General features: G+C 46.7%; 5 protein-coding genes and 2 pseudogenes across 8 annotated transcripts in view; 4 read left to right on the top strand and 3 right to left on the bottom strand.

Moving 5' to 3' along the window:
- The first annotated feature begins 4,683 nt into the window (after window positions 1-4,683).
- Window positions 4,684-10,242, top strand: PDCD5 (programmed cell death 5). Its single transcript, XM_083164439.1, has 6 exons — window positions 4,684-4,846; window positions 7,542-7,582; window positions 8,392-8,453; window positions 8,765-8,856; window positions 9,117-9,188; window positions 9,780-10,242. The coding sequence occupies exons 1-6, from the start codon at window positions 4,781-4,783 to the stop codon at window positions 9,822-9,824; spliced, it is 378 nt and encodes a 125-aa protein (XP_083020565.1). The 5' UTR covers window positions 4,684-4,780; the 3' UTR covers window positions 9,825-10,242.
- Window positions 10,243-11,718: 1,476 nt separating this feature from the next.
- ANKRD27 (ankyrin repeat domain 27) lies at window positions 11,719-74,744 on the bottom strand. Of its 3 annotated transcripts, none has more exons than XM_083164437.1 (30): window positions 74,590-74,744; window positions 49,093-49,323; window positions 41,912-42,022; window positions 41,102-41,258; window positions 40,302-40,456; window positions 39,014-39,073; window positions 37,825-37,878; window positions 37,619-37,684; window positions 36,004-36,080; window positions 34,978-35,099; window positions 34,424-34,502; window positions 32,051-32,183; window positions 27,388-27,477; window positions 26,857-26,984; window positions 26,390-26,472; window positions 25,204-25,319; window positions 22,677-22,769; window positions 21,201-21,398; window positions 20,225-20,284; window positions 20,018-20,137; window positions 19,383-19,427; window positions 18,931-19,053; window positions 17,984-18,181; window positions 17,385-17,504; window positions 17,125-17,286; window positions 16,726-16,825; window positions 15,436-15,502; window positions 14,897-14,969; window positions 13,078-13,561; window positions 11,719-12,910 (listed from the first exon to the last, which is right to left on the bottom strand). In XM_083164437.1, exons 2-29 carry the CDS (start codon window positions 49,192-49,194, stop codon window positions 13,118-13,120), a joined length of 3,336 nt encoding a protein of 1,111 aa, XP_083020563.1. In that variant the 5' UTR covers window positions 49,195-49,323; window positions 74,590-74,744; the 3' UTR covers window positions 11,719-12,910; window positions 13,078-13,117. The 3 variants fall into 3 exon arrangements, with proteins under 3 accessions (XP_083020563.1, XP_083020562.1, XP_083020564.1); XM_083164436.1 differs by having other exon boundaries at window positions 15,436-15,505; XM_083164438.1 differs by lacking the exon at window positions 21,201-21,398 and having other exon boundaries at window positions 15,436-15,505.
- On the bottom strand, window positions 43,813-44,032 carry LOC146046478 (U2 spliceosomal RNA; annotated as a pseudogene).
- Window positions 68,190-68,325, bottom strand: LOC146046486 (U2 spliceosomal RNA; annotated as a pseudogene).
- Window positions 74,745-75,028: 284 nt separating the features above from the next.
- RGS9BP (regulator of G protein signaling 9 binding protein) lies at window positions 75,029-81,469 on the top strand. Its single transcript, XM_083165441.1, has one exon. It carries the CDS (start codon window positions 75,608-75,610, stop codon window positions 76,319-76,321), a length of 714 nt encoding a protein of 237 aa, XP_083021567.1. The 5' UTR covers window positions 75,029-75,607; the 3' UTR covers window positions 76,322-81,469.
- Window positions 81,470-88,909: 7,440 nt separating this feature from the next.
- NUDT19 (nudix hydrolase 19) lies at window positions 88,910-105,513 on the top strand. Of its 2 annotated transcripts, none has more exons than XM_083163620.1 (4): window positions 88,910-89,045; window positions 97,741-98,586; window positions 99,036-99,243; window positions 102,872-105,513. In XM_083163620.1, exons 2-4 carry the CDS (start codon window positions 97,858-97,860, stop codon window positions 103,096-103,098), a joined length of 1,164 nt encoding a protein of 387 aa, XP_083019746.1. In that variant the 5' UTR covers window positions 88,910-89,045; window positions 97,741-97,857; the 3' UTR covers window positions 103,099-105,513. The 2 variants fall into 2 exon arrangements, with proteins under 2 accessions (XP_083019746.1, XP_083019747.1); XM_083163621.1 differs by having other exon boundaries at window positions 89,040-89,062.
- Window positions 105,514-137,798: 32,285 nt separating this feature from the next.
- DNAJA2 (DnaJ heat shock protein family (Hsp40) member A2) overlaps window positions 137,799-144,179 on the top strand; it is a 16,819-nt gene continuing 10,438 nt past the window's right edge. The window contains exon 1 of the mRNA XM_083165440.1: window positions 137,799-137,992. Within this exon, the coding sequence (XP_083021566.1) occupies window positions 137,915-137,992 (78 nt within the window). The 5' untranslated portion in view covers window positions 137,799-137,914. The remainder of the gene's footprint in view (window positions 137,993-144,179) is intronic.

The following is a 144,179-nucleotide window of genomic DNA, read 5'->3' on the forward strand; positions in this document are numbered from 1 at the left end:
GGCCAGCTGATCTCGGTCCTCCGTGTGTCAGCGGCGGCAGAAGGAGCACTCAGTGCTGTTGGTGGATGCTGGTAGTGTGGACCAGAGTGTACGGGGGGATACGGTCAGAGATAAATGCTCCCAGTCTGCCCCTTGTGTCCTCAGCTGCCGGTACTTGAAAAACTCTCGAAAGACGCGTTTCGCCGCGCTCAGGCGGCTTTGTCAATTTAGGAATGGCAAAAGTAGAAAGTAACTATATGTTACATATTTTATTTCTATGCTAATGCATTGACATGACTTTTTAATGTAATATTGTGGTATTGCATGCATGCAATTTATTGTTGTATGTTATTTATTAGTTGTTTATAACATTTCTAAATTGTTTATTAGTATACAGGAGGCGCCCACTGGTTCTTTTATCTTGTATCTTGTTCCTACTGTGCCTACAAGTTTACATCAGCGTTATTGACTTTCTAACTCTTTTCGCTGAGGAGATATTGCAAGGTATAAGGTATACATATAAATGCGATGACCATTGTTAATCTGAGCTGGCCCTAGGCTTGGGATGCCCCTTGGCATCCCAAGCGCCCTAGGCAATTACCTAGTTTGCCTATGCCTAGGGCTGGCTCTGTATATATGTGTATCATTCATTCATACATACATATGTGTGTATCATTCATACATCATATGTATCATACATACATATATGTAGGTATCATATGTACATTTATGTGTGTATCATACATACATCACATGTATCATATGTGTGTATCATGTATACATATATGTGTGTATCATACATATTTGTATCATGTATACCTACATATACGTGTGTATCATACATACATATACGTGTGTATCACACATACATCATGTGTATCATACATACCTACAGTACATATACGTGTGTATCATACATACATATACGTGTGTATCATACATACGTCATGTGTATCATTCATACATACATATACGTGTGTATCATACATACATATACGTGTGTATCATACATACATCATGTGAATCATACATACCTACATATACGTGTGTATTATACATACATACACACATCATGTGTATCATTCATACATACATATGCATGTCTATCATACATACATCACATGTGTCATACATACATATACATGTGTATCATACATAAATACATATATATATATATATGTGTGTGTACCATATATACATCATGTGTATCATACATACATAAATATACGTGTGTATCATACATACATCATATGTATTATTCATACATACACATATGTGTGTATCATACATACATACATCCATCACGTGTATCATAAATACATATACATATGTATCATACATGCATGCATTCATACATACATATATGTGTGTATCATACATACATATACATGTGTATCATACATACATACGTACATATATGTGTGTATCATACATACATCATGTGTATCATACATACTTTTCATGTATCATACATACATATACATGTGTGTCATACATACATACATACATACATCACATGTATCATACATATATGTGTGTATCATATGAACATACATATACGTGTGTATCATACATACATACATATACGTTTGTATCATACACACATATATGTCTGTATCATACATATATGTGTGTATCATACATATATGTTTGTATAATACATACAGTCATGTGTATCGTCACAGGAATGCTCCCCAGTTCCTCCAGTCTTTCTGCCTCCAAGTAATATATGTACCACAAAGGTTTTATCTATAAAAGACATCCGAATCTCCCTCACGTGAACACAGATACAATAGGATTTTCTGAACAATGTTGGACGCTGTTGAACCCGCTCCCTTGTGTCCAGTCCAAGGAAGTCAGATCCCGAAATCGCAGCTGTCAGACAAAAATCCCCAGTGACATATGAAACATACACAACCACATTGTGGAGCAGATACACTGAGCACCTAACTAAGAACGAGATATCATACACATACAGGCTCTCATAAAGAGTCCAATTCGCAGCGGGGCCCAATGTTAGGTGTCTGCGCATGTGTATTGGTGACAATCGGCATGTGCACTAGCATTACACTCGCTAAAGCATTGGCATATAGTGGTGTGGACAGGTGGCGGGCACGGTGGGTACGCCTAGATAAAACACTGGGCGTCCACATGTGAATGCAGGCATTACAGGACATCAGCCATCTGCCCCGTCTGTGTCCAGGCGCTTTTGAATAAAATTCAGCCTAGTGTAACTCTTATTTGCGGACAGGTGGAACAATCTTCTATACACATCCATTCACATGCAAATGTGGCCGTACCCTCGGCAAAGGAGGTGGCAGTTCGCAAACCTGGTGGGCAGCGTTTAACGCTCACTAAGCAGTGATTTTATGCTGCTTAGCGAACCAATGCGAATCACCCCCATAGTATCAGTCATGGACTATACAAACGGAAGCTCAAAGGAGCCAGACCTTACTAGGTGCTACATAATCAAATACACAGAAACACTTCCCTTAGTTTTGACAAGATGGTGGTGACGTGGTTTCTGTTGGGTTGAAACTGTCTGCTGTATGGGGGCAGCCATTTTCCAAGTGTTACTTTTTTGTATTAGCAGCGCTGCAGCAGTAGCCGGGACCCGGCGCAGACAGAAGCAAAGGCGGCAGAAGGCAGTGAGTGCTGTGTTTACCCTAGTGGGGGCGCCCCCTGTATTTTCGGCAGGGGGGCGCAGAATTAATAGTTACGCCACTGGTCAGGGGGTGTCGGTGACATCCGTATCGGTGACATCCGTGTCGGCCTCGCTCAGCCTTTATCTGTGGTGGAAGGGTCAAAGTGTCTCACTTTTGCACAGAATGGGCTAATGTGCACCCCTATTGGGTTGGGTGAGTTTTAATATTTAAATTAATTTACAAGTACAAAATTAGGGCACATTTGTAATAAACATTTTAATAAATTATTTCTAACCATAAAAAAGGAAAAATATACTTTAATATGTGAAAATAGCTCATGTACTGTACATGTCATTCTTTTCCTTATTTCATGCATGCTATGCACACATGCTAACTAGATAAGCAAGCAGCTTTTGCTGAGTAAAATGGTATACAGCATGCCTATATTCTGGATGTAATTGTGACTGTACAGTTTCACAGCCAAACCGTGTAACATTATTTGTTATGCATATACAGTCACAATTACACACAAAATATAGACAAGCTGGATATCATTGTAAGCAGTATATCCTTTGTCTGGGCTTAGTCAGTTCAAGGAAAGTTGTCATCAATAAAGAGGCGTGTCCTTGTCAAAATGGGGTGTGGTTTGTCTGGAATGGTGCTTCCGTGATAGCCGACAGGTCACTGTAGGGGAGTGCCCTCCTATATGGATGGACACTGGTAATAGCAGCCCAGTGACTGCAGGGGGCACCCTCCTGTATGCTGGATACTGGTAGTAGCAGCTGGGTGACTGCAGGGGGGGCCCTCCTATATGCTGGATACTGGTAGTAACAGCTGGGTGATTCTAGGGGGCACCCGCCTATATGCTGGATACTGGTAGTAGCAGCTGGGTGACTGCAGGGGGGCCCTCCTTTATGCTGGATACTAGTACTAGCAGAAGGGTGACTGCAGGGGGAGCCCTCCTATATGCTGGATGCTGGTAGTAGCAGCTGGGTGACTGCAGGGGGTGCCCTCCTATATTGTGGAAACTGGTAATAGCAGCCCAGTAATAACAACCCAGTGACTGCAGGAGGAGCCCACCTATATGCTGGACACTGGTAGTAGCAGCTGGGTGTCTGCCGGGGGTGCCTTCCTATATGCTGGCCACTGATAGTAGCAGGGAGACTGCGGGGTAACCTCCTATTTGCTGGACACTGGTAGTAACAGTTGGATGACTGCAGGGGGTGCCCTCCTATATGCTGGACACTGGTAATAACGGCCCAGTGACTGCAGGGGATGCCCTCTTATATGCTGGACACTGGTAGTAGCAGCCGAACGACTGCAGGGGGTGCCCTCCAATATGCTGGACACTGGTAATAATGGCCCAGTGACTGCAGGGGGAGCTGTCTTATATACTGGACACTGGTAGTAGCCGGCGGGTGACTGCAGGGGGGAGCCTCCTGTAGGGCTCAGAGCTACTGCCTGTGGGGGTATGGGTCACATTGGGTCGACCCATATTAGGTTGACATGCATTGTGTTTACCCACAAAGGTCGACATGGATTAGATCAACACATGAAATAGGTTGACGTGGCTAAGATGGACAGGGTTGGAAGGTCGACACAAGCATTAGGTTGACAAAGAGTCAACAGTCAAAAGGTTGACATGAGTTTTTCACTTTTTTTGTCCTGAATGTCGACATAGTTGACATTATTCTCCTGCCATGCCACAGTAGATGGTAGGGCATGAATACCTTCCTGTCGACTCATAAAAACATGTTAACATCTCATGTCGACCTTTTGACTGTCAACCTAATGCTTGTGTCGACCTTCCAACCTTGTCGACCTTAGCTATGTCAACCTGTCATGTTGACCTCCAGTGGTCGACCCAATGCATATCGACCTAAATAGGTTCGACCTCATGTCCGTATCCCGTCTGGGGGTCATTACTGGCACCGTAATAGCAGAAGCTCAATAATGGAACTGTGCGACTCACTGGCCTGTAGGCGTCTTACTGGGCTCTATGGTAACAGGATCAGCGATCGATTAGTGATAGCTGCGTGTCTGCAGCCCGGGTGACGTGACGTGGTGACGCAACACGCAGGTGGCGGCGTGTGGGAGGCTCCAGCAGCATCAGTGTGGCCAGTGTGTGATTCGGGTGTCAAACGGTTCGGGTGGAAATGGCGGACCCGGAGTTGGAGGCTATCAGGCAGCAGCGGATGGCGGAGCTGCAGGGCAGACAAGGGGTGAGCTCAAGTGTACCCGATATATACCCGCTGTGACACCCCCCCATACATACATACATATATATACCCCGGCTGTGACCCCCCCCCTACATATGTATACCAACTGTGACCCCCCCCCCCTATGTATATACCCACTGTGAACCCCCCCTACGTGTGTGTGTGTGTGTGTGTGTGTGTGTGTGTGTGTGTGTGTGTGTGTGTGTGTAGGGGGTGTCACAGCAGATTTATATATATGTAGGAGGTGTCACAGTGGGAATATATTATATATAGGGGGTGTCACAGCAGGTATATATATGTAGGGGATGTCACAGCGGATATATATATATATATATATATATATATATATATATATATATATATATATATATTTTTTGGTACTTATGTAGTATCTGGGCTGCCGATTTTTTGATTGTATGCCTTAAGTTAAGGCATACAATCAGATGCGATGCGATACGATATCGCATCGCATACGATGCGATGCGATGCGATGACCCGATTTTTCCATAGGATTCAATGTTAAAATGGACTGAGTCCATTTTAACATGGAATTCAATGGGAAAAAGGGGTCCTTTTCATACCCCTACTATCCAAGTGGGCATGGAGTTGGATATAAACCTGTGGCGAGCGTAGCGAGCCACCGAGCCCGAAGCGTGGCGAGCGAAGCGAGCCCCGCGAGGGGACGGTATTCTGTGTCCCCTCGCGGGGCTCGCTACGCTCGCCACGCTTCGGGCTCGGTGGCTCGCTACGCTCGCCACAGGTTTATATCCAACTCCATGCCCACTTGGATAGTAGGGGTATGAAAAGGACCCCTTTTCCCATTGAATTCCATGTTAAAATGGACTCAGTCCATTTTAACATTGAATCCTATGGAAAAATCGGGTCCATCGCATCGCATCGCATCGCATGCGATATGGTCGGGTGCGATGCGATGCGATGGACCCGATTTCAAAATCGGCAGCCCAGTTACTACATAAGTACCTATTTTTTTTAGATCGCACTACATTCGATAAGCAAGCAAATATATATATATCCACTGTGACACCCCATATATATATATATATATATATATATATATATATATATATAACCACTGTGATACCCCCCCTATGTGTATACCCTACCCACTGTGACAGCCCCCTACATATATACCAACTGTGACATATATATATATATATACACCCACTGTGAGTCCCCCTTACATATATATATATATATATATATGCTGTGACACCCTCCTACATCTATACCCATTGTGACACCACCCTATATATATATCCGCTGTGACACCCCCTATATATACCCGCTGTGACACCCCCTATATATACCCGCTGTGACACCCCCTATATATACACCCGCTGTGACACCCCCTATATATACACCCGCTGTGACACCCCCTATATATACCCGCTGTGACACCCCCTATATATATAACAACTGTGACAACCCCCTACATATATACACCCATTGTAACACCCCCTATATATACACCCGCTGTGACACCCCCTATATATACACCCGCTGTGACACCCCTATATATACACCCGCTGTGACACCCCCTATATATACACCCGCTGTGACACCCCCTATGACACCCCCTATATATACACCCGCTGTGACACCCCCTATATATACACCCGCTGTGACACCCCCTATATATACACCCGCTGTGACACCCCCTATATATACACACACCTGCTGTGACACCCCCTACATATATATACCTCTAGATATATCCGCTATATATATATATATATATATATATAATGTAAAACTGTATGCTGGATATATAGGGGGTGTCACATGTATAAGCACACGCTGTATACTGGTTATATAGGGGGCATCACCTGTATATTTGTTATATAGGGGGTGTCACATGTATATGTACACTGGTTATATAGGGGGGCGTCACCTGTATATGCACATGCTGTATACCTGTCATATAGGGGTGTGTGACATATATATGCACATGCTGTATACCTGTCATATAGGGGTGTGTGACATATATATGCACATGCTGTATACCTGTCATATAGGGGTGTGTGACATATATATGCGTTGTGTATACTGGTTATATAGGGGGCGTGACATATAAATGCACAATGTGTATACTGGTTATATAGGGGCATCAACTGTATATGGACATGCTGTATACCGGATATATAAAGGGGGCGTCACCTGTATATGCACACACTGTATACCAGTTATATAGGGGGTGTCACGTGTATATGCACATGCTGTATACTGGTTATATAGGGGGCGTTATCTGTATATGAACATGCTGTCTAATAGTTATATAGGGGGTCTCACCTATATATGCACACACTGTATACTGGTTATATAGGTGGTGTCATGTGTATATGCATACTCTGTATACTGGTTATATAGGGGGCGTCACATGTATATGTACACGCTGTATACTTGCATACACCCTTGGTGTGGTCAGAACGGAATACTGTGCACATTGTGCGGTCACATTTCCTTTAGCCCCTGTGGTTCCCAACTCCAGTGCCCAAGTACCGCTAGAAGGGCAGATATATGTTGCTGGCTCAGTTATTATCCCACCTGTTTCCGCAAACCTGACCTGTTGGACACTTGAAGAATGGTCAATAACATGCCCTGAGGCCACAGAGCAGAACTATATGTAATCACATGCAATATATTACAGAGTTGTTATGCATCTCTTTTCCTGTTGTAGGATGGCGGGAGCGAGCAGGGACAGCAGGAAGCTAAGCAGAGGTACAGTATTGCGTATGCTGATATTACATAGTCAGTATGTGTGCTCCTGTATCTCCTTTTATTCATTCGTAGTGTTCACTCTAGGAGTGACAGCGGGCAGGGCGCTGGGGGGCGGACCGGGCACACCGACGTCACAGCTGGGGGCGTGCCCGGGCCGCCAATGTCATGAAGGGGGCGTGCCCGGGCCGCCGACGTCATGAAGGGGGCCTGCCCGAGCCGCCGACGTCATGAAGGGGGCCTGCCCGAGCCGCCGCCGTCATGTAAGAGGCGTGCTTGGGCCGTCATTGTCATTAAAGGTGGGCGGGCCCGGCTGCCACTGTCATCAAAGGGGGCGGGCCCGGCCCCTCCGAAGCTACCGTGCTGCCGTGAGGCTGTTTTAGCGGGGCCCTGCGAGAGGGGCAGGGCGCATTTTGCCCTTTAAAAATCGGGCAGGGCGCAGCGCCCCGCTAAAACAGCCTAGCGGGAACACTAGATTCGTACATAGGAGACAATAGTGTCAGGAAAGGGTAGTGCTGAGACCAGTCTGTGTAGCCATAGGGCAACCTTCATCTTCGATGTTCCTCGTTTTTGCGCGTGGCCTGCAAATGTGTACTGCTCGCAACTGCAGTTCAGTTTGGGATGGTTTCATTGGGCACCTCTTATTGCTGCACTTCAGCGTCACTTGCTTACATAAGCAGCTCCGTAGCCTAGACATTTGCATAGGAACATGAATCGAGCCCTGACTTCATAACATAACCCTTATCTTAACTATGGAGTATTTAATAATCCTTTGGTATATTTAGGCATTGAATGCTTCTCTCTAATTACAGGGAGGAGGACATGAGAAACAGCATCTTATCTCAGGTTCTGGGGCAGGCGGCCCGTGCTAGGTGTGAGTATCCCCTTATCCTGGGTGTGTTGTATGCCAGCCATTGGCGGGTGTGTCTGGCTAACCACATTACCCAACATCCTCTGAGAACTATCCTACAGGTAGCTGCGTACAACAGGTAACATCGATCATCAGAGGTTTCCTTTCACTTTGTACTAGAAAGGTCACATAATCTGGTGGCTATGGGCAGAACCGCCTCTTACTGTATATACCATTACCTATAGGACAGGTTTGCCCATTGTCCCATCTCTGTATTGTTACGGTTTAGGAAACGGTCGTCCTGCTTATCCTTATAATCACTTTCTGTTAAACAGTGAATAATCTGGCCCTTGTGAAGCCTGAAAAAGCCAAAGCTGTGGAAAACTACCTTATACAGATGGCACGATTTGGACAACTAGGTGGCAAGGTCAGTGTCTGCTCTTAATCACTATGTATTAGTCAACCCACCACCCCCTACGTATATGTATGCTTGGCAGTAGTACACATGGATCCGGTCTGTCTGTCACGTGTCAGAGTCTGATGGCAGGAATCAGCCGCTGCTGTGCCAATTAATAATGTCAGTATAGTTGGTCATATCACCACGGCTTAAAATACAATACAAGCACTCAGCAGACAGCGCATGGAGAATCCTTAGAAATGGTAAACGTGTTTCATCGTTCTCCACAGATATCTGAACAGGGTCTCATAGAAATCCTGGAGAAAGTGAGTCAGCAGATGGAGAAGAAGACGACGGTTAAGGTTAGATATGTGGCATTACGTTCCCTGTTCTAGGATTTCTGATGATACCTTACCTGTGCTTACAGTGATGCACTCGTGTGTACTGATTCGGGTTAAGATGGCTACCTCCGCTGTGTCAAGTATTCTATTATTATTTGGAATTTTCCTTGGTGTTACAGAACCTTCTTAGATACAATGGGGCAGATGTATTAAGCCTTAACAAGAGATAAATTCAAGTGTGATAAGGAGAGATAAACGTTCAGCGAATCAGATCCTTACTGACTTTTTTCAAACACAGCCTGTAACATGGCAGTTAGCAGGTGATTGGCTGGACGTTTATCTCTCCTTAGCACACTTGCATTTATCTCTTGTTAAGGCTTAATACATCTGCCCCAATATGACTAGAGACCTATATCTACATTAGTAAGGATTGTTTCTGTAATGCTGAGGTCATGTGATCATACTGAGCCAATGTGTTGACAGCTGCCAGCTTAATGATGTCACACAATGTATTCAGTCCACTCTGAATACTACTCCCAGCTGCCCCAGGGATGGATATTGTTATGTTGCCATGTTACGTGTGATAACTGACAATGATATTGCTATTTCCAGTTTAACAGGAGAAAAGTGATGGATTCGGATGAAGAGGACGACTGACGAAGCGATAAAGCGACGCTGCCTTAGGTCACGTTTGCTGCAGTGCATGCATTTACCCAGAGAGGCACTGAATTAAGTTATACACTTACCTTAAGAAGACATGATTTGCTTTTATGTGAAGTTCATTTGTTACTTAAACGAGCAGCCAGTACGCTTCTGGTTCATGAGTTACTGGCTGGTTGTTGGCCTGAGCAGGATCTTGCGTCCAGACAACAAATATTGTTGCATTTCAGATGGAGCTCGTTCCCCCGATGCTCAGCAGCAATAGACCCCCTCCTCTTTATAGTGAATAATCTGACTTTCCCATGTAATAACCTCTCACAGCCATGAAACTTTTGTACAAGAAGTGTAACTGTGCACAAAGCTGTGAGAATTGTGCTCATTATGTATTGAATAATAAAATGTCTTTTGTGCTGTGTTGGGGTCCATGTGACGCTTTCCTCCATTGCTTCCTCTATGGACCACCGCAAGACATTAAGGTGTGTTTTTGGAAGAATGAGATGTTGTTCATAGCAACCAATCAGCACAGACTTTACTGGAAAGAGAGAGCATCTGAATGCATTACTGCTATACTACTCTCCCCCGGCTTCCGAAAGGTGAAACATAAGCCAAAGATCGCTACTGGTCTACTAAGAAACAATCGATCAGTGCCTGCTTCAACATCGGTCTCATGTCATTCATCTACTCGCATAAATGAATGTGATCAGGACTTTGTTCCTATTCCTGTTTTGTGTCTAGCAAAGTATTCCTATGATACGAATGCATTTGCTGTTAGAATAGAAGGAACAGATCATCCACTGAGCTGCTGATTATTACAGCTCAAATCAGTCTGTGCATTAAACCACATCTGACTTCTAAGTCACTGTAAACCTAATTATTACAGTAACATGTATGCAGAGTGATAGAAGGGGAGTCTTCCAGAATGACCATGCCTCCAACTTGCGCATGTGTGACAATTGTGGACTGCATTTGAAAACCCCACCCCTGAATAGCCAAGAATAATCTCCTACTCTGCGGAGCATTGACGCTGGTGCAGGAGTCTGGGGCAGCAGATGAAGAACTTAGTAACAGACCCAGGACATTAATGTACACATTGGTCTTTTTATACACTGGATACTGTATGGTATAGGGTTTATCACATCTATAGTAGTGGTCAGGAAAAGGTTAAACATACCATAATACACAAATATAGAAACAGTGCTGCACTTTCTGAGCACACATTCTCTCACCTCATGGTAAGACATGGACCTGTCTGGCAGCTGCTCTCTGGTCCAGTGCACAGATTGCGGACTCAGCAGCTTCTTCTACCAAGTTTGTTGTGTGTGTGTGTATATAGATCTACCACTGGGCATGTGCAGCATCTCCACTCTGTCCTTTACACTGCATGATGTGGCAGTAGCTCTAGTAATACTCTTGCTCTTGACATTAAATTGAGCCACTGAATTTATTTTTCATTTGAATGCTGCATCCTAAATGGCCCAGAGTGTGCAGGCCACTCTATACATGCTGTCCATCTGAATGCAAACTACATTTGTTAGCATATAATGGCAAGATGGACAAGAGGGTGGATAGGGCAGCATAACATGGAATGAACCAATGGTGGACTGCTCAGTGTATGATGGACATCGGATTAATATACCATGCAGATTGGCCTGTCCAACCACAGTAGTCCGGTATTCTCTGTCTCTCATGACTCCTCCTACAGAGGAAGACATTCCTCCAACCAATGGACATGTCTCTGCCTTTACTGTAAGCTTGAGGCAGAATCCTAGTTCTGCCAGACCCTGTCACACCCAAAGCTCAGAGTAACACAGTCACGCACCTTATACAGTCCCTTTATTATGCTGAACAGTAAGTAATTCACACATCCGAAAAATTTAGAAGACAGAAAAACTTAGAAAAATACTTGGATTTATTTGGTGCAGTAAAATACGGCCAATTCCCAACAGTCTAGTTGCAGAAAGTAAGTTTTGCTAATAGAATGTCCCTAATGAGAAATAGCCACGGGGACAAGTCAATTTTACGCAAATATTCTTTCCAGGCGACTTTAATTTACTGGCTTGTACATACTTATTTACAATTTATTACTATATACACAGCAATTACTTTCAAGATATTATTCAAATCAGGAGCTCCCCAGAGGGGTACAGATAATGAGGTCGTCAGTGTCTAGGTGAACATCAAAACGTCGACATTTGGAAAGAGGTTGACCCAGAAAAGTTTGACATGAGATTTTCTTTTTTCAATGCCAAGGTCGACACCGAACATCTGTACCACATCCCCCTGCCATTCACGCCCGTTCCCAATTGTAATTCACCTAGATGGTATTGTATGAAAAAATAAAACAATAAAAATATCACAAAAAAACTAGTGTCACCTTTTTAAGTGTCAACCATTGCCAAGTCTACCTTTTCTCTATCGTCCATTACCCTCCAGAGTACTTCATTATCTCAGGGTAACAAAAAACAAAGCTTTGTGTGCCAGGAAGACCCAACAGAAAACCCAACATGAGGAGACCACGTAAAAAAGTGGTAGGGTGGTATAAACAAGCCAGTACATTAAGATCATCCGCTGGCGGACAACCTTCAAAGTGTTAGGTAAACCATAGAAAGCTAGGAAAAAAAATATATATTCAGCACACTGTAGATTTCCATATCAGCTACGCGTTTATAGGCATGAGAAAATATACCTGTGCAACATTGAGGAGGACACGGAACTGGGGAGTGCAAATGTGGATTATTAAGCAAGATTACTATCAGATCTGTATTACATATTCCTAGCACAGCAATAATATAAAGTATCAGAACTATTCTGTGCTCTAAACATAATCCTTCTATGTATAAACTCACAAAGCCCTTAAGTGTGAACAGTCGTGGGCGTGAGGTTGTGTAAATGTGCAAATTTAGTGTACAAGATTGGTTACCCCGTAAAACAACGTTTGGCATCTAGAATCCACCGGGACAGACATTGGTTACATAGATTACTAGTTGTACACCAGTAATTTCCTGACCCCCCACTGTTATCTAATCCGGACATGGACGGGACATGATCAAACCACAGCAGCACAGTTAATGTGTCAGCTAAACCTAGGGTTACCACCTAGCTCCTTTAATTCCGGACACATATTAATTACACAGGTTCTGTGGCTGGCTGACTTCAAGACTCCACTTCACCTGATTTTAAACTGCCACAGAACCTGTATAATTAACATGTGTCCGGAATTAAAGGGACTAGGTGGTAACCCTAGCTAAACCCTAGGGGCATAGTGTTCAAGCAGGTGGAGAAAGGATCAGCTAAGCACCAATACCACTGTGGTCCTCCTGCTCAGAGCCATCACCGCAGACTGGACTAGAAGAGTCAGCCAAGGACCACGGCGACTCTAGAGCCAAAGTACAAGCCACGCAGCAACATTCTGGCTCTCCAGAACACTCCAGGTCATCCAGTTTCTGGAGGTTATTTCTGGAGTTCATTTCAGACAGTTCCTGGTTGCAGAGGTCTTTCTCCAAATCGTCACAGGTTTCGGACAGCGGAGAGCTGGTGTCTGTCCCATTTAGCGTGTCGCTGAGAGTGTCCTCACTGTCCACAACACAAGCTACATTTAGGCTGTGCCTTCTTGCTGTAAACGTCGTCTGTAGCACAGTGTCCAACTTATCAGCCTTAGAGCAATCCTTAAATTCAACAGCGCTTCTGGCACCATCGAAGGTGACATTCCCATCTTCCAATATATTAATAGAGAGCTGCAAGTGCAGATAAACACACATTAGACATACATTGATGTTGCTGGTTGTGAGCCCAGGTGTCCTGATTCGATAAGTGATAAAGGAATTGTGGTGTCCACTATAGAACTTCAGTTATACTCTGGGCTACTGGGGACCCTGCTCTTTTCATTATATAACTCCAGATAAACTGTGTGATTCTGGAGACCCTGCTTCCTACACTATATAATTCCAGATTAGGGATGTCAATCCCAGGGCATATTTTTCTATCCCGAATTTCAGGATTGACAAATGCTCAATCCAGGGTTGGCCTCCCTAATTTAAAAAAAATAGCCCATCCCAGGATAGGCCGCCGTACTCCAGATGAACTCTGCTGCGGACCCTGCTCCTTCCACTGTATAACTCCAGATAAACTCTGTGCTGCTGGGGACCCTGCTCCTTCCACTGTATAACTCCAGATAAACTATGTGCTGCTGCGGACCCTGCTCCTTCCACTGTATAACTCCAGATAAACTATGTGCTGCTGGGGACCCTGCCACAAGTGATAAAGGGATTGTAGGAAAGAGAAAGCAAATGAGGTTCATACTGAATGGTGTATTTGGAGGCTCATTCAGTGAAGTTCTAGCAGAAAATTGATCTACTGAGATGGGACTGAGCATTTAAGGAAGTCTGCTTGACCACAAGTTTATGTGGAATGCTACAAGCGACAATATTAGCTATGTGATTACATTGTTGCACCAGCAAACACAGGGGATCCTTATCCTGTACTAGAAAGCCCAATATCCTAGTCTCCATGACCCATGTACTGCATTTCTTTCAATGAGTTTAAAAAAAAAACACTTCTGACATTGAATGGTAGAACATGGGCTGCAAAGAGAGTCAACAGCACTCGACAGCTACCAAATGATGCCCCAAATATTCCTATTCATTACGCAGATCACCATATCAAAGGAAATAATCAACACAATGAAGCAGAATATTTAACAACTAAATTATGAGCAGAGAAGTAAATCCAAACATAAAACTATTAACTAAGAACATATAGAGTAAATGTAATAAGGGTGTGAGAATCAGAAAGTGAGAGATTTCCCATTTTTTTTTAAAGCAGCAATCATTTACACCAAAAACCAGATTGATTTTGCCATGTAAATGATTGCCGCTTTAAAAATAAAATAAAAAAAAAAGTGAAAACTTTTCCAACATCTCCCACTTTCGGATTCTCACACACTATCACATTTGGCCCTTAGTGCGGTTTAAAGGAAACTATGCAGCAAATACAGAAATAAAAATGCACCATTTTCTATCCAAGTCCCCAAGTGCCGACTGGAACTGAAGTTATAATAAACTGTCTCTCACCTGATTTATTAGATTCTCATCAAAATTTGGCATACTTTTATCTCTTCGGATTGATCTTTTCTCATTTGTGGCTCTATATAAAGAAAAATAAAATAATAAACAACAACAATGCCATTTTAATAAGACTATTGATTAAACAGACATGTCCTGGAAAACAAACACACTGCATGGTCACAGTAATACATGTGAGGGACAGACCCTGCTCCTCCCACTATATAAAAAATAATTATACTCTGTGCTGCGGGGAGTGCCTTCCACTATATGACTCCAGATATACTCTGTGCTGCTGGTAAACCTGCTCCTCCCTCTAAATAACTCCAGATATACTCTGAGCAACTTTTACCAAACTCATTTTACCAGATCTACAAAAAATAAAATACATTTGGTAAAAGACTAGCGTTACTAGAACTATCGTAGATAAGGTGAATTTATTTTGTGAGGGGGAAGTCTAATCTGCTGTTGGTGGACTCCTGGTCCTATACCAAAGTCACACAAGTACATATTGCCATCATAGCTATGATAAATAATACTGAACTTACTTAGTGTATGTAACGTCCCCTCTTCCAGGAGTCCGACCTGTCACTGACCCTATTGGGCTGGAGTTGGCTGCTGAACAGAAAAAAACAAAAACAAAACAACACAATTCCAATATATATGTTAAATAGAAGAGGTTACAAGTGAAGGCAGCTTGTGCATAGCCGTAAATTAGGTCTTTTGTTCTGATCATGATCATAGAGAACAAAAACAGACCTAAGATTACGGATAAGTCAGTTTAGCACGTAGCTCATTTAGGGCAACAGTGGCAGCCAAGGCCCCTTGCTGCGCCCCAAGGAGGCACTCATTGATCTGATGGCATGTGCCATCAAGAATTCTCTATTCCAATGCAAGACTGTATGACAAAATTATCCCACCTAGTCAACAACTCTCATGAATATCACAAAGGACCACCGATCTCCACCCTACTCATTCAACAAGTTCTATAACCAGAAGACCTCAAGCCCCAGGACTGGAGAAAAACTCATATTTCCAAGACCTACCACAGTCAGGACAGAACTTCATCATATTTAGATGGATCCTGGAGACCACTTTAGTCTAGAGAAAAGCCCTGTGTTCAGAAAAGATGCGGTATGGGGACATACAGGAGAAAGTGCCTAAATCAAAAAAAGATCCAGTCAGAGAAAGGCGTAAGGTTCACTCAAAAGGATGCGATAAGGCTAATGACACCAGGCTGACTTCCGAAAGAGGAAACATATGGAGGCTGCTCCTTTATAACCCTCTGGAAGACAGTCTGACTTTATGATACTTGTACCAGTTTTCTCTGAAAGGAAATGAGAGAGGCAAAGACGTGGAATTCCAAAAAGCAAGATCTGAAATAACCAATCAGATAGTCCTGAAAATACCAGTAGATGGGGCAACTGGAAGAAAGAGTCAGGGAACCCTGAATTGTCGCATTAGGAGATACACACTCTAAGCTGTGCATTCAAACAAGTCTGTTTCTGAAATCTGTGCCCTGCTGGGTCTATCCCTGGTACAGTAAGTGATGCTATTGTGAGGTGGAAATGTCTGGGAGCACACAGCTCATCCGCAAACCAGCATACCACTGATGGGTAGGACGTTGGGTTTTAGGGTCATAATGTGGTAGTGCTGAAATGTTAGCATGTTAAAAAGGCCATAATCTTGTTCTGGTTACTTATCTGATCCTGGGTTATGACGAAATGAAAGCAAACCAAGATAGATATGTAATGCACCCAACAGATGCAAGTATACCTTGGTATACATACACAAATAATGTGTAAAGCACAAACATTGGAGCTAGAATTCCATCTTACATTTCTTTCTGATGCGGCCTGGAAGCTCCTCTGATGTCACAGACCCGTCATCTGATGTCATGTTGGAGGCGGAGAGCAGGCACTGTCTGATTCTACTGTTCTGGAAACACAATCAACTCCATAAATCAATCATTGTTGAATTTGGAACTTACCACTAATAAGCTTTCAGCTAATTGGATAATTACTTATTTTTAACAAGCAAGTGTTATCATGCTGTGGGGACTGTGGGTAAGTCCTGTTCTACGGTCATAATCCTTAATGCAGCTCAGGCCAAGTTACAGGTTTTACAGACTGTATGTAGGCTGGTGGGATCTATAAACTAGGTTACCTGTAACCAACAACCGATTACCTAGTTATATTATTGCTAGTCTAGGCACTCTTAGACCGGGCAACACGTACTTCCTTTGCAAAGTCTAGCGGGGAGTACTGCCGCTTGTTCCTCACGTCCGCCAAAGCCCCGTACATCAGAAGCAGCTTCACTAAGGCCTCGTGGTTCCTGCGGACGGACTCGTGTAGTGCGGTGTTTCCCTTTATATTACAGAGGTTGGCAGATGCTCCGTGCTAGGATTGGAGGAGAAAGGACTGAAATCATTACATCCTGAACAGCGATGGTGGAAACTTACACAGGTCTTGGCAGGAAGTGTTCAGCATCGACGTACCTCCAGTAAGTGCGACGCTATTTCCAGGTGGCCTCCCAAAGATGCGTATATCAGCGGCGTATTCCCGTTCATGTCTTTCTTATTCTTCCCCATGCTACACTCCATCAATATCTTCACGACCTGTAAAAAACAAAAGGGTCATCTTGTCAGTATGCTTTGGGGTCTCTGTGTGCCCCGGTTATCTACAGACATTGTAAGAGGCCATTTTGGGGACTAGACCCGTAGTGATCAAAGAACTAACTGCAAAGCATACGGTACAGATTTACTAAGCGCGGTGAAGTGATAAAGTGGCTAATGATAACGCAGCAGATCAGCTACAAACTGTCATTTTTCAAACCCAGCCTGTACAGTTAGGGGCTGATTTGCCAGTGTTAAACCACCAGCCACTTAATCACTTCATCGGGCATAAAAAATCTGCCCCTTGGCAATCTCATCTACATCTGAATACCAGCTTGCGTGTGGAAGGTGAAAAATTGTGAAAAACTCATTGCCGACCTAATATATGACTGTCCACTATAGATTTCCCCCCTCATGACTTAAGTGTGACCAGGTTGGCACTTTAAGCGTTGAGGCGCCTCTAGAGCAGACGGGGAGCTCACCTCTAGGTGCCCCTTGAGGCATGCGAGGTGCAGAGGTAACGCACGGTTCCCGTTCTTCGCATCCACGTGAGCTCCGTGCTTCAGGAGCAGAGACACGAGAACAGAATGACCTTGCAGGGCCGCGATGTGGAGCGGCGTGAATCCATCCGGACTGGTCACATTCACGCCGAGGCCATTGGCTGGGATCCTGCTGAGCTTCTGTGCAAGGCAAAAAGGAAAAAAAAATACACAACAATCAGCTTTCATGTAAGCGCCAGAGTGAGTCTAGGTCCTCTGCAATCTATTATACGCCACCAGGTTATATGGTGTTAAAGCCAAAGTGTATTGTGGAACCATCAGCTCTAGCAATATATGTAACCTTCTAGATCAGTGGTTCTCTGTCCTCAGTAATCCCCCACAGGCCATGTTTTCCAGATCACATGAACTGTGGAAAACATGACCCACGTGGACGGAGTTCGAGAACCTGTGATTTAGGTGAATCCAGTTAGTAATGTCATTGTTCCATTCTACAATGAATCCCATTGTAGATGAATGAAGAATCTGTCCCATGTATCAGTATGTTGGAGACAGTAAGGCAAATAAACCAGAGATAATAACAAGCGTCACGATATCTCAACTACGAACAGAGTTTTATAAGCAAACAATATAGGGAATGATTAATTAAAAATTGTTAATTAGCCACATTTTGGATTTGTTTTTCCCAACCAAATTGGTCAACCATTGCAACATAGGCTTCCCTACATTGAGAGAACCAATCCAACCAGAATCTATGGGGATAACTGTGCGCTGTCTGGATGTGCGCACACTACAGTTTTATATGGGCAGCAATCTTTGCTCCATCCCGGCGCACATCTATGTGAGCAGATGCTGACATACCCACACGTTTAACCAGCAGACTCATTTACTAGACATCCCTCTGGTTGACCATTAAGTGAAGCAGGACGTACCTTCTGTACAGGGCCACAGGTCCGACACTGGCACAAAGGGTGGCAGAACTCTTTATTACCAACCAGAGAATCTTCTAATTCATCTTCAAAGTCTTCATCCACCCACTCTAACAGGTAGCGGACCTGCGGAGACAGCAGCCAGACAGTACAGGTGTCAGTAACATCCGCTGATGTCCGGGGGTCTCTGCCTTATACATCGGATAAGAGGAGAAGGCGATTGTACTGAAGGTCTGATCTCACGTGAAACCCAGGACCACTGCTGGTTTATACATACAATACAATAATACCTATCGGGAGAGGAGATTGAATCCCTCATATACGTAAGTGGGCTGGGAAGTAGCCCCCTTCCATGTCATATGGATTCATACTGACTTACACCCACATTTGTTTTTTTTGAGGGAATGGAAAATAAGACGAGGGGAACCTCCAGAGGGGCGTCCCCATCCACCTACCATTTCCAAGTCCCCATCGGAAACCGCTCGTAAAAGTTTTTCCACCTGTGAAAAAATAAATAAATAAATTATCTTCAAGGACAATGACACCAGATTGTGCCATTGTGTCCTGCAGACCAAGCATGCCTGCTCTCCCACTACCAGACTGTGGGCAAGGATGGAGCTACCCTCTCCTGGCAGAGGGGAGCAGTATATGTACAAGTGCTCGCTCACCTCTCAGCCGGTCAGCTTTTAGTGACGATTATTAGCAGAAAGCTATAGTTTTACCTGGGATACCTACAAATGTCCTGCGGTCAGAATATAGACACTGGCATCCCGAAGGAGGGAATGCCAACAGGGGTCAGATAAGTAGACTTACCCTCCATCTGCCAACCCCCCCAAACCCTTCCTGTCCCCCTCCAATGTAAATTGATTATCAATGGAGCATAACTCTGTCATTTATCATATTATGAATGAGGGACACAGATGTGTAGCAGTACTGTGAATGGGGGTAGGCAGAGATGGGTGCATTGAACTGGGTATACTGCTGTATGATTTGGGGATACCGATGTTAGGCGTCTTCTGTAAATCATCACAGTCAATAAAATATAAATCCAACATCATTAAACATCTATATGAGCCACAAGAGCATTTACCTCTTTATATTTGCCCTTCACGTCATCTTGTCTGGTGCTGGCCGACGATGAGGACAAGCTGGACTCGGAGGAGTCTTGGCTGATGGTGTCGGCAGACTGTAGTAGTGACCGGCTGGGAGACTGCACAGTGAGAGAGACAATGCAGTAATATAAGTGACAGAGCACCGGGGCAGATTATCACTACAGTGCACTGATGCCAGCAGTTACCTCGGAATTACTCTGCACCCTCGTGTCTTCAACATGCGCAATCTCCATGATGGACAGAATCTAGGAGCAGAAGTAACTGATTAATACACAGCTTCCTTCCATCCTCTCCGCACTGACACACGCATGGAACATATACAGCACACACATGAATAAGGGGATTATTTTACCTTCAAATCCATATCGCCAAAGTCAAACATAGCACACAGACTAACCCCTAGCTGCATCTAGGCGACACAGTGACTATCCCCAGCTGGGGAGTCACAGAAGCTGTTGGAGCCAATTCTTGTGGCTACAGCAAACTGACATTACTGCCCCCCAGCCCCCTGGTGCTAGCTAGTGTGTCAGCTGAGGGCTAAAGGAGAAATCCCCCCAATTGAGAACTCTTAATTAGAAAATAGTTATCTGGGGGTAATTCAGTACCGATCGCTAAGCAACGGTCATTAGCTGCTTAGCAAACGTCACAACTGCGCACTCCCCTGAATCCCTTCAGTATCGTAGCAGGAGAAATCATTCGATGGTCGCTGATTAAACTGACATTATTTAGGAGGAAGACTGGGTGGGCGGCGGTCCTGTTAGGTCAGCCGCCCACCCCGAGCAGGCATCAGCGTTGCCCTGGTCTGGCCATGTGTCCACTCCCGGCCCTCCCTCCCTGTGCAAACCCCGACCATCACTACAAGCAATCCCGAATAAGCCCCTCAGTCACCATTTTCATATTGATTCAAAGAGAACTGAAGGGTCTGTAATTGTTCTCTTTTAGGTTATTCTCTGGGTAATACAGGAACCATCGCTTGGCCACATGGTTTAATGTCATCAGAAGATATCACACATATGATATTTAGAGTATGGACTTTACAATGTATGTACACATGACCAGTGAGCCAGCACTATGGCAGTTATACAAACCCACCAACTGCACACAGGATGAGCCAGCATGTACAGGCCGCACCCCCACACCAGTGTTCCCAGGACGCGTTACCTTGGAGTTAAGAGCACACTGCAGGGGAGTCTCCTTGCGCTTGTTTACTACGCCGGTGCTAGCTCCGTTCTGTAACAGTACTTCAATGACGCCCTGATATCCCCAGCGGGCGGCTATGTGCAGCGCTGTGTCGCCTTTCTCATTAACACAATCCATTCTACAAGAGTTTACATCGTAATAGACTAAAGCCTTCACGCACTGGAAGAAGAGAGGTAACAAGTAACACAGGCCAAATACGCACACTATACTTATGTTCCTACAAAGGGGAATGTTTAAACATACAATATACATACAATATTATATAACCTTACTTCACCTAAATATTCAGACATACACAAAATGCATATTCTATTATGTGCAGGCAGCAGGGCATTTACCAGGTCACTGGTGCTGCTTTAAACACCATTAACAGTGCCATCTAGGGGTTATATCAATAATTCATTGGCACTTTGTTAAAACAAATATATAAGGTGAAGAAGGAGGTCTGTGCAGGTTTGTGCTTGAATATGTTTTCGACTGTATCATTTTCCACATCTGTGCATTTCTCTATATGCAAAGGTCTTGTTTATTAGTGATTTATATATTAATAGATTAAACCATCAACGTGTTTATCCCTTGTATATGTGCTGGTGTCTAACATTTAGTATATGTGTTTTATGCATTAGAGGAGTGGCTTGGGGATTACCAATGAGAAGGAGGAGCTTGCAAGGGTTTCCCAAGGAAGAGGAGGAGGAGCTGGCAGGTGGTTCCCCAAGGAGGAGCTGGCAAGGGTTTCCTCAAGGAAGGAGGAGGAGGAGGAGCTGGCAAGGGTTTCCTAAAGGAAGAGGAGCGGCAATGGTTTCCAAGAAATAGGAGGATAAGCTAGCAGGGGTTTCCCCAAGGAAGAGGAGGAGAAGCTGCAGGGATTTCCCCCAAGGAAGAGGGGCTTTCCCCAAGGAAGAGCAGCTGGCAAGGGTTTCCAAAGAAAGAGGAGGAGCTGCAGGGATTTCCCCCAAGGAAGAGGAGGAGGAGGTTCCCCAAGGAAGATGAGCTGGCAAGGGTTACCCCAAAGAAGAGGAGGAGGATAAGGGGTCTCCCCAAGGTAGAGGAACTGCAAGGGTTTCCCAAGGAAGGAGGAGGAGCTGGTAAGGGTTTCCTAAAGGAAGAGGAGCAGCAACGGTTTCCCTTGGAAGAGGAGGAGGAGCTGGCAAGGGTTTCCCCAAGGAAGAGGAGCTGGCAGGGGTTTCTCCAAGGAAGAGGAGGTGGGGGGGGGGGGGTTCCCCAAGGTAGAGAAGGAAAAGTAGGAGGAGCTGCAGGGGTTTCCCCAAGGAAGAGCAGCTGCAGGGATTTCCCCAAAGAAGGAGGACCTAGCAAGGGGTTCCCCAAAGAAGGTGGAGGGGCCGACAGACCTTACTGGTTAAACCGGTTCCAACATCTTACGAACATGGTTCGTTTTGCAAATCAATACAAAATGTACAGAAACCCTAAAATACTTACATCTTCATGTCCATACGTGCAGGCGAGATGCAGCGGGGTGTTCCCATTATTATCCTGTATGTCTCTGCTTGCCTTATAATGTAACAAAAGAAGCTAAAAAAAATAAAATAAAAATGTATAATAATAATAAATAAATAAATAATAATAATAATACACAAAACAGACTAATACCCCTTTCACATCGCAGACACGGTTTAAAAACCGGTATTTTAAAACGGTAATTAAAACGGGTCAGAGCCTTAACAGTGACCCAGATTACCGTTTCAAATACCGGTTAAGTGTCATTCACATAGCACTTGAAACGTTTCATCCAGAACACGTTTCAAGTGCTATGTAGCCACTGTGGGTTGTGTGTGTGGGGGGGGGGGGGGGGGGGGGGAGCCGGCGGCCACTATACGGGGGAAGCAGCAGTAGCAGAGGGGTGGGCGGGCACTCTCCTTGGCACTCACCCTGACCCCGGGAGGGCGATGGAGGTGCACATCGGGCTCGGGGGGGTATACAAGCAGCCGCCCGGTAAGATGATACGGGGAGCCTTTGAGAACCTCTTTCTGAGCGTGCGGGAGGCGCTGCAAGGTGAGCGCAGAGCAGCAGCCGCACCTGAGGCGTCCCAGCCGGCTCCAATCTGGGGAGAGCCAGCAGCCACTTACCCACATTCCAGCTGGAGCGAACACCCGGAGCCACAGCCCCTCTCCGCCTGGTCCGAACCCCGAGGCAGCCAATCACCCGGCTGGAGAGCGCAGCCAGAGGCAGCTCCCCGCAGCGAGGTCTCTCAGTACCCTCAGCTCAGCGGCTGCTCCACGGAGCTGAAGGAGATCCTGGGTGACCGGGAAGGGATGCTGGAGACCGAGGAGGTCAGCTCAGAGCACGCCACCAAGGAAGGCTACCCGCTGGCCGCGGAGGGCATCTCTGACAGTGCCAAGGAGATCTGCAAAGCGGTGTCCGTGTCCCTGGGGCTGAGCATGGAGGCGCTGGAGCAGCTGAGCGCAGGGGCAGAGGCGCAGAGGGGAGACTGCATGTTCGCCGCCTCCTGCACTCACACCATGGACACCAACAAGTGCCAAGTGGGTGAGAAGGAGAAGAATGACACCTCGTCCCCCCAGTACCGGGACGGGGCCTTTAGGAGGAGCGGCCACACAAACTTCTCCTCTGGCAAAGCCCCAGAGGATGGCAGTGCGCTGGGCACGGATGAGAAGGAGCAGCCCTGTACGGACGATAACCGATCGCCGGAGCACAGGTACAGGGGGGGGGGACAACGACTGGGGGGACAGAAGCTGGTCACGGGGGTGTCCCGTAGAGGTGCTGTGCCAGTGGTGCACACCTGGACACCACTGGCGCGCACCTATTGTATAGCAGTGGGATTGTGCTTGTGCTTGTGAAGTTTGCCTGAAATACCGTTTCAGACAAACTGTACACATTCACATTGCACAAAAAACGGCAAGGAACCGTGTAGGACTCTGCTTTTTACACGGTTCGAAATGCCAGTTAATTTAAAACGGTAAATTGCCTGTGGTGCATTCACAGTGCACCCTTAAACGTTTTAAAAAGGGAAAAAAAACGGCAATATACCGTTTTAAAAGTGCGATGTGAAAGGGGTATTAAGGCCCCCTTACACTTGTTCAACTTATTGATCAACAAATTGAACCTGATTGACTCAAGATTTATCCTATGTGCAGGAGGTTCAATCTCTTACAATCTCTTGGTTATACCCAATGGCACGGGATTGTGGATTGTGTCCTACACATCAGGCACATAAGATTTTGTCAGACGGCACAGCAGATCTTGTCAGATAAATTGACTCAAATTGGATGAAATTGGATGAAATCTTACAAAATCTCACAAGTGTAAGGGGCCCTTAATAGGGACAGAACCCCAGAGACAATGGGAGAAAGGCTCATGAGCGATTGTCTTCGGTTACATTATTTATCGGATGATTGTACCAAACGCCACATATATCCACACTACGATGGTGGACCTGCGCAATTCACCCCACACCACAACACACACACGCATACAAAGCCAAACACGTGGGGAAGTGCAGACACACAGAGCTGGACAGGTGAAGGGTGCGGGGGCTCAGTGTGGGGTCAGTACAGTGCCCATTTGTAGCTGCTCCCCCAGCCCGAGAACTGCTGCAGCCGCCTGCAATCACAGACATACGCCTGTTTCCAGCTGCGTACTATGCACCATGTATGTACAGACTGGTCCCAGCATCGGTCCTACTGTATGTAGTGGTCGCTATACGGTCACTCGGATAGAACTGATCACTGTTCTCACATGGAACCTTTATCCACACAATAGGTCAGTACATTGACTACAACATTGTTACTAAAGGTAACAACCCTTCAACCGTTTGTTGAAGGGTTGAAAAAAAAAAACCCGTTAAATTGTTACATAACGCCTTCATTTACTCGCCTCAAGCATAAGATTGCCTCTCTGTCTGACACAAAGCAGCACAAAGCCCAGCGTTAGGGCCACACGGACAGATCAGTTAGAGGTCTGCGTGGTCAAAGCTAAAACACTGCCTCACCGATATCTTCTGTTGGCCTTTCTGGCAAGCAAGGTGCAGGGGAGTGGATCCGTGGTAATCTGTGGCGTTAACCAGCGCTCCTTTAGAGATCAGTAAATCAATGCACCGAGACTGACCTAAAAGGAGAGAGCATTGCAAACAGAAGCGGTTACAGGGCGACCACATTACAGAAGGAATACATAAGCGTTCCCGGCGCTTGGGATGGAGGTAATCAAAAGACTGGCACTGCCATCACGATACAGAGGATCCCTAACCTTTTCCCCCCTAACCCTTTCCTCCTATACCCAAAATCCCCTCTAGTGACTATCCACCACCACCCCCCGCCTCCACCCGAGCCTAATGCTTCGAGACTGTTGATGGGACACCCATCAGCATCTACGTCGAAGTTCCTGAGCCGATATTTTGGCGGCAGTCAAGATTCCGTCGTTGGGATTCAAACTGCATCCCAGACAGAAGCCGTAACTGGGCATCCACTGCGCTCTTTATAACTCCCTTGATACAGTTTAGAAACGCGACAGTATGCCACAACACAGTATCAAGCGTATGGCTAATCAGGAAAAAAGCAAATTTAAAAAAGGTATGTTCTTGTGCCACGGAGAGACGCAGGAAAACCGCTGGCATTGAGCCCAACATATGTGTGCAGGAAAATGTGTTATTCATGTGCAATTTCTCCATATGTTACATAGTTACATAGTAGGCAAGGTTGAATAAAGACTTTCGTCCATCAAGTTCAACCAAGTTAAGCTAATTCTCCCTAGATATCCTCATATTTAGTTGTTACATTTGCTTCCCTAATTTATTTTGAGTAGCCCTGGATATTTTTAGCCAATAAGTGTTCATCCAGCCTTGACTTGAACAAATTTATTGACGATGCCGACACAACCTCCTTTGGCAGAGAGTTCCAAAGTGTGATTGCTCTGACTGTAAAAAATGTCCTTCTTCCAGCTGTATGAAATCTTTTTTTTGATCTAATCTATGCTCATGGACCCTGGTCCTAGTCTCATTTCTTGTAGTAAATAGGGTCTGTGCCAATTCCTTATATTGTCCCCTGATGTATTTAAACATGGTAATCATGTGTCCCCTTAGTCTACGCTTTTCTAATGTAAATAGTATAATCCATCCGTACCATAACAGAGCATAACCGTGCCGCCGTCACCAGAATAAACGTCACATCTACAGAACTTACCACAAATAGCGGCTATGTGAAGGGGGGTGTAACCGCGGTCATCCCGAGAAAACGGTGTAACAATAGAAGTATCATTTAGCTTCCTAAAGAAAAATAACATATACAAGATTTATTTTACAGAAAAACGCTACTTCTGTTATAATGCTTATATTTTATATACTTCAGAGAACACAAGGTAGGCTGGTCTCTTCTTATGTAGAATGTAGTAATCATGCTCACTGCCGAATATTACATGGGGGATAATGGTCACCATACATTCTGGGAATATTATTAGTCAGAGAGTTCCACGACTATGTTAGGGACTGGAGGCTGCAGATCCAGGTCTGTTATACACGGAACTCCAAGAGAATTCAGCTATCCCAACCATATACACCAGATAGAATAGGGTTCTGTGCTACTGTAAGTGACACTACCTACTTATGTCTTTATGTGAGGAACAAGAACAGCTTTAATAGTGAGATCGTTACCCAGAAGCCAACTTGTCACATCGGTCACAGGAGCAGAGCGGGTGACACATCTTCTGTACCACAACTTCATCCGCGTCACCTTGGTTCAGCATTTTCTCAACTTCTTCCTGATTCCCTGAGGCGATGTGCTACGCGGCGGGAGACGGAAACACAATGAAGTGCATGGAGGAATTGGCAAAAGCAGCAATCTAATTCTTTACAATAGAAATATAATAACTGTAGTACTGACAGGGAGGATATTTGTAGCGTAATAAAAATTGGAGAACGGCAACAACACTTGTGAGTAAATTTACTAAGCTTTTTAATAAATATAAAGCGGTGATATTGCCCATAGCAACCAATCATTTCTCTATTGCATCCTAGCAAATGGGCAGAATCTGATAACTACGGGCAACATCACCTATTTCCAAATGATGCACTTCATTACAGGCTGGTGTGGTTTTCAAGTTGGCCACTAGGGCACAGTTCTGTTGGCGGCTGGGTCGCGGCTGCCTTCGCTGCGACAAGGCCAAAGTAATGTAGAGTATTCACCTCGAATAAGCAATCAATGGGGGCGGAGGAGGATCTGGACATGGAGTTCATTCTCTGCCAGAGTAACGATTTATCATTCCCCTCAGCGTCCTGCAGACCAACATAAAAACAAGTTGTGATGTTGCCACGTGACAACAAGGGAGACGCTGCAAAACGATCAACAAACGAAAGCCCAAAAATTTTTCGGTACTTGTTTCCTAGCACGGCGCCACCGATTTTAATTGTATCCATTGGGTCGGAAAAATCGGGTCGATCGCGTCAATCGCATCGCATGCGATGGACCCGATTTTTACATTGGAATCAATGTAAAATGGTCCCTGAGACCCGATTTTACATTGATTTCAATGTAAAAAGGGCCAAAACACCCCATTTTAATACCAAACCCCCCATATGTTTGAAATGCCCCCCCCCCCATTGTTAACGCCAACCCGAAGCATGGCGAGCCTGCGAGGGGCGGCGGTACGCGTCCTCCGACCTTTTCATACCCCTACTATACACATCGGCGTGGAGTTGATGTAATAAAGTGTGGCGAGCGGCCGCGCATAACTTCACAGGTATACGCGTCCCCTCGCCACGCTTCGGGCTCGGTGGCTCGCCACACTTTATAAAATCGGCTCCACGCCGACGTGGATAGTAGGGGTATGAAGAGGTCGGAGGACGCATGCCGCCGCCCCTTGCGGGGTCGCTGCGGTCGCCACGCTTCGGGTTGGCATCAATAGTGGGGGGCATTAAACATACTTTTTTTACATTATAATGGCCCGCGACCGACGCGATCAACCCGATTTTCACTTTAAAAATAATTTAACATTGTTCCCTATGGGAAAATCGCGTCGGGTCGCATCGCGGCCCCTTATTAAGGGCCACGATGGATGCGATCAACGAGATTTTGTCTTTCACCGGCAAATTAGCTGGTGATTGACAGAAAATCGGGTCCATCGCATTGATTGTAAACCTTAAGTACCTTAAACTTCAGGCATACAATCAACGAGATGGGCGCCGTGCTAGGAAACAAGTAACAAAATTTCAATAGATAACTTCAATTATTTGGACGTTACAGCTTCATGTGTTGCAGGTGCAGACTAAACAGTTAGGCGTCGGGGGGGGGGGGGGGGGTGTTGGTGTTCCGTAAGTACCCAGTCGGGACTCTTAGCATCTGTCCGTCTTCTGATCAATAGCATCGCGACCACCGTCACATATTTATTCCTCAAATTCAATTTGTGATTCTGCCACCATCCCCGCCCCCTCATGCATCCTCCAGCTTCCCTCCCTATATGGAACCCTTCCAGTGCAGATGGTGGTCTGTCCAGGAATCCTCACAAATGCAGGGGAGGTGACAATCTGGGCCTATAGGGACAGCAGTGATTGGGGTGAGCAGAATCTATTCGGTCAGCTGCAGAAAGTCACTTTCCACCCTCTGTGCCCTTGATACCTTAACCCAACCTAACAGCCACCGCTACAAATACAGCGATCGGCTGGTAAACGCTGCGTCGGATATACGCCATGGTCAGGAATAAGCCCCACTACCATAGGCGAATCTAGAAATATGGTAATGGGTGGTCCCAGACTCAATCACCCAGCATGTGCGACTATTGCGCGGTGAAGCCGTGCAGCAAAAAGGGGGCGTGGTCTCATGGAAAGGAGGCGTGGCATCACAAAAAGGGGCATGCTATTACACATAGCCATGCCCATGCCACACACCATGCCCATTACACATTTTAGCAAACTCCATAATACTCATTACACATATTACACATAAAGCCACACGCCATAATGCCAATTACACATAAGTCCATAACGCCCATTACACATTGTGCCACACATCAAGATGCCCATTGCATACTATATAACAAACCGTAGTGCCCATTACATATTTGACACATAAGTGCCACTTACCTACATGCTCATTGCTAGGGGGTTCTTACTTGATGCCAGGGGCTTCATGCTCGATGCCAGGGGCTTCGTGCTCGATGCCAAGGGGGCTTCATGCTCATTGCCAAGGGGAAATACATGCTTGTTGCCAAGAGGGCATATACTGTACGTCCCGCATACTCCGAGCAGGTAATGCAGGGCTGAGCAGTGTCCTGCAAATGCCAGAGGGTGTACTATATGGCATCCGGGCCTGGATTCCTAGGGACCCTGTTGAACTTCTATCTTCAGGTAACTGCCCCAGGTAACTATATCCCTCCTTCTCCTACTACCCCATGTAACTGCTGCTTGACATTGTACTAGTCTACTACCCCAGATAATTGCTTCTTCTGCTACTAGCACCCCATGTAACTATTGCTTCTACAGGGTGGGACTGGGGCATCCCTGATCACAAGCACCTGAGTCCTGACCTGCTCTAAGTAAACTGAAAGAGGTACAGTGGCAGCCACCTGCTGCTGATAGTGCCAACACTGAGCACTCACCTGGGTCAGCTCAAGGGTCCTCCAGCCCTCCTTCTGTAACTGGCAGGGCTGCAGAGAGGATAGGGCAGCTGCTTTTTAATAGCGTACTGTCGGGAGCGTTGGGATCCTGTCACATTGACTCAAACACACGTATGCAGCGTGCCCGGCTGTTCCATGACTACTAGCCACTAGATGCACCGCTGCAATGTTTATTTATGCTAGCGGAACCCGGCCCCTGCAGTCCTATGTTCAGCACTTTCCGGCCTAATTAGGACTTGGAGGAGACACAAAGGTGAGATTCCTGGATCATGTATCCGTCTTCTCTCTGCCGTTTGATGTCTGATAGACATTCTTTCTAGAACTAAACAGAGCAGAACAATGTCTGACATAATTACCCCAGACCATCATAGGGGTCCCTCACCCCCATACCCCTGACCATCATAGGGGTCCCTCTCCCAAATACCGCAGACCATCATAGGGGTCCCTCACCCCCCATACCATCAAAGGGGTCCCTCACCCCCCATACCATCAAAGGGGTCCCTCACCCCCATACCATCACACGGGTCCCTCACCCCTATACCCCAGACCATCATAGGAGTCCCTCACCACCATTCCATCAAAGGGGTCCCTCACCCCGAGACCATCATAGGGGTCCCTCACCACCATTCCATCAAAGGGGTCCCTCACCCCGAGACCATCATAGGGGTCCCTCACCACCATTCCATCAAAGGGGTCCCTCACCCCCAGACCATCGTAGGGGTCCCTCACCCCCATGCACCAGACCATCTCTTAATGCAGCCTAACCCTCAGCTTGCAGCCTGGTTCTAAACATTCCCTCTAGTGCCTAAACCTAACTAACGTACCCCATGTCCAAAACCTAACCCCCCCCCCCCCACACACAGCCTGATGCCTCCGAGCACGTCCCACCCATCCTCCCTTCACCCCTGGTAGCCGCGGCGCGCACAGTTTGGGAACCGCTGCCGCTGGCAAAGAAGCAGCTCTGTCGACATCTTCAATACTCCCGCTGGAGCTTGCGGCCGGCAGCCAATCAGGAGCGGCATTGGTGGTATTGGTGGCCGCTCCTGATTGGCTGCCGGCGGTCCAGTGGGAGCATTGAAGATATCGACGGGGACGGAGCTGCTGCGGCAGTGCGGTTATGCTTAGAAGTTAAAAAGTAATTGTAAACAGTCGGGCAGCGCACAGCCCTTTTCTGCCCGGCTGTCATTTTTTAAAATTGTGTGTGCGGCGGTCTAATGGGTGGTCCGGTGCACCCCCGGACCACCCCTTAGATTCGCCTATGCCCACTACCACATATAAAAATAAAGGCACTCCCTGAGTTGGGGGTGGGTTGTACAGGGTGGGGGGTTTTGTGGTAGGTTTCTTTTGAGGGGTTATGGGGGTTGTTTTGAAAGAGGCTTTTTAGATAAATAGATAGTTCGATATCGATCCTTAAATACTATTGACATCTGTTCTTGATCTGTTGCTGTTTTATTTCTATTTGTTGCAGGCTGATTTTGTATAATTTGATGCATCAACAATCTTTGTTTTATATAGTCCTCCTTATATTTAACTAACTGTGCCCGAATGTTGCCTTCGGGTCTTTTGGTTTTTATCTCCTTCACAAGGGGATACTCTATAACTCCTTCCTATAATCTATGTCTCATGCCTGTTTGCAATATGTTGCTCCTACGTTGTATGCATGTCATCTATGTAAAGTATGTCTAACGTAGTTATGGTTATGTGCAGAAAATTAATAAAAATAATGACTGAATTAAAAATAAACAAAAAAATAAAGGTCTATGTGGTCAAGGATTACATTACCAGTATCACGTAACCCATCGTTTCCCAACTATTTGGAATCACTGATTATCAGAAGTTTGTTTACAAGACTTCTAGTCCAAAAAGTTCTCCCTTCCCAACTATGTTCCCCACCCAGCCCAATGCACTCCCCATTCTCAGCCCTGCTAATGCACTGAGAAGTGAATTGTAACAACATGGGGATTAAATATTTATTTTCCCTAATTACTGTCCATTAGCAGAGGGCGCTGATTGCACTACAGATAACAGCGAAGGCTGTGTAATTACATATATGCATCGACGTGTCGGAAGTCCCGCTGTCCGCAGAGCTTGAGGTTGACCATACATTTATCTCCAGCTGTGAAACCAGTGATCTTCATATTGGAGAGATGCAATCAGAGAATCCCTGGGCTTTACACCCAAGCCTCTGTGGAACCAACAGCCACCAAAATATAACGAAGTGGAAGCCTCCTACTCACCGCCGTCGGCTCAGTCAGGTTTCCTTGTCGGATAAACTCAATGGCGGCCTCAACGGAGGTCAGGCAGTAACCCAGTTCGTCCTTTGGGGTGCTACAGAATCGGAAGTTCTTGATGTAGCTCAAGTTTGCCATCCTAAAAAGAAATTAAGTTGCAGACATCAGTGTAATGCTGGGACCCGCTCCTGCTGACTTTACTGACGTAGCCGATGATTGTATATTACGATGTGTCTATGTCTGTTGATTACAACTTCAGTCTAATATAAGCCACAAATAAAGGTGCTCATCTACTCTAGTGCTCAGAGAGTCCGCAAGCTACTGCTGCATGGGTCCAACACAGACAGTGTTCCGGTCACTGAACGGATGTATAGTGACTGGTTATAGTGATATGAATGGTGTCAGACACAATATAAATGATCACTGTAACCTCATGTGCTGCACAGAGGACACAGAGCAGCTGCCACAATGCACAGAATCTAAGAAGCATTATAACTCTGCATAAGCCCTTTTATTAGCAAAGTGCCACACAGAGGAAAACCCCTGGCTACTATGGACTGCACAGACTGCAGCCCGTAGAACCTGGATTAGGCTGTGTGATAAAACAGGAAGTTACGTTTTACAGGAATCCAGCTCTCTGCTTATCACATCCCAAACAGGCAGTCCTGGAGGGAGGAAGTACCTCCAAAAGGGACTGCCTTGTGTGTCCTTGACTGACAGGTCAGACTTCCAATAGGAAGTCACTGTCAGGCACAGCGAAGCCGGTGCAGTCACGGACTGCATCTGGCTCTCTGACACGGAGCGGGTTGGGGGATTAAATACCGCACTGATAGTGACTAAGGGGGAGGTGTACAAAGCAGTGCAGAGAGTGGAGAAGAGCACGAAGAGCGCAGTTGCCACATCCATTAATTAGCTTCAAGGTAGCATTTATCAAGTACATTGTATAAAATGATTGGTTGCTAAAGGCACATTTTTCACTGCTTGATACATTCCCCCAATATTTCTATAGCATACTGGGCAATGGAATTAATGGTAAACCTAGCAACATCAGACCGTCACCATCAGATCACCCTGTTCACACTGCTCCCAGAACGTCGCCATCAGATCCCCTTGGTCACACTGCTCGGTACTTGTGTATTATCAGGGTGCCCATTACATAGTGGTGTATTCAGAATACCAATACAGCACTATGCTGGCTACATAAACTACTTAAGTGTATCTGGAGCCCTAAAAATACACAATTCTTAATATCCCCACTATCCATGTCGGCGTGGAGTTCATCTTATAAAGTGTGGTGAGCGCAGCAAGCCACCAAGCTCGAATCGTAGCGAGCCCCGCGAGGGAACGGGGATATGCGTGCGCTCGCCACACTTTATAAAATCACCTCCACGTCGACATGGATACTGGGGGTATGACATGGATAGTAGGGGTATGACGTGGATAGTGGGGGTAAAATGGCTAGTCTATACTTACCCTCCTCCGGCCCGTGCACCACGTCGATCCCCACTGACTCATGCTGGGATCCACAGGGACTCCCCGGCAGTCGCATTCAGTCTCCCTGGAAACCATGTGATGCGCCGCCAGCAGCACTACGGAGGAGGGGGACTGAACGCTGCTGGAGGGTAAGTATAAACCACACCACCCTGCTCCTAGTGCTGCCCCCTGTATTATCACGGCGCCGGCTATTCTGACAAAGTATCTTAGCCTACGTTGAAAACGTAGCGTAGCCGGGCGCCCTGATAATACACAAGTACCCACTGCTCCCAGACCTTCACCATCAGATCCCCCCGGTCACACTGCTCCCAGACCGTCACCATCAGATCCCCCCGGTCACACTGCTCCCAGACTGTCACCATCAGATCCCACCGGTCACACTGCTCTCAAACAGTCCCCATCAGATCCCCCCGGTCACACGGTTCCCAGACCTTCACCATCAGACCCCCCCGTCACACTACTCCTAGACCATCTCCATCAGATCCCCCTGGTCACACTGTTCCCAGACCATCACCATCAGATCCCCCCGGTCACACTGCTCCCAGACCTTCACCATCAGATCCCCCTGGTCACACTGCTCCCAGACCGTCACCATCAGATCCCCCCGGTCACACTGCTCCCAGACCTTCACCATCAGATCCCCCCCGTCACACTACTCCTAGACCATCTCCATCAGATCCCCCTGGTCACACTGCTCCCAGACCATCACCATCAGATCCCCCCGGTCACACTGCTCCCAGACCTTCACCATCAGATCCCCCCGTCACACTACTCCTAGACCATCTCCATCAGATCCCCCTGGTCACACTGCTCCCCGAGCCAAGTCATTACAAGTAACAGGCTAGCACCAACCTGCGCACTGAACACTAGTATGTGACTACGTACCAATTTGGAATCTCTGTTTTTACAAGCAAATAAAGCAGCACAGACAGCAGGTCATCCGCACACATCGTCTCCATGTTCACTGAAAAAGACAAAGGAAAGAATATAAATACAAATCAATACGTGGACCAAGAACTCCAACGGGGAAATTGACACCTACTGTATATAGGATCCCATCAGCTGTAAATTAACCCATGAGAAAAGATCGGTGGAAGCGAGATCTTGGGACCCTTGCCCAAAGCTCCAAACAGGAACGGCTGATAATTAATATTAATGGAGCCTTCTTCAGCTCAACCAATACACTCCTCAGTAGGTAACAGAGGAAGCATGCCCTAGAAAGGACAGCTCACTCCTGATTGGAGGAGAGCTGCACCCACCCAATCAGGAAACCTATCTTCTGTACCCCTTCATCAGATCCTCTAGTATTCAGGGCAATATGGAACCTGGACATTCCTACTTTGCTAAAAATTATAAGCAACTCACTGTAAATGGTCAGAATATGGTTCCCATCACCCAATAAAGCTGGCCGCACCTTTTCCGCATCCTGCGGTACTAACCTCTCTGGCTGGGTGAGAGCATGATGGTGTGCACCACTTTCTTCAGGCAGATGAGTTTCTGCTGAGGGGAGGTGCAGCGGTTCAGCTGGCCCAGGACTCTCTTAGCACGGGGGATGTTAATGCTGGGGGAGGAAAGACATTAAACACTGACATTACCACCTCTCTGTACCATTAGTACGTCAGGCACCAGCAGAGGGAACAGATTCCCCTTTTCATTGAATATGGTCTGTATTGTATAGTGATTTGTATATTCTATTATTGCTCTTATTTCTGTTACCCCCTTTTGACCATTAGGGACTCAAAATATACGGTTAAGGACTTTGTACCTTTACTCCGGAATTTATACCAAGTCTTGTGTGCTTATTCGCAATAAGAGGAAGGGTTTTACAGCAAATTATACCTGGTGTATTTAAGTACTAAGGGTTATTCTAGTTCACTCTGACAAAATCCTTCTTAGATGGACAAAACCATGTGCACTGCAGGGGGGCAGATGTTACTTGTGCAGAGAGAGCTAGATTTGGGTGGGGTTTTACTTCAAAGCGAGATCTATATTGCAGTGTAAAAATAAAGCAGCCAGTATTTACCCTGCACAGAAACTAAATAACTCACCCAAATCTAATTATCTCTGCACATTTTACATCTGCCCCCCTGCAGTGCACATGGTTTTGTCCATCTAAGAAGGATTTTGTCAGAAAGAGTGAACTAGAATAAGGCCCTAAGTACAGTATGTAAACTGCGCGCTTCAATTGTTGTCCATTGGTTTGGGATTAATTGGACATTAACAGTTCTCACATGTAAAGAGCTGCAGAATATGTGGCTGCTATATAAGTATGTTAAATATAATGATTTTTGGGGATTTTTATATCGTTAAGAACATTACATCAGATACTACTGAAATCAGATTATTCTGCCAGTTCCATTCTTTGGCCGCTCACTAGAAATCCCTCTCCTCTAATGATTCAGATCTGGGATCCACTTCTTGGGCATCGCCTTGTCTGGCCTGGCCCGCTGGCAGCTCTCCCTTACCTGAACTCCGTCTTAATCCCGATATCCTTTTGCTGGACGTCTTGGAGACTTCTGGTAATCTTGTTAAACGCAGCATCCTAATAATTAAACCCAGACTGATAATTAGTGAGGGAAAACACTGGTAACATCCTCTACAGTCTTATACAGAAGCACATATAATATCCGTGTTATTACAGTTACTGCGCACATGGGACAGATGGCAATGTAACCGTATTACACAGGACTCAGGTTTAATCTACACTTTAGTTATTTTATACAGATTTTACACTGCCGCTTCAACACAGGTTATTACCGGGTAAACCCAGGTCGAATTGGACCTAACCCCCCCCTCCCCCCCCAAAAAAAACGGTTCCAGTGAACCAGGAATCCACATCAGGTAGCTTGCAGGGTTGGAAAAGGGAAGGACCCGGTTTAAGGGGAAGTGTGAATGGGTATCTTGGGTCATCTGATCTGGATCCCATTCACAGCATAGTGATACTTGATTTCTGGCGGTTCTCTCCAAGCACCATCAGGAGGGTTAACACTGAACCCGTGTGCAGTGTAAACTGGGCTGACCCAGAAATAACCAGGGTCAGAGCCATGATGTAAATGGGATCCATCCTGGATTGGAACAGTGGACCTTATTCTGATTGAGTCGGACGGCTGGGTGTTCAGTCGGACGGCCAATGTCTTGTGTTTGCGCATGTGCAGAGGCGTTTCTGCGCATGTGCGAATGCCTCGCATGTCCAAACACGGTGTGAATTCCATGCAGAAAAGGATCGTACGGACCCATCTGAGCAGGGGGTGGAGAGGGGCGTAAAGGGCTGTTTGGGCTCATTACCATATGCATACGCCCCGCATTACATGGGCGTTCCCATGAAAACGCTGGGCGTACATATGGTAATCCGGCCGTGACGCACGTGTGGGGGGCGGAATGCTGACATAGTCGGATGCCAGCTGCCCGCCCATATCCCTGCTTTTATACGGAAAAATGTCCGAGTGGTCTGGAGCACTCAGAGCTGTCTGACTGCTCGGTCCATCATTCGATGGTCGGCGACCATCGGAGGATGGGGGAGGTTCCCACAGATGGGGGAGTTGCTCACATAAAACATCCACTCGCGGTCCGTTCGCTCTGCATCTTACCACATTCGGACATTGTGAGCGATCCGTACAGTAGGCAGGGCTAAGAACACTCGGTGGCCATCCAAAATACGCTTCCGTTCGAGTAAACTAGAATAAGGGCCAGTGTTCCAAATCCTGGGTTAAACCCAGGAATTAATGTGAAAGGGGTATGACACTTTAGGGGTGATTCAGGTTGGTTTGGCCCAACAAGAATTCTGTCCTCGGACTGATGGTGCAGCTCTGCGTATCTGTATCGGCGAATATACGCATTTGTAAGGCTGCTGTGCAAATACCTTTGGCGACTATCACAGTCACTGGGAGGTATTAGCCCACTCGCTAAGCAGCAAAATACCTCTGCTTAGCGAATTAACCTGCTTCAGGCCAAACCAATCCACTCCTACATAAGGGTGGGAAACAGATTGTCCGAGGTCACATGGGTCACGGTTATGACCAGGACAAGTTGTCAATTTTGCTAATAATTCCACTGTACCTAAAAGTTTCCATTGGAACCCACCTCACTGGCTTCAATGGTCCCCACTTGCTTGAAGATAAGATCATAGATTCCGTGGTGGACATACATCTGCAGAAACACAAACAGTCACTGTGTAAGGACGGTGTAAGGACGGTGTAGGGGCGGTGTAGGGGCGGTGTAGGGGCGGTGTAGCAGTAACCAGGCCGGCAACAAAACATTCCAATAGCAGCAAATGATAATCCTCTCACCTCTACCGCCTGCTTCATCAGATTCATCTGCGTCTCCTGCTTCGCGATGGTTCTCTGCAACCCAGGAAACAGTACATGGGTCATTATAACAGGATCAATACTACCTACCAGTCTATGAGGTAAATTTACTAAAGTGTGAGTTTTTAGAAGTCTTGCCCATAGCGACCACATTCTACTTATTTACCTATCACTTTCTAGGATAATCGGTGGCATCTGATTGGTTGCTATGGGCAACATCTCTTACTTCGAAAAACTCACATTAGTAAATTTACCCCTAGGAGAGAGAGAGTGTCTTATCACACTGGCCCTTATTCTGATCGGTGGGGCCGGATCCGAATATGCGGCCAGGACCGTGCGTCCGAAACCCCGCCTTCCATATGGATCGCCAACTCCGTCCGAACGCGGTAAGAAGCTGGCCGCACGTGTATTTTTCATGAATACACCTCCTCCCTCTCAGGGAACCTCCCCCATCATTCGATGGTCGCAGACCATCGAATGCAGGACCGAGTGGCCAGGCAGCTCCCGCAACCTCAGACCACACGGGCATTTCTCCGTGCAAAAGCAGGTATCTGGGCGGGCAGCTGACATCCGGCGATGTCATATGTCCGCCCCCTACACGTGCGTGCCATGAAAGCGGGGCGTATGCATATGGTAATGAGCCCAAATAGCCCTTCACACCCCTCTCCACCCCCTGTTCATAGTGAACACATTTCATGCGGAATTTGGACGTGCGTTCCGTTCACACATGCGCAGAGACGCCTCTGCACATGCGCAGACACAAAACATCGGCGGGCCGAACGCACGCGGATATTACCGCACCAACCACAATAAGGGCCACTAAGACCAATTCACCATCACTAATGGGCCGTTACACAAGAGGCAGCTGCTGGTTTCTGTATATCGCAAGATGGACTCATTGATTTTACTTGCAGGACCCAACGCCATCTTCTAATGGTGCCGATTCAAAGAGCCTCACACATTCCTATGGGAAGGAGGTCCGAGGTTACTAAAAGGGACCAGAGTGTATTGCTCTTAGAATGTAAATTACTATAATTATCCAATGCTCTGCGGTCGTATGGTTGTACGGGAAGAGGGGATAATCATCCAAAGCAATCTGTATATAGGGGCACACAGAAACAAATGCAGATACTGAAAAAACGCCATAGCAGGTGGGGAACAGGAATCTTACCAGGTGAGAGTCCCGTAACAAATGCTGGAGACATTTCGTGTACAGCGCATTCACACTGTCCTAAGGGGGGGGGGGGGAGATAAAAATAATAATGGCAAGTCAGGATTGGACACCCAAAGAACAAGATTAAAAACAATGTCATCAAGATAATAAAAGATTGGGCCTTTTCACCACACGTGGGAGACATGCCCCTCCATACGTCCTTTCCATTACCCGCGGTATTGGGGCCGGGGTAACTTCATCCTGATGTTGTTCTATGAAACACCCCAAACTAAACTGCTCACTCATATCTGTAAGCACTGGGGAGACCACCACCCACCTTCGCTGGCTGCCCTTGTAGCCAAGATCAGTCACATGGCTTCCACGGAGAAGATCTCCAGCTTGCATAACAATTTGGCTGCAATGTTTCAAGCAATACAGTGCAAGGTCACACTGGCCACCTGGCAAATGCCTGTTGGGCCATTTGTACATACAGAGAGCAGGGCTGGCCCTGCGCAGCTCGGTTCTCTGGCTATTTCTGGCTGGCTCACAGACAAAAGGGGGCATGCGGTGAGGCCAGTCCACCCTGACTCGTGTCACTTCCCCGTGAGCTGTACCCCTCCTCAGGTTTGCGAGAAATGCCAGGGCTGCAAAGTCTTCTCACTCACGGTCTCTGGTGACCTCTCTGCCAGATTCCCCTCTCTCTTTTGTTTATACTAGTTTTTCATTCTCATTAATAAAAATGGGCATAGACCGCTAGTTTTCTTTTTTCTCTTTTACCTTTTTTTTTTTAATATACATTTATTTTATAACCAACCTGCATCCTTATACCTGTGATGGTGCCTGTTTTGTTCCCAGGCTAAGCTAGCAGCTATATGTATATTTCTGACGTTTCTCACAAAACTACGTAGCCCATACTGTATTCTGGCCCTTATTCAGATCTGATCGCAGTACAAATTTGTTTGGAAAATGGGCAAAACCATGTGCACTGCAGGTGGGGCAAATGTAACATGTGCAGAGAGTTACATTTGGGTGGGGTGTGTTGAAACTGAAATCTAAATTGCAGTGTAAAAATAATGCAGCCAGTATTTACCCTGCACAGAAACAAAATAACTCACCCAAATCTAACTCTCACTGCACATGTTACATCTGCCCCACCTGCAGTGCACATGGTTTTGTCCATTTTCCAAACAAATTTGTACTGCGATCAGATCTGAATGAAGGCCTCTGTCCGCACCTAGAGCCACTTCGCGTGCGACTCACAATCAGTCACACAGACGCTACCACTACTTGATAGGACAGCGCTCACTATGTAATGGCGAAGACTCTTCCTTTCATGAACTTTAAACACGCTGCGGAAGGATGTGATGTTTTTATCAAACTTCTCCACGTGTCTTCCCAGGAACTCCTTCACATCTTCTATGTTCTTTAAAGTGCAAGTAGAAGATGATGCGGCAGGTTCATCTGCAACATACAAAGTGGAAAAGTAAAATTCCGGGTCACCACCTGATGTGGCCATAACATCTGCCAATGAGATACATGCACATGGTAAACGCGGCACTTGCAGCGTAGTACAAGGCTTGGAACCACAGCATACTGTAAAAGGCCCTCATACACTACAACGATTTTATCTAATGTCGATGTTTTGGGCCGATATATATTCTAAAAAGTGCGACATCGTTTGTTTTTCATCCGATGCGTTGTCCAGTGAGTATCGGATAGGAGCCGCTAGGTTGGTCGTACAGCACCTGTGATTTATCAGAATTGAATCGGATTGAAAATGTAGTGCTTTTTGCGCATGCGATATATCGCAGGAGATTTGATAGATATTTCCAGTCCCTCTAGCCCTCTAAGCCACTCCATCAGATATACCTTTTGGTACAATTGTATACCATAAGTTATACCTCATACGATTTATCTCGGCTTGATCAATTGCATGAGAAATATCTTATGCAAAAAATTACACCGAAGTATCAAATCATCTGGAATCACTCCCGGGAAGGTCCAGGGGGAGTTCAAGGGAAATTGCATCCAATATTAGCATCAGATATAATCATTGTAGTGTATGGGCTGCCTTAACATACACTAATGACTGTGTTGTGGACAAACCTGGATTCTCGTCCTTCTCAAGTGACCGGGCGATACACAGGATGCTAAAACTCTCCTCTTTCTCATTGTAGAAAGTCTCCTCAAAGAGAATGGGCACAGATAGGGAATAACCAAACCCTGCTCCAACCTTCACCAGGTTCCCCTGGATAAAAATCTCCTGGAGAAAAAGAACAGACACAAAATACTAATTTAACAAGGCATCATGCGAGAGCCAATAGGAATATAGACCTTCTGTACAAGCTCTGTACAGACCACACATCCATCACTAACAAGCCTCTAGCTCATTGTTAGGGTATTAATGCTGACAGGTTAACAAGTGGGCAGAGTATCAGTAAGCGGTGTCCGGATAACAAGTTTAATATGCCTACTGAGCTATATCGGCTGAGGTGCCGTCCATTACCAGGAGTCAGCAGGGTGGGCAAGTTATACTACGGGTAGCACAGCACAATCCTTAAAGTAATCATCAGAGTATTGATAAATGACTATACAGGCAAAATATTAAGTGCCCACACACTAGAAAGATCTGTGTCCTGGACAAGAGATTTCAGACAAGCGCACATCTTTACCAAAGATTTTTCTTAAGATCCCATGTGCATTCCTATGGATCTATTGTTAAATCTTCTGATCATTCATGCAGCATGCAATATCAGAAGATGTAGCAAAAGATCCAGGGGAGCGTGCATCGGACCGATATCTGCCGATTTTTGGTAAACATCAGATGTTATATCGGTCGATTTATCGGAAACTGGCCAATCTGCACAAAAATTGTTCTAGTGTGTGGGCACCATTAGGGTCCCGCAATGTTCTTACCCTTCCATTCTCGGTCAGAAAGCCTCTCTCGTTAGGCCGGAGAAGATAGGATTCAAAGTGCTGGTTGGTGCACAAGTTGCTGGACAGGCTGCCCTTACATGGGACCAGGACCTTCAGAGACAGGACAGAATTATAGGTTATAATGGGACAGGTAGAATCAGATATCCGCAGGTACAAACTCTAAAGGGTACATTTACTAAGATTGGCGTTCTACTGAGGACATAAATAAGTAGAATCTTATTGGTTGACCATAGCAACATCCAATTTTCAATAGATCTCCCATCTTAGTAAATTTACCCTTCTGTCCTATGAATCTTTGCATCTATGGAACACAGGAACTTGATGTAGGCTGGCAGTGAGAGGGCAGGTGTAAGGTGTGTAGTGAGAAGGAGGGTCGCAGTGAGAGTGCAGGTGTAAGGTGTGTAGTGAAGAGGAGGCCGGCAGTGAGAGGGCAGGTGTAAGGTGTGTAGTGAGAAGGAGGGTGGCAGTGAGAGGGCAGGTATAAGGTGTGCAGTGAGAGGGCAGGTATAAGGTGTGCAGTGAGGAGGAGGCCGGCAGTGAGAGGGCAGGTGTAAGGTGTGTAGTGAGAAGGAGGGTGGCAGTGAGAGGGCAGGTATAAGGTGTGCAGTGAGGAGGCCGGCAGTGAGTGCAGGTGTAAGGTGTGCAGTGAGGAGGCTGGCAGTGAGAGGGCGTGTAGTAAGAAGGAGGTTAGCAGTGAGAGTGCAGGTGTAAGGTGTGTAGTGAGGAGGAGGCCTGCAGTGAGAGGGCAGGTATAAGGTGTGCAGCGAGGAGGACGGCAGTGAGAGAGCAGGTATAAGGTGTGCAATGAGGAGGACGGCAGGGAGAGGGCAGGTATAAGGTTTGAGTTTGAAGAAACTCAGGGAGCCCGAGGTGTGCTCCCACCACCACCAGTGCTGTGCCTAAACACGTGCAAAGGGGGCAGCCGTACGAACGTGTGGACCCTCTCCCAAAGGAGAAAGGCCCCATGGTTCCCCTAACCCCCCTCAACCATAAGGCCGAGGAAGGGAAAAAAGGGATCGGTGGGTCCTCTTCGCCGAAGCTCAGAGAGACCCGCGTTTCCTCCACCCCCGGAAGGGTTTTGGACGGTGGGTCCTCTGCACCCGAAGGTTTGGAGAGACCCGCATAGGCTTCCCTCCGCCTTGCGGCTCGGGGTTGCCCTCGAGGGGACCGGGACTCTCCCCAAAAGGTGAAGAGTCCCAGCCACGTTTGGGGAACGGAAGGCCCGTTAGGGACAGCCGCACTACCCAAATCAAAAAAACGTGACAAACTAACGAAAAACGTGAAGTGCTCAAAAGTGCAAATCAAAGAAAGAAATAAAAAGAGGCCCTAGCCAGAAGGCCGGGGTGGGGGTGTAAAAAATTGTCCTACCCCATCCTAAAGGACGAGGTAAGGACATGTAGCCTAACCTAGAGGGAAGTGCGCGGTGCTAGTGCCATTCAGTGCATGGTGCTGGACATCACCAGTGCAAATCAGGCACCCCCGAGTTACCCCGGGGGCACAGTGCAGCCTCGGGCTCCAGGCAGCCGACCAAAAAGTTTTTCTCCGTCTCACCAGCAGGCATTTTCCAGCCCCTGGCATGGGAATGGGTACTCCACTGGGCTTATCGAAAGACTCCCTTAGGGGCTGCACCCCCCTTGGAAGAGCAATCTACTCAGTCCCAGTGTTTCTCCGCTCCCAGGGTTAAGATACTAGGCTGAGCTTTTCGCTGTGCCCAGGCTGAGGGCCTGCCCCAACCTGGACCAATCTACTCGGTCTCAGCTTTTCTCCGCTCCCTGGGAATGGATACTAGACTGAGCCTTTCGCTGCTCATCCTTCGGGGGCTACGAACCCCGTCAGGAGAGTCAAACTACTAGGCCCAGTGTTTTTCCCCCCCTCTTACCAGTGGATTTACGGAAACAACACCTCCTACCAAAGGCAGAGGTGAAGGTACTCAGCCAAACTTTTCACCACTCCCAGGCAAAAAAGAGGGGTCCCACACCCTCCGCCCATCAGAGCAGCTACTCAGTCCAGCCTTTCTCTATTCTCTGCCAGAGGCCAGTCCATACCAACTGATAAGAACAGATACTACACTTGATCTTAGCCAAAAGGCCGAGAAGCGACACAGACACACACAGACCAATGAACCAATGCAGTGAATACACACACACACACACACAAATAGGTAGTGTGAACCAATGCAGTGAATACATACACACACACAAATAGGGAGTGTGAACCAATGCAGTGAATACACACACACACACACACACACACACACACAAACAAGGAGTATGAACCTAAGTCAAAAAAAGTATTAAATCTGCCTAGCATCAGCGAAGATTCCACAAACTCCTTCCCTAAAAATCCTATACGACAGGAGAAAGTCACAACTTATGTTCTTATTGTCATCTATCTTTGGAGTGTACTTTTGTGCTGTAAAGGTTTCGTCTATCTACATATATTCAGATTGAATAGGAATAATAAGAAGTAAAATAATGGGTTTATTGAAGGATACAAAATAAATAATTATCAAATACTAATAACTTTGTATTGCTAGAGTTAGAATGCACTGTTTCACAGTATCACTATAATAGGCAGGATTTCATGTATTTTTCATTAAAACATACCGGTAGTTTAAAAAAAAACACTTAAAAAAATCCCTCTCCCTCAACTACCCCCCCCCCCCCCCCCCACCCACACAACCTACAAATTGGTAAAAAATAATGTCATAAATCATCTGTCGTAGTTGTATTTGCCAACATGTAGACATTGCTGACATTCTGAACGTATACCAGAGTGAGAACCATGAAATAAAGCAATCCACATACACAACTCAGACATCCAGTGCTCTGTGCCAGAGGGGACAGATGACGAATAACTCAGTCAGCTGGATGAAACCCCAGGGAAGGGTGTTACAGTTGGGACAATGAGTCCCTGGGTCCTGTCTATCCCAAACCACACAGAAAAGTTATATGCCAGAGGCCACAAGTTCCTGACCACGGTCACTCGCCCCCACCCACCGTATGTACTTATCTGCACAAGGCAAACATGAAAGTTAATGTGCAGGACACAGGGCACTGTGGGCGATACAGGTACTGGACAATTATACGGATTTATCTACATGGAAGGGGACCAGGAGTACATGCAGGTCCACAACTGCACAGCTACCGCAAACTCTGCTGCAGAACACACATTGCAAAATACAGTGCAAGCGCAGTAGGGTGACATAGGGTGCTACAAACAGGCGCCTTGCCCAGTACATAGCCTCAACGCACCCCTCAGCACTAGATATTTAAAGGGAGAAGTGATCAAATAAAAATGTTTTATAAGTGTAATAAGTGTTTTTACTTTGCAAATCGTACCTCTATTTATAGTTCTTCTGATCCTATATCTTACAATTTGTTAGCACCGGTTGGAGACGAACATTTAAATAGGCATAGTAGTCAGCCTGGTGCGCTAACACGCATATATAAGCGAGGAGGAGGACGGCAGTGAGAGAGCAGGTATAAGGTGTGCAGTGAGGAGGAGGACGGCAGTGAGAGAGTAGGTATAAGGTGTGCAGTGAGGAGGAGGACGGCAGTGAGAGAGCAGGTATAAGGTGTGTACAGAGGAGGAGACCGGTAGTGAGAACGCAGGTTTAAGAGGAGGTCGGCAGTGATGGTCCAGGTAATACAGTCTTAAAAGGTATACGGGGAAGGAGGCGAAGGGTAAAAGTTCAGTTACAAAGTAATGTACTGAGAGCGTGAACTCCGGCAGTGCTGAGCATGATAATATCTGTACAACATTCTAATTGAGGAAAAGGTCTTATTTGCATGAGAAGATTAATAAGGGCTCTGGGAAAGCAATTTAAGCATAATTCTGTTTTTGTCAGCATGTAATTTCCTCCAGGAAACAATCAGATAATATTTGAGAACAGGCCATCCCTATAATAATCCCAAATGTCATTATCATCCGGAGCTCCGCAATGTGCAACTTGCTCGGAGCTTCCTTTGAGCCTAATAAAGTGAGAAATGCGACCATTTCATGCCCATCAGCACGCGCTCTGTCTGATGGATGTACGCTGACATTTCTGAAATTAGGAGCAAAGCTGCACAGCACCAACGGAGAGGATCAGAGGACCTGTAATTGGCTATAGGTATGGGGGGGGGTGTTCTATGTACACTGTCAGACTCTTCTACGTACCAAGGACAGAACTATCAGCACACATATGCGCTGACACTAGCACCGCTCGCCATTAAGTGGTGGATTTAGGAATTATCCACAGTTACCAGACACAGATAAAGAAGCGCGTTACTGTACGCCTGACAAGGCCACATAATCACAAGCACTCACTGAAGGAACATAGACGTTCTCAGGACCATCACAAGATCAACCACAAGACTAATCCGAGACAGCCCAGCTACGGAGGTCAATGCCTCCAATAATCCTCCAGCTCCTATCAGGGAATCTAAATGACAGAGCATCCAGATAACATAAATGTTATATTAAAGAAAATTCTCATTGCAAAAACTGCGGCGTTCTGTCCTTCTGCCACATGGCTTCTCCCTCCCGGGAGCATTTATGCATTACCCATTACGGTGGGTGCAGTGGTGAGCATTGCCGTCTCACAGCACAGGTGTGGTATGCTAGGTCAAAGGTGAAACGGTCAGTACCTAGGTCGACCGCAGAAGGTCGATGCATGAAAAATCGACATGAAGGGGTTTTTTTGTTAGTTTTTAGATTTCATCACTTGGAGCCTGACTCAGCATCAGTCAAAGTCTTGCATAAAAAGCACAACTGCGACTGCCTGAAAAAGTGCTAAAATATGATGATCATTTTCTGTGTCGACCATTGCCATGTTGAACTTTTGACCATGTCGACTTATCGCTCAAATAACCACAGCATTGAGGTCTTGCCTTAGATTTCCCCCTATGATCTGTAGGGAGTTTGTATACGCTTGTGTGGGCTATACCTCCGGTTAATCCCATGTGTGTGTGTGGTAATATAAAGTGTAAGCACCACTGGGGCAGTGACTGTAAAGTCTACTGCAGGGGTGGTCAAACTGGTCCTTGAGAGCTAGCAACAGTCCATGTTTCCCAGACCACCTGTGGATCTGTACAATGTGTTCATTACGAATGAATGCAGCACATGTTGGGAAAATGTGACAGTTAGTAATGACTACACCTGTGCACCAGCTGGGTGGCCTGGGAAACATGAGAGTTCCTAGTGATTGCACCTGTTCCATATCTAGGTGGTTTGGAAACTATGACAGTTAGTAATGACTACACCTGTGCACCAGCTCGTTGATCTGGGAAACGTGAGTTAGTAATGACTACACCTGTGCACCAGCTAAGCCGTCTGGGAGACATAGTGCATTGTTTGCAACTGGGCACTGACTGTTGAAGTAATACCCAATGGGTGAGCTGCCGCACTACCTGATGACCAGTTCCATATAGTATGCAAAGTAACTGGGTTGGTGCTGCGCTCTGCCTCTGTAACGATTACCCTCCAGTGTACCGATAGTGATGTATCTTGGCATGAAGTGGAGTAGATGTATTGTTCCTACTTAACGAATAATGGCACGTGTCAAATCAAAACAATTTACTATAAGATTTCCCACAATGTACCACATAGGGGGGGTGAGAGCTGGGCCCTAGAAGTAATCCCTGAGGAATGTCAAATAACACGAGCACAGAGTGCAGAGGTCTTCCTCCCCTACTAGGTAATAGGGCATTACAGTATGGGGGTGATTCTAGTTTACATGCTCCCCTGCATGTACTCGCAGGGGAGCGTTTTTTTTTTAGTGACTGCGCATAGTTTTTTTATGCACATGTGCAGCCGCTGTTTGCGAGCGTCCACGGCAAATAGATTATTCGGAACAGTGGGGTTTGTGGGGGCAGCAGGCCGGGGTCTTGGAGGGTTTGGGAAGGGTTTACCTTGTATCCAGATGCTCACTGACCACAAAAATCAAAACGTCTGCTAGCAGATGTCACTCCTGCTCCTGCTGTAATGTCTGCTGTAATGTCTTAAAAACATCGGACTCCAGACTGTTTTTAAGACATTACAGCAGGAGTGACGTCTGCCAGCAGACGTTTTGATTTTTGTGGTCAGTGAGCATCTGGATACAAGGCAAACCCTTCCCAAACCCTCCAAGACCCCCACACCAACTTATATACAGCGGATATCCTGATTTACAGGACCCCACTATCCTGATTGCAGGACTTTGTTCTTACCCAATTGGGCACAAATCTGGATTGTTTATTACACCATCTGTCCCAATATAAGGAGCTGAATCAGGCCCCAGAGGACTTTTATGTTTTATGTATGTTTGTCCAGTTTATGTATACCGGTATTAGGAGACACTCCCATTTTACCTTTTCCAAGTATATTTTATAAATTATATACCCCGAAACATTGTGTCATTGGGCCTTATTCTGATCGGTGAGGCCGGATCCGAATATGCGGCCAGGACCGTGCGTGCGAAACCCCGCCTTCCATACGGATCGCCAACTCCGTCCGTACGCGGTAAGAAGCTGGCCGAATGGACCGCACGTGTATTTTTCATGGAATACGCCTCCTCCATCTCAGGGAACCTCCCCCATCATTCGATGGTCGCAGACCATCGATTGCAGGACCGAGTGGTCCACCAGCTCCCGCAACCTCAGACCACACGGACATTTTTCCGTGCAAAAGCAGGGATCTGGGCGGGCAGCTGACATCCGGCGATGTCATATGTCCGCCCCCTACATGTGCATCATGACTGCATTACCATACGTACGCCCAGCGTTTGCATGGGAACGCCCATGAAACGCGGGGCGTATGCATATGGTAATGAGCCCAAATAGCCCTTCACGCCCCTCTCCTCCCCTTGTTCGGAGTGTCCACATTTCATATGGGATTTGGCCGTACGCCCCACTCGCACATGCGCAGAGACGCCTCTGCACATGCGCAGACACAAAACATCGGCGGCACGAACGCACGCGGATATTACCGCACCAACCAGAATAAGGGCCATTGTGCAAAAATTTATAAAATACTTTTATTTTTACCAGAGAGTGGTCATATGTAATTTGTTATTTAGCAGTAGGGATTGCGCACCCATATCCAATTTGTTACCCCAAGTAATAAAATGATACAGAATCCACAGCAGTCAGCGCTCACAGCCGATGACGCCCACTGTTAGACACACCCCCAGTACTTACTATACCATGGACTTCTGCGACTTTGTCGATCAGGTCTGGTCTCTGCTTCTGTATAGCTAGGTAGAAAGCGTTGTTGGAGAGGTCCTCATCATACATTGCCATAAGGGCTCTCAGTTCTGCCGGCAGCACAACAGCTGGAGGGTGACCGCGGTCATGTCTGCTCCTTCATGTCATCTCAGTATCCGAAATGGAAAAGTCAGTAATAGTCTGGCAGCTGCTTCCATGGGAGGCCTGGGAAGACAATAACAAGAAATCCAACCACCGCCATCATTAAAATGGAATCAAAACGAGTCGAAGCCCCCTTTATCCGAAAGCCCACTTATTCCTCGGAACTGCCACATGCGCTGAGCGCACCAGACAAGCGAATACCTCGCAGGACTACCAAACGCTCAGCGCACATGGAACTAAACCGTATAATCACTGATAAAAACCCAAAGTGACCAAAAGCTTAAAGTAACAGAACTGGTAGAAATGTATGTGGTAGGATACGGCGACAGTATTTCAACTGGGACATTATATGGACTTGCCGATTACGGTTAGGCACTATGGGAAAGGGGGGGGGGGGGCGGTAGCATACTTGCCACCTGGGTGTCACGATCCCGACATCGATATTCCGCTGTCGTTCTTCTCATCTTCGGCATCCTAAGCGCTGGGATCGCTACACCATGCCTTAATTATGTTGACAAGGTTTTTCACTATTTTAGCCTGACTAACTAACACTAATAACCTATGTCAACATTTTGACCATGTTGACAAAATGTCCACATTCTGGACCAGATCCCGATGATCCCCTCTTTTTTAGCGATAGGATCCCTATTTGCAGAAAATAAGATGTATCCCCTGTTGACTGCGTACCCCATTCCTTCCAGCACCAGAGAGAGGAGGTCTATCATACCCATGTTATGGTTGCGCTACAACAAGGGGACAGCCGCAGCCTCACCAGATCTGTATTACAGCACCCTTGGCTTACACCGCTCCCAGCATGCACCACCGAGACCTTTACCACCTATTAGGATGGAGCAGCAGTCAGTGATTTACATGCTGGATTGAACATTGATTTATGTGTTTACAGGAGAACATTATCTTGCGGAGTTTAAAAGCCAGGGCTGAGGACGGACAGGAGGCTCAGTATGTGTAAATGTCTCATGTATAAACCTAAAGTCTGTCTTATAACCAGAATGCTGACATCAATTCCCACAAACACAGACACACGCACATTTTTTTTTATTTGATCTAATTTCACTGCCCACTTCCCAGGAAGATATTGCTAGTTCTGCATGAAAGTCATGTAAGTAGCACAGTGGTTAGCATCGCTTCATCACATCTGAAAGAGCCAACCACGTCACAGGTAGCGGCATTGAGAATGGTGGTTTGAATGAAACTGGCCGGACTCAGACAGCATGGTGAGCGCAACAAAGCCCCTTGCAGGCTCACTGCAGGCACGCTCGCTACCTATTCTATTCTCCCTCTATGGGGGTCGTGGACCCCCCAGGAGGAGGAACAGCCGGTGGCCGCCGGAACCCGTCTGTCGGGGTTCTAACAGTCGGGATCCCGACATCGGGTAAATGACTGTTGGGATCCCGACTGGCACCCAAATCAAATTGACTAATGTACCTGTGGACAAGCATAGATATGCTTAAAACTTGGACTGCTGAGGACTCAGTGACGTGCAGTGAGCTTATTGTCAGGTGAGGCAGGCACTTTTGTGAAATATGAATGAGTCCTATAAAATATATAACACCGTAATGACACATGATGCTACACACTGTAATGCCCACTACACATTATGCCACACACCGTAATGCCCATTATGCCATTATCTCACACACCGTAATGCCCATTACACCATGGTGCCAATTACACTTTACGCCTCAGACCATCATACCCATTATACCTCACACCATGATGCCCATTACACCTCACACAATGATGCTCATTACACATTATGCCACACACCATGATGCCCAGTACACATTATGCCAAAAACTGATGCCCATTACACATTATTTGACACATGTGATGCCCATTACACACTATGCCACACGTCATAATGCCCATTACATATTCTACGACACACCGTAATGGCTATTACATATGATGCTATATAAGAATAGTTTACCTACATGTTAATTGCTAGGGGTTTCATGCTTGATGCCAGGGCGTTAATGTTCGATACTAGGGCCTTCATGCCATGGGGGATGACATGCTTGGAGGGCTCAGGTGGACTCTGGGACAGCACAAACAGGGCTGTAGCACAGTAGCAGTGCACTTGCTATTGACATACTGGGGCAGCAGACTGGGCACACTGGGACTGGATGCACCTCTCACTTCATCCTTCCCTGCATATCTCCGTTCCCGTGACCTCTCCCTCCTTCCCTACATCTCTCTGTCCTCCTATCCTCTCATTTCCTCCTTCCTTGTACCTCTCTATCTCCTTGTAACCCTGCACCTCCCTGTTCCCCTGTACTTCTCCATCATGTCACCTCTTACTCTCAACTTATATCCACCTCTCCGTTCCCCTGTCACCCTTACATCTCTCACTTCCCCCTTCTCTGTACCTCTCCATCCCCCATGAACCTCACCGCCCCCTGTGCTACCTGTACCTCTCTGACCCCGATCCCCCTGCACCTACACCTCTCTGTCTCTATGTCCCTCAGTAGCTCTCTCCATCCTCCTTGCACCTATATGTCCCCCATGTACCTCTTCGTCCTCTGTGCACCTCTCCATCCCTCTGCCCCCCATGCACCTCTCCATCCCCCTGTCCCTCCTGCACCTCTCCAACCCCCTGTCCTCCGTCCATTCTCCTTTCTGTCTCCCTATCCCATTTTCACTTCTCTGTACCCCTGTCCCCCCTGTATGGTACTTACATATATATATATATATATATATATATATATATATATATATATATATATATATATATATATATATATATATATATATATATATATATATATATATATATATATATATATATATATATATATATATAGAGATATTCCCCACTCTCATCGTGGTATGATATTGTACAACATATATCCCACTCCTTGAAAGCAATCCGGAGCACAGCCCAACAAGGTGCCCCCTTGAGACTTTATGAGACAGCACATTAGTAATGTGAATATGTTCCTATATAATTACTTACAGTACAGTATAAGCTAACCACATATCAGCGGAATGCGCAATCGTGAGGTGGAACGCAACCGGAAGTGCCGGGTAGACTGCACGGCACTTCCGGACCTCAAACATAGCGGTAACATGATTGGTCCTCTACCCAGGAAATCGGTACGAAAGGAGAACAGGGACCATTTCATTTCAAACCCAGCTTGAAAAAAGAGACATTGAGGTCTCCGAAATGCGTTGCTGCTACATCTATGCCTCTGAACTACTGAAAATTCTGCACCTTGGCACTAGAACACTTTTACTGGACGCACTTTACTTGGATGCGCTTGCACTTCTCTGCCTGTGACTTCACCTACCAATGCCGACTGCGGTGGTGACTTGTCCACCAGGCATAGTCCACCGCAGTATGTCTACATGGTGAGATACCATTAAGTTTATCATTGATTATATCCAGGATCAGAGCACATCATCCAAGTAGTATTTGTATTCACAAAGTACCTTTTTCTGCTTTTTTGCATGCATTTTTATGTTCATATAAATGTTGTCTTTTCACAAATACCAGTGTGCACATCTTTTAAGAAGGTTGCGCCACACTATTCATTATATCATATGTTTGTCCATTGGGGGACGGTGTACCCCCTTTTATGTTATAATGGGCAGCACCCTCTTAATCAATTGCGCTCTCCATTCCACCACTACTGTTCATATCCATAGGAATTAGGGAAATGTCATGGAGTGCATCTTTAACTCTCCAAATGCAAAATGAGTCTGACATCTTATGTGCACAGAGAGTTAGATTTGGGTTGGGTTTGTACTTCAATCTCACATCTATATTGCAGTGTAAAAATAAAGCAGCCAGTATATATCCTGCACAGAAACAAAATAACGCACCCAAATCTAACTCTCTCTGCCCATGTTACATCTGCCCCACCTGCAGTGCACATGGTTTTGTCCATTAGAGAGAGATTTAGCTTTTGCAAGTGAACCAGAATCATCCCCATGGTTTGCTGATAGCAATTCTCCCCCACAAAGAAGAATCTACCCGGAAATCCCAGACTACAGTTAATTCCCAATTTAATTACCTCCAAATATCTCCTCACATTTTTAATATAAGCATACCGTACAATCTAGGTGCATAGAACCCCTTGCTTTGATTTATCGGGTGTGGATTGTATTGTCGACCACACTTAGGTCGACAGTCATTAGGTCGACACCGTTGGGTCGACAGTTGGGAAGGTCGACAAGTGTCTAGGTTGACACAGGTGAAGGTCGACAGGTGGCAAGGTCGACATGGGACAATGTCGACATGGGTTTAGTTCGAAACAGCGTTTGGTAGACATGGGTTAGGTCGACAGGTCGGAAGGTCAACATGGTTTTTTTGCAGTTTTATATGCAGAATTAGATTTGGATGAGTAATTTTGTTTCTGTGCAGGGAAAATACTGACTGCTTTATTTTTACACTGCAATATAGATCTCACTTTGAAGTAAAACCCCACCCAAATCTAATTCTCTCTGCACATGTTACATCTGCCCCACATGCAGTGCACATGGTTTTGCCCATCTAAGAAGGATTTTGTCAGAAAGAATGAACCAAAATAAGGCCCTTAGTTACAAGTACCATATATACTTGAGTATAAGCCTACTTTTTCAGAACAGTTTTTATGTTGAAAAAGCCCACCTCGGCTTATACTCGAGTGAAGGCCCCACTTGAGTCAATAAGTTTTCCCAGTTTCTTGTCGTAAAATTAGGTGCCTCTGCTTATATTCGGGTCGACTTATACTCGAGTATATACGGTAAGTGCAAGGATCAATACTGTGTTTTCAACATTCTATTTTAGAATTCTGCCGCTGCCAACATTCTATTTTAGAATTCTGCTGCTGCCAACATTCTATTTTAGAATTCTGCTGCTGCCAACATTCTATTTTAGAATTCTGCAATGGCGAGCCTATAAATATGAGTGCCCAGAGTTACTGTCCTCATTCTGCTGCAGCCTCTTGAGAAGACAAGTCACACCTTAGAGAGCTGAAAGCAGAAGAGTCAGTTGTCATGCCTGCTGAACTGTCAGCAAAACCACATCGGCCTCAGTTTCGGCCTGTGGTACCCAAACATGGGCCGGTCTCTGTATTTTCAGATCTAACGCCAGCCAAGATCAAGCCAGTGACCCAGGCCAGGGGCAAGCCAGTGACCCAGGGCAGGGCCAAGCCGGCAGTCCCAACGATGCCGAAGCCAGCAGTCCGGGCGATGACGAAGCCGGCAGTCCCGGTGATGCCGAAGCCGGCAGTCCCGGTGATGCCGAAGCCGGCAGTCCCGGTGATGCCGAAGCCGGCAGTCCCGGTGATGCCGAAGCCGGCAGTCCCGGTGATGCCGAAGCCGGCAGTCCCGGTGATGCCGAAGCCGGCAGTCCCGGTGATGCCGAAGCCGGCAGTCCCGGTCAAGCTGAAGATGGCAGTCCCGGTCAAGCCAGTGACCCAGGGCAAGTCCAAGCCAGTGACCCAGGCCAGGGGCAAGCCAGTGACCCAGGGCAGGGCCAAGCCGGCAGTCCCAACGATGCCGAAGCCAGCAGTCCGGGCGATGACGAAGCCAGCAGTCCGGGCGATGACGAAGCCGGCAGTCCCGGTGATGCCGAAGCCGGCAGTCCCGGTGATGCCGAAGCCGGCAGTCCCGGTGATGCCGAAGCCGGCAGTCCCGGTCAAGCTGAAGATGGCAGTCCCGGTCAAGCCGGAGACGGGATTCCTGCCCAAGCCATCAGATGAGGTCCTGCCCAAGCCATCAGACATGGTCCTGCCAAAGCCATCAGTCATGCTCCTGCCAAAGCCATCAGTCATGCTCCTGCCAAAGCCATCAGTCATGCTCCTGCCAAAGCCATCAGTCATGCTCCTGCCAAAGCCATCAGTCATGCTCCTGCCCATGCCGGAAGAGATGAAAACTGATGCTGCCGCATGCACACCTGCTTCCCCAGCCGAGCAGATGAAACCTCGCTCGCTCAGGTCAAGGGTCTCCAAAATGATGAGACGTGCATGCTGTAGGGTGACAACTGACTCAGATTAACCCCCCCCCCCTCCCTCCCCCAACCAACTTGGTGAGACTACTATGAAATTCTATGCTGTGCTTAGCTATGCTATGCTAAGAACATGTTCTTAGTATAGCTTAGCTAAGCACAGCATAGAATATCAGAGATATTCTTAGCTAAGATTATGCTAAGACTGTGCTAATCTATGCTATGCTTAGTTATGTTATGCTAAGACCATGGTCTTAGTATAGCATAGCTAAGCACAGCATAGATTAGCATAGTTTTAACATAATCTTAGCTAAATCTATCTATGCTATGCTATGCTATGCTAAGACTATGGTCTTAGTATAGCTTAGCTAAGCACAGCATAGAATATCAGAGATATTCTTAGCTAAGATTATGCTAAGACTGTGCTAATCTATGCTATGCTCAGTTATGCTATGCTAAGACCATGTTCTTAGTATAGCATAGCTAAGTACAGCATAGATTAGCATAGTTTTAACATAATCTTAGCTAAATCTATCTATGCTATGCTATTCTATGCTATGCTATGCTTAGCTATGCTATGCTAAGACTATGGTCTTAGTATAGCTTAGCTAAGCACAGCACAGAATAGCCCAGCACAGTCTCCCCCTCCTCCCAAAAAAAAAAAAAAAAAATAATAAAAAACAAAACAAAAAAAAAAATATAAAAAAAATGAAAAAAAAAAAAAAATTATAAAAAAAAAAAAATAATAAAAAACAAAACAATAAAAAAAAAAAATGAAAAAAAAAAAAAAAAAAAAAAACCCGCCCCTCCACCCCACCTGATGAGGTCACCTTGACGTGGTAGGTGGGCTCACATTAATGTGCTAAGAACCTCAATGTCCCCCATGTTACTGTTATTGGTCTCTGTACTTCATGTGCGTTTGCTTTCCTTTCTGGCTGAGCTCTGCTTTTAAACCCTCATGGTCTTAGTAAAGCTTAGCTAAGTACAGCATAGAATAGCCCAGCACAGTCTCCCCCTCCTCCTCCAAATAATAAAAAAGAAAAAGAAAAAAAAATTATAAAAAATCCCCTCCCCTCCACCCACCTGATGAGGTCACCTTGACGTGGTAGGTGGGCTCACATTATTGTGCTAAGAACCTCAATGTCCCCCATGTTAATGTTATTGGTCTCTGTACTTCAGGTGCATTTGCATTTTCTTTCTTATCTGGCTGAGCTCTGCTTTTAAACCCTCAGTGCCATTATTATGACATAATATAGCCCCTCCCCCCCCCCCCATTAGGGCTGCTTCAAGATATTTCCCGGGCTGGTTTTAATCCCCAATCCGCCCCTGACTTGGAAGAATAGAGATCTAAAAACCAAACTGTCCCAGAATGAGATGAAATGGATGTTTATGTAAAACACACTTGTTCCCAATGGTCATAACTCTGATTTTGAGCTCAAATGGTTTTTACAAGATTACCTTAAAAAGCTCATGATGTACAGTAGATGCTTTTATCATTATTACACTTTTTTACTGTATTTTTTAATTCATTTGTATTTATTATATATTCTTCTCTCCTCACGTGTATTCCTGATATTGTCCCATCTGATGAATATGGATTGTTATTGGGGTGGCGCTCCCGGGAAACAGGGATGGACAGTTCCGGAATACTAAAGTATGGCACAGAAAGGTATTTAGAGGAGCAGCCATTCCGCATAAACACCTCCAGAAATACGGATAAATGATTTGCCCTCATCTGTGCCTTACTGGTTATTGTTGGAGAGGAAGAATAATGAAGAAATTAAACTGTCACCGAAATTAACAAAACCGGAAGCGGAATGCGCGATCGTGAGGTGGAACGCAACCGGAAGTGCCGGGTAGACCGCAGGGCACTTCCAGACCTCAAAAATAGCGGTAACATGATTGGTCCACTACCCAGGAAATCGGTACGAAAGGAGAACAGGGACCATTTCATTTCAAACCCAGCTTGAAAAAAGAGACATTGAGGTCTCCGAAATGCGTTGCTGCTACATCTATGCCTCTGGACTACTGAAAATTCTGCACCTTGGCACTAGAACACTTTTACTGGACGCACATTACTTGAATGCAAATATATGTTCAAATAAATGTTGTTTTTTCACAAATACCAGTGTGAACATCTTTTAAGAAGGTTGCGCCACACTATTCATTATATCATATGTTTGTCCATTGGGGGACGGGGTACCCCCTTTTATGTTATAATGGGCAGCACCCTCTTAATCAATTGCGCTCTCCATTCCACCACTACTGTTCATATCCATAGGAATTAGGGAAATGTCATGGAGTGCATCTTTAACTCGACAAATGCAAAATGAGTCTGACATCTCATGTGCACAGAGAGTTAGATTTGGGTTGGGTTTGTACTTCAATCTGACTTCTATATTGCAGTGTAAAAATAAAGCAGCCAGTATTTATCCTGCACAGAAACAAAATAACGCACCCAAATCTAACTCTCTCTGCCCCACCTGCAGTGCACATGGTTTTGTCTATTAGAGAGAGATTTAGCTTTTGCAAGTGAACCAGAATCATCCCCATGGTTTGCTGATAGCAATTCTTCCCCACAAAGAAGAATCTACCCGGAAATCCCAGACTACAGTTAATTCCCAATTTAATTACCTCCAAATATCTCCTCACATTTTTAATATAAGCATACCGTACAATCTAGGTGCATAGAACCCCTTGCTTTGATTTATCGGGTGTGGATTGTATTGTCGACCACACTTAGGTCGACAGTCATTAGGTCGACACCGTTGGGTCGACAGTTGGGAAGGTCGACAAGTGTCTAGGTTAACATAGGTGAAGGTCGACAGGTGGCAAGGTCGACATGGGTCAATGTCGACGTGGGTTTAGGTCGAAACAGCGTTTGGTCGACATGTGTTAGGTTGACAGTTCGGAAGGTCGACATGGTTTTTTTTGCAGTTTTTTTACCCGAATGTCGGCACAGTCGACATGGACACAGTTGTATGTAAACCGCAGCCCCTCGCATCGCTCACTTTGCTCGCGATGCTTCGGGCACACTACTTTATTCTCCCACCACGCCCTAGTGGATGGTAGGGCATGAAATACCGCCTCTATAAACACGGGTCAGTCCACCCAGTCTCCAGCGCTCTCCCCCCTGCAGCGGCTGGATCCCAAGTAGAAATATTCAACCTGAGGTTATTTCAATAAACGATTTTTATGCAAAGTAGGGATAATCTGCAGCGCGGGGTAAATATGCAATATATGTGGGATTTGCAGGATTTCAGAAGGTAAAGAGTTATTCCAGAAATTTCTTCTTTTTCTTAAAAATACAACTTTATTTATGAAGCAAATATATGCAAAAATATATAAAAAATATAAACAATGCAACAAATGCAATACAAAAAAGTACAGTTTCTTGCAGACGAAAAAAAAAAAGATTTTTTGGGCCTCTTGTGATGTCACAGTGGGCCTCTTGTGATGTCACAGTGGGCCTCTTGTGATGTCACAGTGGGCCGCTTGTGATGTCACAGTGGGTCGCTTGTGATGTCACAGTGGGTCGCTTGTGATGTCACAATGGACCGCTGAGGTGGAGTCTTAGCCAGTGGTACCATCAGGGAGGTATGTAAAGCACTTTAGGCTAGACAGCCAATCAGCTGCCAGCTTCCATCTGTCAATCAAATACAGCATACAATCAGAAAGCTGCCCATTGCGTTAATGACCGCATATGTTAGAGAATATGCGATCATTCAGAATGCGGTGGCCGGCGCAGGGGGGCGATACAGGGCAGCGGATGTTAGAACATCCCGCCCCTAAGGCTGTTAACATTATGATGTTGTATTACACAGTTAACGTGTGCCTCCTCAGCTGTCATGGAACTACAAGTTTCACAGACTCAATAAGTGGGCACACTTGCGGGCATGACATAGTTGCACAAACAGTCCCTTTGTAGCCAAGAAAGTTCAGGCGGCACTCACAGAGTAGGCCCTGCATCCATCCAGATACCCAGCCCTTCCAATCCACGTCATCAGCCACGGCGCGCGGCACAGTGTGTATCACTGTTAATGTTCATGTTGATCTATCTATGTGTGTGTGTAAAATATATATACACACACACACAGTGCTCTATGTGGGCCAGTGAGCTGCTTCTATCCTAAACCGCTGCACCCGGGTGTCTTCCAGCTGCTGCTGGGCGCCCAAGCGGGGGAAGCGCCTGTGTCTCTTCCAGCTGCCGCTGAGTGCCCCAACAGAGAGCACCTGTATCTCTTCCCTTACGCCACCTGGCACCCAGGTGGGGTGCACCAGGGTCCCTTCCTTGCCGCCACCAGGCGCTCAGGTGGGGTGCTCCCGGTCCCTTCCCAGCCGCCGCCGGGCCTTTGTGGGATGTCCATTTCTTGCCACTGCTGGACTTGATGGTAGCTCAGTATGTTTATGCTCCCATCTCCTCCACAAAGTCCTCTGCACCCTGCATCCCCCTCCCAACCTGCTTCCTCTGCCACCTTCGACCCTCCTCCCACCCTGCTTACTCCGCCACCTTCGTTCCTCCTCTCACCCTGTTTCCTCTGCCACCTTCGTCCCTTCTCCCCAGCATCTATTCTGCAGCCTGATGGGCTGGGCACATAGCCAGTAGCTCAGAGAGCCGCGACCCATGCCCCCACAGTGGCAAAAATGGGGTGTGACCTTGCTTAAATAGACCACGCACCCATACCACTAGGCCACACCCCCCAAAAAACGGGCACGCCTTAGGGGCGCAATAGGTCCCTTTTTTAAATACACCCGATGTTGGGAGGCATGCATATTTCCTGGGCTGGTTTTAATCCCCAATCCGCCCCTGTTCATGGGGTGCTGCCAAGTGTGCTGTATTAGTCCAGGGGTGATGCTAAGTGTGCCGTACAGTGACGTGCGGTGAGCTTATTGTCAGGTGAGGCAGGCACTTTTGTGAAATATGAATGAGTCCTATAAAATATATAACACCGTAATGACACATTATGCTACACACTGTAATGCCCACTACACATTATGCCACACACCGTAATGCCCATTATGCCATTATCTCACACACCGTAATGCCCATTACACCATGGTGCCAATTACACTTTACGCCTCAGACCATCATACCCATTACACCTCACACCATGATGCCCATTACACCTCACACAATGATGCTCATTACACATTATGCCACACACCATGATGCCCAGTACACATTATGCCAAAAACTGATGCCCATTACACATTATTTGACACATGTGATGCCCATTACACACTATGCCACACGTCATAATGCACATTACATATTCTACGACACACCGTAATGGCTATTACATATGATGCTATATAAGAATAGTTTACCTACATGTTAATTGCTAGGGGTTTCATGCTTGATGCCAGGGCGTTAATGTTCGATACTAGGGCCTTCATGCCATGGGGGATGACATGCTTGGAGGGCTCAGGTGGACTCTGGGACAGCACAAACAGGGCTGTAGCACAGTAGCAGTGCACTTGCTATTGACATACTGGGGCAGCAGACTGGGCACACTGGGACTGGATGCACCTCTCACTTCATCCTTCCCTGCATTTCTCCATTCCCGTGACCTCTCCCTCCTTCCCTACATCTCTCTGTCCTCCTATCCTCTCATTTCCTCCTTCCTTGTACCTCTCTATCTCCTTGTAACCCTGCACCTCCCTGTTCCCCTGTACTTCTCCATCATGTCACCTCTTACTCTCAACTTATATCCACCTCTCCGTTCCCCTGTCACCCTTACATCTCTCACTTCCCCCTTCTCTGTACCTCTCCATCCCCCATGAACCTCACCGGCCCCTGTGCTACCTGTACCTCTCTGACCCCGATCCCCCTGCACCTACACCTCTCTGTCTCTATGTCCCTCAGTAGCTCTCTCCATCCTCCTTGCACCTATATGTCCCCCATGTACCTCTTCGTCCTCTGTGCACCTCTCCATCCCTCTGCCCCACATGCACCTCTCCATCCCCCTGTCCCTCCTGCACCTCTCCAACCCCCTGTCCTCCGTCCCTTCTCCTTTCTGTCTCCCTATCCCTTTTTCACTTCTCTGTACCCCTGTCCCCCCTGTATGGTACTTACATAATATAACCTTGTTTCATGAAGACTCCCGAGTGCCGCATATTTCTTTATATATATATATATATATATATATATATATATAGATATTCCCCACTCTCATCGTGGTATGATATTGTACAACATATATCCCACTCCTGGAAAGCAATCCGGAGCACAGCCCAACAAGGTGCCCCCTTGAGACTTTATGAGACAGCACATTAGTAATGTGAATATGTTCCTATATAATTACTTACAGTACAGTATAAGCTAACCACATATCAAAAGACAGGGGAGAATCAAGTAGTTACACATTTGTGTGGTTTTAAAGTTTAAAAAAAAAAATTGTTTCCTCACTTTGGCAGCACATTACACTGGTCCATATAGATGTACACTTATGAAAGAGTGCACACAGCCAGAAATCATACACAGTCCGTTGTAGGACTTTTTTTACACTTTAATACTTACATTAAGACACTTAAGGCATTGAGATATATATATATATATATATATATATATATATATATATATATATATATATATATATATATATATATATATATATATATATATATATATATATATATATATATATATATATCTGCCCCTTACCTAACCCTGGACTCTGGGCAGACAGCAACCGGAAGATGGGGTGGGCGGCAGGTAGCAGGCGTGCGAGATGCAGTAGATAGGCAGTGGGGTGGGCAGAGAAGGTAAAGTACCCCGACTGCCGTGACTTCCATCTCATTCATTGCAGCATGCGTGCTGCTGTTTAACAGCTCCCTGCGCAGGCTGAAACTTCGCACATGGAAGTCAGCTGTCTGCTGTCACAGCCCACCCCGGCGGCTGTAACAGCTGCCACTGGGGGACAAGTGCCCCGGCGTCTAGCGCAGGACATTACTTCTCGTTCTCGACCCCATCTATGGCGGCTGGCCACTTCTGTTCTTTAGGAGGTGCCTGTGCACCCCCCCGTGCGCACGCCTATGCAGGGGAGCCTGTCACGCGGCGGCGGGAGGATAGAGGTGAGCTAGGGCTCTAGCAGCGGCGGCAGCCGGGAGCCACGGTGGCGGCAGGAGGGAGGTGAATAAGGCCACCCTGAAATGCTGATGCCGGAGCTCTAGTTGCGGCAGGAGGAAGAACGGGAGCAGGGCCTCCTGGTGGGGTCTCAGGAGACAGCGCAGCCACCACAGTTTAGCATGACAACGGATACAGGCTGTCAGTGTGTGACAGCCTGATCCGCTGTCCTATCACATCTGCTTCAGTCACAGGGACGTGCGTCCCTGTCACTGAGGCAGATGTGTAGATGCCGCTTTCTCATTGATTTTTAATGGGCTTTTCAGCCTGTTTTCTTCCCGCGGCTTAGTCCTGCCCCCCGCTGCTGACATTTTCCAATTGTCAGCGGGAGGCACAGCTCCCGCTGCCTCCTAGACTCCCACAGTGTGCCACCTCATAAATAATAAAAGAAAATGAAGATATTTATAACACACTATATGTGTTATAAATAGTTTTGTAATTTTCTTTTAATCATTTATGACAGGTGAGGCACTGCCTCCCCTGCCTCCCCTGACTGCACGTCCCTGTGAGGACTGTGTTCGGGAAGTTCTGGCCTTGGAATGACAACACCGCTGCTTGGCCACACTCTAACCGCGGTCGCGCACTGTCATATGTGCTGTCAGGTCGTAAGCTCCCCTGGCGCACAATCAGACAGATCACACTATACTGCTCTCTAAGCAGATTTTAATCAGAAAAATCAAACGGCACAACTGGCAGAGCCGGGACCCCAGTTATCCAGGTCCTGCCAGACCCCGGGGTGTCTTATTTTATTGCAGACTAATGTTCTCTTCTCCATAGGGCATATCTTAGAAGAAAGGAAGCGGACAGGAAGAGTCGCGGCTCCTCATCGGACATTGTTTATGGAAATCGCTTAAGTTGGTGATTTAACAATTCCATTAAATTCTGGAAGTAATTCCGAGAGCCTCCGGGAATAAAACCAATTATGATTTTTACTTTTCCATTAACAGAAGTAGTTTCCCTCAGTAGGATGAAAGTGGCGGCTGCCCGATGATTTAGGGTCCAACATCAGCAGCTGAGAGGAAACGTCTCTGCAGCACGTTACATTAAGGGGGCTTTTACTTACTATATACATTATATAGGGGCAGATGTACAAAGCCTCAGAGAAAGATAAAGTACTAACCAATCAGCTCCTGTCGTTTGTCACATGGCAGTTAGGAGCTGATTTGCTTGTACTTTGGGGCCTGTTTACTAAGCATTGGCGGGAGACAAAATACCAGCCAATCAGCTCCTAACTGCTGTGGGACAAATTTATTAAGCCTGGTGAAATTATAAAGAGGGATGGGATAATGGTCCAGCCAATGTTCCTAACTGCCATGTTACAGTCTGGGTTTTAAAAATGGCAGTTGGGAGTTGGTTGGCTGTTGCATTATTACCGCCCACTTTATCACTTCGCCAGGCTTAATAAATCTGCCCGTGTTTTAAAAATGGAGTTAGGTGCTGATTGGGGGTATGGGTCATAGGGTCGACACTATAAATGTTGACATACAGGTCCACATACGTTTTTTTTTTACTATTTTTCAACCCAAATGTCAACATGGGCCCCGTATCAGTGTTCCACGTCCCCTATCATTATTCGGGTGCGGTGCCTCGCTGCGCTTGGCACACTATTATAGTCTCCCTCCACACTCACACTGGATGGTAGGCTATGAAAGACCGCCTGTTTATTTAAATATATAAAAATAAAAAATAAAACGTGAAAAAAACTTTTGACTGTCGACCTTCCTATTGTCCGTCTAATGCTTGTATCGACCTTCCACCCTATTGCTTGTGTCGACCTCCATACTGTGGACCTAGCGACCTTATCCCCTGATTGGTTGGTACTTTTATCTCCATCCAAGGCTTAGTAAATAGACCGCTCTGTCTCCGTACACTTTATCACTCTCCAAAGTTAAGTACATCTCGCCCTTAATCACACTGGCTTCCAGCCTGTCACATCCAAGCATGAGATCTCCATACTAGCAGTGAAAGTGACCCATACATGTCAATCAAATAGCCAAGACTAGTGCACTGAGCATTTGATTGGCTTGAAACTAGGACCAATCCGATCCTTGGCCTCATTCGGTACATAACTCCCATCAGCTCCATCCTCTGAAAGCTGCCAGCATGAAATGCTGGAGAACCTGGCTAGTTGTCTCCGTTTTCCATTGACGATGCCCTAAGCTTTTACAGATCGGTCATGGAAAATGTTTGCACTTCTCTAGTCTTATCTCCAGGGCTCAAATGTACTATTGAAATGCATTCTTTGTTGCATTGCCATCTCTTACCAATGTACAGCACAGCTCAGCACCGGGGATAACGCGACAACTGCTGGATAATCTATTTACACAAACGGACTCCGGAAATCAGCACGGAGCGTCCATCCTCAGCGTACCGCGGTGCTAAGACATGCTGGCACCGCTATAAAGACAAACCATTAATGTCTGCTCTTTAACAAACCTTTTCTTGGCATGGCATAAACAAAGGTAAATTATTAAAACCCTTCAGCTCCCTGCAGTATCCGCAAGGCAGAAGAGAGACAGCTCTGACCCACTTGACGAGGAGAAAAAAAAAAAAAAATTACTCGACTTTCTCCCAAAGAATTTAAATATTTCAAGACCCGGCACAAAAATAGTACATTTACTCAAGCTAAAGAAAAAAGGGCAAAAACCCTATGAAAATGGATAACCCAGGGCGTATGTGTGCCTTTGCGTTACACTATCCATACAGTCGTGCTAGCTGGCGTTTCAGGAATACAGACCACTGCCAAAAGAAGAAACAAACAAACAGAAATGTAAAGATGTCTAAATAAAATATAAAATAAATCTATAAATAAAATAAAATCATACTTCCGTTCCAGATAAGGACTACCCTCAACAAAAACAGATATGTCCCAAATAATTTTGGGACAGGGGTATGGATCATATCACAGTCAATGCCTAGGTTGACACCAAAAATGCCAACATGCGTAGTGTCGACATAAGCAAAAGGTCGACATGAGTTTCTCTATTTTCTACAAAGTACTAGATAAATGAGAGCCGACATCAGTTCCCTTTTAGTAAATGTACCCGTCAGAGAGGGAGGGATGGGGAAGAAAATGTCAACATCAGAACGTCAACGGTCAGAGGGGGTCGATTCCATTGTATATCGTCCTAGTCTACAGTCACCAGGAGCCACGGATGGAGCTAATTGGCCAGTAAATATGACACCATATAGAACATACAGGTGCGGCAATAAATCAGTTTTATTCAAACATACATGTGCTCTCGCTGTGATCAGCACACTTTACCGTTCCCAATCGGAGTCCACGTGGATGTTGAAGTTTGGAAAAAGCCTAAAAATGTAAAAAAAAAAAAACCCCTCATGCTGACCTTTTCAGGTGTCAACTTTTTGTGCGTCAACCTCTTCTGTCAGCCACCCAGATACCAATGTATATTCTTTATGTTGTTAGTAGTAGACGGTCTGGCTGCCTAACCTTCAACTAGTCACATGCAGTATTAATATAGTCACATTATAAATAGATACCCAGAATTCATCTGAAGTATACAACGTATCAGCCACAGAGACAACGTTGTTATCCAATTTTTAGACCATCATTTAAAATGATTATTTTAGGACGATCTCACAGGTCAATTAGACAACAGCCTAAAAATCCAGCTTAATATGTAAGAAGGATACTACAGCTCCAAAAATCAAAGTCCGCAGTCCCTTATAACCATAATCCTTAGAGCTTCTGACCGGCAGTCATGGTACAGAGACTGTTCGTGATGTTCCCTCTGAAATAATACAGGTCGCGGAGGTCACTGGTTCAACATCAGTGTCCCACAGCGGAGACTGCTGGGTAGGAGATCCCCTTACCGCCTGCCTGTGGGGTATTACCGTGGCCGTATGCAGGCTTATAAATCGCTCATCCCCACACTGCTGTGATTAAGTGCTTGTCCTGTCGTACAGCTGAAGTGCATTCTGGGTACGCAACGGAGGGGTATGGGTCATAGTGTCGACATACATTAGATAGACCACTAATGGTCAACAGGGCTTAGGTTGACACCTGAAATAGGTCGACATAGCCAAGGTTAACTGGGTCGGAAGGTCAACACAAGCATTAGGTCGACATAAGGTATTCATGTCGACATGTCCCCAGCCTCCCTCCCACACACACGTCGACATAGTCCGCTTCCCCTGCACTCAGCACACTATTATATTCTACCACCATGCTGGAATGGATGATAGGATATAAATTACCGCCATTCGCCACAAGTCGGCTCAATAAAAAAAGAAAAAAAAAAACATGTGAAAAACTCATGTCAACCTTTTGACCTTACCGTGGTCGATCTAATGCTTGTGTCGACCTTCCGACCTAAGCCCTGTTCTTGATATCTGTGGTCTTCATTTGAGTGAGCTGAACTAATGCAGTGAATACACACAGAAATAGGGAGTGTGAACCAATGCAGTGAATGCGCACACACACACACAGACACAAATAGGGAGTGTGAACCAATGCAGTGAATGCGCACACACAGACAAATAGGGAGTGTGAACCAATGCAGTGAATACACACACACACACACACACACACACACACAAATAGGGAGTGTGAACCAATGCAGTGAATACACACACACACACACAGACAAATAGGGAGTGTGAACCAATGCAGTGAATGCACACACACAGACAAATAGGGAGTGTGAACCAATGCAGTGAATGCATGCACACACACACACACACACACACACAGACACAAATAGGGAGTGTGAACCAATGCAGTGAATGCACACACACACACACACACACACACACACACACAAATGAGCTTGAGGTGTGCTCCCTACCACCAGTGCTGTGCCTAAACACGTGCAAAGGGGGCCGTGCGATCGAAATGGACCCTCTCTCAAAGGAGAAGGGCCCCGTTTTTCCCCTAACCCTTCTCAGCCATAAGGCCGAAGAGGGGAAAATAGGGAATGGTGGGCCTCTTCGCCGAAGCTTAGAGAGACCCTCTTTCCTCAACCCTCGGAAGGGTTAGACTTCCCTCCGCCTTGCGGCTCGGGGTCGTCCTCGAGGGGACCGAAGCGCTCCCCAAAAGGATGAGAGCTTCGGCACATTGGGGAATAGTAGGCCCGTAAGGGTCGACCACACTACCCAAAAAAACGTGACAAACTACGGAAAACAGAAAACGTGAAAAGTGCACGAATGTGAAGAAGAGAAATAAATAATAAAGAGACACCAGCCAGAAGGCCGGGGTGGGGGTGTGAAAAATTGTCCTACCCCATCCAAAAGGACAAGGTAAGGACGTGAAGCGCTAACCTAGAGGGAAGTGCGCGGTGCAAGTGCATGGTGATTTTGGGATCACCCGTGCATGTTCAGCACCCCCGAGTTTCCCCGGGGGCACAGTGCAGCCTCGGGCCCTAGGCAGCCGACCGATCAGCGTCCGACCAAGTGTTTCTCTGCTCCCTTCATAGGGCACTTTCCAGCCCCTGGCATGGGAAATGGGTACTCCACTGGGCTTTTCGAAAGACTCCCTTAGGGGTTGCGGCCCCCTCGGAAGAGCAATCTACTCAGTCTCAGTGTTTCTCCGATCCCAAGGTTAAGGTACTAAGCTGGGCTTTTTCGCGGTCTCCCCATCAGAGGCTACGAACCTCTGGAACAGGAGCCATCTACTCAGTCCCAGCCTTTCTCCGCTCCTTGGGAATGGATACTAGACTGAGCCTTTCGCTGTCTCATCCTTCGGGGCTACGAACCCCGTCAAGAGAGCCAAACTACTAGGCCCAGTGTTTCTCCCCCCCTCCTACCAGTGGGTTTACGGAAACAACACCTCCTACCACTGGCAGAGGTGAAGGTACTCAGCCAGACTTTTCACCACTCCCAGGCAAAAAAGAGGGGTCCCACACCCTCCGCCCATCAGAGCAGCTACTCAGTCCAGCCTTTCTCTATGCTATGCCAGAGGCCAGTCCATACCCACTGATAAGAACAGATACTACACTTGATCTTAGCCAAAAGGCCGAGAAGCGACACAGACACAAATAGGGAGTGTGAACCAATGCAGTGAATACACACACACACACACACACACACAGACACAAATAGGTAGTGTGAACCAATGCAGTGAATACACACACACACACACACACACACAAATAGGTAGTGTGAACCAATGCAGTGAATACACACACACACAGACACAAATAGGTAGTGTGAACCAATGCAGTGAATACACACACAAATAGGTAGTGTGAACCAATGCAGTGAATACACACACACAAATAGGTAGTTTGAACCAATGCAGTGAACACACACACAGACACAAATAGGTAGTGTGAACCAATGCAGTGAATACACACACACACAAATAGGTAGTGTGAACCAATGCAGTGAATACACACACACAGACACAAATAGGTAGTGTGAACCAATGCAGTGAATACACACACACACACACACACAGACACAAATTGGTAGTGTGAACCAATGCAGTGAATACACACACACACACACACAAATAGGGAGTGTGAACCTTAGTCAAAAAAAGTATTAAATCTGCCTAGCATCAGCTAAGATTCCACAAACTCCTTCCCTAAAAATCCTATACGACAGGAGAAAGCCACAACTTATGTTCTTATTGTCATCTATCTTTGGAGTGTACTTTTGTGCTGTAAAAGGTTTCGTCTCTCTACATATATTCAGATTGAATAGGAATAATAAGAAGTAAAATAATGGGTTTATTGAAGGATACAAAATAAATAATTATCAAATACTAATAACTTTGTATTGCTAGAGTTAGAATGATATCACTATAATAGGCAGGATTTCATGTTTTTTTCATTAAAACATACCGGTAGTTTAAAAAAAAAAAAACACTGTTAAAAAAAAAACCCTCTCCCTCAACCCCCCCCCCCCCCCCTCACAAACACACACCTCCTACAAATTGGTAAAAAATAATGTCATAAATCATCTGTCGTAGTTGTATTTGCCAACACGTAGACATTGCTGACATTCTGAACGTATACCATGAAATACAGCAATCCACATACACAACTCAGACATCCAGTGCTCTGTGCCAGAGGGGACAGATGACGAATAACTCAGTCAGCTGGATGAAACCCCAGGGAAGGGTGTTACAGTTTGGACAATGAGTCCCTGGGTCCTGTCTATCCCAAACCACACAGAAAAGTTATATGCCAGAGGCCACAAGTTCCTGACCACGGTCACTCGTCCCCACCGACCGTATGTACTTATCTGCACAAGGAAAACATGAAAGTTAATGTGCAGGACACAGGGCACTGTGGGCGATACAGGTACTGGACAATTATACGGATTTATCTACATGGAAGGGGACCAGGAGTACATGCAGGTCCACAACTGCACAGCTACCGCAAACTCTGCTGCAGAACACACAATGCAAAATACAGTGCAAGCGCAGTAGGGTGACATAGGGTGCTACAAACGGGCGCCTTGCCCAGTACATAGCCTCCACGCACCCCTCAGCACTAGATATTTAAAAGGGAGAAGTGATCAAATAAAAATGTTTTATAAGTGTTTTTACTTTACAAATCTCACCTCTATTTATAGTTCTTCTGATCCTATATCTTACAATTTGTTAGCACAGGTTAGAGACGAACATTTAAATAGGCATAGTAGTCACGCACTGCAAGTATACTTACCTGACGCCTGTTGGGATTCCCTCTGCGAAATTCTGACCATAGGTATCCCCGCTGCTGGTTGATCTGTATGTAGATCACTTATTTAACCCTTTAAAATGCAAACATCTGTGAGAGATGTGCAAAATATCCACAAAAATGCCAGCGGCGCTCACATTTGTTATATATCAGTCAAATAAAAAAATGTTGTCTAAAAAAATATTTAATAGGATGCGATTTTTAGGGCGGTTCCGAAATCGCACCTTATCGCATTTTTTAGCCTGAATTCGACTATTTAATGAGATGCGAATTCATGGAAAAAATAAAATGATTTTTAGTCATGAAAATGTCCCTGGATGCTACTTGGACATAAGGGTGTGTACACACGTGGGCGATTTTGTATAATATCGTGGGAAATATGGTCGCTAAGTGACCATATTGCCCATGATGGGAGTGTGCACCGGCGATATATAGCCGGGTGCGCGCTCCCGTTTTTACCCCTGTAGTGATCACTGGTCGCAGGAACATGCTCCTGCGACCAGCTGATTACCACTGCCGGCTCCCCCGGCAGTTTCTTTTTCATCAGCGACCATCTCTGGTCGCTGATGAACAGGAGAAACTGAGCAATATATTGCTCAGCAATATATGGCTGAGCAATATATCTCCCCCGTGTGTACGGGGCTTTAGAGGACGTGATCTACACCAGAGGACTCCCGTAAGTATGGTTTCCTTCCGCAGGTACCCACTTTAAACTTTCTCCAGGACCGTAGGATGGAGGTACCTACCTATGTGTCAAGGTAAGTAAGTATCTGTGTGAATGGGCTATGTATGTAATAAAGTTATACTTTTATTGTGTGTTTGTATTTTATTTCACAAATTGTATTGTTGTGGAACTACAAGTCCCTTTAATGCCCTGTGTGCTGGGACTTGTGGTTCTTCAAGTCCCTGCATGCGATGCAGACTTGCTGGGACTTGTAGTTCCACAACAATACACAATAAAAAAAAAAAATCAGAATCTGCCCAATGGCCACCGCCCAGGGCAACCGGGGACAGCCCCGAGCTTCAGCATAGGCAGGTAAAATTCTGGAGGGGGTGACCTCTTCATTGTGGGGGTCCTCACATCCCCAGGATCCCGGCCCATGCTGACTGGTCAGGGGGTTAATGCTCTGACTGGGGGGGACTTGTATAAAAAAAGTCTCCCCCCGCCTGTGGCATTACCCTGCTGGCTGGTTGGGCCCAGTGCTGGTTCTTGAAATACAGGGGGAACCCTACTCATTTTGTCCCCTGTACTCCTGGGAACCAGGACCATCCCTTGAGCCAGGTGCTGGTTTTATCAAATCCAGGGGACCCTTACTCTGTTTGCCCCGTGATTTTATGAAGCCAGGACCAGCTCTTTGAGCCCGGGGCTGGTTATGCTCACATTTTTTTTTTTTTTTGGACAGAACCATGCGCAGATTGCACTGATCTGTGCATGGTGCTGTCAAAATTGCAACCTGGTCTGTTGGTGTGGCAATTTTTAGTAACATTTTCCCAAATTTGCATGCCATTAAATTTGCGATTTGTATACTTTTTAATGGGAAAACATCTGGATGCGAATTGAAAAATTGGCACTTCAGAATGCGCAAATTTGCAGCAAAAAGTGTGATTTTTACAGCAATTCGCAACCCTCTGTGAAAACATTCAAATTTGGTCATTTTTTGCCTAAAAATCGCAAAAAAACACAAATGAGACGGATACATTTACATTGAATCATCAGCTCCATTTCCCAGCACTTTACCAAGTATAGTATCTCTTACTAACTGCTTTGGGGCTCATCTACATTTGGATACAAGTCATTTTACTAGATTCCTCACAGATGGATAGTAGCAGTACACACCCATGCTTACAATCTCTCCATATATGGAATGAGACACGCCTTTTGGGAGGAGCATGACACGCCCCCTCAATGGGGTGCTATGCAAAATTCTGCTACCAACCATAATCTCCCTGAAACTAGTTTCAAAATGTAGGCATATGACATACATACATACATAACCTGCAGTCTAGTCCTATAAAGATACAGTTTTGTAAGTCAACTAACCTTAAACAAAGAATAACAATCGAAATCTGCCCATTATGTATAAATTTATTGCTCGTCCACATAAAGTATACTGGCTCTAAAAAAGTGGGTAAGACACATGGAAAATAATGCAGGGTTATAATCGTGCACCTGGCAGAGTTTCTGTGCGCTACACAAGCTTTAAAAAAAAAAAAACAAAAAAAAAAAATGATTTGTACAAAACCCTATAGAAAGCTACTGTCCTGGCAGCAGAGCAGGAGAAATAGGTCACGCTGCGGTCTAAAATTTTAAACATGGCATCAAAATTTTACAGTTTTAGGAGCCCATAAGCCTGCTCATAATGTGGTTTATCAGGCACAGATTAGCAGATAGCACTGAACGAGACCCTCAATGCCCAGCAAGTAAACCTATCAGGCATGTCAGATTTTTGTTTTATCAGTGATGTGCATAACAGGAAGCTGTGAAGGCACCAGCCATCTGTGCTGGGAGCCCCCTAGAATAGTGAGGCCCTGGTCAGCTGCCCAGTGTGCCTATACATTAATATAGCCCAGGAGGTTTCCCCTTCCCACGGATGAACGCAGCCAGGCTCACCCAGTGCTAGTATCAACATTTGTCATTTTAATTGGGGCTAGCTCTTAAGAGCCCCGACTTGTCTAATGGGGATGCAGTTAAAATCCCGGCGGTCGGGATCCCGGCGTTCAGAATCCCGACGCCGAAATCCCGACACCTTCTCCCTCCGTGGGTGTCCACGACACCCCTGGAGGGAGAATAAATTAGCGTGCCGAGCATAGCGAGGCACCGGGCCCGCTGCGTGGCGAGTGCAGCGAGCCCACAAGGGGGGGGCGATCCACGTCCCCCCCTTGTTGGGATTTCGGCGGTCGTGATTCCGACGTCGGGATTTTGAACGCCGGGATCCCGACCGCTGGGATTTCATACTGAATACCAATGAGGTACATAGTAAGCAAGTGGATTAAGGGGTATAGTGTCTAAAGCTTTTAAAAATTCAAATAGTTGATATTACCCATAGCAACCAATCAGATTCATTTTTAGTGTTCATTCTAGCACCCGCTATCTTTGAAAACCCATGCAGTTCCTCTTCCCTGCCTGGGGTGTCGCTGTCTGCTGTAGTGCTTCTAGCACAGTGGGGTCTGTATATCAGCACTGATATGCAAACCAGACCTGTGCTAGAAACACCACAGCAGACAGCTACACCCCAGGCAGGGAATAGGAACTGCATGGGTTTTCAAAGATAGCGGGTTCTAGAATGAACACTAATTTTACAGGATGCAATAGAGAAATATAGACAGAATCTAATTGGTTGCTATTGGCAATATAACTTTTACAATTTTTTGTATATTTACCAGTGTGCATTGTGTGCTTAGTGGACTTTGATGTCACATGTGATTATCTCACAAGAAAAGGATCTCTCTCGGCAGAGTCTCTGGCACTTAGACGACAATGAGTTTACTCTGCCAACAGTCACAAGGCAAGCCAGCCTAGAGACATTTCACTGTAATATACATAAAAATAACTAAAATGAACTCGAAGATGATCTATTGAATAGAAATCCCATATTGTATGCGTGTCTGACTCATGGCAGACTAAAAAGGATGCCAATAGGGGGGGGAATTTAATTATTTCACACGCCCCCTGCAGGCCATCTATAGTAATGGGTGTCTATCAGGCTATTCAAATGTTGCACCAATCATACACCCATTATCCGTGGCACACACTTTTTTCCCCTTGCATCCTACGCAGGTGCAAAAAAACAAGCTGTTTATAGTCCATAGTTTTGCACAGGTTCAGTTGCTTTGTGTGGCTTAACCCGACGCTTTCAGCGACGGTAAATGCTAATGTGCTTCTGACCAGAGCAACAATTGAATTACACTGAAAAGAATAGAGGTCTATTAGCACAGAGGGACAGCAAGGAGGAATCGAATGCATAATAAATATAATATGTCTGAGCAATCTTTTGTAGCTCACTGTGAGGAAACCGATGGCAAGTAGTTTGCCTTATGGTCACATTGGAACTGGTGGTTGTGCAGTTTACTTAACACAAAATCAACTGCATGTCAATCCAAAACTGCAAATTCCATTTTAGGTGGAGTTCCAGAAATTAAACATTGATCCCAAAAATGTATTTCCCTTTTTACTCATTCAAGAATTTGTCATCCCCCATTCATCTGCCACGGCTCAACAAAAAAACTCTACCACCTCCCAACTGACAACAAGCTGCCTTTATTGAAAATTGAGCTCTGATTCTGAGGTATCACCCCCATCCTCCTCTCCCTCTCTAGGATCATCCCCATCTCCCCCAAGCTCTGACTCTCTGGGATCACCCCCAAGCGCTCACTCTCTGGGAACACACCCATCCTCCTCCAGCTCTCACTCTCTGGGATCACCCCCATCCTCCTCCAGCTCTCACTAGTCTCTGGGATCACCCCAATCCTTTTCCGGCTCTTACTCTCTAGGGCCCAATGTGTGGCCCTCAGGACCTGCCCGTCCCGTGACAGGCATATATGTAATGGTACGAGACCAGAGGGACAGACAAAACACACACAATGACAGTCCCGATACTCACTCAGCGGCGTGACAGTCCTGACACTCACTCGCTCAGTGACATCTCCCCGCTTCCTCCTCACTCTCAGCTCCCCAGAGAGCACCACACAGCGGGGCGAACAACACGGCGAGCAGCCAATGAAAGCGGCCATTCAGCCTGATTGGCACTCCGCTCGGCCAATTGGAAGGAGACGTGGGCGCTGCCACAAGTAAAGAGCATTCAGAGGTCCCGGGGTGGCACAACGTCACTGACCCGCAAGCTCCGTTCGCCATCTTTGTTCCTGGAAAAACAACATCGCTCGTCTTTTCACTGAAACCAGGACATGGGAATTCATTGCGCTTAAGGGTGGCTAAATCCTAGAGGAGAAGCGCGACTGATGCTACTTTGCCCTCACCCAAGATGGCGGGCCGGGATTCGCTAAGACCGTCACGTGGTCCCTCCCAGTGTTGTCCTCACGTGACTCCTACAGGTGCTGCTGTTGCTGGCTGCTGCTGCTGCTAGTTTAGACTGAGAGAGGCTGCTGCACAGAGCTGAGAGGAGCTGGATGTGAGGGAAAGCGGAGGCTGCAGCCCAGTGCTTTGCATGGCTGTGTGGCTGGATCTATCTAACGCATCTGCATAAGGGGATGACCAGGGCTCTGGGACAACACTTTGTGGCAGATTCAACTATGATTTAACAGCAGCGGAGAACCCATTGGCTCATTGTATGGACCGTGCCCTGGCAGCTCGTAATTCCCAGTACTCTGGTTTGGAATATAACATGTATGGATGCGACTTGTAATGGTGGATGCATTTATCTGTGGCTCGTCACCAACCATAAGGTCGGAGGGCACCGTGTGGGATGTTGGGGCCACTGATCTTGCAAATGAGTAGGGTAAACTCCTCCGAGAGCCCCGGCAGGTGCCAAACAATGGAAGACCCAAAGAACCTTCCCGCTATTGCGTTTTCTTTACAAACATTTTGAGGGACCAGTCTTGCTTGCCACCTATTGAGCTTCCACCATCCCTCACTGGTTGGCATCACAAGGTGCCCAAGGGGAAATGCTGAAAGAGGAGTGCAAGGCGTTGCTGGCCGCCCTGAATAAGGTCACTGCGTGCTACAGGCATCTTGTGCTCACCATTGGTGGTACATCCGACTCACAGAACCTCCGTGAGGAGCTGAGGAAGACCAGACAGAAGGCTCAGGAGCTGGCGGTGGCAAATAGAAATAAGCTCACCACCACGCTCAAGGACACCACCCTGAGTAAAGACGACAAAGCGGAGTTTGAGAGGCTATGGGTCATCTTCTCCACCTGCATGGACATCTTGGAGACCGACATGAGACGGGCTTTAGAACTCGGTCACGAGTTCCCGTTAAACATCCCCAAGAAGCACATAATACAAAGCGGCATGAGCGGGGGCACCTCTGGGGTGGCTGCCCGGGCCATGAGCATCCAGAACATGAAGTACGACGCCGACCATAACATTGACGTGCTGGACCTCAAGGATCTGGAGAACGAGATCAACCTAATGGATGAGATGATGTACGAGATGGAAATGAAGGTCAGCGTCCCCCAGTGGTCGGTGGAAGCCAAGCAGAATCCGGGGGCTGAACTGAAGTGCGCGGCAAGCGCCGGGGCTTCCTCGCCTGGTGCTATATCCACAGAGGAACGCAAGGCCTTCTGCGACCTGAGCAAACTCTTAGCCGGCTCGGTCTTTAGCGTGGTGCTCATCATTGCCATTATATTGGCGGTCTGCGTGGTTAAACTGTCTTGAGCGCACATTTTTTATTTCAGCAGATCAGCGGTGTTACACCGTGCAGTTTCTCTATTTGGTTTGTTTTATTTATTTTGTTTGCATTGAGCCAAATATCCCATTCCTAGACTAGAGCCTGCTGGCCGGACGCCCGGCAGAATCTATATGGCACAGTTTTTATTTTAAAGTAATAGAAAACTGATGATGATGACAATGAACTCCGTATTATCCATCTGCCAGCTGCACCACAAGCCACCGGCGGATCCTTGTTTCCTATGAACGTTAACCTTTTCCCAATGAGATCCTATATCTGCACCGGTTTCCCTACACGACTAGAATAGCAATGATTAAAGGGGGTAAAATGTGAAGGACAGCTTAGTTCATTATGATCATGCATGAAAAGGATTTAGGCTTGGAAGACTGATGTATCATACAAAATCAATGCCATCTTTCCCTTTGCACTAAACCACTAAATCCTTAAAGCATCTGTGTTAACTGTTTCATCGCAGTGCATACAACGCCATTCCCTGGCAGCCGAAGGGTTCATAGGGAGGGGAGCACCGATTACATTAAGCCGGCGTGAACTTGTCATGTATTTCTGCTTTGCCGTATCTTGGTGTGGCTGAAGGTTCCCCCATGTACTGTATCTCCTATAGGTCATTATACTTGATGTGACTGTCTATAGTAACCTTGGATCTGGCAGACATCCTCATAACCCATGCATGCCACCGTTATTATAGCCGTATGATGTAGGGCCTGTTGTATAACTGAGGCATGGTCACCCAGAGACCCAAATCCCTGTGCCGTGCCAACCCTCAAGCAATACGATGGACGAATAAAGGGTTACTAAGGGCAACTCCTGAAATATTCACGTATCAGTGGGGTGCAGCTGCTTTTGAACTTAGGGGATAAATTTTGAAACCGAAATGACCACGATGGTGCATTGTGTCCCAAACACAGAGGATAACTGTATGTATGTCTGTATCTATATATATATGTCTGACGTGACATAAATACATATATATATATATATACTGTATGTGTGTGTCACAGGTCTGACTTCATATAGTAACTGTGTAGCAAATTTATATATTTAAAAAAAAATACTCATGGTATATTTTTTCGTTTATTGTATATAAGGTCAACAGTGGCCGACACGGACAAGTTCGTCATAGGCAAAAGGTCAAAACAAGCAAAAAATTATGCTGACCTTTTTTTATGTGTCAATCATTGCCATGTCTACCATAGGATGTTGACCCATTGACTGTGGACCTATCAACCCGGTACCATTTTCCTCCACTGTTTTTGTTTTTGCATGTGTTATTGTGGCATTAATAATCATCATAGCTACTTTATGTGGCACATCAGTAGCTGCTTATTTGATTGGCTGTGGCCTCTCCAGTGCTTCCGTGTACAGAACTTAGTCATTGCTGAATAAGGTATGCTGCTGAGCACCGCTCCTCTACATCTGTGCTTCTCATCTCCAGTCCTCGAGTGACCCCAATAGGTCATGTTTTCAGGATTTCTTTCTATGATTTCTTTCTTTGATTACCGACCCAGAGAAATACTTCTACTCACTTGTGCATTATTAAAGAAATCCAGAAAACATGAACTGTTGAGTATACTTGAGGACTTGTGTTGGAAACCACTTATCTCGATGAATCGAAGGCAGTAAGCAATATTTATAAGAAGAGGTCTAGCCGTTAACCCTGGATAAAGCAGTGAGATTGTGGATGTGCCTCGGAATTCTCAGCAGTTGCTAGTGAGTGGATGGGTATCAGAATATTGGTGTTGGTGGCAAATTGGCATCCTGGGTTGTGTTGTAGGTTTTCTTCCATTTCTATATGACGATTCCTAACTTGCTTCCAGTCCATGTATTGCAGCGTCTTCCCCAGAAAATAGACCACTCACAAGTAAAGGGCTCTTATGTCGGAGGGCCCTGCATTACGAGGGCCGGCAATTTGCCACGGTGCATGACCTTTATATAAAGTGTTCCCTTTTGTACTCCTAATGCATATTAAGATGTATGTTGTGATGAATATACCACAAGTATGAAATCTATATAACAAAAGTGCAGATTATATATTGCAGGATAGGAGGTATTAATACGTAAGGAGGAAGGGTAGTGCTCTAGGTTGTATTCAAGGTGTGTGTATTCTGCCGGATGATGTATAGTGGTCTTGATTCTAGTATTCTAAGTTCTAAGTTGGAATGCTGCAACAGTTTTGTTGCGACCAGTATAGTCCAATCTTGCTGGTATCACCAGGCTTCCCTGTGCCAATGTGTAGATCATTAGCTCAGCGCAAACAGCTAACAGTCTTAATGTTTTCCAAATAACTGCAGCCTTCCTCATGTGTTCTCTGCTTGACGCGTTTCTAGAATGGCTAAACATTTTCACCAGGGTTTTTGCCATGAGATTGTCTGTAGGGTTAGCTACCAAAATTGTAGTCAAACATTTTCCCTTTTATCCCCCCTCCCCCTCCCCCATGATATATAAATACAATCATGAGAAAATTCTGTACAGGGCCGCGTCATTGTTACACGGGGGCCTGCAAACTCCTCGGGGGGTCTGTCCTGCCAAGACCAGTTAAAGCAGTGGTCATGGAACAGGGGTAAATTACCCCAAATGGGGTTAAAAAAATTCCTGGGGGTAATGGATGGTAACGCTGCCGAGACACAGCCAGGCATACATATGAATCTATATGCATGCGCCAGTGGCATTGCAACAGCTCCGCGGACCCCGCGGTCGCTTGGAGGCGCTTGTTAAGTGTGGGCGCCGGGGGTCTGTGGGGGCTATTGTTTGTCCATTCCCGGGACCTGCAGATCTTCCTGTCTGTGGTCCCGTGCTGCTCCTGTTGCATTACAATTAAAAATACCCTTCTCAAAACGGCCACCCCCTCACAACAGACAGTAATTCAGGATGCTAGAGGTGGCAGAAGCATCCTATGCAACTGTCTGCTATGAGGCAGCGGCCATTTTGCAAATTACTTTTTCATTGCATCAGTAGCAAGAGGAGCATTGGGACTGCAGAGAGGGAGAACTCAGGTCCAGGCTACAGTACAGACCCAGAGGCGTCAGGCAGTGCGGTACAGAGGGATGGGGCGCTTCATTATTAGTTATGCTACTGGCATATCCAGTTGGGTCTCAGCAGTGCGACTGTCCATTACCCCCAGGAATTTCATTTCCTTGCCTATAGAATTTTATATATAGATTCTAAATGCATGCCCGGCTGTGTGTGTTTCAGTACTGTAGAGTACAAGGACCGTGTGTATAACACTCTTCCCTGCGTGAGGCCCCGCCTCCAAGTCCGCCCACTTCTTCAGTAGAGATGACTAGTTGCTGCACCATCTCGGCAGTACGCAGTCTGTACTGCCGCTGCAGTGCCGAGTGTCTTTGCCTAGTCTAGGGGAAACATTGCACAGACTGTCACTATATCATCTTGTAATACTGACACTAATAGTTGCCTGGATGTCACATAATGAATGGCTATACCACACACAGCCTGGCAGCCATTGATGATGATGATGATCTAAATTTTACCACATACAGCCATATATGGTAATCATCATCAATTGCTGCCAGGCTGCCTACCGTACTAGCTGAATATATATATATTTCTGGGGGTACAGTGTGCATTTCAATTATGATTTCCATCGGCGTATCTAAATATATTTTGGGGTAAAACATAAAAAAGTTCATATCTGTGCTGAAATACAGACCAGACATGCTAGAATGAACACTAGAAGATGAGAACTTTGATGTGAAACGGATGGCATTAGGGATGATTTATCAAAGCCGGATAGCGATAAAGTACCATACAATCAGCTTCTGTCTTGTAAGGAGCTGATTGGTTGGTACTTTATCTCCCTCCCCGCTTTGATACATCCTGCAATTCGGTCTGCGATGGTTATGTGATCAGATCCTCACTGAGTGTGGATTATTTTGTTGTTTGTTAGACTGCTCAGAGTAGACAACTTCGCCGGAGCAGCCAGGCGTGTTCCCAGGTTATGTGTTGGCAACTTGCTTATTAATTAGTATAAAATGTGTATTTATTTAAATAGAACAATCCTTTTGAGAACAGTTGGCACCTTATGACATGCCTAGGAGCAGCGGTGTGTTCCGGCGAGGCCTACCGGCGGTGCGGTTCATCGTTTTAACCTAGAGGCCGATAGGCAAGGTGATGGGGACAGACTGCGAGGTTCGTGCACCTTTCTTGTCCCCCCTGGCTTGTTCCGCTATGGAACATAACCAGTAATGAGTAAGGTTTTCCTTTATTACAGATAATGACAAGTCTTAAACACAGTAATGAAATGAGACTGGGAAGTAGCAAATGAACAAAGAAGTAATCGAGCCCTGCTCGTGAGTTTTGGGCCTATAGAATTTACTTGCTCCAAACAGCAGCGTATTCAGTGGACACTGGTTCCCGTGTCTAAGTAAAAGATCCCTGAGTAATTCTCCTTTGAAAACTTCCTAATTGGTTAGTATTACACGCAAATTAATAAACTCTCTTTTTGTTGTGTTTTTTTTTTTTTTTTCACTCTCTCGTCTTGGAAGAAAAAAAAGTTTTGTAATGAATAATGTAAACTGTGCTGCTTAATTATTAAAGCACATTCTACTCCTAACAGCATCCTCTATAAGAGTCATATGAAGAGTGCAATCCTTGTGCATCCTGTAATATCCTGCTCTCCTGTCCTGAAAGAGGCTCCAGATCAATTTAGCGGCAGAGCCTAATCTTGCCGTAGCTATGGCGCCACTTACAGGTCATACGGTGGTCCTGCACTCACAAACTGCACATTGGTCCTGATGAAGCTTCGTTGGCCAAGCTAAAATAAGCACGCAACTGGGCAAAACCATGCCACACTGCAAGGGGTGCTGATGTAACATGTGCAGGGAGACTTAGATTTGGGTGGGTTATATTTTTTCTGTGCAGGGTAAATACCGGTTGTTTTTGCATGTAGCTCACAGAAGTTAGATGGCTTTATTTTGACACTGTGAATTAGTTTTTGGTTTGAACACAAATCTAACTCTCTATGCGGTACTTGTGAGTTATCCGGGCGTCCGATTTTTAAATCGGGTCGGATCGGGACATCGCATCGCATCGCATGCGACCATCGGATGCGATGCGATGCGATGCGATGACCCGATTTTTCCATAGGAATCAATGTTAAAATGGACTGAGTCCATTTTAACATGGAATTCAATGGGAAAAAGGGGTCCTTTTCATACCCCTACTATCCAAGTGGGCATGGAGTTGGATATAAACCTGTGGTGAGCGTAGCGAGCCACCGAGCCCGAAGCGTGGCGAGCGTAGCGAGCCCCGCGAGGGGACACGGAATACCGTCCCCTCGCGGGGCTCGCTTCGCTCGCCACGCTTCGGGCTCGGTGGCTCGCTACGCTCGCCACAGGTTTATATCCAACTCCATGCCCACTTGGATAGTAGGGGTATGAAAAGGACCCCTTTTTCCCATTGAATTCCATGTTAAAATGGACTCAGTCCATTTTAACATTGATTCCTATGGAAAAATCGGGTCATCGCATCCGATGGTCGCATGCGATGCGATGCGATATCGTATCGCATCGCATCTGATTGTATGCCTTAACTTAAGGCATACAATCAAAAAATCGGACGCCCAGATAACTCACAAGTACCCTCTATGCATATGTTACATCTGCCCACCTGCAGTGCAGCATGGTTTTGCCCAGTTGCAGTGGCCTGCTTTCTGGCCATGTGAGTGGACAGCTTTTGCTCAAGAGTGCCAACATTTCCCATAGTATCACTGAATGTCTGTTTTCTAGGAGTCTTTGGGTAACCCATGGTTTTAGAAAGTGCACGTAACATACCATAGGATGAAGACATATGACGCTACACAAAGATACCGGGTGACGTGGGACCATGTTATTTTCTGTACGGAGGGGTCATGTTTCATTTTTGACGAAATCAGCAATGTGTGTTTATTAGTTAAGCTGCTGCGGAACTATAAGTCCCAGCATGCCTTGACAGCCAATGGCTGATGAATTTTGCGGTTTTAAACCATCGGAGAGTCTCTGTTTACATCAAGTCCATATTCTGTTCTTAAAAAGGTGCTTCCACTTTTCAGGCAACTTTCTTTTATTGGCTGATATTGTCACTATATCAATTGCTATGAAAATGTATTTTATGTAATGCTATCATAGGCTACGCCGTCGTAAAACAATCCTGGGTAATTAAACAAGAGGTATTTGCTTGCAGATGAGCAATCTATATGCGATCCTATATTGTTCACGGAATGCCTTGTATCTGTACTTCGTAACAAGGTTTATATAGCATCTAAGCAACATTGGTTAGTTCTGATATCCCTTGGACATGATGAATTCCTGCTCTATAGACACAGTGTTAGCCAAGGGAGAGGGCAAAGCAGATGATTCGTGTCCAAGGTTAGCAATAACTCCGCCTGGTTTCGTCTCCATGTTTTCGGAGATTATCACTATGCTGTCTGTTATCCTATCGTAGCTAAAATCCGCAGATGGGCCCTGTGTTATTGGGTCGTCATGGAGGTGAGAGGGCTTAATTGCAGTACAATAACCGGTAATCTCGTCTGTCCATATTAATTGCCTTATTGAGAGTGTGCAACTATTTATCTGTATAGTCTTCAGTACAGAATTCACCCTTATTTTGTGTCAATAATGTGTGCCTGACACTTACTTACTGTACAGAGTCTTGTTTTCATGGAAGTAACTGTTAATGAAAACCGCTCTGTCTCTGTGATAATAAAGTTATTGACATCCCGTGTCTCATGTCATTAATGTTTTACTTTATTTTATTGATGAATGCAGGTACACATTGAGTTCATATTTGCCTGCCCTCAAATGATGCCATTTTCAGGTGCACTTTACAAAATAAAAACAGCAAAAAAAATCTGGTATCGATGAGTTACTTAAGGGATTGATTACCCAGGGGTTGGCAATCTGTGGCATTCGAGCAGCTGTAGAACTACATATACCTGCCTCAGTTTTGTAGTTAGATCCTGCGAAAATGGTGGCAGAGCATGCTGAGATGTGTAGTTCCACAGCAGCTAGACTGCTGCATATTGCCTACCACTGGGTTGCAGCTTAATTTCCTGACACCACGGGGGGAAATTTACTAAAGGAAATTTGTAAAAAATAGGTGTATTTGTATCCAGAACATTTACTATCCCGAAAATACGGCAATTCGTATTCGTCTTGATAGCACATCAATAGGACTACGAATTGCCGTATTTTCGGGATAGTAAATGTCAAAAATAAGTGTATTTCTGGATACGAATACACCTATTTTTTTTACAAATTCCCTTTAGTAAATTTCCCCCCACCTGTATAAGGAACTACTATCATATTGCTTTGGATGTTGCCTGCTGGTGCAAACATGGTTTTGGATAGCTATTAGCTTGTCCGATATTGGCAGTGGAAGGAAACTTAAGCAGGTTTACTAGTAAATAAATTGCATAGTTCATTTAACATTTTAAATGACGAATTTAGCCCATTTTCTAAGCGTTCTGACTAGATTGTTTAAAAAAGTGACCCTCATTGCTCCGTGTGTATGGGTAACAGTGTACATAAGTCCCCCCTAAACGTTATGTTAATAGTTTGGCATGCTGGAGTTTCCTGACGAACGAGGAGAAGACAACGACTTGTGTAATCACTATTGCAGTCAGTGACGGAGAAGAGAGGGAGATACAATCCGCTTCCTGTGGTACATATTGGCGTGCACGGGTGATAATATATGAACACTATAAATGATTATTTCCGTCCGAGCCCTGAATTATGTCTCCTTGTCAACACTTTAACCTTCACAGATTGTCATTACGTAAAAAGTCAGTTTGGAAGAGCACTGGATTACAGCTCCCGAAATGCTTTCTCTCCTAATGCGATTACACTAGTCTCTTAATTCCTGGCCAGAGTGAGATTCCGGCATGTGCTGCAGTCATTCGGGATTACCCCTTACCACAGGACGCTCTCTCGCAGGCCGCCTTTTGTCATGTTTGACAGAACTGGAGAACACAATAATTGGATTGAAAATAACATATTGTCTGACCTGGAGTTCCCGGAGGATTTGTCTCGAAAGTAAAATATTCTTTGGCTGAAATCCTGCGAAAGACTGCAAATCTGAAAATATTGCACTAATAATAATTACAGTCTGTGCTGTTATAGAGCCTACTAGGAAAAAGCGGCTTCTGCAATGTATTTTCACTTTGAGCTGTGACCGTTTTTACTTTCACTTTGAGCAGTGACAGTTTTTAGCCTACAAACCAGTCCCAATCTCTGTCTTCACAGCTCCCTCTTTCCATATCCAGTACGTTTGAAGTGGTATAGGGTTGTTAAGTCAACATTATTAAGGCCGGCCACTGAAGGTCGACTGGCCTTAGTTTGACACCTGAAAAAGGTCAAGCCTAAGGTCCACAGGGTCAAAAGGTTGACACAATGGTTGGGGTTAGACTGTAGAGGGGTGTGGGTAAAGTTAGGCTGCAGATAGAGAGGATTGGGGGGGGGGGGGGTAAGTCCGCCTCTGTCAGGATCCGATCAGCGGGATGCTGTTGTCCTTATTCTGACCATCCAGACCAGGATCACAACACTGACATCTGGTAATCAGCTGGCTGGTTTGCTAGGACCAAACTGGTGTTACAGGCTTTTTCTGCCCCATTTACAGTAAAACGTTGGCCCTACTTCAGGTTGACTTAATAAGCTGTGAATATCGGTTTTTCTGAGCGAATATCGCATCTTGCTGAGCGCCTGAAACGCTGCCAGGCCGAATACCAGCTTCGCCAACCATCAAATGATCTCTCCTGTCTACACAAGTGAAGGTCAGTCTCAACTGACTTTTATTTATGAGCGCTAGGATGAAGACGAACAGGCATCAGCGTACCCGCATACCCATGGGAACGGCCATAAAACGCTGGGTGTTCCCATGGTCCAGCCCATGACTGCCCCCTGTCCGTCCCCGGCCCTCCTTCCCCGCATGTAATGGCCCGGTGAGTGTGTAACTCGCCAAAGCTGTTCATTTCTGGGGTCTCCACATGACAAATTGACCTTTTGCGCTTTTGTCATTATTTATGTCTGTGGTACTTGTTTCCTAGCACGGCCACAATCGCGGGCATCGGGTGTCATTTTTAGTGGTATACGACGCGACCGACGCGATGCCCCCGATTTTCCCATTGAAATGCATTGAAAACAGTCAAAATCGGGTCGGTCGCGTCGTATGCGGCTAAAAAAGGCTTAAATGGTCCAGACGCGATGCCCGCGATTTCCCCATAGGGAACAATGTTAAATGCCTCAATTTAGCCGCGATGCCCCCGATTTCCCATAGGAAACAATGTTAAATGGGTCAATTTACCCAAATCATCATAGGGAACAATGGTAAATGGCCCAGAAACCCCCCAAAACACCCCTGAACAGTGAAATGTCCCCCCAAAAGTATTTTACGCCACCCCACGATCAACGTGAACCCGAAGCGTGGCGAGCGCAGTGAGCCCGCGAGGGGCGGCGGTACGCGTCCTCCGACCTTTTCATACCCCCACTATCCACGTCGGCGTGGAGTTGAGAATATAATAGTGTGGCGAGCGCACCGAGCCCCGCGAGGGGACACGGATACCTTCACAGGTATCCGCGTCCCCTCGCGGGGCACGCTGCGCTCGCCACGCTTCGGGCTCGGTGGCTCGCTGCGCTCGCCACACTATTCTATTCTCAACTCCACGCCGACGTGGATAGTGGGGGTATGAAATGGTCGGAGGACGCGTACCGCCGCCCCTCGCGGGCTCGCTGCGCTCGCCACGCTTCGGGTTCACGTTGATCGTGGGGTGGCGTAAAATACTTTTGGGGGGACATTTCACTGTTCAGGGGTGTTTTGGGGGGTTTCTGGGCCATTTACCATTGTTCCCTATGATGATTTGGGTAAATTGACCCATTTAACATTGTTTCCTATGGGAAATCGGGGGCATCGCGGCTAAATTGAGGCATTTAACATTGTTCCCTATGGGGAAATCGCGATGCCCCCGATTTTTCCTCACGATGCCCACGATCATGATCTTTGTGGCCGTGCTAGGAAACAAGTACCCTTTTGTCTATGCGACCTTGTCCATGTCGACTATTTGTGGTTGACCTAGACACTGTCAACCTAGACTGTTGAGTCTTTCTCCACTCTACATCTTTCCCAGGCTCGATACACCTCCCCCCATGTTCACAAATAATCTCCTATGGGGAAGATGATTTGTTTTTGGGGTAGTGGGGGTTGAGCAGCACCGTTTACTTGGGGCGACCTTAATAGGTTCCTGCACAATTCTGGCATGTGGCAGAGAATTGGATTTATTACACTGGGGTGGAGGGGGTGGGGTGGTTATCCCATGCAGATGGTGAGATTTGGAAAATAGGGATGTTTCCAGAAGCCGTACTTTCTGTCAGGAATAAGCCTATTTGTGTCAAATTAGGGTCAATTTTCAACTATATGACCATATTTAATATTCCTTATTGTCTCACAATGGTGCAGAAGTGAGGTGCTGGGTAATGGGACATTATAAGCACATGCTCAGTCACAATGCCTCAGACAACCCCAGATATAATACAGCACTGCTTATTGAGGACCTCCGCTCAGCTGGCCAGCCTCCATTATCCCCCTGATCACCAGAGACACGGGCCAACGCACAGCCCGGAATAACAGCCGGCTTCTGGCCAGGGTCCCAGACTGTGGCTGAAGTCGCCAGTGTCCCCATTTACAGATTTCCTGGCCTCAAATGGTCTATCTCGCTCATAATTCACTGACAAAATCTGTACAGAGAATTCCGGGGTACATACGTGACATGAAAACCACAAGGCTAAGAACAGACATGGTACTTGTTTCCTAGCACGGCCACAAAGATCATGATCGTGGGCATCGTGAGGAAAAATCGGGGGCATCGCGGCCATCGCATGCACTAAAGAATCGGGTGCGATGGCCGCGACGCGATGCCCGCGATTTCCACCTAGGGAACAATGTTAAATGCCTCAATTTAGAAGCGATGCCCCCGATTTCCCATAGGAAACAATGTTAAATGGGTCAATTTACCCAAATCATCATAGGGAACAATGGTAAATGGCCCAGAAACCCCCCAAAACACCCCTGAACAGTGAAATGTCCCCCCAAAAGTATTTTACGCCACCCCACGATCAACGTGAACCCAAAGCGTGGCGAGCGCAGCGAGCCCGCGAGGGGCGGCGGTACGCGTCCTCCGACCTTTTCATACCCCCACTATCCACGTCGGCGTGGAGTTGAGAATAGAATAGTGTGGCGAGCGCAGCGAGCCACCGAGCCCGAAGCGTGGCGAGCGCATGCGGATACCTGTGAAGCCCGCGAAGGGAAGCGTTTACCTGTGAAGGTATCCGCGTCCGCTCGCCACGCTTCGGGCTCGGTGGCTCGCTGCGCTCGCCACACTATTCTATTCTCAACTCCACGCCGACGTGGATAGTGGGGGTATGAAAAGGTCGGAGGACGCGTACCGCCGCCCCTCGCGGGCTCGCTGCGCTCGCCACGCTTCGGGTTCGCGTTGATCGTGGGGTGGCGTAAAATACTTTTGGGGGGACATTTCACTGTTCAGGGGTGTTTTGGGGGGGTTTCTGGGCCATTTACCATTGTTCCCTATGATGATTTGGGTAAATTGACCCATTTAACATTGTTTCCTATGGGAAATCGGGGGCATCGCGGCTAAATTGAGGCATTTAACATTGTTCCCTATGGGGAAATCGCGGGCATCGCGTCTGGACCATTTAAGCCTTTTTTAGCCGCACACGACGCGACCGACCCGATTTTGACTGTTTTCAATGCATTTCAATGGGCAAATCGGGGGCATTGCGTCGGTCGCGTCGTATACCACTAAAAATGACACCCGATGCCCGCGATTGTGGCCGTGCTAAGAAACAAGTACCGACAAAAGTGACATAAACGGTTGTCATGAAAATGGTCGACGTGAAGATGTCGACATGAGTTTTTCATGTTTTTTTGTGTCAGTTTGAAGGTTTCAATGCATGAACCACATATTTGTATACTGATTTGCTCACCATGCTTCGGAACATGTGCCTGGCTACGCTACTGCTGCCCACGGCACACTTTACCGTTCCCAGTCGGAGTCCACGCAGAAGGTAAAGTATGGAAAGTTGAAAAATATATTCATGTCGACCTGTTCATGTGTTGACCTATTGACTTTTGAACTATCGACTATTAACCAGGTGACAGGGGGGGACTCCCAACTGTCCCCTCCAAGCCGCGGGACACTACCGTCCCCAGGTGGGACATTCTCGTGGAAAGCAGGACAGTTGCGAGGTATGCTCATGAAGGATATGACACTGGGATATTACTGTATTGTTCTTGTACCCTGTATTGTTCTTATGTGTGCCATATGTACAGTACGGTGCAGCTAACCACTTGTGGGGTGCCTTTTAAATGTTACAATAATTATCACTGTAACGTGATAACATTCTGATAAATGGTCTGGTCATGAAGGTATTAACATCAGCCAGTCATGACGTGGTTAAATATTTGTCCTCAGCAATGCAGGAAAAAAAGCCATTACAGCTGCTGCTGTTCTGTGTCCAGGTCACCAGAGGGGGCTGCTGCACACAGGTTAGGTATCATAGAGTTCCTATGGTGAGCTGATCTGGACGACGCGCGGCATTCTGGGAGTTGTAGTCAGGCAGGAGCAGAGCTGTCACAAGTAATGGCTGCTTCGTAACTACTACTGCTGTTTGGGGAAGGACACAAGTACAGGTAACAGCCAGGGACAGGTGACAGCATATCTTGTCTACACTGAGTTTCTGCAATTACCTTGTGTCCTGGGCTGGTGTTTCCTTATATTATTTATGTACAGTTTCTTAGATAGTGCAGCATATTCCGTTGCGCTTTACAATTGGAAACAATAGTGATAAAACATTCCTTTTAGTATGTCCGCAAACTGGGTAGAAACAAACCTTCATAGAGGTAGGAGGGCCCTGCCAGCAAACTTACATTATATCTTTATTTTTCATGTACTTTTCCTAAATTGCATTGTAGTGTAAGTCATTGTTTAATTGTTTTTGCACATTTATGTATTGTGTTGGGTGCTGCTGAACTATTATGGCATAATAATAATAATAATAATCATCATCATGTAAGAGTGTATATGTATTACTGCTTTGTAGCCCAGGTAAGAGCATACGGCTGTACTGTATATCTTCTGGGTTGCCTTATCACCCCACATTAGATGACCTTTGCTCCTTTTGAAACTGTTCAAATGTACCCTCAATGCAGTCATATACTGTATATGTAGCAATGTACTGTATATACAGTGCGTACCCATTACCTCCGGTAACAGTGGCTGAATATAATAATAGGAGGGTGGGTATTCAAAGCGCTTATGGCAGGGCTGGGCAACACCGGCCCTCCAGATGTTGATGAACTACACATCCCAGCATGCCTTGCATCAGTTTCAGCATGGCCACATAGCAAAACTAATGCAAAGCATCCTGGGATGTGTAGTTCATTAACATCTGGAGGGCCGGTGTTGCCCAGCCCTGGCTTATGGGGCAGACACTAAAGCAGCTGTCTCGTGGAACTTGCCCAATTCCAAGAGGCCAGAACACAAAAAAAAGCAGTAACAAGTTTGAGACAGCGCTATACGTTCTGCATAAAATATGCTAATTTATGCCAACACAAATATCGTAAGCAAATATTTTTACTTTAATCCATATAAAACAAGAAAAAGAGAATAAAATATTTAATATACAACAATATTCTTTCAATTATTACACATAGCTAATGGCCGGCCGGTAAGCTAATCATAAGAAGTGAACTTATGTTACTATAAAATATTTTTACATAAACCTTATTAAAATAAAGAAACACTATACATAAAAATGTAAATATTCCTGCTAATAGATATAACCAGACACCGTTTCTTTGTTCCAGACAATTAACTAGATGTTGAAGCCGTCACTTATTACAGAGAAATCCTCAATGGAGCAGCTGGTATGGCAGTGATTATTGCACGTGCTCCGTAGGGTTAATTTAGAGGTAGCGAGCTCACATACTGAGATTATTTAATCTCTGTTAGTACAACACAATTGTGTATATTTACCGCTCCCGGGAGTGCTTCTGTCCTCTCTGTATAAATTACAGACTGAGGTGCCTTTGATGTTTGAGATATACCGAATTCCTCCTCCGTTTGCCATCAGGGTGCCTGCCCTGGGAGTCCCTAGGGTTTTGACGTATATTAACCCCTTGGGTGGTATGCCCGGGGGTTAATACACGTCAAAACCCGAGCGGGCTGTCCCGGAAAATTTCCGGCCAAACCACTTTGCATTAGGTGAGCGCCAGTGGTGCCTCCAGCGGAGCACTACTGGCGCACTACCTTTAGGGGTCCCCCATCGTCACCCCTCTCCTGTCGCCTCCCCCACCCCCTCCGCTCCGGCGATCGTATGCCAGAGCTCACCTGCCGCCAGTCGTCATTCACTCACTGTTTGCATCAGTGACGTAGGCGGTAGGCTCGGGGATGGTCGGCGCGGTTTGGAGGGACTCAGGAGAGTTCAGGTACCCGAGTCCTCCCGAGCCGCCTCGAAACATCCCCGAGCCTGCCGCCTGTGTGATGACTGACAGGCGGCAGGGGAGCTCCGGCGTACTAACGCCGGAGTGGAGGTGAGGGGGAGGTGGCTTCCTAGTATCTGTGGTGGGTTTTGCTGGGGCAGGACAAACCTGCCCTAGTAGGTTTGTCCTGTCCCAGCAAAACCCACCACTCAAGGGGTTAAGTCTCCAGTGGGCAGAGGGGTCGGGTATGTATAGGCAAAGCTGAATAAAGGACTGACGCGTTTCCCAGCCTGCGTGTCTCTGCGTTTTTTTTTCAAAGATCAAGTGGGATTCACCGTCTGTCGGCATCCGTTTATAAAGCGGTTTGATTTTCATTGGACATGGTCTCATCTGGTCACGTGATCAATCTGCGTTTCTTTGTCCTTGTATTCCAGGGACTCGATTTCATCTTCCCTTAACAGGGTATGTGCGTTCTGTACTGCGTTGTACATCACGTGATCGGCTAATATATTAATAGACTCTGTTCATATTCAAGAAATATTGTTGCGGTTAGCGCAAACTTGTTTCATTACATAAAGATATAATAATATTCTAATTCATTATTTGTGTACCTTATAGCAGGGGTTCCCAATCTTTTTCTAATCACGGCACCCTAGAGTATCAGAATTTTTCCAAGGCACCCCTAGGCCCCAAAAAATATATATCATATAAAGTAGATTGTGTTTATATGTGCTTCTTAGGTTCAGTTGTGTGGTAAAGGGCAGTATTTGGTTTTGATTGTACACATTTTATGATTGGCAGCCACCAGCACTGGTTTTGTCCAGAAATAATTGATCATAAATAATTAGAATTGGTCCTGGACGACCAACCCGAGGCACCCCTGCAAGTGTCTCGAGGCACCCCAGGGAGCCTAGGCGCACAGTTTGGGAACCACTGCCTTATAGTATTACTCCAGTACTGTCATGGGCTGGGTGGATCTGCAGCCTGTGACTCCCCAAATGTATTCATGAGCACTTTACTTCCCTTCCTCAGCCCCGCATGTTGACCTATGTCCCTCCTAGATAATCAGCACATTGGGACTTGTCCAAGATATTAGCGATATAAGAAGCACATAAAAATTAATAATCAAAAAAATCCAGGGCGGAATATGGCATCATAAAAAAAAAAAAATTACTTAAAAATGACTTAAAATCACAATAGTACAATAATATAACACAAGTGATTACTACTGAGCCATCACAAGTACTAGTTTTACACCTCAATGTGTCCTTGGTGTAGCTATCTCTGCAGAAACTAGTATTAGTTATAAACTCATAAATCCAGAGAGAATTAGTGAGAGCACATAAGCAAGTGCAGGTACAAAGTCTGGTGATGATGCAACTACCCTGTGTATAGGTATTCACCATAGTATGGAAAGCGATAAAGTTCCACTATTGGTCGACAGGCAGAAAATCGACACCTGAAAAGGCTAACATGCATTACTTCAGCATAATCATAAGGACGACATGATTTTTTAAAATTCTTTTTTGGTGTCTATGTTGACAAAGGTCGACATGGACACTATATTAGTGTACCACGTCCCCTCACACAGCTCGCCATGCTTTGGGCACACTATTACTCTCAATGCCCACTGGGATAATGTATCGACCGGTCGATTTAGGAGAAAAAAAATCATGAAAATCTTGTTGCCCTTTTTCCATATCGACATTTTGTTTGTGTCGTCCTATTGGCCATATCGAACTTGTTCTTGTGTCGTCTTTCTGCCTGTTGTCCAATTGTGCCTATTGATTGTTAGCCCTAGACACTGTCGAACTAATGGCCTCATACCGATTTCAGGTTGAGGGGTTTGTTTCCCCCATCGGGAGAACTGGAAGTGATTGTCTTTGACATTTTGGGGTGTGTTTTGTGATTGTCATTTGTCATTTAGCCACTACGGGTCCCCAATGACTGATCTATTTTTAAGTCCACGAATGTCTATACACATAGATTTGTGAACTTATCCTGGACCCTGGGTCAGTTATCATGTGAATTTATTCTTTGAAACACGTCAGGGGCCACAGGCTAATGCTGGGTAGTTGGAGTGGGAGAGAAGTTTCCAGCACCCAAGAGGTTAAACTTCTTCTGCCTCCAGGCAGACCAGGATCCTCCCCCCATCTACCCTGCCTCCAGGCCAGGCAACTCCAGTTTTTTTGGTGCTGGCAGGAGCCACACCCACCAATTACTTTTTAATTTAACATTTTTTATTATTTTTTATTTTTACACTGACTGTCATCCGTGACAGAACAGCAGCACAGGGGGTCTATTAGACATCAGCACTGCCGGCAGCCTCAGCTCCACAAATCGGTGTGTGACCAAAGTCGTCCCCAGGCACTCGGGAGACCACAGCCGCAGGCCAGCCCCGGTACACAGCAAGGTAAGATGCTCCCAGTAGGGAGCATACGCGATGGGGGCCTGATGCAGCAGAGCAGCCTGGCGTTGGGGACCACTGGGCTGCGCTAGCAAGCGGACGGACCACCAGGGAGCTTTTGTGTGTGTGTGCAGCAGCACCGGATCCCCACCGCTATACCGGCGCTGCATGAGGCAATTCCCTGGTGGCCATTTGTTAGCAGGGGGAGTGGGCCCTCCTCACACAGGCACTCCCCCTAGGTGGCACATCCCATAGTGATTCCCACCACTGCTCCTTCCCGCCCTCAGCTACATGTGGCCAGGGACACGGAGAGCTTCTAAGCCACCCGAAGATCCACTGCTTCGCCTGGGCTAGTTCTTCCTATACCTCTCCTCACAGGTTACAGAGAGTGCTCCAGTTAGCCATAGCTGTTTTAGGAGCTTAGTGACACCTTTTTCTTTGCATAGTATGCCTCTGTATGCTTGCTGTGTATTGTGTACTGCATTAACACTATAACTACCTGTCAACAATATAGTGTGTTAGCAATACCTTAATAGCTGCCTGTCTATTTCACTAAATAAGTGTATACAGTAAGACATGGGCTCCAGCACTGCTGTCTTGCACAGCCTGTAATGCTGACCTATCCCCACAGGACTATGTCCAGGATGGCTTATGCGCAAGCTGCTACAATGCTCAGGCACCGACCTCAGCTTCAGCCTCCTCTCAGGAGCCAGCTTGAGCAACATCGCTTAATGAGATGATGGTGCAGCTAGTAGATAGGCTCTCATCTGTGCCGTCCCAGCAGCCTGTGATGCCATCCTCATCCCTGGCCCGGGGTGGTGCTGCTGTGGGTGAGTGCATTATCAGCCTCTGTTCAGGGTTCCAGTCAGAGAAAGCTCTTCCTCTCAGCCCTGTATTTGCTGACATGGCGGTCACCTCAGGACACCCCATCACGCATTGATGTCGATGCCTTGGTTACAGCCAGTATAGGGGACCCAGCTTTGCCGCCTAAATCCACTGGCCCCTGGCCCTACCTTCAAACACGCTAAGAAAACTCTTCTTTGTTTCCTAAGTCCAATGACTTAGAGAGTATCCTCTCCGAGTCCTGGGAGGTACCCAATAGGAAATTTACCCAACCTAGGCGGTTCGCCTCCCTTTACTCCCTTCCTCATGAGGATAGGGTCAGGTGGGAAACAGCTCCTAAGATAAAAAAATTCTCCATTGTGAGACGAATAAAGGAATTCTATTCTAGACGCGCATATGGCTAAGCTAGTGAGATCTTCTATGCTGCCCATCCCTACTGCATCCCTCAAGGACACTGCCAATTGGAAGTTGGAAAACTTCCTCAAACTTAACTACATTACTGCAGGGACCATAGCTAGACCTACACTGGATTCAAGGCCATGGTTGATCAGGCAATTGCTCTCATAGCTGATTGAGAAGTAACATCAAGCCGTCCTCTATTTAGGCGAGGCAGCTATTGATGCAGCCACCCTAACCTCTCGAGTGTTGGCTTCGGCAGTTGTGGTACGGTGTTCTTTATGGCTGCACTCTTGGAAAGCGCCTGACTCCAAAAAAGCCTTAGAGGCGTTTTCCTTTGAGGCTTTCCTATGTGTTGCCAGACACTGCAGTCCCGCATATGATGTCTTTTATCACTCAGATGGGTGTGAATTCATGCCTGCATGAGGGTCTTAGGTTCAATGGTATCGGCCTTGGACATGGCAGAATATGCACAATTCCACTCCTGTCTGAACAATGGGAGATCCTCCCAAATGGTCAGGATCCTATACCAACATCAGGTCACAACTGATGGCATTGTCCCCAGAAGTATGTCTCTCACTCTGCTGGTAGTTTCTGGACCAGAACCTCAAGGCAAGGAGACCATTTTGGATCCAACAATAGACTCTCCTCACCATGGATGCCAGCCTCGGTGGGTGGGGGCAGTGACTTGCCAGCGATCCTTCCAGGGACTATGGAACTCACAGGAAACCTAGCTACCCATCAAAGTGCTCGAACTGAGGGCAGTCTTCCAGGCCCTTTGCTTAGCAGAACCCTGTCTCTGAAGTTGCAAGGGGTCCAAAATACAGTCTGTGCATGGAGGCACTCCCGAAATAAAGAACACAACCAGTGTTGATATACAACACTGGTTGTGTTCTTTATTTCGGGAGTGCCTTCATCCACAGACTGTGTGTGTGTGTGTGTGTGTGTGTGTATATATATATATAAACGCTAACAGCGTGCGGGGGAGGCCGTGGCTGATGGTGACTACAAATGGGTGAGTGTTACATGCTATGATTGTTGTCTGTACCTGATGAAGGGGGTCACACCCCGAAAGCTTGTATTCTAATACAGACGTTTTTCTACACTTACTACTGCCTCCTGAGTGCTGCCTTCTTTGGAACTATATATATATATATATATATATATATATATATATATATATATATATATATATATATATATATGGAAGAGACCTCTTGCATCTTTTAATGGCCAGAAAAGAAGATCCTTACTCTCTCTCTCAGCGATCTTTATCCCAGGGGTACTCAACTGGAAAGTGGACTTCCTGAGCCATCAGCCTCTGGATGCCAGTGAATGGGCCCTTCATCCGGAGGTGTTTCAGATGGTGGTACAATACTGGGTCAGACCTGAGGTGGACTTGATGGAATTGCGCCACAACAATAAGGTTACCCTATACGGGTCCAGAACTTGCAACTCAGGGGCTTGCATGGTGTTCAGCCCTGTGGCCGTTTGCTCTGATGTACAGCTTTCCTGCGATGAGAGTGGTCCGCAAGTTAAAGGCAGAGGGCAGCACATTGATTCTTTTGACTCCCAGTTGGCCCAGACGGATCTAGTTCTCGGATCTACAGTCCTTGTCAGTGGCCCATCCGATCCGTCTACCTCTACGTCCAGACCTGCTCTCTTAGGGCACTTTTCTGGACCTGGATTTGGGGCATCTGGCTTTGATGTGGCGGCTGTTGAGACCTCCCTATTAAGAGCCAGAGGCTTTGACTCCAGAGTAATTTCGACCATGCTCAGGGCACGCAAACCTTCTTCACCTGTGCTTACAATTGCATCTAGTGGGCTAACTTTTACTGGTCTTGTGCTTGCTGATTCAATCCCAAGACTTACCAATTGGCAAGATTCGGTCCTTACAGAAGGGCCTGGAGTTCGGATTGCACTCTTCTTTGAAGGTACAGGTTTCAGCTTTGTCCATCTTACACCGTAGGAAGTTAGCGTTGTTGCCGGATGTCCGAACGTTCATACGGGGCATCCTGCATATAAAGCCTCCCTTTGTTCCCCCGGTTGCCCTGTAGGACTTTTCCCTGGTACGCACTGCTCTTCAGGCCCCACTGTTTGAGTCTTTGCGGTCAGTGGACTTTTGTTGGCTCACTTGGAAGACAATTTTTCTGTTGGCAATTGCTTCAGCTAGGAGAGTGTCTGACCTCTCAGCTCTTTCTTGTCGGTCCCCATTTCTGATCTTCCATTCAAATCGGGCGGTGCTTGGAACTGTTCCTTCTCAACTGTCCTAAAGTGGTGTCCAGGTTTCACGTCAACTAGGAGATCGTGGTCCCAGCCTTTCGAGGACCGGATGCTTCTCCTGTGCAGTCTTCTTTGGATGTTGTTCGTGCCCCTCGCATCTATGTGCGCTGTACTAAGTCCTTCCAGAAATCGGACTCTCTCCTTGTGCTCTATGGGTTTCAAAAAAGGGGATGGCCTGCTACTAAGCAAACGTTTGACTGCTGGTTTTGCTCTGTCATAAGGCAGGCATACTTGGACAACTCCCTCCTAGTTCTTGCGGGGGTCCAGGCTCATTCCACTAGGTCTGTGGGTGCATCTTGGTCTGTTAGGGGCAGTGCAACAGCTGAGCAAATTTGCAAGGCGGCGACTTGGTCGTCTGCCATTAACTTGCACTTTTATGCCTTCGATACGTTTGCCTCCCAGGACTCGGCTTTTGGCCAGAGTCTTCTTGCTGCCGCACAAGCACATCCCCTCCCTTAGGTTGCTGCTTTAGGATTCCCAGCATTAGCCTGTGGCCCCTGACATGTCCCAAAGAATAAAAGGAGATTTATGTCGTATCTGTTAAATCTCTTTTTTCAAGGACGTCAGAGGCCACAAAGATCTCTCCCTGCTTTAGTTTTGTTACAGTTATAACTGTTATAATTACCTTGTTCCTCTGTTGTGTGAACTAGAATGTGTTCAGATTGTGTTTCTGTATGGTGCTTCTCTTCTTTCTCTCTTGTCTCCTGCCTTGGCTTGTTAATAAACTGAGCTGCCTGGTCTGCCTGGTGGCAGAGGAAGTTTAACCTTCTGGAGCTTCTCTCCCACTCCAACTACCCAGTGTTAAATTTGTGGCTAACAAACAGGTAACATAAATCTCCTTTTCAGAATAACATCATCCAGCAAAATTAGCAGCAAATTCTCTCTTTTTAACACAAAAATGTGATTGTGTGCATCACCCTCTATGTCTATACAGTACCTGAATATGAATTAACCAATTAATTTTTCTGCCGACAGGAACTATTTTATAAAGATGCTGAGCGGGCAACATTTCATCCAATAGAGAAGAGACGGTTCTCGGCTTCATCTGAAGCTGTAACAAAGTGCTACAGCGACCAGATCTGAGGTCCTAAAATGAACAACACTCTGAAACACTGGAGAGAAGCAGCCACCCTAATTTTAGCTGCAGGAACCCAGCACGGCAACATCATCCCGAAAATGATCCCGCAGGTGCCCTGTAACAATAACCCGAAGAGACCTGCTTATGATTACGAGGTTCTGTTGCTGAAACGCAGCCAGAAAAGTGCTTTCATGCCAAATGCCTTTGTGTTTCCCGGGGGCCTTGTAGACCCTTCAGACTTCTCCAACGACTGGATGAAACTGTTTGAGAGGCACAGCCAGGAACCTAACTTTGGCCTAGGTTTGGTGAAGCAGCCTAACCACACAAGGTCTCCTCTATTCCTTACAGACCGAAGAGACTTTGGCTCACTGATTCCCGGAGAGGTGGCTTTCCGGATCTGTGCCATCAGGGAGACCTTTGAAGAGTCTGGCGTTTTATTGGTAGTTCCAGAGAAGTCCAGCATTGAAGACAACCAGAACTTTGTGGAGGCCTACGAGCAAGATCAAGAGGCAATTGCTAAATGGAGACTCGAGGTCCAGAATAATCCACTGCAGTTTATTGAGATGTGCAAGGAGCTGCGGTGCATCCCTAACATCTGGGCGCTGCACGAGTGGGGCAACTGGCTGACCCCTTTATTCTCCGGGAGTTCTAATAGCAAGCGCTACGATACAGCATTCTTTATCTGCTGTTTGCCTAAGAAGCCCAGGACCACTGATGATCAGAAAGAAGTCTCTGCGTTCAAAGTGAGTAGTGAACTAATGTAACCGCACAGAACTGGGTGTACCACACTTGCCTGGCATATGTCATCTCCTGTTCAAGCACGAGGCATGAATATAAAGGGATAAGCAGTTAACCCTCCCCTGCTGCCCCATCCTCAAATCCTCCACTGGGCAGGTGTAGGCATGGTGACAATATGTTTCGCCCCAACCTCTGTCTTTCAGATAGATGTGTTCACCCGTATCCCACATGTGGCTTCAAAAGACTGGCTAGAGTGACAGTAGCCCTTTGTTACTAGAGATCGCCCCCTACTGGTTAATGGATTTAGTTTGTAATTGAAATACAGTAGGTGTCCCATTCAGTAATGATTTGGTATGTGACACAAATAGATTGTCAGCCTCTGCATTTCCTCCCACACAGGACTTTTTATCAACAATATCGACTTGTTGTACAACGTGCTGTGTTTATTTCTTAGTGGTGGACACCTGAGGAAGCCATTGATGAGTTTAAGTGTCATAAATGCTGGATTCCACCTCCTCAGTTCTATGATTTAAGCCGATTGTGCAACTTCCCAATGATCCAGGAGTTACACAGATTCAGCCAACGCCGCGCCCTGGAGGGCTGTGAAAGATGGATGCCTGTATTAGTCCAAGCTCCAGATGGCATGATGCACACACTACCAGGTATGACCTATAGGGCATAAGCACACTGGAGGAGCTCAACAAGTACCAACAGGTTTTAGGCTTCGTATCATCACAACGTCACAGAGCAACACCTGTAACCACTAACATTCACAGAGCCACAGCTCACAGTCAAATCCCTGCCTCGCTGACAGCACCGCATTCCCACCTCACTGACAGCACCGCATCCCCGCCTCACTGACAGCACCGCATCCCCGCCTCACTGACAGCACCGCATCCCCGCCTCACTGACAGCACCGCATCCCCGCCTCACTGACAGCACCGCATCCCCGCCTCACTGATAGCACCGCATCCCTGCCTCACTGACAGCACTGCATCCCCACCTCACTGACAGCAGCATGTCCCCGCCTCTCTGACTGCACCGCATCCCTGCCTCTTTGACTGCACCACATCTCAGCCTCTCTGACCGCACCGCATCCCTGCCTCTCTGACCGCACCGCATCCCTGCCTCACTGACAGCCGCACATCACCACCACACTGAGAGCTGTACATTACCACCACACTGACAGCCGCACATCCAGTGGTACAGCCGACAGCTGTATAAGTCCAGCGAGAGGACAGTGGTACTGCCGCTAAGTCTAGTGGTACTTTTAAGGGTTATTTTAAATCTGTATAATTTTCTCAGGCTGTGCCATGTGTGTGTGGTTTAGGGGTACATTCATGAAAGAACAAGAACTACTTCCTCCTAGTGCTGAAGCTGCTGCCACTAGTCATGACATAGAAATGCCACCAACGTTGTCTGCCAAGGCCGATGCCCAATGTCATCTTAGAGGGCATTTAAAAAAAAAGTTTAGTAAGTTGAAAAAATAAATGTAAATAGTTTGAGGAGAAACATAAGGTTTGCCAATGTGCTATTTACAACATGGAGTGGCAAGGAATGGCTAAGGCCCTGGCCTATGTTCTTGACTAGTGGTTCAGCTTCACAAGACGATGTAAGCCCCCCCCCCCCCCGCTATAAAATTCAAGAGAGTTAAGCAAGTGTCATCAACACACAGCAAACAACTGTAAAGACCTGGTATCACAAATCCCCAAGTAGAGTCCAGGGGTGTTGGTGGTTGCGATGCCTGACCTTCCCACTGTACAGGAGGCTCCTTACACCCTTCGCACGTCCTCTGCATATGCTGGAAGGATCACCCACAGTGCAGTTCCTGATATTGATATTGAAGATGTCGCTGTTGAAGTACACCCAGAAGAGGATATTGATGTAGCTGGCGCTGAGGAGGATGCTGCTGTGGTTTGCTTAAATGAGGCACTGGGCGAGACAGGTGTTGTCCATGGGATGCAAAAGGCTGTCCTTATGCCTGGGCAGAAGACCAAAAAATCCACCTCTTTGGTCTGTAATTTTTTTTATCCAGATTCGTACAACAATTGTCTCGCCATATGTAGTTTATGTAATGCTGCAATAAGCAGGGGGTAAGGCCGTTGGCCACCTAGAGATATCCTCGCTTATGTGTCACCTGAAGTTTGACGTCACTGTTTAGCAGTTTCTCAGAAACTGTGGCTAGGACCAGGGACACCTAAATCCATTGATCCTTTTCTATCCCAGTGCCTGAAAACCACACAAGCTATTCACTCCTCATCAATTTCCTCCTCAATCCGGATCGGAGGTAGTCCTGCAGGCATAGATTTCACTTCACTAGGTAGGCAATACCCAGGATGTACCAAAACATCCAAAAAAGTGTGCTCAGTGCCCTGAAAAATGTGGCTTTACCCACTGTCCACTTAACCACTGACATGTGGACAAGTGGTACAGGACAAACTAAGGAATATATGACTGTGACAGCCCACTGGGTAGATGCATCAACCTCCGCAGCAGCCTCTCCGAAATGCCGGCTCCTTCCAAGGCAGGCTAAGCTGTGTATCACCAGTTTCATTAAGAGGCACAATGCTGACAACCTCTTAGAGAAACTGAGGGAAATCATCTACCAGTGGCTTATCCCACTTGGACTATACTGGGGATTTGTGGTATTGTACAACACCAGTAACATTGTGCGAGCATTACATATGGGCAATTTCCAACATGGTTGCCCATACAATTAATTTGGTGGTACAGCATTTCCGTAAAAGTGACAGGAGTGTGCAGGAGATGCTTGCGGTGGCTTGCAAAATTGCAGGACACTTTCGCCATGCTGCCACTGCCTGACAAAGACTGGAATGACATCAAAAACTCCTGAACCTGCCCTGCCATCACCTCAAACAAGAGGTTGTGACGTACTGGAACTCTACCCTCTATATGCTGCAGAGGATGGAGGAGCAGCAAAAGGCCATTCAAGCCTACACAGCCACCTACAAGAGCGCGGGGATGCACCTGACTCAAGTGCAGTGGAGACTGATTTCCTTGTTGTGCGAGGCTCTCCAGCCGTTTGACTATATTTAGTCGTTGACTGTACACATTAATATTGTGGTAAAATAGCCTTATAATGGAAGCATGCACATCCCTGGACTCCTTCATCCCTGTTTTACAGTGTAGAATGCAGTGGCGTAACTACCTATCCCATGCCCATTCCTGCTCAGCCGCATCTGCGGTCACGGTCTCGTCTCTCCCAGCGCTGGCTCCTGCTTCTATAATGAAAACGGACAGAAAACAGAAAACTGTCTGCAGTATGGGGGCAGCCATTTTCTAAGTGTCCGTTTTCATTATAGAAGCAGGAGCCAGCGCTCAGAGAGACGGGACTGTGCGGTGCGGCAGGCAGGTACCGGCAGACAGCAGCGGGTAACTATAACCGCGCAGACCCCCGGCGCCCAAACTTTCTCTGCGCCTCCCCGCCACCGCGGGGGCTGCGGAGCTATAGTTACGCCACTGGTAGAACGATCACAGCCCTGCCACTTACAGAGATCTACTCTGTAGTCACCAGCCACTATCTGGTATCGGTCATACAAATGGTCTGCAGAGGCCTTAAATAACCAAGGTTCCTTCTTTCCCTCCAAGATTGACAGACAAGCCACACTCCCCCCAGGTAATTTCCCAAGGCAGGTTCTAGGCTTAGTATCAACACAATTGGTCGCCAGAAGTCTGTGGGCGGGGCTCCATGGGGAGGGATCCAGGAGGATGTGGGCGGGGCTCTGCAGCTACAGGTCTCCTGCACTGCTTACTGGTTAATTTTTCGTTGACCTGTCACAATGCCTAGGATAACATATTCACTTGGTCGCCACAGTGCTGCTGGTAAAAGGGCTCCTGAGCGTAATTGGGTATAACAGCTAGTAAAACAATAAATAAAAGTAATACTAATGTCTTTATATTAATACTTTGGAATCAGACCTGGTATATCTACACTTCACAGTATACAGTAGATTGCTGTCCAAGTTTAACATTACCGGGTCTTGATGAAATCATGTGTTTGAGGAGAAACGCGTTGGTGCATTAGAGGTCATTTATCGTATATGTTTTATCAGTTTCAGCAGAAGACTTTATATACCTACTGACCTCTTAATCCATACAGCATCTATTTCTTTTTTTTATATTGCTTTTTGTTGACCCTCTCCCTAATCTCGCTAGGGTATAACATTAACGGCTTTCAAAATGATAACAAAAAATTGTGAAAAGACAGACCCTATAATTTTTCATATATGATTAATTCAGATTTATTATATTTATTTATGCCTCCTATAGGAGATGACCTATATCCTGATGAGCCTGATGTCACAGGAGAAATGCAAAAAGTGTACTCCACAGACAGAACCATCGAAGATCTTCTCCGGGAAAGAGGGCGCCTCCATCGGCTTGTGCATAATGACGGCGTGCCGACCTACTTTATAAACACAAAACCGAATCATAAGCACGTCAACCCGCTCGTAACGGATGTAACTGGTGGTCCAGAGCACAAGAGCAAGATGTAGAAAGTTCTTATTCAGGCTAAGGCAAAACGCGTGTGAGGTATTCCCGTGATTTGGAGCCTCATACCCCAAATCTAAAAAGTAAATCTGTGTTCCAGTATTGGCCCTGAAATTCATTATTATTATTATAATTTTTTTTTTTTAAGCAGAGATCCTCATAGTAACTATACGAAGAATACGCTTGGGGATCATATCTATGACGGCATCCGGTAAACAGTGTTTAGGTCATCACCATATGGTTGATATGGTCGACAAATGAAAAGGTTGACTGCGAAATCCACATTTATTCGTAAACGTGCAAATATGTCCAAAGCTCATCGCAACAGGCTCACCATCAAATGATTTTTACACTGGGCACCAGTCATCGCAGGCTCAGAATAGCCAAACCTTGAGCTGATGTCACACAACCTCCCCTAAAACGCCCAGGCATGCCTTGCTTTTTTTTGGTATGTCTGCATCTTTCTTAGCACTCCCACTGAATGGACAGTTACTACTCCCAGACCCCTACTTCCTATCAGTCACCATGCAAATAGAAAAAGTAGCAGGTGTTCGCTGCTGGGTGTTGCGCACGCGCATTGTGGACCATTTGCGCAGTTCATCGAGAATTTTCCGCCGCACATGTGGAAAATGTGCATGATAGCATCTGTACTGATTATACGTGCAGCTACATAGATACGGATGTACAGATGTAGCCCCTGCCATCCTTGGGTGGGGCTCGCCAGACCCTCCCCCCTGGCGAGCGCCGGCGGCAGGGGCTACACTGAATTGGAATGTGCATTCGTCTCACATGCACACGCATCAGGGAGATGGGCAGGGTTAGGGGGCACTCGGGGCGGCGAGGACGAGAGACAGGCTCCGTTGCCCAGGGGGCGCACGGGCATCTCGTGCGCGTTCGCCCCCTGGCGGGGCTGGCGGGACAAGCCCCATCTGTATGTGCAGGCTAGACTCTACTGATGATATGTGCAGCTACGTAGATACAGATATATATGCGCAGGCTAGCCTCTTTACTGATGATACTTACAGCTACATAGATGCGGATGTATGCGTAGGCTAGCCTCTGTACTGATGATACGTGCAGCTAAATAGATATGCATGTATGCGCAGGCTAGCCTCTGTACCAATGATACGTGCAGCTACATAGATACAGGTGTATGAGCAGGCTAGCCTCTCTACCGATGATATGTGCAGCTACATAGATACGGATATATATGCGCAGGCTTGCCTCTGTACTGATTATACCTGCAGCTACATAGATATGGATATATATGGGCAGGCTAGCTTCTGTACTGATTATACGTGCAGCTACATAGCTACAGATGTATATGCAGGCTAGTCTCTGTACTGATTATATGTGCAGCTACATAGATACGGATGTATGCGCAGGCTAGAATCTGTACTGATTATACGTGCAGCTACATAGATACAGATGTATACGCAGGCTAGCCTCTGTACTGATTATATGTGCAGCTACATAGATATGGATATATATGGGCAGGCTAGCCTCTGTACTGATTATACGTGCAGCTACATAGATACGGATGTATGCGCAGGCTAGCCTCTGCACTGATTATATGTGCAGCTAATAGATATGGATGTATGCGCAGGCTAGCCTCTGTACTGATGATACGTGCAGCTACATAGATCCGGATTCCGGATGTATGCGCAGGCTAGCCTCTGTACTGATTATACGTGCAGCTACATAGATATGGATATATATGGGCAGGCTAGCCTCTGTACTGATTATACGTGCAGCTACATAGCTACAGATGTATATGCAGGCTAGTCTCTGTACTGATTATACGTGCAGCTACATAGATACGGATGTATGCGCAGGCTAGAATCTGTACTGATTATACGTGCAGCTACATAGATACAGATGTATACGCAGGCTAGCCTCTGTACTGATTATACGTGCAGCTACATAGATATGGATATATATGGGCAGGCTAGCCTCTGTACTGATTATACGTGCAGCTACATAGATACAGATGTATGCGCAGGCTAGCCTCTGCACTGATTATATGTGCAGCTAATAGATATGGATGTATGCGCAGTCTAGCCTCTGTACTGATGATACGTGCAGCTACATAGATCCGGATTCCGGATGTATGTGCAGGCTAGCCTCTGTACTGATTATACGTGCAGCTACATAGATATGGATGTATGTGTAGGCTAGCCTCTGTACTGATGATACGTGCAGCTACATAAATCCGGATTCCGGATGTATGCGCAGGCTAGCCTCTGTACTGATTATACGTGCAGCTAAAGATATGGATATATATGCGCAGGCTAGCTTCTGTACTGATTAAATGTGCAGCTACATAGATACGGATATATTTGACTATAGCTTGCACTTATTCTGAATGTTTTTATTTTGTTTGAAATAAAAGATTGAAATAACGTGTCTTATGGTTTAAACTTCATTTTTGTTTGATTGCTGAACAAATATATAATAGGTAATATGATATAAATAAACTAAATTTTGCGCCCAGTGGTAGAACTAGCGCTACTGTGTGACCTAGAGTCACATACTTTTTTCTTTCTTTGACACTCGGAGCAAGTCTGATTTTTCCTCAAATTGTTTGAGGAAAATCACTGGGAGTACTATGGCGGCACTACCCCTGAGGACTAATTAGGCAATTGGTAGTTTCCAGTTTGCTTAATTACACTGGTGTTACTCACCTCCCAGAGTGTCGGAAGCCAGGTCACAGGGTGAGTGTGTATGAGTTTTTGAATGTGTGTGACTGACCCCAGATTTGCATGCCCCCCTCCTCTTCCCCGGAACCACCTGCTGGGAAAACTATATCTCCCAGCAGCCGAACAGAGGGTGTACACTGCGCTAGTTGGTGCAAATTCCAATTTAAATGATAGGTGGGTGCCAATATTAATCAGATTAAAACAATTTAATACTACACAATAAAAAGATATATAATCAATAAAAATTGATAATAACATACAAATGACAACAATAGGTGGCAGTATTGTGCTTTAGTATGTAAAGCTTCTGGGAGGGAATAAATGTATATGGTCAGTCCATACGGTACCATATTTCTTTATGGAGAAAAAATTAGATCCGTGCCTGGGGTGCCTTCTGTGATGTCCTTTTATTGTTCCCGTTGTGTGGGGAGTCCTGTTCCTGGTATGGATGGCGTTCTATTTATGGGGTAGCACTCCCCTGCCAGATTATAGGAAGTCTGCTTAGTTGGACTATGGACCAATCCTCCAAAACTTTGGAAAGGATGATGATGCGGTTTGAAATAAAGGCTGGTTCGGTCTCAAAGTAGTTCTCCAAATGCTTGCAGCAAATAGTATGGGACTGTGGGTTGCCTCTCCTCCACCAACGCGTTTTTCCCGTAAAAGAGGCTTTTTCTCAGCAGCCCTTACACATGGCCTCCGGTTTGTGGGAATGCGGAGGTTAAATAGTTAAATAGCTGTTATGATTTTAAAAAAGATGTACGTCCATGGAGTTCAACCGTTTTTTTTTTTGGTCTTAAAGTGTATGGTCTAGCTGTGATATCCTCCTGTGAAATAATTTACATATTGTAGCTTTGGTCTAAATGCTGATTATGGTTTGTACCTCTGTAAGTCTAGACTTACTCTGTGCGAACAGAGGGGAAAACCATTCAATGGTTTTCCCCTTGTGTGCACCACTGCAAACGCATTCGCTGCCGTGCACATGGGCGCAAATTCACTTGAGCAGGGCGACGTAGGACAGCCTTTAGCTGCTCGCTGTGTTCCGAACAATTGCAGACAGAAAGCAGGTCTGAATCAGGCCATAAGTACCTGTGTAAGTAATAAGTATAAGTAACTGTGTAAGTAGGTAACTTTGTAAGTAAGTACCTGTGTAAGTACAGATGGAGTGCCTGTCATTTGAGTGGGTCCTGGCGATTGTATCGCCAATCGCCAGGACCCGCCATCAGACTCAAGGGGACGTTCTCGCACGTGCCCCGTTCTGTCGGAGTTCCATGAAGCGGAGATGGACAGGGACGCGAGTGCGTGTGAGACACTTGCGCATCCCCATCAGATGGAGTGCCTGTCCCCTGGCTCTCGCCAGCGGAGGGGAATCTGGCGAGAGCTGGCACTGAATGACAGGCGATCCACCTGTAACTAAGTACCTGTGTAAGTAACTGTAAGTATCTGTGTAAGTAAGTACTAGTGTAAGTACCTGTGTCAGTAACTGTGTAAGTATGTGTGTAAGGAACCGTGTAAGTAAGTAAATGTGTAGGCACGTGTTTTTACCTGTGGAAGTAAGTAACTGTGTTGATACCTGTGTAATTACCTGTATTAGTAACTGTGTAGGTACATGTGTTATTACCTGTGTAAGTACTGTACCTATGTAAGAATGGTGCCCTGTGTGACACATACTATGTAACAATAGCCAGAGCTTAAGAATGATGAAGCAAAAACAAATATTCCCTCATGGAGGGGAACATGGGACGTTAGAGGGTGAGGTTCACAGCAGAAAATAACTAGACATAGAACCAGGCCCACATAGCAATACACTCACATTTATACCGAATCAAAGGGGAAATCAGCAAATGTGAAAGGCAGGAACTGCTATTAGCACTGTGCTAGGTGGGGTTGTATCCTATTAATGAATGGTCTTCTATGTAATAATAAGATTGTGGGTTTTGAACAGCAACAGAAATCACAGGGTCAGGTACAATCATGATTTTGGAGCTTCCCATGCCTACCCAGCAGATACAAACCAGTCGACAACTGGTTCATCCCATTTGTCTCTCTGCGGCCTCAGTCTCACCTGTATTGCTCCAGCCTCATCCTTGCCTTAGGGCCACATTTATCAAGCGGAAATTGACCAAATAAATGCGAAAAATGGGCATTAATGTTAAATTTCAGTATCCCACAAATGTATCAAATAGCTATCACAATTATTACCGCAAAAAGCAGGGCCCAGATATCGCATCTGTGCTGTTTTCGCAGTTCCTATGTTTATAATGGGAACTGCAGTCTTTTGAAATGGATCAAGTTCTGAAAGCATTTCTCTTTCAGAACTTGATCGCAGATAAGCTCGCATTGGGAAAGTGGCGTTAGAACCCTCCCCAGCATCCCCTCCTCCCTTACCCATCACTGTGCTGCCCTGCTGCTCAGCATTACTTCCAACCTTACCCACGGAGCGGGGTCCCGACAGGAGGCAGCTTGTGTCCCCAATACAGCAGCGCTGATCCTCCATTACAGCAGCGCTGACCTGAGGACCATCCACCCTGCAGGAGCCGCCACTGGAGCCGTGTCCCCCATCAAGCTCAGCCGCAAAAGTCAGCGACCGCACACCAGTGAAGGGGGACTGGGAGAGGCGCTGGCGGACTTTGAAAACATAAGTGACCGGGTGCAGGGGGGAATGGCCAATCAACGGCCGCTGGTTGTGTTTTATATAGCGCAAAAATAGTGCAGCTCAGTCCCCAGTCAATCCTCCCAGCACACCGGACTTTGAAAACATACAGTGACCGGGTGCAGGGGGGGGATGGCCAATCAACGGCCGCTGATAGAAAATAGTGCTGCTCAGTCTCCCCCCCCCCCTTCCCCCTCACATGCCGCCTACAAAGGCCTTGATTGGCCTAGTGAAAAGAGGGAGTGTCCAGGGGAGTGAGAAACACTTTTCCTCTGCATCGCTGCTGATCGCCAGAATAGACTTTTTACGCACCCGCTCTCCCTGCCACTGCTCTTCATACATTCAGGTGATGTAGCTGAACATCGCAATTCGATGTTGATGTGATGTTTAGCGATGTTATCGTGATGACATCGCAGTTTATTGATAAATGCAGCCCTTAGTCTCTTCAGTACCATCCTGTGTCTCTAACCCAAGGATGGGGAACTTTCGGCCCTCCAGCTGTTGTTGATCTACACATCCCAGCATGCCTTGCTACAGTTTAGCTATTTGGCCATGCTAAAACGGTTGCAAGGCATGGTGGGATGTGTAGTTCAATAACAGCTGGAGGTCCAAAGGTTCCTCATCCCTGTTCTAACCTCTCCCCACTTTGTCTCTCCATCTCCAGTCATCCAATTATCTGACCTGTCTCTCAGGCCCCACCACATCCACCCTGTGTCTCCCAGCTTCATTCCACACCCTGCCGCTTATCCTTAACCTCCACCTATCCTATACCTAGCCTCACCCCTCTGCCCCCTCCCCCATCCCACGGTGTCTCTCAGCCTTTACATTCCTTGTATCTTTCAGCCTTACCATCCATGTCTCTAAGCCTCCCGATGTTTTTCAGCATTTCCCTGTGTCTCTAAGCATCACCACACCCCTGTGTTTCTCAGCTTCACCGTCCCTATGTCCCTCATTCTTTCCATGTCTCTCAGGCTTACCTTGTGTCTCTAAGAGTCACCATCCTCGGAATGCTGCAGTTGGGGGGCGTGATCACGGCAGGACGTGAGTGAGAGCGTGCGTCTCTCCTCCCCCGTGTACACCACACCACGTGTATGGGGACTGCTCCCTTGAATCGATAGCAGCCCTGGGTGAAAACCAGCTCCATATTACCGTCTGCCGCTTGCCGTTACCTGGGTAAAGTGAGGTCCGGAGGCCCTGTGAAGGACGTAAGGTGGAGAGAGCGCAGAGGCACCTGGTGAGAGAAGGTGTCCGGCGCAGTGACGCGTGCTGTGGGGTCCTTGGATCTCTGTCCGAAATTCTGCCTGTTTGAGTGTGCTGCGGTGGACGGACGGAGACAGCAGAAACAGCGTCAGGAGTGAGCGCTGCCCGCCGGCGCCTGCGGGTGTGAGACGCGGCGACCGGGGACAGTCTGCTCGACCTGCCTTCTGTCAGCCTTCAGATGCTGGGAGCCTGCGGGTGAGAGCCGCCGACATACCGTCCATCTATATCGATAAGAGACCTCCTGCAGGAAAGGTCTGGCAGCGAGGAACTAAGGACAGCCGAGAACCGTCCAGCGTTATACTGAGGTACTTTGGTATATAGCCGTGTAGAAGGCTTCTCAGTGTCAGCCTAAAAAGCGGGGTTCAATTGGCTCTATCTCGTTTGTCGGAACCCTTCCCCGGTCCCTGGGTGTGAGGCAGGGAGCCGGGTTGGAATATACCGAGGCTGGTGGACGGATTGTTTTTGTTGGAGGCTTCTGCTGGAGGCCGAGGGAAAAAAAAAAAAAAAAAGAAAAAACAAAAAAAAAAATAAGCAAGGCCCGCAGGTGGTCCCTACTGCTCATAGTAAATTGCTTGCAGAGGCAAAACTACCCTGCGAGAAAGGGGAAAAATTAAGAGCTGCATTTTGTATCGACTCAGTTTATCAGGTTGTGTCAACAGGGGGCACGGGCATCTTGTACCCCGGGACTATATCCTGTGTCAGTACTGAAGTGTGTAAAGACTTTGAACCAGGGGGGATATACGTCCTGTGGGAGATATCGTCAGGGGACTGATTTGACTGTAACCATGGGCAAAACAGGTCAGACAGCCGCAGCAGCGAGGCTGGAGAAATATGCCCGATCACAGGCGGGAAACAGCTCACAGTCCAGTACTCCTCTTTCTACCCCCACTAAAGAGAGTAAAATGCCTGTGCCGCCTGAGGTTACGTTGCAACAAGTGCTCGAGGCGATCAACACATGTGAGACCCGTTTGCTTGAACAGATTAATAAAGTACAGTCCGACATTTCCTTGCTTAGGAACGATGCGCAAGTACTGCGAGAGAGGGTAACCGAGGCCGAGACCAGAATCTCAGCGGTCGAAGACCTGGTTGGCCCATTACAGTCTCAGGTTAAGGAGATGAGCGGTCAAATGTCTGAAATACGGCACAAAATGTCGGACATGGAAGGTCGACTGAGACGGAATAATATTCGTTTTATAGGCTTTGAAGAAAGGATTGAGGGAGATGCCCCGGAAAAATTCCTGTTAGACTGGCTGCTTCAGATATTTGGGGATAAGGCCTTTTCAGCCCAGTTCGCAATTGAGAGAGCTCATCGGGTTCCTGGTCGGGCTCCCCCTCCAGGAGGGCCTCCCCGGACTTTGATTGCGAAATTCTTAAATTTCAGGGATCGGGACTTGGTTTTAAGATTGGCCAGGGACAAGGTGGACTTTGTCTATAACGGTAGCAGGATTGCTGCCTTCCCGGACTTTCCCCTGGAGATCCAGAAGGACCGGGCTAAATTTAGGGAAATAAAAATCCGCTTGAGGGAGTTGGAATTGAAATATTCTATGCTCTATCCGTCCAAACTGAGAGTAGTGGCGGATGGGGCTACGAAATTTTTCTTCACTCCCGGGGAGGCGGCAAGGAAGGAAGCAAGTCCTGGCAAAGTGATAATGTGCCTATTTTTTTCTTTTTCCTCTTTGCGTACTGTTGTTTATTTTTTGTTTTTATTTCTTTAAAATGCTTACTGAGAAAAATCTCTGCTGACCGCTTAGGCAGTGTTGAAGACATGGGCCCTTATTCTACTCGGCTCGGTACGGCCCGCGTGCGGCCGTACCGCCGATGTTTTTGTTCTGCACATGCGCAGAGGTCATTCTGCGCATGTGCAGCCCCCTTCGCCGCAGACGGATTTCGTCCGCCGCAAAGGGGGCGTATAGGGGCGTGAGGGGCTTCAGCCCCTCATTACCCTATGTGTACGCCCCGCGTTTCATGGGCGTTCCCATGCAAACGCGGGGCGTATGCATGGTAATGAGGGCATGACGCCCTCATTACCATGACATGGGGGCGGAAAGCTGACGTCGCCGGATGTCAGCTTTCAGCCCCCTTTCAAGCTCCCACACGGACGATTGTCCGTGTGGTCTGAGCTTGCGGGAGCTGCCGCGGCGTGCGGGCCTGCCTTCGATGGTCGTCGACCATCGAAGGCAGGGGGCAGCTCCCACCATGGTGGAGGCGTAGCCTCCACCATTTTTGTGCGGATCGCCAGCCGTCCGTGTACGGACGGCCGTGGCGATCCGTCGGGTGGGCGGCCCTTGGTTTGTGCGGTCGGAGCCCCGTGTGCGGCTCTGACCGCACCAACCAGAATAAGGGCCAAGGTCGGTTGTTAAAGTGTTTAAGGCAGTATGTTGCATAAAATTGAGCTTTGGTAAAAGCGTTGGTGGGGCGGTCCCTGTGGTACGATAACAGGGAATCTGGTGGTTCAAAGAGAGATATTTTTTGTATTGATGGTTTTTTCGCCAGTGTTTGGGAAACTTTTGTTTCTCTCTTTCCAGCCACCATGAATTGATTCTTTTGAGGAGTGGTGTGGGGGTGTACGGGGGGGGAGGGGGGTGGGCTTCTTTGGTGGTCATTAGTAAATTGCTCCTGGGGTGTATGCGTTAGTGTAAGAAGTGGGATTGTGGTTGGATGGGGGGTAGGGTTTTAGGTATACCAGGGGGGTTGGGTATACAGGGAGGGGGTGGTGGGATGGGGGGGTGTGTTTGTGTATGTGTATGTTGTTACTTTGTGTTTTTATGTAGTCACAGCAACTTTAAGATAAATTCCTCCTTTAGTTGGGGCCCAAGGGGCCAGGCCGGCCGGGTGGGGACAAGAGGGGTCTCAGGTACCAGTCGGAGAGGACGGGATAAATGTAAAAAGTGGTTTATTGTTATTTCCTTTTCTTTAGATGGTCAGATTTTTGACATGGAATGTTAGAGGCCTGAATTGTCGGGTCAAAAGAGCTCTTGTTTTGAAACAGTGTAGGAGCCAAGACTCCGATATTATTTGTTTGCAAGAGACCCACTTGACAAAGGAACGGGTGGGCTCTTTAAAACGTCCCTGGATCGGCCATATTTTTCAAGCCCCTTTTTCCTCCTCTTCCCGTGGGGTTGTGATTCTTATAAAAAAAACCGTGGTATTTGAAGTGGGTAGTGTAAAGATTGACCAGGGGGGCAGATTTATCTTTCTGGAGTGTGCTATTGATCATGTGCGGTTTTGTATTTTGACAGTATATATTCCACCGCCTTTTTCATACGATGTGGTGAGACTGGCGGTGGAATTCGCTGCATCCTTTCCGGACAATCTGGTAATTTGTCTGGGGGACTTCAATAAGGTCCTCCAGCCACGTTTGGATAGATGGAATAAATCAGAGAGGGAAATCTCTAGAGAGGGTAATGGGTTTTCCGAGTTTATAGAAGAAATAGGGTGGAAGGATCCTTGGCGACTGAGGAATCCCGAGTTACAGCAGTTTTCCTGTTATTCCTCCTCCCATAAAACATTTTCCAGGATTGACCTGATTCTCGTCTCAGTTAAAACTCTTACTAAGATCAGACATATAGATTACAAATCCCGAGGAATTTCCGACCACTCCCCGGTTACTATAGAGTTGGATTTAGATACCCCAATAGGGTTTAGATACTGGAAACTACAGGCATACTGGCTTGAGCAAATTGGAGAACAGGAGGGGATGGAAGCCATGATAGAAGAGTATTTTGAGGGCAATGAAGGGTCCGCCTCAAATAACTGTGTTTGGGATGCCTTTAAGGCCTATTTGAGAGGGGTGGTTATTAAGAGGATAGCTTTTTTGAAGACCTCAAATCGCAAAAAGGTTAAGGAATTAGAAACAAAAATGACGGACTTGGAAAATGCTTTTTTGGTAAACAAGACAGACTTAGATAGGGCTGCGTGGCAGACTGCCCAGAAAGAGTGGGTAGAGTATCTCCAAGAGGCGACGTGTCGGAGGTTGGGGTTTGGGGCACATAAGTGGTACGCAAACTCTGATCGTTCTGGGAAATTTCTGGCCCATCTAATGAAGCAGGAGAGCCCCCCCAATATCATTTCTATGATTAAGTTGGAAAATGGTCAATCGGTGATAAAGACCCCCGAGATCACAGAGCTCTTCTCTACACACTTAGAAGAAGTGTACAGATCTAAACTTAATCGTAGCAATGAAGAAATTGATGAGTATCTGGCACGGGTGGACCTTCCAAGTTTGCTCCCCTCTTCAAGCGCGATTCTGGAGGCCCCCTTGACAGTAGAGGAGGTGAAGGAGGCGGTTAATTCCTTTCCGGGGGGTAAAGCCCCCGGCCTGGATGGCCTTCCCGGGGAAGTGTACCAGAAATTTATAAACAATCTAGGCCCGCGGTTGCTGAAAGTTTTTCAGCATATGGAGATAGAGGAGAGCATCCCTCAGTCAATGACTGAGGCTGCCATAATAATGATTCCCAAAAGTGGTAAAAATCCTAACCGGGTAGATTCATATAGGCCCATTTCTTTAATAACGGCAGACGCCAAGATATATGCCAAAATTTTGGCAACCAGACTCCAGACCGTGATTCATCAGGTGGTTCACCCCGATCAAACTGGGTTCATGGTTGGGAAATCCACCATGATTAATCTCAGAAGGGCTTATACTTATTTACAGGGCATAGAAATGGGGGGGTCGGACGCCTTGCTCGCGTCGTTAGACGCGAACAAGGCGTTCGACTCGGTCGAATGGCCATTCTTGTGGAAGGTGCTGCGGGCTTTTGGGTTTGGGGAAAAGTTTATTAAACGGATCTCTTTGCTGTATCGGGACCCTAAAGCCAGAGTGACCATTAATGGATTCACGTCTCCTCCCTTCTCTCTCACCAGAGGCACACGCCAGGGGTGTCCTCTATCTCCCCTGCTGTTTGCGGTGGTGGTGGAGCCCCTGGCGTGCGTTCTACGGACAGCCCTGGGGATTGGGAGCGGGGATGGGGGGCCCTGTAGAAACCTTGTGTCGCTCTATGCGGACGATCTCCTGGTCGGTCTTGCATCACCAGGAGATCTTCCGGGGGTGATAAAATTGATTCAGGAATTTGGGGGATTCTCAGGGCTCTCAATGAACTGGGGCAAATCTAATTACATGAGGATAGGGGGAAAAGTAGGTATAAGCCCAGCATTAGATGTACAGTTAAAAGCCGTGGAGAAATTTCGATATTTGGGAATAGTGGTTGCAAGAAATTCGGTGGATTATATCCCCGACAATCTCACCCCGTTTATCACCGACCTTAAGTTAAAGTGTAGAAGCTGGGCAAGGCTCCAGATTTCACAGATTGGCCGGGTCAACCTGGTCAAGATGGCCATATTGCCCAAATTCCTGTACATTGCCCAACATTCCCCAGTCTTTATCAAGGACGAATTTTTTAGGAAGATGAAGAGCATTGTCTCCTCATTTATTTGGAGGGACAAAGCGGCTAGAGTCAGAATGGAAATTCTGTGTCGGGATAGGGAGAGGGGTGGCCTGGCCCTTCCGGATTTTAAATTGTACTATATGGCCGCGCAGCTGGTACAAATCTGTGTATGGGTTAAACCAGAGGAAGCACCTGATGAGTTACGTAAGCTGGTGGAGCAGGCGGATCCAGATTTCTCGCCCCTCCAAAGATTGTTTGTAAGAGAGCTCCGTCGGGATCTACCTCCTTTAATTAGCCAATCAGTTAAGGTATGGAGATGGACCTGCAACCTAACGAAAATGGTGGGTTTGGACCCGGATACCCCTATCCTATCCCTGCCAGGAATGAGGGCACTCAAAGAACAACTAGGCGGGTCAGTTTGGAGGATTTACGGAAACACGAATGTGGGTCAATGGTGCCAAGACGGGGCAATAAAATCCTTTTCCCAGCTACAATCAGAGTTTGGACTACCCAAGGAAGTATTTTTTAGATATCTACAAATAAGAAGTGCAATGACGCAGGGGGGGAGGTTTGACCCTGGGGTGGTGGAGGAGGCTCCTTGTAAAATTTTTATTAAGCAACTTCCCAATGGGAAGCGTATGTCTAAGATGTACCAGTACCTGCAATCTTTTTCTCAATCTGAGGAGTTGGGGGCCCTTCGGGCCAAATGGATTGAGGATATTCCTCAGTTGGATGAGTCTGGCTGGAGGGTGGCTGTGGCAAGTCCCCGGCACTCCACTAATCTAATGCGGACACAACAGGTCCAATTTAATATTCTTCACAGGACCTACATCACCCCGGTTAAAATGAAAAAATTCGCGGGGGCTGCATCAGATGGCTGTCCAAAATGTAGGGGTAGGCCGGCTACGTTTGACCATCTAATCTGGAGTTGTAAGGATATCAGTAGGTTTTGGGGGGAGGTAAGGGAAACCCTTGCTCAATTAGGGGTTCCGAGAGCGACATTAATTAAAATTAATATGGTCTTAGGGATATGGAAGGAGGTCGCAGTTAACGGGGAAATGAGGCAATTGGTTAGGAACCTAGTGGCCCTTGCTAAGGTTATAATAGCCAGACGATGGATGTCACCCTTGGCTCCGCATCATGGAGATTGGGTCAATCTGGTAAACCAGACTAACGAACATGAGAAATACTTACATGCCTCAAGAGGCACATCGGTAAAGTATCAGGGAATATGGGGCCCCTGGAATAGGTCAGGTTTTTATAAAACAAGTAATACGGAGGGGGTGGATCGGTAGGGTGGGGGGGGGATGGAGGGGAGAAGGGTAGAGGATCCTTTTTTTTTTTCTTTTTTTTTTTCTTTTTTTTTTTCTCCTCACTGCGGTAGTCGGCTGGGCGGCTAGTTCAGCCGTGGGTAGGGTAAGGGCACGGGGGGATCCTCGGATCAGTATAGAGATCTGAGGTACCGCCCCACTTTAAATAAAGTGTATTTGACAGGCACACATTTACACAGAGTGTACGGTCACATTACGGGCACTGCAGCTAGGAACCGAGCCCCGAAGGCAGGTATAGTGTGTTTAGCCAGTAGGCAATAAGACTCGTAGGATTAGTATGCAGGTCCTTCACTGAGTCACAGCACAGGGGGGTTTAGATATAAGTGAATGTAAAGGTTAAGTAATAAGGTTTAATTCCGGTAGATAGTGGGGGGGGGGGGGGGGGGACTAGCAGGGGGGAGGGTGTCACACAAGATGTAGCACATAGGCACTAGACACGATCCCGCATATCTGATAGAGAGGAATTAGTAATGGGGGAGCACAAGTCACCCTCCTTATTGTGATAAAGCATAAGAGGAATATATATTTCATATAGATCCTTTTTTTTTTTTTTTTTTTTTTTCTCTCTTGCCTATTCTCCCTCCCTTTTTCTTGCCTCCCTCGCCCCCACCCTCCTCTCTGACATGCCCTCTGCCCTATAAAAGAGGGAGGTAGCTCCTAAAAGAGGCGGGAGAATCATAGGAGGGGATAAGAGGAAGGCAACGGAGATAGGAAAGGCAGACTTAAGGGAATCAACAATCCAGGAGAGTTCAAGACAAGTAAATGACGGGTCAGTAGGAGGCAGGAGAGAGAGGGGAAAGAGAATTGAAATGTGATAGGAGGACTGCGAGGAGACGAGGTGAGGGATAGGGTACTGGGACTCGGAAAGGGTAAGCATGTTTTGGTGTATAATGACTATAGGAGGCCTAATGTAAAGCTATGTCTTAGTACTCGTGGAGGTTATTACGCTGTGACTATTTCTGAATGTATATGCTTTTTTTTTTTTTATTTATTAAGTTTTGTCTTTGTCAGTGGAATGTATTGTGTCATGCTTGTTTGTTTGTATTTGTTACTGGAAAAGTAAAAATAAATACGTTAAAAAAAAAAAAAAGAGTCACCATCCTCCTGTGTCCCTCAGGCCTCCATGTCTCTCACAGTCACCATCCTCGTGTGTCCCTCAGACTTCTGTTCCCATTGTGTCTCTCAAACTCACCATCTAGGCCAGGCATGTCCAAAGTCCGGCCCGGGGGCCAATTGCGGCTCGTGCTGTCATTTAAAGCGGCCCGCAGCCTCCAGCCAGAAGTGGGTGGAGCATCAGATGCGGGACACACAGCACTAAAGGTGGGGCCCCGGCGATCGTGCCTTTACCTTGCTGTCTGCAGCAGTGAGGAGTTGCCGGCCGCCACAGTGAGATGTGTTTGGCATCTTTCGGGTGAGTATGCATCCAACCCCTGCAGCTGCAATTGTATGTCACCCTCCTCCGCAATCACAGTGACCGCAGTGTGTGGGGAGGGGGTGCAGCAAGGGGGAAGCTTGCTCCCGTAACATGCAGAGTGGAGGAGGATGGCAGCGGATTCCTGCTTTGCCTCTCCATCCTCTGGCTCACAAGGGGCTGGGAAACATACAGAGAAGAGAGGGGGCAGGCAGGGGAACATAAAGTCAATGGGGGCAGAGTGGGGGACATACAGTGAAGGAGGGTCAGGCTGGGGGACATACAGTCAATGGAGGCAGTGATGGACATTCAGAAAAGGGGGGGGCAGGCTGTGGGACATAGTGAATGGGAGTCATACAGTGAATGGGGGCAGATTGGGGGACATACAGTGAAAGAGGAGGGTCAGGCTTTGGGACATACAGTGAATGGAGGCAGTGATGGACATTCAGAGAAGGGTGGACAGGCTGGGGGACAGAGAGAATGGGTGCAGAGTGGGGAACATACAGTGAATGGTGGACATACAATGAAGGAGGAGCAGGCTGGGGGACATACAGAGAAAGATGGTCAGGCAGGGGAATATACAGTGAAGGGGGCAGAGTGGGGGACATACAGTGAATGGGGGCAGGCTGGAGGAAATACAGAGAAGGGGGGCAGTCTAGGGAATATACAGTGAAGGGGCAGGCTGGGGGACATAAAGTGAATGGGGGCAGAGTGGGGGACCATTATGATGCGATTAATGATTCAAAGAATGCCAGGCTGAATGGTTGGCCCCCCACATTTTCACCTCACGCAAAAAGTTTGGACACCCCTGATCTAGGCTGTCTCTGAGTCTCGACAACCTCCTGTGTCCCTCAGCCTTTTCTGACTCTCAGACTCACCATCCCCTGTGTCTCCCAGACTTGCCATCCCCACCATCCGCTGTATCTCTGAGCCTCACCATCCTCCTGTGTCCCTCAGCCTTCTCTGTCTCTCAGCCTCACCATCCCCCTTATGTCTCCTGGCCCCACCAACCAGTGTGTCGCTGAGCCTCACTATCCTCCTGTGTCCTTCATCCTTCCCTGTCTCTCAGACTCACCATCCTCCTGTGTCCCTCAGCCTTCTCTGTCTCTCAGCCTCACCATCCCCTTGAGTCTCTTGGCCCCACCATCCAGTGTGTTTCTCTGCACTCTATAACCAGTATAGAAAACCAGAGTTGCAATGCTGACATGCAAGTAGATATCAATGAGCCAAATAAACCCCCTATCCTTTCATGGGTGTGGTATAGCTCACAGACAAAATATAGGCCGCCAATCATTAGACAGAGAAGAGGAAGGTTGACATGCACAAGGTTGACATTGACAAAAGGTCAACACAAACAAAAAAGTCACCATTGAGTTTTGCAAGTTTCTTATGGTGTTATTGTCAACCCTTGAGCACGTGGGTGTGGTATATGGTTCCGACAGTCGGTATCCCAACAGTCATTAGCCCGACGTCGGGATCCTGACTGGCTGGACTCAGACAGCATGGCAAGCGCAACAAAGCCCCTTGCGGGCAGGGTGGCTTGCTACACTCGCCTCCTAGTCTATTCTCCCTCTATGGGGATCGTGTACCCCCATGGGGGAGAATAGCCGGTGGCCGTCGGGAAACCGTCTGTTGGTGTTTTAACAGTCGGATCCTGACGTCGGGTAAATGACTGTCGGGATCCCGTCCGGCACCAGAGCACGTAGACCCTGTCTCAGGTAAGGTTTGCTGTGGACCTGGATGAGACTGGAGTACAGGGCCCTGACTTGAAATGATGACAACAAATGTAACAGGTCTAATAAAAGGTTTATTCAAGCATTTGAATAGTCACAACAAGATAAATCAGTTTTGGCAATAATGGAAACAGACAAGTACACGTGGGTGTGGTATATGGTTCCGACAGTCAGGATCCCGACAGTCATTAGCCTGACGTCGGGATCCTGACTGGCCGGACTCAGACAGCATGGCAAGCGCAACAAAGCCCCTTGCGGGCACGGTGGCTTGCTACACTCGCCACCTATTCTATTCTCCCTCTATGGGGAACGTGGACCGCCTCGAGGGAGAATAGCCGGTGGTTGTCGGGAACCCGTCTGTTGGTGTTTTAACAGTCGGATCCCGACGTCGGGTAAATGACTGTCGGGATCCCGTCCGGCACCCGAGCACGCAGACCCTGTGTCGGGTAAGGTTTGCTGTGGACCTGGATGAGACTGGAGTACAGGGCCCTGACTTGAATTGCTGACAACAAATGTAACAGGTCTAATAAAAGGTTTATTTAAGCATTCGAATAGTCACAACAAGATAAATCAGTTTTGGCAATAATGGAAACAGACAAGTACAATGATGAGTAGCTGGAAGATTGCAGGTCTGCTACTTTAAGCTCAGGATGTTTTACACTGCAGGGAGTGCAGGCAAGTCCCACAAGCACTCAGGAGTACTAGCGGTGAGCTGGGAGAATGCAGGCTAGCTAGATAGTAAAAGAGTGCTGGGAGAATGCAGGCCAGTCACACTTTTTCTGTGAGCTGGGAGAATGGAGGCCAGCTTGCAGAGCAGGACACTGGAATAGCCCGATGAGCAGAGATGTGGTGGAGGTAACCGGGATTGAACCAATGAGCAGATCTGCACAACATGTGACTCGGGCAGTGTGATGTGTAGCCATAGGCTACAATGGGCTATCGCCATATCAGAATGGCGATAGCCCAGTGGTGAGAAGCCAGGCTGCCCAATGTTAATACATCGGGCAGCTTCGCATACCCCATAGAAACCTATGGGGGATGCTGCAGGGGGGATCGCAGCAGGGATCCGAAATTCCTGTTGCAGTCCCCCTTTAATACATTTAGGTGATACTTAATATTTGCGGTTAACCCCCGAAAACACAGCCACAAATATTACTTGATAAATGGGCCCCTAAGTCCTCAATACCTGGAGCAGATACTTCAGCACTTCCCCAGATATCCTCTGGGTCACATTCTTCCTCTTCCTCCGAGTCTACATTCAGAATAGGGAGAGAGGTTACTGATTGTATGGAGGATAACTAAGGACTGAAAAACTGTTCCATAAGAGAGTTAAGGCCCCCATACACTATGCGATTTTGGGACGATTTCTTCCGATTTCGGCACTTTGTGCCGATAATCGGATGAAATCGGCCCAAAATCGTAGGTATGTGACATTTGATCCGATCCGATGCGCGGTCCCATGCGCATCGGACCGGATCAGGGAGGTCGGACGGTCTGTACATACGATCACGTCCGACCTCTCTGTATGCATATGCCTGCCACCTGACAGGCATATGCATACAGACACCGGGGGAGTAGTGGGGGCGGCCAGCGGCAGCGGTGGTGGGGGCGGCCAGCGGCAGCGGTGGTGGGGACGGGCGGCGTGTGCGGTGAGCGCAGTGTACTTACACATAGCAGCAGCGGCGGGGACGGGACGTGCAGTGGCAGCTATTATATTTTTAAAATACTTGTCAAATGACCGGCCGCTCTCTGATTGGCCGGAGAGCTCTCAGCCAATCAGAGAGCGGCCGGTCATTTGACAAGTATTTTAAAAATATAATAGCCGCCACTGCGCGTCCCGTCCCCGCCGCTGCTGCTATGTGTAAGTACACTGCGCTCACCGCAAACGCCGCCCGCTGCCGCTGACCGCCCCCCCCCCCCCCCGCCGCTGGCCGTCCCCACCACCGCTGCCCGTCCCCACTACTGCCGCTGCCCGCCCCCACTACTGCTCACCGCCCTGCAGCTCCCCGGGGGTTTTTTTTACATGGGATAAATTGCATGCGATTTATCCCATGTAAAAATGGCACATCAAGTGCCAAATTGTATGTGAGCCTCCCGGGGAGCTGCCGGGCGGCTCGCAGGTAAATTGGGTCCGACTTGTCCCTAGGACAAGTCGGCCTAATGTATGGGGGCCTTTAAACTTCTTTATGCCCTGTGCAGTGTCCTGCATGACCTGTAAAAGGGCTGGTTCCCACTGTGATAAGGGAATGGAACCAAGGGACTGTTGTGAAGAGGAGGGTCTGGGTGATTTTACCAACTCCTCCTTCTGTCTGTCTAATGTAGGGTACACACCAGGACGACCACCGTCGTTCACGACCGATAGACGACCATGGAACGATTTCCCTTGGACTTCCCGGGAGCTCCCAGGCAGTCCCCAGCAAACGATTAGCAAAAATTGTGGTTTTTTGGCGGAACGATCTAGATCCGATCCCGATGCGCCCGCGATGGTCGTTAAGACGGTCGGATCGCTGGTTTTTGTTTTTTTGCAAGAACACCTGCGACCGTCGTCAGATTGGCCTTTGAAATTTAAATGAAGGGGCTGGACTAGCAGAGGGGATAGGAATAGCAGCAGCCATTTTAAACCAGTGTATTTCTGCTTTGTTACTAGTGAGGCTTGGTTTATACCTGCTGAACGCTGGACATAGCTATTTACACATTACTTTGTTTTGCCTGCCATTACAAAGTGTCTTTTAACCCTGCACTATGGAGAATGCAGTGATGGGTAGTCACCAGCAACAGTACCTGCTCTATTATGCAGTGTTGAAGCTCAGACGTCAGAGAGCCCAGCGCAGGAGAGAAAGATCATGCTGGACAAAGCAGTGGCTACTTCAGCGTCAGACTCGTTCGCACATGCCACTGCTCAGGGACATCAGGGAGAATAACCCAGACGATTTTCGTAACTTCTTGAGGATGGATGATGCCACATTCCAGGAATTGCTGCGTCTGGTGACTCCCCACATCGAGAAGCAGGATACCAAGTATCGCATGGCTATCCCTGCTGAGGAACGGCTGGTGGTGACCCTGAGGTTTCTGGCGACAGGACGGTCTCTTGCTGACCTAAAGTTTGGATCCCTCATCTCCCCGCAAGCTTTGGGCCTCATCATCCCGGAGACCTGCAAAGCCATTGTGAAGGTGCTGCAGTACCAGTATTGCAAGGTAAGGATGAAATATACACTGTACACTTTATTGTGCAAACAAAATATTTTTATTTATAATTTAGGCCTAGGACAGAAACAGGTTTTTTAGGCCTTTCATGGTTAAAACATGTAAAATAGTAAATAGATTGTGTCAACACAAATATATTATAATACCATATATAAAAGATATTGTACAAAAACACACACTATATATAAAGATTTAAGTATGTATGACCCAGTTTAAACTTTCCCAATAAGTACGGGCTACTGTGTGGCAGAGGATGTCTGCCGCAGATAAGTAAAGGCTGCGGCCCACATGGCGCATGGCGCAGATGCAATGGTCCCGGCCCCATTGATGTGCGCCATACGCCATGTGAGCAGTGGCCATCACATACCTGCAGCTGAGACCATGTCTGCCGCACAGTACCCCATACTATTGGCAAAGACAAAAGGGCAATAAATGGAGTTTGCTATCCAGATTGAGGATAATCCTGTTCTCCCTCTGGTAATGCAGGTACAGGTAGCAGCATATAAATAAACAAAAAAAACACACTCTGGTAACTTCTGGAACATGCCCTTACAACAGTAGGGATAAGGTACTGTGCGGCAGAGGATGTCTGCTGCAGATATGTAAAGGCTGCGGCCCGCATGGCGCAGATGCAATGGTCCTGGCCCCATTGATGTGCGCCATACGCCATGTGAGCAGTGGCCATCACATACCTGCAGCTGAGACCATGTCTGCCGCACAGTACCCCATACTATTGGCAAAGACAAAAGGGCAATAAATGGAGTTTGCTATCCAGATTGAGGATAATCCTGTTCTCCCTCTGGTAATGCAGGTACAGGTAGCAGCATATAAATAAACAAAAAAAACACACTCTGGTAACTTCTGGAACATGCCCTTACAACAGTAGGGATAAGGTACTGTGCGGCAGAGGATGTCTGCTGCAGATATGTAAAGGCTGCGGACCACATGGCGCATGGCGCAGATGCAATGGTCCCGGCCCCATTGATGTGCGCCATACGCCATGTGAGCAGTGGCCATCACATACCTGCAGCTGAGACCATGTCTGCCGCACAGTACCCCATACTATTGGCAAAGAAAAAAGGGCAATAAATGGAGTTTGCTATCCAGATTGAGGAGAATCCTGTTCTCCCTCTGGTAATGCAGGTACAGGTAGCAGCATATAAATAAACAAAAAAAACACACTCTGGTAACTTCTGGAACATGCCCTTACAACAGTAGGGATAAGGTACTGTGTGGCAGAGGATGTCTGCTGCAGATATGTAAAGGCTGCGGCCCACATGGCGCATGGCGCAGATGCAATGGTCCCGGCCCCATTGATGTGCGCCATACGCCATGTGAGCAGTGGCCATCACATACCTGCAGCTGAGACCATGTCTGCCGCACAGTACCCCATACTATTGGCAAAGAAAAAAGGGCAATAAATGGAGTTTGCTATCCAGATTGAGGAGAATCCTGTTCTCCCTCTGGTAATGCAGGTACAGGTAGCAGCATATAAATAAACAAAAATACACACTGTGGCCCTTGTGTGGCAGAGGATGTCTGCTGCAGATATGTAAAGGCTGCGGCCCACATGGCGCATGGCGCAGATGCAATGGTCCCGGCCCCATTGATGTGCGCCATACGCCATGTGAGCAGTGGCCATCACATACCTGCAGCTGAGACCATGTCGATGGTAAATGATAAAGTAGCCTATTTTTTAAGACAGATCCTCAAAAACAGGACACTCTGGATCTTCTATCAGTAAAGAACTGTAGAATTGACGGTACTGGGGGGGTTTAGAAGGCTGTGTAGGTGTTGACTGGGTATGTGTTGGAATTGTGCTCGACTGGCCTGCTACGGTGGCAGGCGGAGTAGGCACTGGTGATTCTAATGACAGTGGTGTGTCTGGTGCACTACCAATGCCAACTATTTTAGTGCCACTGTTGAGATACCCTAAACTGCCATTATACACCAACTCCATGCATAACTTTTCAAAAGTAAGTTGCTGGTCAGGAGCCATGTTGCGAACACACTCTGCCACATAAGTGAAGTAGTTGTCATGTTTGTCGGGGTTTCTTTGCAGGACTTGATGTGCCCGCATCATAAATTCTTCATGTGCCGCTGCTTCTCCTTTTTTTCCTTTGCCACGCATTTTTTTGGCACGGGGGAGTGGTGGAGTGGGTTCCAGGGTGGGTGGCGGAGTGCGTGCCGGAGTAGGAACTTCGTTCGATGTGCATGCATTCTCAGATAGGACAGATAGGTCTGGGGTTGCAGGTGGGTAGTCACCAAGCTGTAAAAAAATTGAACATGTTTACTAATCAATTCTATTTACTTCTAATTTCAGTTCCCTACCAGCGTGAATGAATGGAAAGTCATCGCAGAGGAGTTTGAACAGCGATGGAACTTCCCAAATTGCGGTGGAGCCATTGATGGCAAACATGTCCGCATAGCCCAGCCTATCAATAGTGGTTCCTACTATTTTATTTACAAGGGCTATTTTAGCATTGTACTAATGGCTGTTGTTAATGCGAACTATGAGTTTATCTTCCTGGATGTAGGAAGGAATGGCCGTGCATCGGATGGTGGCACTTTCAAGGACACAAAGTTCTACGAAAGGCTCATAGCGAACACCCTTCACTTGCCGTCTGTCCAGGAAACTAAACAGGGGCTTAACTTTGTTTTTGTGGCTGACGAGGCTTTTGGCCTGCACGAGCATGTCATGAAGCCATATGCGCAAAGGGGGTTGAACCATGACAAAAGGATCTTTAACTACAGGCTATCCAGGGCACGGCGTGTTGTGGAAAATGCTTTTGGCATCCTGGCAAGCCGGTTTCGCATTTTCCACACTGCCATTAACCTGAGGGTGGACAAAATTGACTGGGTTGTCACGGCGTGCTGTGTCCTGCACAATTTGCTCCGCAGAAAAGCCACACAGCAAAGGGCTACAGGCACAGCACTCCAAGAAGACCAAGAACTGCCAGAGGAGGTAGTGCAGATATCCTCCTTGCAAACCCCAACACAACACTACACAGGGAGTGCACGAGCCAAACAGGTGAGGGAACAGTACATGGCCTACTTTAATGGGGAGGGCGCTGTGGATTGGCAGGAGGAATCAATTAGATAGCCAAAAAAATAGACTCACCGATGCAGACTGCGAATTCTCCTCCTCCTCCTGCGCCGTGACTTCTTGGTTTTCATGTTCTACCATAAGGACTACTCCTGTCCTCATCGACTCCTGGCTGAGGGTGAATGTCAACCGGTCATAGTACCAGAGCGATGTTTGATACATCTCGTCGACTCCAGCACCAGACTTCTTTGCAGCCTCCATCTTCTTGTGTTCCTTTAAGAACACCGTGCGCATATTCTGGATGCGTTTCCTCACCCATTCAACATTGGCCTCTGGGTGAAATGGAAGACTGTAGCGTGCCAACTCCTCCAAGGCTTGGTTTCTTTTCATTTTGTTTGAATACTCCTTGGATTTTGTTCGCCACAGGCATTCGTGTGAACGATATTTTTCAATAAACCCTTCAAGAAACTCTTGTTCCTTTGCGTTGGACATTGGGACTGTAAAAAGATAAAACCATTTTAGTTGTTATAGTTATACCCATGTTTTGTTTCATATTTAAATTTTTATAGTTATAGTTACCAGTTTACCTAGTTCTTATGTTTTAAGTATTTAAAATGTTAATAAACTTTTATGAAAACCACTATACATTTTATTGTGCAGATTGCTATTCACACACACAGGTGAATGGGGCCTAGCAGAGAGGAGTGCATGGAATACTGCAATGGTGGACAATGGTTTATGTATATATATCTATATATACACAAACACACACACACACAGGTGAATGGGGCCTAGCAGAGAGGAGTGCATGGAATACTGCAATGGTGGACAATGGTTTATGTATATATATCTATATATACACAAACACACGCACACAGGTGAATGGGGCCTAGCAGAGAGGAGTGCATGGAATACTGCAATGGTGGACAATGGTTTATGTATATATATCTATATATACACAAACACACACACACACAGGTGAATGGGGCCTAGCAGAGAGGAGTGCATGGAATACTGCAATGGTGGACAATGGTTTATGTATATATATCTATATATACACAAACACACGCACACAGGTGAATGGGGCCTAGCAGAGAGGAGTGCATGGAATACTGCAATGGTGGACAATGGTTTATGTATATATATCTATATATACACAAACACACACACACAGGTGAATGGGGCCTAGCAGAGAGGAGTGCTTGGAATACTGCAATGGTGGACATTGGTTATATGTATACACACACACATGGGGCCCACCCAAAAAAACAAAAGTGACATGGTCGGGTGCACGGTTGCCAAACCAGTGCTTTATACACACTATATACATTGGTGGCAACAGTGGGCATGCATAGAAGAGCATTGGGAGTGCAAACATACCAGGTTGTTGTTCTGGGAGATGAGACAAGAAGGAGAGTCCAACTGCTGCGCCAGCGCTGTTTGCTATGTGGAAAAACATGGCGCCGGGGGAGTGTTTAGGAAATGCCACTCAAATAGGCTGGATCAAACGACGGACGCACCGACGGACGGACGACGGAGGCGGCAAAAAACACTCACGATCTGCATACGATTGACGGTCGGTCGGCCTGGGATTGACGGATCCTACCTGCAGCACGTAGGACCAAAGATGCGACCAAACGAGCGGCGTGAACGCGCATTGGATCGGAATCGGATCAAATAAATGGCAAAAACACACGATAGTACACACAATCTGCATACAACCGGTCGGAATCGGATCTAAATTGACAGAATCGTGCCCTAGTCGTCCTGGTGTGTACCCAGCATAAAGCCTGTACCAAGGCTGCTACAGACCTGCCTAAGGCAACAGCCCACTGAGGTTCTGGCTGTTCCCTTCTCTGAGCTTGTGCTCCACTGGGTCCAGCATCACAGACAGGGCATATGTCCCCTTTAGTCAACTGTTCTGGTGTTAAATCTAAGCCACAAAACCTGCAGCAAGATACCAGGGCCAGCGCTCTCTCTTCCATGTCAGCAGACTGCCTTTCTGTCATACTTACAAAACACAGTGCAAAATGACAGGCGATAGTACTGAGTAGAAGTATACTGTGTACTTTTTTTTTTCTTCAAAATTTGTTTATTGGGTTTTTCAAAATTTTAACAAGAGCAAGAAACAAACATTGTAAATATGACATCATCAGGAACTAAAAATGTACTTTCCATAAGATAAGATTTATTTTAAAGTCACCTGTGAGTGCCTTTGTTTCTAAATACAATATATACATCTATATCTCCCTCCCTCTCTTTATTATATATATTATTTTTTATTTAATTGATCCTTCCCAGACCTGGAGTTCCTGGACCTATTTTTCCAGAAAAATAGTACTGATGATAGTAATAGTAACAGTATCAGTGACGGCAGCAGTATCCGTCTGAACAGCTGATAAAATTATTACATTCCTTTGGTTTACTTTACTTTACATCAGATTCTGCTGCCAATCTAACGTCTTATCTAAACCTTATTCTAACAGAGAAAGAGTAGAATTGAGATAGAAAAAGGGGGAAGAAGGGGGAGGATTGGGGGGGGGGATGGGGGGATGGTTTGGATTAAACATGACATCATATTTTTGTGAGATCACCTGGTCAGTTGCAAGCTGAGATATGTGGGTCTGTGAGTCGAGGGTTTTGAGCTTACATGTATATACAAGACATAATTCCATTAACATTATAGTTTTATGAATGTGGGATTGATCACATTTCTTATAATTGTATTTACAGTCTGTTTCGTAACCCGCCAACCCATAACATTTTCAATCGTTTACCCTTTGTACTGACTCATAAGCTTTCCATCTCTTGGAGAAGCTGGAAGCATTTCCTGTAGACATTGAGACATCATATTTTTCAAAGTGCATGTTTTTATTCAGCATGTTGATCAGATTTGTCAATGTAGGCGGGGAAGGGGACAGCCACTGCTTCAATATTAGTTTTTTTGCGGATGTGACAAGGATTGTCAGAAACGGAATGTGTTGTGTGAGAGGGCCGGACAGTTGCCAAGGGTCAAAATTTGCAAAAAGTAGTGGAACAGGATGTAGTGTAACTGAGAGTTTAAAACTGTTATTAATGCAGTTTATTATTTTGTTCCAGAACTTTTTGATGCGGCCGCATGACCAGAAGTTCTGAAAAAATGTTGCTGAGGTGCAATGGCATTTTGGGCAGCGTCCGGATTCCTCTTCCACATAGTGGCTTCTCTGGCCCTGGGATATGTATGCCCTGTATAGTGTTTTTATGTGTGTCTCTTGTAATAAAGATGATTTTAATGAACTCATTGTCTCTTTGTGATATTTGAATAGAGTATCTTCCCCGATCATGTCTGGGAGATCTTTTGTCCACGCAGCTGTGGTCTGGGACCATGCTGGATGGGTTTGGGGTTTAAGGAATTCACTATAAATGAGCTTTGTCTTAAACTTTTTAAGTTGGAATTTCACTATGATATTATTGAGGGGGTCCTGTGGTGACTGATTAATTGTATGAATGGTGAGAGACTTAGCATAATGTGTCAGCTGCATAACTGGAAATAAGGCACTATGAGGCAATCCAAAGGCCTCCCTCAGCTGCGGAAAGGTTTTAGCCACTCCTCCGGGGTCAAAAACCTGGGAGATGAGGGCCAGCCCTTTTGTTTTCAACCTTTTGAAGGCGGCGGAGTTGATTCCAGGGGTAAACCCTGGATTGCCCCATATTTTGGAGATGAAGTAATGATCTGAGTCCAGCAACCAGTCCAGTGCGTATCTGTTAAGTAATGCCTTCGAGTATAGAAGTAGGTTTGGGAATCCCAGACCTCCAAGCGGCTTAGGCATTTGTAGTTTTTGTATGGAGATTCTAGGCTTTTTGCCTCTCCAAATGAAGGTACTGCAGTGTCTGGTGAGTTGGGATGCATCTCCATTTGAAATTTTTTGGGGTAATAATTGCATGGCGTAGGTGAGTTTGGGTAGGATTGTTTTTATGACTTCTATTCGGCCAAGTAATGATAGTGGCAACTCTTGCCATCCTTCCATGGATTTTTGTATTTTAAGGATCAATGGCGTGAAATTTAGTTTATATAAGTTTTCAATTTTATTAGGGACCTGTATGCCCAGGTATTTGATATGTGATGTCTGAAGTCGGATAGTGTCTAAGTCTGGGTCGTTAGGGAATTCTGGGGGCGTCCTCTTAGCATTAATAGTTCCGATTTGTTAATGTTTATTTTGTAGCCGGAGAAGGTACCAAATTGTCGAATAAGTGATAGAGCGGCAGGGATGGAGTGTTGTGGGTTTGCTAAAAACAATAACATGTCGTCAGCGAAAAGTGATAAACACATGTCTAAATCCCCCATAACAATACCTGTAAAGTGAGGTGAGGTGAAGTGCGTAGAGCAACTGCAAGGGGCTCCAAAGCTAGGGCAAACAATAGTGGGGATAGTGGACGTCCTTGCCTTGTCCCGCGTAGTACGTGGAAAGGTTTGGATATTGTCCCGTTACAAAGTATTCTGGATGAGGAGGAGTGATATAGTGTTTTCAACCATGAAATAAATTTGTTAGGAATGCCAAATCGCTGTAAAGTGGTGTAAAGATGATCCCAGTGCACCATGTCGAAGGCCTTCTCCGCGTCCAGCGACAGAATGGCCCTGGGGGCCCCCGACACGGCACCCTGGGACTCACATAGTACAGACAGGACTCTTCGCAGGTTCGTCACTGGGTTACGCCCTGAAACGAAGCCAGTCTGGTCTGGGTGAACCAGAGTGGGGACTATAATTTTCAGACGGTCTGATAGGATTTTTGTTAGCAATTTATAGTCTAGGTTTAATAGGGATATTGGTCTATAGGAGGCTGGGTCAGAGAGGTTTCACCCAGGTTTGGGGAGGACACGAATGTTAGCTGAATTGAAATGTGGGGGGATGATGTCATTCTGTAGGATCGCGTTAAATGTAGTAACCAGGCAAGGTGCTATGTGTGGTTGAAGTAGTTTGTAATATGCTGACGTGAGTCCATCTGGGCCTGGTGCCTTCCCATGTTTTAGTTGTTTTATGGCTCCTATGACTTCCTGTAAAGAAATGTCTTGGGTAAGGCTGGAGCTTAGCTCTGTTTGTAATTGGGGTAGGATTATATCTTCCCAAAATTTTGCACTTTGGTTTGCATCTGACTGTGGAAGAGAGTATAAGTTTGTGTAGAACTCGTTTAAGACTTCCGCTATCTGGGCATTGGACGAAGTTTGTGTAACGTCTGGCTTTTTTAGCGGGTGTATCGTTGAGGGAGGTCTTTGGCCTTGTAGTAGGTTAGATAGGAGACGACTCGACTTATTACCAAACTTATGGAATCTATATTCCTTTCGGAATGTATATCTAGCCTCCATTTTGGTGAAAAGCATATCAAAGGATGCTTTGTCCCTCACATATGTATTCCTATTGGTTTGGGTCGGGTTAGTTTGAAAGGCGTTATAAGATGTAGTTAAGCTGCTCTGGGCCGCGATATAGTCTGAGTTTAGTTTACGTTTTTGGTATGCATAGAAGGAGATAATGGCACCTCGTATGACAGAATAGGAGGGGGTCAGATTCTAGTGTGGTGGCATTATTTACTTGATAGTCTTCCCAGGCTTTCAATACTGCCTGCTTTTAATGAGGCAGAGGTAGCTAGTGACGCTGGGCAACGCCAAGAGATAAATGTTGATTGCTCTGTGGACAGTGTAAGCTGGACCCATGTCAGTGCATGATCTGACAAAGAGATGGGCTCAATTCCCGTCTCCCCCACTTTTGATAGTAGGGTATTTGAGGTAAGGATATAATCAATCCTCGATAATTTACCAGTGGAGGCAGACAAGCAAGTGAACTCCCTCTCTGTTGGGTGCAGGGTTCGCCATATATCTAACAATTGTAACTTGGCTGCTAACGCCATTATACCAAATTTTGGTTGGCGTCGGCCTGATGGGTTTTAAATCTGTCTGTCCAGAGCAGGATAGGCTAACATGTTGAAGTCCCCTCCAAATAGAATGGGCATATGTGTGTGGAGGGATAGTAGTGTTATGAGTTTGTGTAGGAAACGTTTGGAATATACATTCGGTGCATAAATATTCATACATACATAAGTCTTATCAGAGATATTCAGATGACATAGTAAATACCGGCCATCAGGGTCTGGGGTAACATTGGTTACAGATACAGGTGTTGCATTTTTTGCTAAGATCACTAAATCTCTGGCTTTGGAAGTATAAGGAGCGGAGGCTTGTACTTTCCACCCTAATGTGGATAATTTTAATGTTTCCGTTGCCGTGAGGTGGGTTTCCTGAAGGAAAGCAATATCAATATGCATTTTTGTGAGATACAACAAGATTTTCTTACGTTTGCAGGGGGAGTTGATGCCCCCTACATTCCATGAACCTAGCTTAATAGACATTTGTAAGCATCATAGACAGATAAAGGCATCTCATACTCACAACCCAGTGATCTTGTGCTATGTTGGTCCTGGTAGCCATGTTCCTGGTTGGGATTGGAGGGGGGGTGGAAAGGATAGTTAGGGTGAGAGACAGATATGAAACGGGGGAAAACATTAGAGCATTCAACATTTCTAAATCAACTTCCGTACTAATATTAAAGATAGTGTAGGCACTTATCGTACAACTCGGGAGAGCATAGCCTTGCTCCTAAGGCTTGTGCCCTAAATGCGACAAATTATAGTGTCCATCGTTGCATAGTCAGGGTGTAACTCGGTTGGGTGGGTGAGGTCATCTTGGGTAGTTCCGCATGGTGGGGGCATGTCAGCCAGCTTCTGTGGTTTGTTGGGTGAGGGGGGGGGGGGGTTGGCAAGGGTGAAATGCGGATGGGGGAGTTCTATTCTTGAGTGGAATAGTAATTGTTCCCAGTCTGGTGATTATCAGTTGTAAGGGTGGTGAAGCAGCACACTCCGGTGTGCGTCTTGGGGAGTATAATCTCGTGTCCGGATATGTAAGAGATAGTCCCCTAAGTAAGCATAGTATTGTGTCATGGCATTCTTAAGTTTGCCTTTATCTTAGATGCAAAGTCAGTCACAATCAGTTATTTGATGTTGGGGTCTGTGTTCTGCCCGCTCTTTTTCTAGGAATTTTTCCGCATCTAGGGGGGACGTGAAGTCATCAAAGGAGGTTCCCGTGTAGATGCGTAGTTTCGCTGGGTATAGCAATGCAAATTTTCTATTGTCTCTGATCAAGTGGGAGCAAAGGGGGGAGAAGTCTTTCCTGGCTTTGCCCAGTTCGGCCGAGTAGTCTTGGAAAATGAGAATTCTGTTCCCCTCCCATTCAAGATTCTTGTGCCGTCTTGAAGCGCCCCATAACAGCTCTTTGTGTAGATAGTTTAGGGTTTTGAATATAATGGGTCTGGCTCCCTCTTGTGGCCTTTGTGGGCCCAGCCTGTGTGCCCACTCTATCCCCATATCGTCGCACCGGCTTTGGACCTCAAGTAGAGTTGGTAGTGTGATTTTTATAAAATCATAAAGTTCCTGTCCCTTGACAGTTTCTGGCACCCCTATGATCCTTAGATTGTTCCTTCGGGATCTATTTTCAAGGTCCTGCAGCTTATTGTGGACCTGATACAGTTCCTTGGTATGCCTATGTGATTCACGCTTTAACTCTTCCACTGCTGTAAAATTTTCACCCACTCTGTGTTCAGTCACAAGCATTCTATGATTGAGTTGAGCTATCTGCCTAGTTATTTCTGCAGTTTGCTCTTTTAGCAGGGGGCTTATAGCCAATCTAATTGCCTGCGCCATGTCCCCATACGTGACCGGGTATGAGGGGTCGGGTAGTACCTGTTGTGCTGTGTCCGGGGGGTTCCCAGGGGAGCCAGGCAGTGGGTAGTCAACTTTATTCCCTTGGATGTCTGCCTGTGATTGCGCGGTGCTGCGGGAAGGAGTCTGCTGGATGAGCACGCTGTCTGCAGTGGCGGGCGCCATCTTGGATTCTCTGTCCCGTTTTTCACGCTCCCTTTGAGCGCGGCTTTTTGAGCTTGGCATGGGGGTAAGGTGCTGATCCATAGAGCGGATCGTTGCCCTGGTGCTCCTGCGGTGTTGGGGCGATGGTGAGAGGCGTAAAAACGCCATGTCAGTCAGCAAGGGTAGCGTGGCTCAGAAGAAAGCTGTCACACTGCAAGGAAACTTTCAGCTCCGTGTTCACTACTTCCCAAAGGCGCCAAAAAACAGAGTGAAGGAAGAGACCAAATGTCCCTGCCACAGCGGGGGTCTGTGTCTTTTGGCGCCAACTGCCCCCTGTAAGCCGCTCCTCTGTACTGCTTCTCCTCTCCTAAGTGCCCCCCCCTCTGCCGGGGATCACTTGGGATAGTCCTGTAACACACCCTCCAACATGACCCATTCCATTAGGTACAAGATGCTCTGTTTCTGGACTTCTTCCTTAATTGATAATCACAGTCACCTGTGTTGAACTAGTTCAGTGACGATAACGGAGTTCCAGCAAAGGTGAAGGCAATCCTAAATTAAGGAAGAAGTCCAGAAGCAGATCATTTTGTACCTAATGGAATGGGTCATGTTGGAGGGTATGCTGTAACAGGCTGCGCCCTCCAAAGGAGTCCAGCCTGTAAACCCGATTCCAAGATGGCGCCCACCATCGCGGAGACCCCGTCCCCTACGATCCCCCCCTGTGGGGAGCCGGTTCGGGGGTCCCCCGGGTCCAGGAGACTTTCCTGTAATGAAAGTATAAAGCGCTGCGCAAGGAGACCAGACAGAGTCTCCCTGCGCGCAGGACGCTGACAGGACGCGCTTCTGTCAGTTCCTGCTGCGCTGTCAGTTGCGCTTACAGAATCCTCACACTGTGCCTGCCTGACAGCAGTGTGACTCTTCCTGGGCTGCATCCCACAGCCTATTCAGCATAGCACCCACTCCTGTGGGCACCTAAACGCAACTGAGGTATGATGGGATGCTGGGGGGAGGAGCCTGCCCCTGAAAAGGTTTAGCATAGGTGCCTGGCTCCTTCGGACCCTCCCACATCCCGAGGTCAAGCTGCATCACCAGGATAGATGAAAGAGAAATAAATACACTTTGTCTGTGAACTATACCACATCTATGAAAGGATAGGGGGTTTATTTATCTCATGGATACCTACTTTAATGCCAGCATTGTGACTTTGGTTTTCTATACTCGGTACAAGAATGAAATATTAAAAAAGGAGGACATGCCAAAAGGATATAAAGAACTACCGTATATGCGTGGATCCTACAATACTGCGCATTTGTGGATATCCTACTCTGGTGCATGTACGTGGAGATCCTACCCCTACCACGTGCAGATTCATTCCCTACTAGGGATGGCCATTGATGATTTGAAATCATCTGTAACCCCCAGTAACTCTGGGGTTAATACAATCCCCGGGGGACACTCTGGCAAACCCTGACAGGGTTAAATCAGGAGGAGGCGGGAGGGCCCAGTGACTGGCAGGACAGTGGAGCCGGTGATAGGAGGAAAACGCCAGGAACTGACGTGTAGGGGGGGAAGGAAGAAGGAACTCACGTGAGGGCAGAGAGGAGCGGGACAGCGTGGACCCGAGCGGGGAACGAGCAGGGGTGATCGCGGTGCAGCCCATCAGACGAGGTGCTGGAGGAAGCAGGGAGGCGTGTGACGTCACCGGAGCGCAGGAGGAGAGAGCCTTGCGTCGTGGTGACCCCTGCCGACCCCGAGTGGAGTGAGGGTGCCAGGAGTGGAAGCGCAGCAGCGCCTGACTCCCCAGCCGCACCGGGCACGGAAGGGAAATAGCCGGCAGCAGTGAGGAGGGCAACGGCTGGCCTCTCAGAAGGATTAGTGGTGCCGGGAAGTGCTACCAAGAGCAGGGGGCAGCAGCGACTCCCGCTCCCTCGCGGGACACAGAGGTGGCGTGTGACGTCACCAGGAGCACTGAGCCCAGCAGCACTGAGGCCAGCAGCAGAGAGCCCAGCAGCAGAGAGCCCAGCAGCAGAGAGCCCAGCAGTGCAAGGCCCAGCAGTGCAAGGCCCAAGTGAGAGCCCAGCGGACAGCAGAGCCTAGATACTGGGGACGACAGGTCGAGACTGGTCGGAACCAGCACCTGCAGCAGCTACAGGTACCCTACTGCACACTGTTCCCCCCAGCTAGCACACCCCGTTCAGTTGCCGGCCCCACACCTGTTCCAGCCAGCAACCCTGTGTAGCTGATTGTGGCAACGCCCAGGCGCCCGCAATAGCAGTCCATGGAGGGTACACAGCCCCGGCGAAGACTTACTCATCCAGGGCGGAATCCTGATCGTCAACACCTTCCCTAAGACCTCCCCCTTCATCGCCCTTACCATTCGCCATTGCAGCCTCCTGGAGTGGGCACTGTAGTGGACTTAGTGCAAAACCCTGGAAAAGTTAGGACAGCCTATCCGGATCTGTGATAGTTTACCTTTTCCCCCGGGAACATAGTTATGGGAACACTAGCGCCACCCGGTGGTTCAACGATCAAACTGTGGCCTCATATAGAATCAACCGGAAAAGTAACCAGCCCTATTAAGTCCTATGCATAGGCCCTTGTCGAGACTGACCGGTCTTATTGATAGATAACTTAGGGTTAGACAAGTATTGTTGTGATGTAATGTATTAAAGTTATTTGTTAGTATAACGGTTGGTGGTAAAGGTCACTTGTATTCGGCACTAACACTGTATTTAGCTGTCGACAGTGGGCCCGCGCGCCTGTCCAGCAGAGATTCGTAGTGATTGGTCAAACTACAGTGCTAGGCCGGGTACGGAGTGACTCAGGGTTACCGGTAACTCCATAGTCTTTGGTTGGTGTGTCACTGTGATTCATGCATTATCGCTCGTGTTCGTGCTGTTTTTGCATAGAGTATAGTGTACCGCATTTATTGTATTGTGACGTTGTGAAAATATTAAGTTATCATCTGAAAGAGGTTGACGTTCTCAGTGACCGGTGTTAAAATAAAAGGTCAACCTAATCCGGCTGTCGAGTGTTCTGTGTCCATTCCTGCATCAAGAGAAGACTCCCGACTGAGATCCGTGAGATCGGGGAAGCACGACCCCCACCGCATCCATAAGGTAACCCTCCTTCAGGTGGCTACACATCAATGGTTTATGGCTGACGTCAAATACTTTTGCCATCGATGGGGGAGAAGCAGATGGTTTCTGTCCATCAATGACACAGCAAAACCGATGATTTGCTTTAGGTTTTTTCAAAGTCCCAGAACACTGTGCATAGCCCCGCCCCCATGTTTTGATCAGTCAAACAAAATGGATTACCATCGATAGGTAAAAATATTGATGGTCATCCATTGCACAGTTTTACACTATCAACAGCCAGTTACACTATTGCCATCGATGGCCATCCCTACTCCGCATACAAGGAGAACCTACCTACCGCACATAGGTGAGGATCCTACCCCTACTGCATGTAGGGGTGAGGATCCCACCCCTTTGGCCATACCTCCCAACATGACCCATGCCAGGAGGGACACAATGCTCTGCTTCTGGACTTTCCTCTTAATGTATGATTACCATCACCTGTTTTCAACAGGTTTACTAATAAGAAAGGTGTTTCACCACAGGTGATGACAATGATACATTAAGAGGAAAGTCCAGAAGCAGAGCATTGTGTCCCTCCTGGAGAGGGTCATGTTTGGAGGTATGCCTTTGGCAAATGTGCTGTTTAATCATCGATAGTTAAATTACCGTCTTGCTTCCTTGCATTGATTAAACTCCATAGTACATAGCGTTCCCATGGGGACTACGCTGCCATTATGGTTATTCTGAAGAGGATAAACGGGTAACCCATAGCAACAAACCAGACTCTAGTTACCATGTATAGTATACAGCACAGAATGAAGGCTGGCAAGTGATTGGTTGCTATGGCCCTGGATGCCCCAGCAGCAGGTTGGATATATCAGTGTGAGCCCCAGGTGCCCCGCTGTCCAGTGTCCATCCCCCGGGCAGGGCAGGCACAGTGAGTGCAGCCTGCCCTGTATCCGATTCTTAGATACCGGTAACCCCGTGGGTGGGCGGGGCGCTGGGAAGTGACGTCGGCGGATCACGTGAGCCAGTGACGTTCCTGAGCTCGTTTCCGGCCTCTCTCTGCCCTCGGCACCGGTCGCTGCTTCTCCCGTCTCCTGCTCCGGTCCCTGTCGTCTCAGCCGCTCCGCCATGGCCAACGTCGTTGACACCAAGCTGTACGACCTGCTGGGGGTGCCGCCGGGCGCCACCGAGAACGAGCTGAAGAAGGTGAGCGAGGGCCCTGGGGGAGCGGGGCCGGGGCACGGGGGAGGCGGGGGTCACGGTCACTGCCGGCCGGGGAGGTGGGGGCAGCGCAGGGGCGAGTAGGGAAATCCCGTACCTCCTGGCTCCTCCTCCTCTAGCATTGCCATTACTCAGCTGCCTCCCTGCCTGGGCCTGGAGGGGTAGTAACCCCCAATACTATCTCCCTTCATACTAATACACCCTAAATACTAACCCTTGCAGCTGACACTCCATCCCCAATACTACCCCACTCTGCTGATACTCCATCCACAATACCCCCCAACACTGACCCCCAGATCTGACACTTCATCCCTAATACTCCCACCTCTTTAATACTAACCCCCAGAGTTTACACTCAATTCCTAATACCCCCCATCCTAATACTAACCCCCAGAGCTGTCACTCCATCCCTTATATTTTGCATGTACACACAGCTTATAGTGGCACCTGCTTGTTACTTTTGCTCAGCTGCTTGGCCCTGGAGGGGTAATAATAATAATTTTATATAGCGCTCTTTCTCCAATAGGACTCAAGGCGCTTAACAGAATAAATGTAATACAGTACAGAAAAGCTTTTCATAAACAATACTTAAGGGACTGAAGGAAATACTTGAGTAAATAGGAAAGTCTTGAGTATAACACTCTCCAAGACCCCCCCCCATATTAACCCCCAGAGCTGACACACAATCCCTAATACTGCACCTGTACACCCATCTTATAGTGTCACCTAATTATTCATTGCTATTGCTCAGCTGCCCTGGAGGGGTAGTAACATTACCAATACTAACCAGCAGAGCTGACGCTCCAGGACTCTGCCTAATTTGACCTGTACACTCAGGTTAGTGCCACCCTAATGTTCATTATCCATCATTAATGATACTAGAATTACACAGCTGCCCCCCTGCTTGGGCCCAGAGCAGAAATTCCCATATAATTATGCCTGACCCCCAATACTAACCCCCAGAGCTTACAGTATATTGCAGGACTCTCCATTCCTTATAATGTGCACCTAGGTTATAGTGTTGCTTAAATGTTCCTTACCTACCTACTGATTGCAAGTATCCCCTCTCCAGCACCTTTTCTAAGTCATTACACAACTGTCCATACTAGTTACCAACATTACTACTACGTTTCCCAAAATGCTGTCTTATCTTACTTTCCTTACTGATAATGTACCACTAAAGCCTCCGCTGTATTAATAAATCGCCTCTGAGTTAATTATTTGTATATTCATTCAGGTTGAAAATGAAGCCACTAACCTGTTATCTAATGATGCAATCGGCTCCTCCCCATGTCATTTGCTGCGGCCCCGTCGTGTCATTGTACAAGCCTGTATGCAGTCGATACCGTGAGATCATTCTTGATCCTAGTGGCACTTCCATCTGATTGCTCTTATACACTAGCCATGTGCTTGCTATAACATCCTGCCCATGGTATAGCTCGCTGGGTACCTTAGTACCCGGACAGCGCAGGGACAGTCATAAGGACAATGCACCTAGTCCCTTGTAGGTTAGATATGTTCTCCTGGAGCCCAAGCCTTTTAGAAGGTCACCTAGAGAATGCGCTCAATAAATCGGTAATACTTAATTTTAAGTATATAGCCCCCAGTTAACATGGTCTGACTGACTATTGATATTGAGTTACCGAGGGTAACAGTGTAGACATGCTGTTAGAGCGGCTGCAAATAGGGTTAGTTTTAGGCTAAAATAGTACTGTCAGCATGTCTGCCTGTTGGTGACATCACAGACATACACACCTCCATAGTGCATTACAGCAATACTATATAGTACAGTCATTAGCATGCCGCCAAGTCCAGGGGGAAAGAAGAGCCACCGTGCTCTATTTATACCAAACTTAAGCTGTCATTACGAGGGATTCCCCATCTCCGCCATCACCCCAAATAAGACCATGATGACATAGGACAAGGAAAGTCCATGATGTCACCATTGGCTTCTTGTTGCAGATGGGTTTATCTGCATCTGTCACAGCCTAATTACAGTATATTTTGTGCATCAGAAAATTGCAAAGTCCGCTGGGCATTATGGAGCCCACTTATTTCTGGATGCGTGTTTTTTATTTTAATTTTTTAGATTCTGTCCTAAAATAAAAAATGCAAATAAACCGAAAGTGCAAATAAATAACATCAAAGTTATTACATATGTACAGGGCTGATAAGCTGCTTAGTCATGTGAGGTTCCCAGCAGAGGCTATCCTATTAAACTTGTCAGAATACAAATATTGATACTGTATAAGTTTTGTGTGACGTCTTAATAATGCTGTGTATATTTTCATGTAACATATTTGTTGAGTTGTACTGGATTCCAGTACAAAACAGACCCCATGGTTTTTTTATTGTATTTTTTTTTTTTTTGGGAGGGGGGGGGGGGGGGGAGAGTGGCGAGTGGCTTAACTGTCGAATTTACCAAGCATTTTGGACCTTAGCCCTAGTAGATCTACGATCTTCAATGTTTTCCTGGAGAGTGATCTGAAGGATCCCTCCCTGGCAATGGCTTGCAGTTTGGGCCCCCAAAGTTATCTCATTAGTGAGAACACCTCATTATGTTATTATATTTATGTTTTTTTAAATATAAATTCCGCATTGCAACAATCTGAAATTATCTTGTCTTAAGCCCAATAAAATCACCTTTAAAAAAAAAAAAAATCTGATGGCAGAAATCTTAGCACATCTGAATATTGATTACTGATCCGCTCCTACAATTTGCATTTCGGTACAGTTCTTGATTGGAATTGTCAAATTTCACTGAAAATAAATAATGGATGATTTTTATTGGCTCCCCATCCTGCTAATATAATTCCTAAAAGTCCTACGTGGGTATTTGTTGCAGCATTTGTGCTGGTGTTCTCTGGTCTCCCAATGAGAGGAGCAGGAGGCAGTCCTTTTAATACAGGCATGTCCAAACTGTGGCCCTCCAGCTGTTGTGAAACTACACATCCCAGCATGCCTTGACATAGTTTTAGCAATCCCAAATATTAAAACTGTGGCAAGGCATGATGAGACTTGTAGTTTCACAGTTGGAGGGCCATAGTTTGGACATGCCTGTTTTAATAGGTCTCTGCTGCCTGGGGAGGGGGCCTGAGGGCGGTTTGCACCCAGCAGCACAGAGGAACCCCAGTTATTCAGAACCTTTCTTAAATCGGCGGAGCAGATTTCTATGTATGCTAATTGTCCCTTTTTAACCTGCGGTGCTGAGAACATTAAAATATTCGGTACTTATGTAGTATCTGGGCTGCCGATTTTTTGATTGTATGCCTTAAGTTAAGGCATACAATCAGATGCGATGCGATGCGATATCGCATCGCATCCGATATCGGATGCGATGACCCGATTTTTCCATAGGAATCAATGTTAAAATGATTCCTATGGAAAAATGGGTCCTTTTCATACCCCTACTATCCAAGTGGGCATGGAGTTGGATATAAACCTGTGGCGAGCGTAGCGAGCCACCGAGCCCGAAGCGTGGCGAGCGAAGCGAGCCCCGCGAGGGGACGGTATTCGTCCCCTCGCGGGGCTCGCTTCGCTCGCCACGCTTCGGGCTCGGTGGCTCGCTACGCTCGCCACAGGTTTATATCCAACTCCATGCCCACTTGGATAGTAGGGGTATGAAAAGGACCCATTTTTCCCATTGAATTCCATGTTAAAATGGACTCAGTCCATTTTAACATTGATTCCTATGGAAAAATCGGGTCATCGCATCGAATCGCATGGTCGCATGCGATGCGATGCGATCTCCCGATCCGACCCGATTTAGAAATCGGCAGCCCAGATACTACATAAGTACCAAATATTCTGCCTGAAAATTCAAGGGGACTGAATGTGCATTTACAATTCGATCCATAGGCACTATTTATAAAAAGCACCGATTTACATGTGAAATCACCTCTGGCAGAGGAGAGTGACACTGACGGACAAGGAATGACTGACATCTTTCAGTATCTTCACATAATGTTGGACTGATATGGAGTCTCATCTGTGTAACATTGCTCTGGGAAAACAAAGGCAGCAGGTCCGACCAGTTACAGCCAGGGCATATTACTCATCACGGGATAAATGTCTCTGAAAATAATATACAGCCAGTGTCACATTTCTGTGGAGGTGTTCACGTGCGGTGCCCTGAATCGGAGGAAGTATATGAGGAACAAGCTAGTCTGGAGGCTTGGTAGATGTCTATTCTTTATTGAGTGAAAATGGGTAGGTGCGATGGCTCAAAAAATAAGGTTTGCATGGGATAGCCTGCATCCATCTTTATGCCATAAGTATGCAAATTTTTGGTACTTGTTTCCTAGCACGGCGCCCACGATATTCAGTCGTATGGCATTGTATTCAATTTAAAATTGTATATGGCATACAATGCAATGCGATTTTAAATTGTATATACGATTTTTAATTGTATAAGCACCTTAATAGGTGCTTACAATGTTAAATGCACCCCCATGCCACCGCCACTATCAACGCCAACCCAAAGTGTGGCGAGCGGTTGCGGTACGCGTCCTCCGACCTTTTCATACCCCACTATCCACGTCGGCGTGGAGTTGATTTTATATAGTGTGGCGAGCCCCGCGAGGGAACGCGCATTACTTCACATGTATTCCGCGTCCCCACGCTTCGGGCTCGCTGCGCTCGCCACACTATATAAAATCGACGCCACACTGACGTGGATAGTGGGGGTATGGAAAGGTCGGAGGACGCGTACCGCCGCCCCTCGCGGGCTCGCTGCACTCGCCATGCTTCGGGTTGGCATTGATAGTACGGATGGCATGGGGGTGCTTTTAACATTGTAAGCACCTATTACGATGCTTATACAATTATTTCTTATAGGGGGCACATTTAACATTAAAAACACCCATTAAGGTGCTTATACAATTTAAAATCGTTTACCATTGTATATGCCATACAATGGCATACAATTCGATGGTATACAATTTAAAATTGTATAACATCGGATACCATCGTATGCCTTATGGTATGCGATGCGATGGGCGCCTTGATAGTACGGATGGCATGGGGGTGCTTTTAACATTGTAAGCACCTATTACGATGCTTATACAATTATTTCTTATAGGGGGCACATTTAACATTAAAAACACCCATTAAGGTGCTTATACAATTTAAAATCGTTTACCATTGTATATGCCATACAATGGCATACAATTCGATGGTATACAATTTAAAATTGTATAACATCGGATACCATCGTATGCCTTATGGTATGCGATGCGATGGGCGCCGTGCTAGGAAACAAGTACCAAATATTTATAGTGAAAGCCAACAAATCAGACAATCAGGAGATACGTTTTGTCGGTGGATGGTGTTGTACATAGAATGACAAACAAGTAGGTCCTCAGTCTGTCGGGGATGGTGGTGGTGGTGGTGAAATTTGTTAGTCTATTTACTGTAGGTGTTTAAATGCTTTTTTGGGTGCACAACAAAGAAGATCAACTAACCGTGGAAACAAAAGCGAATCAAAGTGCCAACAAAACGAAAAGTCCGGTTTGAGTGCCCAATCGGAAACTTTTTGCACGTTTCTGCCTCAGGAGGTTTGCTAGTAGAAATGTTGACACTGATTCCACCCAATTCTCTATATAGGTTGTGTTCTACACAACAGCATTGGATTATTATTATTATTTTTTTTTTGGGGGGGTGGCTTTATGTGAGAATAGTGGCAGAAGCTGGTGACGTTAGGCGATTACTAGTGACTGGCACGCTCCAATCTCATTATAACTCGTTCCATCCACCAGATTCCTGCCTGAGTGTGACACAGCCCTCCATAATTGGAAGGTTATTGTTTGATGGTCCGTTAGTCTTTACCGCCATTTTAATATGTATTAAGTTTCTCATATGGTGCAGCAATTCCAGTGGTTCTCTAATGGTGCCCTTACACCTATGCGATCAGATTAGATGCAATGATTTGTCCCATCGCATCTTAAGGTGCCCAAGTGCTTTTTTCAAGCACCCGATGTGGCATGCCATCTGTGATGCCACATCGGGTGCTGGAAGATGGCTGGCGGCGGTGTAACTATTTACAGCACCGGGTGGCCCTCTGATTGACTGAGGACTCTCTCAGCCAATCAGAGGCCTCACATTCAGGCAGCTGCTGATTGGGTTGAAAGCTCTCTCAGCCAATCAGAGGGCCATCCTGTGTTTTAAAATGTTG

Source organism: Crinia signifera, chromosome 11 (genome assembly GCF_055691185.1).
Source record: "Crinia signifera chromosome 11, ASM5569118v1, whole genome shotgun sequence".
Lineage (NCBI taxonomy): Eukaryota > Metazoa > Chordata > Amphibia > Anura > Myobatrachidae > Crinia > Crinia signifera.

Coding starts and splice junctions, on each gene's coding strand:
- PDCD5 (XM_083164439.1), top strand. CDS start 4,781: ATGGCGGACCCGGAGTTGGAGGCTATCAGGCAGCAGCGGATGGCGGAG. Junction 4,847..7,541: donor AGCTGCAGGGCAGACAAGGG/GTGAGCTCAAGT, acceptor TTCCTGTTGTAG/GATGGCGGGAGCGAGCAGGG. Junction 9,189..9,779: donor AGAAGAAGACGACGGTTAAG/GTTAGATATGTG, acceptor TGCTATTTCCAG/TTTAACAGGAGAAAAGTGAT.
- ANKRD27 (XM_083164436.1), bottom strand. CDS start 49,194: ATGGCAATGTATGATGAGGACCTCTCCAACAACGCTTTCTACCTAGCT. Junction 25,320..26,389: donor TCACATAGCCGCTATTTGTG/GTAAGTTCTGTA, acceptor CTCTCCTTTTAG/GTCAGTCTCGGTGCATTGAT. Junction 20,285..21,200: donor AGTGTGCTCTTAACTCCAAG/GTAACGCGTCCT, acceptor TTCTGCTCCTAG/ATTCTGTCCATCATGGAGAT.
- RGS9BP (XM_083165441.1), top strand. CDS start 75,608: ATGCTGAAAGAGGAGTGCAAGGCGTTGCTGGCCGCCCTGAATAAGGTC.
- NUDT19 (XM_083163620.1), top strand. CDS start 97,858: ATGAACAACACTCTGAAACACTGGAGAGAAGCAGCCACCCTAATTTTA. Junction 98,587..99,035: donor AAGAAGTCTCTGCGTTCAAA/GTGAGTAGTGAA, acceptor TTTATTTCTTAG/TGGTGGACACCTGAGGAAGC. Junction 99,244..102,871: donor CATGATGCACACACTACCAG/GTATGACCTATA, acceptor TGCCTCCTATAG/GAGATGACCTATATCCTGAT.